The sequence below is a fragment of the Ixodes scapularis genome, unplaced genomic scaffold (assembly GCF_016920785.2).
Source record: "Ixodes scapularis isolate PalLabHiFi unplaced genomic scaffold, ASM1692078v2 PGA_scaffold44__24_contigs__length_19508400, whole genome shotgun sequence".
NCBI classification, from domain to species: domain Eukaryota; kingdom Metazoa; phylum Arthropoda; class Arachnida; order Ixodida; family Ixodidae; genus Ixodes; species Ixodes scapularis.
The window spans coordinates 1355098-1480857 of NW_024609873.1; the positions used below are offsets into that span (position 1 = coordinate 1355098).

The following is a 125760-nucleotide window of genomic DNA, read 5'->3' on the forward strand; positions in this document are numbered from 1 at the left end:
GAAGAATCACTCACTTTTCTTTCGGCGTTCCAAGTGTTCATAGTGCTGTAATCTCAGATTTCCAGCGTCAATTTTTCTGTTACAGCTGTTTTTTCTTGCTGGCAGATGAGGCGCTACTTGAGTACAATAACAACAACACTTTTTTTAACTCCGCTGCGAACAGCTTTCGTTCAATAGTCAAAATGTCGTGCGCAGAGACTCGTTTGCGTTCGCGTTCTGGCCGTCGTCTCATTGCACTTCTTTTCCTCGCCTCCCTCTTCAAAAGAGAGGAGGACCCGAACCGCCACAGTCAACGGGGGAAGATGCGCCCATTTGTTCCTCCAAACCGGTTCCCAACCGGGACGGTCACGCACGGCGCTGTAGAAGTCACCGTATGAAAGGACGCTCTTGTCTCCACGAGGAAGTTCGTGCCGAATCTGGGATTCTTGTAGTAAACATTACAACACAGTGTTTTTTGTTGTTGATTTTTTTAGCTGCGCGAAGTTTTTAAATAAAGGGCGGAAAAGTAATAGGAATGCGGTTTTCGATGCGTGTTTATATGGCTTGACGGACACCAGGTGGGAATATAACCATCATTATTATCGGACGAATCAACTAAACTTTGGTATTTAACTTTTTAATTACTATAGTTAGGATATATGTTTTTATTGCAAACTTTGAGGCGGTCGTATGCCAAGACTTTCATTTTGTGTAATTCGAATAACCAGCGTGGTGTTCCGCGATATTGCTCTCCGAATTTTGCACTTTTATCCGACTACTGTAGCGAAGGTTTACAGGAGGTGAGCAGAAACAAAAAAGTGAGATTAAGTAGAAAATTCGGGGGCAGATATTTCGGAACACGGAAAAGACAAAAATCTCAAAATATTAAAAAAAAGAAAATAATCTATAATGGCCAAAAGAATAGAATGATTGCACTTCCATAACAGCGTCTACCCTGGGCTTGCCCAAAACAGGCTTTCCGGCCCCATCGTTTGGACGTTGCTCTTTACACAGTAGAGTGGTTCTACATGGTCTCAATGTAAGCTTCAATCTTGCTCATTTGGCTAAAAAGAACATAGTTCTGCCCATTGTGTATTTATAATTTCTTTGTTCGTAGAAAGTGAAAAGAAGCTCACGTCTTTATACATTACAGATATGTCAAGTTATTTAGCTTTATAGACCACTGATGTTAATAAAAAGTATATAAGAATGAGTAATATAACATTAATCTAAATTTGACACATAAGGGCACAACTGGAGTGTATAGGCTTTTGTCTCAACAAAGTCTCAACACTACCATTAATAGAAAGTGTATAAAAAGTGGGTTATAAAAATTAATCCAATCTCAATACATATTGTAACAATCGCAGTGTATAGGGTTTCGGATCAACAAAGGCCATACAAAGTCTGAAGACTACAATTGATAAAAAGTATATAAAAAGCGGACGATAAAAATCAATTCAATTTTGATACACATTGTAACAACTGCAGTGTACAGACTTTTACCTCAACAAAGTCTATACAAAGTCTGAACAATATCATTGATAAAAAGTATATGCAAAGCGGGCGGTAATAATGAATCCAATTTCGATAAAACGTTTAACCACTGCAGTCTATAGACCCGTGTCTAAAAAAGGTGTACACAAAATGTATACAAACACGTTGTTAGAAAGTGGGTAGGGAAGAAAGTCGCAAGGATCGTTAAGAAGTCGCAAAGATTTCAATAGACTGGGCAACTCTTTTTTTTGTAAGGGGAGGAGCCTAGAATGCTGGTGAACTGAATATAAGCGGCCACCGAAGGCACTAATTGGCTCCCGGATACCAAGTCTTGAACATCTCCCTGTCTCTGGAAAACCAACCTGCACGTCCGACCCCCCTTCGGCTGTGGAGCCGTCCGCCCGCTAGCTCGCAAACTTGGTCCCCCTTACGCCTGTGGAGGAGTTCGGCTCGCCCGCCTTTGTGTGGAAGTGTGTTTGTCGAGTTTGGCTGTGGTCGGGGCCCCCGCTGAGGGTCTGTGTGGTCAGGGAGGACGGCAGGGAAAGTTTCCAGAGGTTGGAACTATTTCCCCCCCCCCCAAAAGTTTAATCTCAATTATATAATGTTCAAAGTGATGTAAAAGAGTCTTTGTCTAGATCTCTTAAATAAACAGTGTTGTTTGTTAACATCAGTAATCGTTTCATCAACGAAGAAGAAGACACCTCTTATTTTCTTCGTTACAAAAGTGGTGGAGGTGCGGGGTACGACCTAATTTTCTTCGTTACAATATCATCAGCAAAGCGTCTAAAACTCTAGGATTTCTTGAACGTTCTTTGTTCCAGGCTAATATAGCAACTAAACTTCTTGCGAATACCTCTCTCGTAACATCGCAGTTGGAGTACGCGTCCATCATTTGGCACCCTCATCAGATGTATTTAACCAGTAACATTGAGTCACTTCATGTATCTAACCAGTAACATTGAGTCACTTCATGTATCTAACCAGTAACATTGAGTCGCTTCAAAATAAAGCCGCCAAGTTCATAGCTAAGGATTACTCCCGATACTCAAGTGTGACTAACCTAAAACATTCCCTCAACCCTTCACCACTTCATTGTCGTAGATATATTTCCAGCATGTCCTTCTTTTACAAGCTATATCATGGTTCATCTGCTTTAAGAGATTCATACATCCAGCCTCCTCATCATGTCTCATCCCGCGTATCACCCCTTCAAAGTACGCCCCGTTTTTGCTCGCACCCAACCTAAACTCCCCTCTCCTCCTCGCTGTCTCCGACTGAAACATCCTACCCAGCGATACTGTGTCGATGACCTCATCCCAGATGTATACCAACGCCCTAACCAATGTATAATAATGTATGTAGTTTTTGCTTAACTAGTTTTCTGTAAGCATTTTTTTTCTGTTATTATATGTTGCGCCGACGTCATCTTTTTGTCACTAAGTGCATTACCTTTGTCTATGATCCCCCCCCCCCCCTCCTCATGTAATGCCCGACAGGGTTTTTAGGGTAAATATATAAATAAATACATTGTTGCACTATAATTATGTATTCTCGTTTTCTCGCGCGTTTACTATTTTTTTTTTTTTTGTGTAGGTATTTCGTCAGGACTCAGGAGCCAAGTTAATATATTTAATTTTTTTTTCTATTATGGAACGAAAGGAAGGTTAGAAAATATTTTCACCTCGGGGAAGAGTGAAACGGTTATAGGGTTTCGGACATACATAACGTTCGAGCACCCAGCAGACCTGTCAGGTGCGCACTAGGTTTTCTCAAACTTTGCCCGGTTAATTCTCAGCACCGTGTGCGAAGAATTTTCACCACCCGTGCTTAATTCTTTGGGATTCAAAGGTACATCGGATAAGTACAAAAGTTAGCCGATGAGTCTCTAAACACTCACGGCATAGTGTTTTAAAAAATCAAGCGATTTATTTTCTTCTTACCAGTGAAAATGCTCACGCAATCCTCCATTCATTAAAAACTAACATAAGTATGTTGCACGTCATTTTTTAGTCCGTTAGCGTCATGGTACATGCGCTGACCTTGGACTGGTTGCATAACAAATATTCAAAGTTCGCAAAGTCGCCACAGGAGGGCACCACAAACCCGCGTAACACCTAGCCACCGAAGCCTGCCCCCCTTCGCCGATTTCGGCAACGTTGGACGTTGGTGTCGTGCAAGGGGGGTGGGGGTGTCACTGGGATGCGTGTCACGACCTGCCCTTCCCCCTCCCCCCCTTTCAAGACGTACTGCGGCAACATTCTGCTGCTGGCTCAATACAGAATATTAACCCACCTTGAGCCACTCGTAGACGCCACCTCGCGGCGTCCCTCAGGTGTGGCCCAAGTACACCCGGCCCCGCTGTACCCCACTGCACGTCGGTTGCTAGGTGTTACGTCACGCGGGCCGGGGTGTGGTACGTGCTTTGGACGCCATCGGAAGCTCGTGCCACCTGCTTTGGAGACCTATGGTTGTCTTCCAGCTGAGTCGACAGTTTGGAAGGTGATTCCACTTCATAAATCAGGTAACGAGCATTCTCCCCTTAATTACCGACCAATATCACTAACCAGCATCCCATGTAAAATTTTTGAACATATACTATCTTCGAACCTCGCCAACTTTCTTGAATCTAATTCGTTTTTCACGTCGTCACAACATGGCTTTCGAAAAACCTACTGTAGAATAACCTTAGCTAGGTATACGACCTTAGCTGGGGTAATGACGAGACAGACATTCGAAGCATCCGAAACGGTTGAGATTGCTTTTTTATATGGCTCACGAGAGCGCAGCCAGCTCTCGAGACAAACCCACGCGCTCGTGCGCAGCGCTCGCAGACTTGCCCGCCGGCCGTGTGTCGGTAGATACATCACACCCCTTCCTCCTTAGACGTGGGCACCGTATCTGTCCGGTGGTCGACGCGCCCGGGAGCTCACCCGCGTCGCGGTTGACAAGGCAGATCCCACTGTTGGTAATGGGCGAACGTCGTCGTCTGTGCTGTGCTGTTTAGTTGTTTGCTCTGGACCATTCGCGCCCGAATGTGTGCCCCGGCGATCGTGTAAGCACATGTCCCAAACTGGTGGTGGCGGCTGTGTCTCCCAGCAGCTCGAATTCGGAGCGCGATGTCGAATATGGTTTAGATGTCGTCTGACTTGACCCCGCTCTGTGTCAATCATCCAGGATCGTGGTCCGGCGCGGCGTGCGATGGACCCCGGCATCCACTTTCGCTCGTTCGGGAACTGTCGAATCCACACGGGTTGTCCACGAGTAAATTTGTGGATATCGCTGTTTTCTTCAGGCAACTGCTTGAAGAGGGATGACTTGAGTCGATCCAGGGCAGAAGGCAATTCTCGGCCGTACATCATCCACGCAGGAGTCTTGCCCGTTGTTGCGTGCACTGTCGTGTGTTGCTTGAATAGGAAACGTGACAACACGCACGACAGGTCTTCCCTTCCTTTTTTAGATACAGCTTGTTTGAGCTCCTGTACCATCCGCTCAGCCTGCCCGTTGGTTGCCGGGTGGTAAGGTGCGCTCGTGACTGCGATGATGTTGTTCATGCGGTAAAACGTCGCAATTTCTTCTGAGATGAACGCAGCCCCGTTGTCTGAACAAACCTTCTTTGGCACTCCAAATGTGGCGAATAATCCCCGCAGCTCCTTGATTACAGCGCTTGATGCCATGCTGCTAACTACTCGCACCTCCAGCCACTTGGTGTATGCGTCTACAACGACCAGGAATACTTTCCCTTCCACTGGACCCGCAAAGTCCATGTGAAGTGTATCCCAGGATGTTGATGGTCGTTCCCAATTTGTCATCGGTACTTTTATCTTGGTTTTCTGGTTTGTTTGACATTGGGCACATTCCGCCACACATAATTCAATATCTTTGTCAATTCCTGGCCACCACATGTAACTTCTGGCACAGGCTTTCATGGCCACGATTCCACGATGTCCTGAGTGTACAAGAGTCAAGGACTGAGGCCGCAGAGACGCTGGTATCACCACACGTGATCCCCATATCAAACATCCTCGCTGTGTCGCTAATTCAGTGTGCTTGTTCCTGAATGGTTGAAAGATGTCTTCCTTAAGGTTCCTGAAATTTCCACTCTGAACTGCGTCGTACACACGGGAACGAATAGCGTCTTCTTTTGTCTTGTCTGCTAGTTTCTCGACAGTAATCGGTGGCCTGGTCAACGCTTCCAGCATGAGCACATCTCCGGGAGGCTGTGGCTCGTCGTCGCTTGCCGGTAAAGGTAGTCTGCTCAAAGCGTCTGCATTCTGATTTCGTTTTCCTGGTCGGTAGACTAGATCGTAGTTATAGGCCGTGAGCTTAACGCACCACCTTTTCATGCGTGGCGAAAGAATGGGCGGAAACGGACTTTGTGGACCTAGAATCCCCAGTAGTGGTTGATGATCCGTTGTGATGGTAACATGTCGACCGGAAATGTAGCGGTGGAACCTGCTTGTAGCGTAAACTATAGCTAAACCCTCCTTGTCCAACTGGGAGTAGTTTTCCTCGGCCTTTCCCAATGTTCTAGAAATGAAAGCTACGGGAGACTCGTTTCCGTCTTTGTCTAGGTGCGCCAGTACCGCACCGATGCCGTATGGTGATGCGTCACACGACAATAGAGAGTTTTAGGGAACCGGAACAAAATACGATCGATAAACGAAAACGATCGATACCTTGGATCGGGCGTGTGGACCGATCGTGTGCCCTGAAACGGCTTTGGGGGAACCGTATTTGCAGACGATAGCAGACGATCGGTACAGGTCGCGCCCCCTGGCAACGGAAACCTGCATCCGCCTCATCGAGAAAAGACAAATTTGCGTGTGTTTGTACAAATCGCAGAAACTTAAGTAAATAAAGATCGCACCCTAAATATGTAGAGAACCAAAAAAATAGTATACCTACTTATAGTTCATCTCGTTTTTTTACTGGAATGAATGCGCTTCCGTAATACAAAAACTGGCGCACCACGGCGTGTCGCCCCTAGCACGGCGAGTTCTAAAATGTTCGTCTGCTAAAGAAGCAGACGAGCTTTCCGACAACAATGGCGCTCGATCTTTTTGACCATGACTTGGAGTTGGCTCTATTCAGCGAAAGCAATTTAGAAAAGTGATTTTGTACGACTGTCTCCGCACTAAGTGTGGCGTGAGTCTCTTTTGAACTTCCCGCTTTCTATAAGTGAGGCACGCACGCGCGTGCCGTGGGGCCCGTGACTTGTGCAGGGGCACAAGGGAATAAACATTCTTTTTGGTTTGCCGTGACACGGAGTCAGTCGCATTTCTTTCGGGTGCCACCGAGCACCGATACACTAAGAGAAGGCGCTTGTTGGCGGCAAGGCATAGGACGTTTAACTTGGCGTAGCTTTTGAGTAAACAAAAAAGTTGTGATACCAGGAATGATGTGCGGATACCACGAATGATGTGCCAGCGTATTTTGGTTTTTTTTTTCTTTCAGTTTACCAGATTTATATACTTGGGGAATAAAATAATGCCTAGACCGTACATGGTAACTTGTTTTCAAATAAATCATGCGTTCTCAGCGGGCAAACGTCGGTGTTTTACATCAACAAATATGATGTTTACACCAACCACGTCCTGATATGCTGAAACGTTGCCGAAAGCAAACTCGATTTGGCACAAGAACACGCTCGCGCGCGCTTATCATCAACATTCGAAGTCGTCTGCTAGCGATCCTGTCTTTTTCCCTCGAGGCCCAATGCAGGATCGAGTATTAAGAAAGCTATGGACAAATAAAACTAGAAATATTAAATCTCGAAGAAAATACAAAAATAACCAAAATATACTCACTTTCTCAAGTTGATGCGGTCATTTTTCTTGTACAAAGCTAATTCAATTCAATTTTCAATTGAATTTTCAGTTTAATTCAATTTTCATTTTAAGATCAAGTCATACAAAATAAAGATCTGGCCCACAAAAGCAGCATTCTGTTTGTATGTGGCGCCAGGCGACCAACTACAATACATGTTGTTACAAAAAAAAAAAAGAAAACACTCCGCAGCACAAAAAAAAATGAAAGGAACACAAAATTAGCAGCACAAATAAATACAAAAAGGAACACTTTAGAGCATGAAATATAGGTGTTTATAGCCAAGTCTACTCACGCAACCATGAAATAAAAGTACGAAATATCTCCAACGGTTAGGCTACGATATCTACAGCTCAAATGCTTGACACCAATTCCTTAATTTCCTTTTTAGTACCCTAGTGGATTCTATATTCATAAGGGACTCTGGGAATTCGTTACTTTCCATACAGTGTGTATATTTTTGAAATGACGTATCTTTCAGTACGTCTTAAATCTCTATTTTTATTTACGAGGAGGTCAATCCGTTCCTTCGCTCCTCGCAACGAGAAGTTCTTTTTCAACGCTGCGTCATTCCAAAGTGCTGGAGCGAAATAGGAGTAGCGCATAGCAGCTCCTGAAGTAGAAAGATGTTGTCTACTACTTTAAATCGCTTGCGAGGAGGAGGCGGAGGGACGGAGGTAGATGCGGCGCTCATGTTGCTCTCTTACGGTACAGATAGCAGACGATCACGGTCGTACGCCCGCGTACCGATCGTTGCGCCGTGTACGGTACGACCACGAAGAAAATATAAAGGAAAACCTGTAACTTTACTGCTGTGCACTTATTAAAACTATCACCAAATATTCGAAGGGCTCGTTTTATAGGATATATGTGATTAGCATTTGTACAGAAATTTTTAATTCATGCAACATTTTTTAAATTAAAATGTATCCAGAGCCTTGATGCAGAAGGCTGTTGCACACTCTGGTGGCACTACAGATAATCCTGTCATAACAGCAGCTGTAAAAAATGGGTGATAAGTGCTCAAAATGCACATTCAATGTTTGTATAAAAAAAAAAAAACATATGTAAAAAAAAATAAAAAATAAAATAAAAATTAAGTTGTCCTGGGCCAGCGGGTATCGAACTCTCCGCTACCGGTCCTCTACGAGCTCAAGAAATCGGCGCTCCAAACCACTGAGCTACCGAGCAGACGAGTTTTAGCTGCGCTAAACAACAATTTATTTCTATCAAAAAAGTCCTATTGCGTTTTGTTCTTCATTCTTTTTCTTTTTTGTTGACTCAAACTTTATGGACTTGATGTCACACATGGCGCTCCTGCCAGGCACTGCCACGAGTTATTTTATTCATGTTTGGAACCACGGCACGCTCTCTCCGCCAGCGAAATAGCCGTTTTGCTAACGAAGCGAGACTGTCCATGTCGGCCATTGGTCGTGCCGGTCGTGCCTTACGGTTCCACCAGCGCATTACGGTAAGATCGCAGAAGACAGGCGCATGCGCAGTTCGTACCGGAGGGCCCATCGTACCGTATCGGATGTGCAAAAACGGTTCCCTAAAACTCTCTAATACCAGCGGCTTATTGTCGTCATAATGAGCTAGAACTGTACGTTCCGCGATGGCTTCTTTCAGTTGCAGAAACGCCTGCTGATGTCGTGCACCCCACTGCCATGGAGCGTCTTTCTCAAGTAGCATGTACAGCACCTTGGCTATTGATGCTCGGTTCTGAATGAAGCGGTCATAAAATGCCAGGAGTCCTAGAAAAGACTGAAGCATGGCCCGGCTGGTCGGTTCCGGCATCTCTTTGATTGCTCTCAGTTTTTCTTCTGTTGTGTGTACTCCCGTTGCATTTATCTTGTGTCCCAGAAACTTCACTTCTTCGACACCGAAATGGCACTTTGACCTTTTTAAGCGAAGCCCGGCGTTCACCAACCTGCTCAAAACTGCCTATAGACGCTCAAGGTGCTCTGTTTTTGTGGTTCCGCTGATAATAACATCATCCAGGTAGACTCCCACGCCGGGTAGTCCTGCCAGGATTGTCTCCATGTAGCGTTGGAAAATCGCTGGTGCAGCCGAAATTCCAAAAAGGCATTCGTTTAACCCTGTATAGTCCCTTGATAGTGTTAATGGTGAGCACATCTGCTGTCTCTGCTGTCACGTGGAGCTGTTGATATGCCTGAGTGAGATCCAGCGTCGAAAATATGGTGCCTCCCTGCACACTTGCCAGAAGGTCCGTTACCGTTGGCATTGGATACACCGTTGGTTTTGCAGCCGCGTTCACCGTGCTCCTATAGTCTCCACACATCCGTATAGTGCCGTCCTTCTTTCGTACGATCACCACCGGTGTTGCCCAGTCGGAGTGCTGCGTCGGCTCGATTATGCCTTGGTTTTGGAGCATCCGCAGTTCTGCCTCCACTGCGGTTCGCATTGCGAAAGGAACCGGTCGAGCCTTTAAAAAGCGCGGTGTCGCATCTTCCTTCAGCTCCAGATGTACCGCGTGGCCCTTGTGCCCGTTTATCTCTGGATCAAAAACTTCCTCGTGTGTCAGTAACACGTCATGAAGGGTCTTGCCCTGGTCAAGCTGGTATATCCCGCTGACTCTGATATTGAGTGCCGGGAACCAGTTTCTCCCAAGCAGATTGCAGCCCGAACCTGAGGCCACTATTAGCGGGAGCAGATAGTCTTTTGACTTGTGTCGGACGCGCACTTCCGCCGACCCGAGAACTTGTAGTTGTTTTCCTGCCCATGGTCGGAGCGTGATATGTTCTTTGTTCAGTGAAAAAGCATTCTTAGGCCAGGTTTTCCTGTATGTGTCTTCACTGATGATGGAACACGCAGCTCCGGTGTCCACTTCGAACTCCATGGGTCGTCCTTCGACTTTGAGTGAGACCATGAACTTCTTCACCGACGTGGTATAATTTACGCTGTTCAGCTCGTATAAGTTTTGGGTATCGTCGTCATCACTCGAAGGTGCCGACTCATCATGACTAACCGCGTGTGTTGATCGCCGCCGTTGATTTGTTTCAGTCTTCTGATAACACGCCCTTTCAATGTGTCCGGTCCTTCGGCAAAAATTGCAGCGTGCCGTGCGGAATCTGCATGTAGCTGCGACGTGTTGTTCGTGACAGCGATGGCATCGTTGTTCACTTGATACGAAGTCCTGTTTCTTTTGCTTGCCTAGGTTCCGGTTTTCACGTACTGTTGATTTTTGACCCTTGGTTACGGCGTTAATGGTGGTCTTTTGAGCTTTGACGTCTTTTTGCTGTCTTGCAGCACTCTCTGCTCTCAATGCGAAATCATACGCCTTCTGGAATGTTAGGTCCGGCTCTGCAAATAGTCTTTGCTGAAGGTGTTCGTCCGGAATCCCACATACGAACCTATCCCGTAGCATCACCTCCAGTGGTAGCATTGTTGTGGACGATGCGGTGACCGGCTCATCGCCGCTCGCACTGGTGCTGGTGCTGGCGCTGGTGCTGGCTGTTGCGGTTGTCGGAACTCCAAAGTTGCAATCGACGGCGAGCTTCCTTAGTGCCGCAACATAATCGCTGATGGACTCGCCTGTCTCCTGGTCTCTCCGCTGAAACTTGCTTCTGCTGAGGAGCTCGGACGGCTGCGGGTCGAAATGGGTGTGCAGCATGCTCATTATGTCGTCATATGCCACTTCGCCAGGCTTCTTGGGTGCCACCAATGCCCGCACCGTTTCATAGGTGTTGGCGCCGCACAAGGTGAGGAGAAGTGCCCTCTTCTTCGTAACGACAGTTACCCCATTCGCTTCAAAGTAGAAGTTCAGTCGTTCTGCCCACGATGACCACCCGGCGCCGTCGAATTCTTCCAGCTTACCCTGGGTAGCTGGCATCGTGGAGACGTCCGAAGATGCGTGTTCGTTCATTCACTACCTCGTCGCCAGTGTAAAATAACCTTAGCTAGGTATACGACCTTAGCTGGGGTAATGACGAGACAGACATTCGAAGCATCCGAAACGGTTGAGATTGCTTTTTTATATGGCTCACGAGAGCGCAGCCAGCTCTCGAGACAAACCCACGCGCTCGTGCGCAGCGCTCGCAGACTTGCCCGCCGGCCGTGTGTCGGTAGATACATCACACCTACTCATGTGAAACACAATTGGTATCAGTCCTTCATAAACTAAATGTTATTCTTGACCATTCCTCATTAGCCGATTGCATCTTTTTAGATTTTTCAAAAGCTTTTGATAAGGTAAGCCATAAGCTATTACTCTATAAATTGCACCAACTTAACCTTGACCCAAAACTTCTTATCGGGCTTGAATGTTTTCTGGTTTATTTATTTATTTATTTATTTTACAATACTGCAGGCCAGTTCTCTGGCCCAAGCAGGAGGGGCAAAAAATGCAACATATGGGTGCACATGAAAAAATGACAAAAAACAATAATACAAAAGAAGACAAGACCACCGCTGCGGAATGCATTATCGAATTAGGTACCGTTCTAATTCCTGAATGAAATTGACTGACGGAATAATGGTTTCTGGTAGCAAGTTCCAGTCCGAAATAGTGCGCGGAAAAAAACTGTGCTTAAAGGCATTTGTTTTTGCGAAGATGGGCTGTAGTGCGTGATCCCTAGTGTGTCGTGTTTTTCTTGAAGTTAGTTGATTGAGATATGGGAGTGTATTTAGGCTTACTCTGGATGTCAGGATGTTGTAAAGAAATAAAATACGAGTCATTTTCCGACGTGTATCGAGAGGTGGTATTTGGTTATCCCTCATAAGTTCCGTGGGCGAGTCCAATTTATTGTATTTACTGAATATAAACCTAACTGCCTTTCTTTGTACAAGTTCAAGCTGGTGGATATCTTTTTTATTGTGAGGATCCCAAATAACTGATGCATATTCGAGTTTTGACCTGATGAACGTATTGTATGCGAGGAGCTTAACACTACTGGGAACGTGTTTGAGCTTTCGCCTTAGAAAACACAGTTTAGCGAAAGCTTTAGAGCAAATATTTGAGATGTGTGTAGACCAAATTAAACGATTAGTAATGGTAACACCTAGATATTTATAGCTAGTGACCTCAGGAATGGCTATGTTGTGAAGCTGATACTCAAATGAGCTTATATGTTTTTTTCGTGTAATTTTTAGAAGCACAGTTTTTTCAATATTCAAATCCATATCCCAAGCTTCACACCAGTGCTCTATCTCGATAATACATTCTTGAAGCGCAAGATGGTCGTCAGCAGTGTTGATGTCTTTAAAAACAATACAGTCATCCGCAAACAATCTCATGGAAGCAGACGAAGAAACCACTTCGGTTAGATCATTTATATAAATAAGAAATAGTAACGGTCCCAACACACTTCCTTGGGGCACGCCGGAAGTGACAAATAGAACGTTTGAAACATGCCCGTTAACATCAACGAATTGGGATCGATTTCTTAAGTAGGCACTAATCCAAAGAATAATGTAAGAGGGAAGTCCTATGCGTTCGAGTTTATAAAGCAGTTTTGCATGCGGCACCTTATCGAACGCCTTACAGAAGTCTAAAAAAAGAACATCGCATTGCCCTGAATCATCGAGTATCGCGAGAAATTCATGAACAGACGTAACGAGTTGCGTGACGGTGGACATTCCCTTCCTGAATCCATGCTGCTTAGGCGATAAGATACCCTTTTCAGATAAGAAGCTTTTAATATAACCGGCCACGACGTGTTCCAATAACTAGCAGCAACTACAAGTAATTGAAGTCGGCCTATAATTAGACACCAATAACTTATCCCCTTTCTTGTGAATCGGTACAACCCGAGCTCTATTCCAGTCATCTGGCACTACTCCGGTAAGTAAGGAAACTTGAAAAATCTTGGTCAAAAATTCAGCTAATTGCAGTGCATAAAGTTTTAAAAAGGCATTGGGTAGACCGTCTGGACCAGAACTCTTTTTTACTTTCAGTTTACGCAACATTGACAAGACACCTTCGACTGAAATTACAGGAACCTCGAGAGAATTTATAGGAGGGGCTGGTGTCCCGTTGTCATTTTTTGGAATAAATACACTTTGAAAATATTGGTTAAAAATTGTCGCCATTTCCTTACCCTCGGTCACAAGGTTCCCATCCACTTTAATTTTTGTTAACACTTGTTTATTTGATCCCAGATAACGCCAAAATTTCTGTGGGTCGCTTTTAATGAACTCAGGAAGCGTAATACTAAAATAACGTGTTTTTGCTAAATTTACCATAGCCACGAGTTGTTTTTTAAGTTCCTCAAAGTACTCTGATGCAGTGTTATGTTGTCTTCTACGACGCTTTAATTTACGCTTAATCTGAATAATTTCTCGGCTAATCCAGGGGTTTTGACGTTTATTTCGTACTTTCCTCGAAGGGACAAAGTGTTCGACGGAAAACTTTATAGCTTCCTTAAAATCTTTCCACAAGCCCGAAACGCTTTGCTCGGAATTAATATTTAACTTATCATCAAGGTAATCGATTATGTCGATATCGTTAGCTCGTTCATAGTCTTTAACATTCACAACAGAACGATTCCGCGTACTTCCCACGTGTCTAGCAGTCCAACAAAAAGAAAACAAACGATGATCAGAGATACCAGGTTCAACACTAAGCCCTCCAGTGAGAAACATTTGACTAACAAAAAAAAGATCCAAAAGAGCATTTTACGAGTGTGCTCACAAACAATTTGATCAAGGTTTAAAGCCAGCATAATGTCTAAGATTCTATCACTGCAATTGGACATTCCATAGGCCAGTTGATTCCAATCAATAGTGGACAAATTAAAATCGCCTGTTACAATAACATTCTGTGCATGCTGGGCTAGAAGATGATCGTATAAGTTATCAAGGAACAAGTCGGTCGCATTTGTGGGCCTATAAACAGCACAAAGTAAAACAGTGAAACCCCACAGTGATATATTCAAAAACAAACTTTCATGGTCGTCAATCTGATCAAGTAAGGTTACATTGATATGGGACTTTGCGATAACTGCTACGCCTCCACTGCGCGAACCACGATCACGCCTAAGTAGTTGATAACCCGGTGGAATTATTTCATCGTCACGGATTCCCTCGTGGAGCCAAGTTTCTGTTAAAACAACTAAATGGGGGTCATATGAAAGAAGCAACAGTTCAAGACTATCAGTTTTATTTACAATGCTTCTGGCATTCAATGAAAGCACACGTAACTGATGCGACGAGGACTGTAACTGCTAGGCGGTAGACTGTGTGCTACTCCCCGCCTGCACTGGGATGTGTTCATTAAAAGCGTCGTCCATGCTCATCACTTCTACTCAGTTGTCTTTATTATGAGTGTCATTCCCACTCGCCGCCTGTACTGGAATACGTGTGTTAGAAGCGTCGTCCCATACGTAGTACGTATCGTTAATGCGAAGTTTATCGTTTACCAGAGAAACCTTCATACCGTGATTTTTATCGGTTTTAGCGGTCCGCCAAAGTTCTTTTCGTTTTCGGAGTGTTTCTGGAGAATAGTCGTTCTGAATAAAGATACGCGTTCCCTTCAGTTTCCCACTATTCCGCAGAACTGCCTGTTTTTCATGATAGTCTTGGAAATAAAGTATGACCGGCCGATCTTTAGCAGGCCTCCCCAGCCGATGAATTCTTGCCACGGAAGAACAACTTACACCCAGTTTATCCAGGAACACTTCTTTGATCACATTATGACGCAGCACCGCCTCCGTTTCCTCAGGAGAGTCTTTAATTCCAAAAACAACCAAATTAGCTCTCCTGCCACGGTCAACCTAATGCCTTTTTAAAAGTTAACCGCTCGCAGTTCATTGTAGCTAATAATCACCTCTCTCAGCCGAGTGGCGTTCACTCCGGTGTGCCACAAGGCTCTGTGCTCGGACCTCTTCTTTTTCTTATATACATTAATGATCTACCCTCTTGTGTCTCTTCCCATATTCATTTGTTTGCCGATGATTGTGATGTATTTAGGGAAATAACTTGTGAAAATGACATTAACACGCTCCAGTCCAATCTTAACGCTATTTCTGTTTGGTGCAAAACGTGGTGCATGCAATTGAACATTAACAAATGTAAATTTATGCGGGTGTCCAGGAAAAATCATAATCTACCTGTTTACCATCTTCATAACTCGCCCCTAGATGCTGTGACTAGTTATAAATATCTTGGTATTCACATCACATCAAATCTCACGTGGACAGTTCACATAACATATATAGTTAATAACGCTAACCGTATGTTGGGCTATCTTCGACGTAATTTTGCAAAAGTTCCCTCATCTCTAAAACATTTACTTTACAAAACACTAATTCGTCCAAAACTCGAATATGTCGTTTCAGCCTGGGACCCTTGTCATGAAAATCTAATTCACTCACTCGAAATGGTCCAGAATAACTCTGTTCGCTTTATCTTGCCCAACTATAACAGAACTGCGAGCATAACCACAATGAAATTCAGCCTTGACTTACCGTCTTTGTCATCTCGTCGTAAAAACTTTCGTCTTCGCCTCTTTCACAAGTTATTTTATCACCCCCATCTCCGCACCGAACTTATATTACCTCCCCTATACGTTTCATCTCGATTAGATCACGTCCATAAGGTCGGTGTCCCATCGTGCAGGACTAATGCTTTTTTTCAGTCATTTCTCCCACGCACATCAGAAGAGTGGAATCGCCTTCCCGTACCAACAGCTTCAATTGAAGACCTCCACCTGTTCAAGAACGCCTAAACTAATATTGTATGAATAGACGCCATTTTTTTTTGTATTTCTAGTAACTGCTTTCTTTTACTTCAACACCATTTTTGTAACCACTCCCCTCTTCAATGCCAAAGGCCCTGAGGGTACATGTAATAAATAAATAAATAAATACGGCCTGCGGTTCCGTTCTTCGGCCTGCCACGCCGTTCTTCACGCGCAAACGTCTCTCCATGTCACCGGGCCGTAAGCGCACGGTGTCTTCGCCCCTGCGTGCACAACATGTATGCGCACAGCAACAAAATGAATATGCTGTTTTCCACGCACGGCGGGCCAGTCCTTCATTCACGCGCTAAAGGCCCTGTCACATTGAGGGAACAGTTGGACAACTCTATCCGGCAACACGAGGAAATCGTGTTGCCGGCTCCCATGTCGCATCAAGGCAACGACAACAGTCGGGCAACATGTTGCTGCCGCCTGGCAATCGTGTTGGCCGATTCGTCGTCCGACAACCTTGTCACACCGCGCTGACTGCGGGAACAGCACGCGGAACACTTCGCCATCTTGATTGTTTACCTTCGTTCGTGTGCGGCGCGGCATCGCTGGAAATGTGACTCTACAAAGTGCTAGTGCGTTCGAAGAGCCGGAAATCACCACGGGACTGCATCAACCATTGACTGTTATTAGAAAACTTGACACGGGGAGTATATTCTAGCTTTTATTTTATCAAAATGTTCTTCATTCGCTGACAAGGCAGATAGCCCTAACCGAGGGAAGTAAGATCGCTGATATATATTTGGGATTTACGCCACCCTATGAAGTGTTTCTGTCCGGTTCTTTCTTTCATGAAATTCCTATTTCTACCGTGAAATTGAGTTTTCGCAGGCAGTATACCCCAAAACGTCTTTCGTAGCGTGGTGTTGAGCTGACTGACAGTGCTTAAAAACTCCGACACCATCACGATCTGCTTTCATAACAATCGGTGGAATAAATAGTTTCCAACGCTGTCTATGTGCCTACCGCCTGCTACGTGATCGATTCATTCCCCAAAACGTCCTGGGTATTGTTGAAAAAAATGAGGTGTCTGATAGCGGCTGTTTTTAAGTTTCAGGCATCAACAATCATGATCAGAATAGTCGTTTTCATGCTTCAAATTTTTAATCCAGTCGCCTTTCCTGGATTAGTAATATTATGCTTCATTAGCGGGTGAGTAGGCGTGCCATTTTATTTCACTAGCAGTAATGTGAGCCGGTCTGGCGGTTCTAATTTTAACACTGGTAGTCTGAAGGTTCACGATCGTAGCTGTGCCCATTTCGACACTCGCTTTCCGTAATTACGCAGTAAAAACATTTCTCAATTTATTTTAGCTGCACGCCATTCTTAGTTATTGTTGAATAACGTTTTCCACGATTTTATTTGAGTAAGACGTTATTGATAAGGCACTAGCTCTGTCATCGAAGGTATCTGTGTTGTCATGTTGCCGGCCCGAAATTCGCTCAGCCAGCGATCAGGGCAACACGCGTTGCCCAACACAAGTTGCTGCTGTTTTTGTTGCCGAAAGCTGTCATACCGAGGTAACATTTTCGTTGTCCTCCATGTTGTGCTGCTGTTGCCGCGATGTGATAGGTTTGTCGAACAAACACGGGGAGCGAGCAACAAGTTGCCAGACTGTTGGACAACGTGTTGGGTTGCTGTTGCCATCGCGTTGCCTCAGTGTGACATTGCCTTAAGTGACCTGATCTGCTTGCACCAGTGAGAAGACGGATCTTGGGAATGTTCCCCCTCGGAAAAGTGCCAAAAGGTTGCATTCACCACGTTTTCTTATAAATAACCGCTGCGCGAAACGCTAACGCACATTCTTCAAGAAAAAGCGAGGCAACATCAGCGATATCTAGCCTTTATATTTTTATTTTTTTGGCCTCTAATTTTTTTTTTTTTTTTCTGAAAATTACAATTATCTGGTTTGTGCAGTTGAGTTATGCTGCTAGGGGGCGTAATGTTGGGGGTCAATCGTTACGATAAGTCTATTAATTATGTAAGTTCGCCCTTGACTTTTTAATTAGTGAAAATAAACATTTAGTTCTGATTAGAAACCTGCTAAGTGTCATCAAAAAACCTCCCCCAAAAAAAGGAGAAAGATTTGGGGCGTGTAGGAAGCGCGGTGCCACGCTAAAGGTAACACTTGCGCAACAGGTGAAATTCTGGCGGTACGAAAACGCGGATGATAAGGGACGGAAAGAACGGGCGGACGCGATTTCAAAACGCTAGTTTTGCGCCCGTTGCACGACACGAGTGATAACTTCAGCGCATCACCGCACTCTCCACGTGTCCCAAGTAGCTCTCAGATTTGCCCATTTTGTGACTCGATGGTGCTCAGCAACTTTCTAAAATGAACAATAGATTTATTTTCAACAAACTCAAAATGAGTGATCAAATTTTAGATGATTATTTGACTTATCGTGATGGTCATCTTCCTTTAGTATACCCTCTGGCAGTATAACGCATCTGCACAGACCCCATTATAGAGTAGCTTTCTCGGCTTTTTTAAAACAAATCTGTAGAACCTAGAAAAACACCCTAGTCTTCAATCAGTTTTCGTAACTCTTTCGTACCTATCAATTCGTTTTTGAGTGTGTTTCTTGAGAGGGGAGATTGGGTGTTGAGGAGCAGACGAGCCGCTTGCCTGCTCGTATCAGTATCGCACCAATCCGACAAACAAAGCTTTCGCGATTATTACGAACCCCCACACAAAAACAACAGCAACCAAAAAAAGGTTCGAAATGGTTGTTGCAATTACGCTGATTCTCGAAGAAAAGCATGCGCATTTCGCGCAGCGGTTATACTATAAACATAGCATCACGCACGTAGCCCGGGGGGGGGGGGGGGGGGCATAAGGTTTGGGCCCCTTCCAGCCCCCCCCCCCCCCCACCCTGAAATTTTCTATTTTGCAAGGGCTTCCTCTCCCCCCTCCCCGTCATGCAACCTTTTGTCATAACCCCCCCCCCCCCCCCCCCCGATTCAAAATCCGGGCTCCGTGCTGCAAAGCATGGTGAATGCAGCCCATCAGCACTTTTCCGTGGGTGCCTCTTCTTCCTGGTCCTGGTCCACGTAGATCGGGTATATCGATGCGCGCAAAATGACAGAGCCATTTTTTTTGTGCTGCGTACAATGTGCGCATACAGGTGCGACGACACCGTGCGCTTACTGCCCGGTAACATGGTACACTCTTAAAAAAAAAAAGATAGCACGAGACTAGTAGCTGTAGCAGTTACTACATTTTTCTGGCTTACTACCTTTTTGCTACCTATTTACCACCCGAAGCCACGCCTCAAACCAACCTTACTAGAACCCTCAGTTGGAAAACTCACCGTTGAAACCTGGGCCACTGGCGTCCACCGAGACCGAGCAAAATACTACAACAGCACCACTCTTTATCATTTGTCTGTACTGTGGTCACCTTGAGCTTTTAGAAAGCATGTTTTTGCGTAAAAACCAACGGAAAAAACTGTTTTTGTAGTAATTAAATGCAATTAAATGCAAAGGTGCAAGCGAGCTGGACAAGATTGATGAATTGATTGATGTTTTTGTAGTAGCTTTTATTGGAGTTTAGTACAAAGTGAAGGGCGCGTGATTTTTTTTTTTTAAATCTTTAGTTTGCAAGGTTTTGCAGCACCATTAATATTGTTTTTATACAACCATGCCTGAGTGGTGATTTCAGGTAGCGCGTCCCGACCTAGGCGCATCTTAAGTTCGGTAGTAGTTCGTAGCGCTTCCCCTTGGGAGACGGGGGTGGCACCCCCTGAAACCCCTTCCACCGTATCTGTTTCGGCGCCAAAATGGCCGATTAAAGCCAAAATAGAAGTCATGTAATGTTCCTGGTGTGGCCGCTGAGGGAGAAATGGCGGCGTAGTGATCGCCATTGGCTCGCTTCTCGAGTACGGAACGGTGCCACTCTTTCATTGCAGTCTCTATGGCAGTTTCCCCACTTGGTGGATTTATCAACGTTGACTCAAACGCGCGGACAAGATGGCGGCGTCAGCTGCATTGCTGATAGCCAGCGTTCGCGACGCACTTACTGTTTCGGAACGCAGGCGAAGGAATGCACACACATTCCTGGCATCAAATATTCTTAGAGGGGGCATGTTTAAGGGTTGGAGCTATCTTTATACCGATCGCAGCCTCTGTTCCAGCACGTCGTGGAACCCAGTGCTGCTGCGAGCGCAGTCATTGCCGATGCAATCACGATGCGGCTTCTGACTTTCCTTCCCGTTTGCATTCTTTTGGAGGCGTTTTTATCTTCATTTTGGATTTAACTGGGATGATAAAACTAGTCACGCGTAACACGTGCTCAAAACGTTTTCAAAGTCACGAAAGGGTCTTTTCTTTAATACCTGTTTTTCTTAATATGTATGTTTCTCTTCCGCAAGACATGCTTGGCAACATTATACGACAAGCAGGTTGGGGCTAGTCGAAGTTTGCGAGACGCTCATTTCTGCGATCCGAACTGGCAATTTTTGCCGTAGTCGTGTGCTGTTCTCGTGTTCCCGTGTGGGCGTGCATAGTAACGTTTTTGCGCTCGATTGGGCGAGTGTGTGTGTAGACGTGGACAACTCTGAGCATAGGCTTAACGAGCTGGTGACGAGCGTTCGCTCGTCACCGGATTTGCCACTCGACTGCGATCGCTCGGCCGATTCAGTGGCATGGGTTTCGCCGTCCAATAAAAGATTTGCTGCTTTGCTCCTTCTTGACACTAATAACGTCTTCTTCACGGCCTCTGTGTGCCCGTTGGTTGGATGATTTGAAGCTTCCTTCGGTCGTGACAGTAGCCGTAAAAGCGTAAAGTACCAACCAGGAAGCGGAAATACGGCTTAGAATCGATGCGGTTGCCATGGAGACGCGCAGACTCAAAGCGGGGCCCCCAATGCGGGGAAGCGAGAAAAAGGCTGCTGGGAAATAATGGGGACGCTGTTTTATAGACTTTCGCCAATATTCTTTTTTTGTGTGTTCGGTTATTTCTGAGTAAGAGATATATTCCTCAGAACCTTTGGCAACAATATTAAGCAACAATATTGGTGCGTACGCAGCACCATATTTGTAACGTCGTTTACGGGCGAGGTGGTCGCTGACCAACCTGACTTCCTTCAAGTGAGCAGCATAAAAAAACACATTGGTAGGCGATGCGGCACCGATTCGGTTAGAGTGTCGTCGTGTGAATGTTCTGCGTGTGTGGGTCTTCTGTATTCAAATTCCTTGTCTGCGTCAAAACTATAATGAGTGTAAAAGTGTGAAAGTAACCATTGTGGGAAAACCTCTATCCCTGCGGGAATAATTTTTGCCACTTTTAAATTGGACGTTGACCAGCGCCACCTGGGTGTTGTTAGAGCTAGTGCCGGTCAGTAGCTCGCAGCGAGACGCCATCGAATCGGGTAAAAACCTGATGATCGTCTAATTTAATATGACCGAGCGAGGTGATCAGCGATGTGCATCAAGTTTTTCTTCAACCTTTAATAATCATCAGCGGGCACTTAGAACGATAAAAGGCTTTTGGGAATAATTTTAATCAGTGATGCCCAGTTAAAAGTCCGGTATGGCTGAAATGTGCCGTAAAAAAAACGACCGGAGTCGTGGGCAACTGCCAGCTGAAATGTGGCACCTTCATCACGAAAATGCGCCTGCCAATTTGTCATTTCTAGCGCAATGTTTTTGGCAAAACACTGCGTCATTTTGGTGTGCCGTCCCCCTTCCTGCCCAGACATGGCTCCCTGCGACTTCTTCTCCTAAAGCTGAAATTGCATTTGCAAGGAGGAAGATTTGAGACCTTGAAGGGATTGAAGTGAAAACGAGGAGGCATCTGATGGCGATCCCGGAAGAAAGTTAACTAAATAAGATGCTCTATTTATTTAAATAAGGCTAATCTTTTTTTAAATCATATTAGACTGATTTAAATAAGATTATTTTTATCTAAATTAGAATTAATTAACTTAAATTAGGCTAATTTAATTTAAATCACTGTAGCTAGAACACGTAATTGTTTGTCCCGAGATGTATTTTTATACATGGCAGATTGACTGACCAATGCATCAGAATATTGAAAACACTGATACGGGGGAAAGAACTACAGTGTATTTAAAGAAGAAATCAATTAACAACTTTTTATTGGTGTAAATTCCACCAGACTAGAGTAAGAACAGCTAGACTTTTCTTAGAAATAAAGAGAACATGCAAGCGAGCTGGTGAACTTTCAACATTGTAAAACCCGAGACAAAGGACAAAAAAAAGGGGGGGGGGACTTGTTTCCCTTTTCTGTTTTTTTTTTCCTTCGTCGCGGGGTTTACAATGTTGACTTTTTTAGTTGGTAAAAAAAGTGAAAGTCGTTTACCACTCCCTGTAACGCCGAATTGGAGCGCAGCTCTTGAGGAGGAGGAGGGGAGGGTACTGAGGGCCACGTGTTCTCGGGGGGGGGGGGGGGGGGGGGTCACGTGACCCCCCCCCCCGAGGGCACGTGACCTTGGTGGGGTCACGTGGGGGCAAACACGTGCCCCCTCAGAGGTCACGTGACCTCGGGAGGGGGTCACGTGACTCCCCAGGTCACGTGACCCCCCGGGTCACGTGACCAAAATTTTTCCGCTAGATTTAGCGGGGAAATTTTTTCCGCTAGATTTAGCGGGGAAAGTTTTCCGCTAGATTTAGCGGGGAAATTTTTTCCGCTAGATTTAGCGGGAAAATTTTTTCCGCTAGATTTACCGGAGAAATTTTTCCGCTAGATTTAGCGGGAAAATTTTTTCCGCTAGATTTAGCGGGGAAATTTTTTCCGCTAGATTTAGCGGGGAAAGTTTTCCGCTAGATTTAGCGGGAAAATTGTTTCCGCTAGATTTGACGGGGAAATTTTTCCGCTAGATTTAGCGGGGAAATTTTTTCCGCTAGATTTAGCGGGGAAATTTTTTCCGCTAGATTTAGCGGGGAAATTTTTCCGCTAGATTTAGCGGGGAAATTTTTTCCGCTAGATTTAGCGGGGAAATTTTTTCCGCTAGATTTAGCGGGGAAATTTACCCATAATGCACCGCGCGGTTACGCCGACGGCGACGGCGACGGCGACGCCGCTCAAGCCGGGAACGGGCCCCTAAGAGCTGCGCTCTAAAAACCTCGATATCATTTTTTCACCCATGAATTTGCTTGCGATATGACATTACTTTTCTTCTTAATGACGAACGAATTTGAAGATAGAAAGAAAGTACAAGGTTCCGATTTGCTCAGAAAAGCACGGCTGTTTGCTTGCGTTCAGCCTGCGGCAGTCTTTCTTGCTAGACGATTATTTGATTTAAATACATAACAAATGCACATAGAAAGCATAAAGTATGGGAGAAATAAGCTGTATGCAAAATAAATATTTAAAGAATTACTTGCGAGGGGAAAGTTTCATTTAAGTCATTACAGTAAACCCGACATGACTTAAATCTCGACTTTAATCGTGACTGAAATTGTGATTTAAATCATTTATATGTTTAATCCCCACCCTGTCGTGAGGTGGATATTCTGCAGGAGATCAAAGCGCCATTATCCCAGGGTCCCTAGATTTCACGCAACAATACTTCTCAAGAAAACCACGCCAAAATACTGGGCACTTCCCAAACAAACCTCGTACTTGAATGCGCAGTTTTTGAATGAAATATGATTCGTCTGCCTGCGGGGTCACCAAAAAAATTTGAACATTCTAAAATACTCAATGTAGCAAACAATAAAAAATAGACAACATGAGTTTTAAAATGACCATACATTTTGGAGCGCATATTTTTCTACCAACAGCCGACAGCTAAAGGGTAAAGGGCTAAAGGGTCAACGTTAAAGGGCCCCTTTAACGTTGCCGACGGGGAGTGCGTTAGGCGGAAAGTAGCGGTGTCGTAAAAATTGAGGACGCATTCAAGACTGATGTCAGCCAGCCTAAGCATATTATTCTAAACCCTAAGGCAACGATACATGAAAGGAGGAAAAACTTTTTTGTCTCCTGGCTCAGAATATGGTGATTCCTAAACAGCCCGGCTGTTTCCTTGCCCCTTTGCGAGCCATTATTGTGACATTGATCGTTGCAAAACGCGTGTATCTACATTGAGGGGCGTAGCCAGAAATGGGGGGGGGGGGGGGTAGTTATGGGGCGACAGCCCCCCCGTTCCTCCGAAATCCCAGCGGACCCTATAATATACACATGCATTTTGACCTCCCCCCATCCCCCTCTCCGCACTCCAAGTAATGGACATCCCAGCTAGAGTACTGCATGGGCCCGGGCCAGCCCAAAGGCCTCAGCTCGGCCCGGCCTGCCTGGCTGGGTAGCACGCATTTTCTCTAGCCAGGATCGGGCTCGGACTTGAACAAAACATTCAACGGGCCGCGCCGGCCCGGGCCGGCCTGGGCCGTGGCTATGCCGTGGCTGGGCGGCCGTGTGCCACATATTCTATATTGTTGATAACAAAAAGTGTGCTCATTGATCTTTCAGGTTCAATGAAAACAAAGAAGCCAAATGCGAAATCACTACGTCGCCGCTAAAAAAAAAAAAAAAACGTTTTGCATTTGGAATGCATTTGCGTCGATAAAAAGGAAACGCATGGATTCCACCAGCATGGTGCGAAAGTGCGATCAAGAAAACGAGGGCACTCAAGTAGCAGGGTACAACATATGAGTGTCTTTTTTTTCTGCTTTTAAAGTTAAAAAAAAAAAAAGAAAGAAAGAAACGTGAGTTTGACTTTGCACTTTGTGCGGGGGCCTTACTGTGCCACCAAATATAAGATAACTTCCATAGATAATTTTATATTTATACTGCCTTTTGAAGATACACTATCGTGATAGTGATTGTTTCTTCACAAAATTATGTAGAGAGGAAAGTTTTCGGTAAAACGAATTGAACAACGTAAAGTCCAATATCTCTTCAAGAAATGCATAAATAAAATATACCCCACATTTGTTTTCAAAATCATTTATAAGGTGCATATTTCGCCCATAATTTCCAAAATAAATCGTCTAAATTGGGATATTTATCCTGTCAAAAAAAAAAAAACAACTATGTCCAAGTTTAAAAGAAATTTAAACCAAATATGCTCGCTTTATGCTTAGGCAGTTTTTAGGTTAAAGCCCGCAGACGTTTTCAGGCTCGTGTTTATTATCTGTCGGGCTCGGGCCGGGCTTACGGTTATATTTAAACAAAAAGAAAACAAAGAACAAAAAAAAAAAAAAACAATTGTCGGGCTCGGGTCGGGCTCCGGCTTCTGTCTAAAAATGCTGCCGGGCTCGGGCCGGGCCCGGGCAGTGTCTGCATTGCCCTAGTCCCAATCACCTGCCCCCCCCCCCCCCCCCCCCCCCCGACAAAGGTCCTGGCTGCTACTGCCTACGTCAGCTCCCCTCCTGCCGCGTAAACCAACACTGGAAGCTCCCGGCTGCGAAGACCGGCGGCGGCGCGGAAGAGGCTTATTTCGTGGCTCCCTCGTACGGCCACACGGCATACCATTGGCTCAGCGCCTTGTACGCGCAGCTATTCAGCCTTGAGCAGAATGTCTCCCGGCAAGGCAGTCGGCGCCATCGCGCACGTTGCGCGGCGCTTTGCAAGGTCAATGTGCGTTCGTCTCTTCAAGGATATCGCGCATGTTCTCTCCGCTGGTCTTGTATACTCTTTTGGTCACGTTCATATGGGGAGGGTGAAGGAGGAAAAACGTACGCCTCGGTGCGTGGTTATTGTGCATTCAAGTCCAGAACTGACATGTGTGCCAACAATGCCAACTTAAGCTCAAGGCCCCAGCTCTCATCCCGTGATGCCGGCATATGCGGGCCGTCGGGCGCAGATAACGGGGCCGCGGCATAGCGCCGAAGGAAGGGAATTGCACACGTATTTGCCGTCCACGTCTCGAGTGCTTCCATAGATGAGATTGCTTGATCGCCTAACATGAAAGCTGTGAACGACAATTGGACGAAAAAGCAATTGTATTGTCAGGTTTCAAACGTCTCTTAAACACTTGCTCTAAGACACCCGCAAATCATGGCCGCTCATTCCAACCGCCAGAACCAACTGCCCCCGAGCTACCACTTCTTTCTCCTCAACCCGGTGGCTCGGCTGTGCGTGGCAACGGTCGACGAGTCTCGTCGGCCAACCCGATACCTTACAATCCTCCCCCCTTAGATTAAATGTTCAGCCGGTCTTCACAAAACTTCAGCAGCTGGTCAGCATGTGCCAGTCCTGCTGGTCGTCCAGTATTGCGGTCCTTCAAGCGATAGTCGTTCAGCCCCACTTTCCCCACCACCACGAATGGCCCCGAGCGTCTCGGTGCCAATTTTGCCGCCACGCCCTTGCTGGCATCGCTTAGAGTGTGCAGATCACGGAGAACTAGATCACCGATCCTAAAGTTACACTGTCGTCGATTTCTGTCGTAGTAGCGGCGCTGCTGCTCTTGGGCTCTTGTCTGGTTCTCTAGCGCAAACTCGTGTGCGTCTTGCAGCCTAGATGTCACCTCTGCCACGAAGCCTGGAGCTCGGCTGTCTGGTGTAGGAAGTTGACCGGGGTTTTGTTCCCATGGTTTGCGGAGCTGGCGCCCATAGCACAGAAAAGCTGGCGTGTACCCTGTGGTCACACTTTCGCAAGTTCTCATTGCGAATGAAACTTCAGGGATACGTTGGTCCCAGTCACAATGGTCATGGCAGTATGCCACGAGGCACTGCTTCACTGTTGCGTTATGCCGCTCTACCATCTGCCCTGCAGGGCGGTACGGTACCGTGTGGCGGTCTTTGATGCCGAGGTGCTTCATGACGTTCTTCCACAGACGAGAAACGAAGACTCTTCCATTGTCACTGGATATGCTTTTTGGGAAGCCATGTCGACAAAACACGCCAATCATTTTTTCCAGGATGGCCTTACTGGTCGGAGCTCGAAGGGGAAATAGTTCAATAAACTTCGTGAACTTGTCGATGACCACGAGAAGATATCTGTGGCGGCGTTTTGATATAGGTAATGGCCCAATTATATCTACGCTCAGGTGTGCCATAGGTTCCTCTGCCAAGGTACTGTCCACTAGTCCCCCCGGCTTTTGACGACGAGGCTTCAAAGTCTGACAGGACGGGCAAGATCGCACATAGCGGGAAACGTCAGACCTCATACCGATCCAAAAATACCTCTCCGCGACCCGCTTCAGAGTCTTGAAGTACCCCAAGTGTCCGCTTAAAGGGTTATCGTGTGACAACTGCAGTACCGTTTGGCGTATTTGTTTTGGAACCCAGATAAGCTTTCTTTCCCCTGAAACCTTTAGTAGCTGTCCGTCATGATCGATTTCACTATCATCAGAAAGATGTTGTATTCGACGTGCTTCTGTTTCGTCGGTCGGCAGAGTTCGGTCTTTGAGGTAGCGAATTACCTCGGAGATTTCAGGATCTTTCTGTTGTTCATCAGCGAGCTGGGATGCATTGAGGAGCAGTGATATGTCCGTCTCCTCCACTGTGGCATTTTCCTCGAACCGAAGTCGGTGCTCTGGCTCCACCGTCTCTATGGGGAACCACTCATCGGTTTCGGTGTCCAGTGCTTCCGACGGCGGTCCCGTGACTGGAGCAGGGAACCTGCTCAAGGTATCAGCTGGGATGTTTGCTGCTCCTTGACGGTGCCTGATGAGGCAATCGAAACCTTGCAAGCGTAGCACCCATCGACGTACCCTGCTTGAGGTCTGTTCGGTGGTGAACATCCACTTGAGAGAAGCGTGGTCGGTGTGTACCTCAAACTTGGTATGTTCCATATACGGCCTGAACTTGTCAATGGCCCAGACTACGGCCAAACACTCCCATTCTTGCACGGTGTAGTTCCTTTCAGCTGCGTTCAGAGATCGACTAATAAATGACACTGGCCGCAGTTGTCCCTCCGTGTCCTGCAAGAGGACTGCTGCGATGCCGGTGCCGCTCGCATCGGTCTCCACCACAAACGGTCGGTTGAGATCAGGGAGTGCAACCACCACCTCGTTTGCCAGCATGGTTTTGAGCTGGTGAAATGCCATTTCTTGCTGGTTGCTCCAACGCCAGGGTACATTCTTCTGTAGAAGAATGGTCAAAGGACGGGCCACTTCAGAGAACTTTGGCAGGAAAGACCGGTAATACCCGGCCAATCCAAGAAATGCTGGAATATCCTTGACACTTTGGGGGGTTGGGAAGTCGCGTACAGCTGCAACTTTATCTGGGTCAGGCCTGCACTCTCCCGGTGAAATTATGTGCCCTAGAAACTTCAGCGACCGCCTACAGGCTTGCGTCTTCGTCGGATTGATGGTAAGCCCAGCTTGGGCGATCCTAGACAAGACCACTTCAATATGCCACAAGTGATCTTCAAATGAACTGGAGTATATCAAGACATCATCCAAGAAGGCCATACAAAATTTGTGCTTGATTCCCACAAGTACTTTGTCCATGAGAGCTTGGAATGTGGCTGGTCCGCCAGCCACGCCAAAGGGCATCCTTTTGAATTCAAATGTACCCTTGTGGCATATGAATGCAGTCTTGGGGATATCCTCGTGGCGGACAGGAATCTGGAGGAAACCTTGGGTCAGGTCGAAGCTTGTGAACCACTGAGCTCTGCCTAACTCTGCAAGTACCCAGTCTGTCCGTGGCATCGGGTATACCGGAACTTGGGTTTTAGCATTGAGCGGCCGGTAATCAACAGCTAGTCGGTATCCTCCCGACTTCTTCGCAACCAGGACTGGGGCACAGGACCACTGGCTCGAGCTGGGTTGTATCAAGTCCTGCTGCAGCAGATCTTCGATACAGAAATCCATAATCTGCCTTTTGTGAGCATTGACGGGGCGAAGCCTGCAGCGAATCGGCGCGGAATCTCCAGTGCTGATGGTCTGCTCCATCAGTCCCGTGCAGCCAGGACGTTTGTCAAATAGTGTGCCGAACTTTCCCAGCATGGTTAAGACATCCGGATGCTTTGCATAGTCAACGTCAGGATTGTCGGCGTGCAGCAGATGTCGATCATCTGTAGGCATCTTCTTGTTATGGTAGGCCTGACGCCAGTCATTTTCTCGTAGGGACTGATCATCCGCAGGTTGTTCTCTCTGCACACAAGGGCCTTCACTTTACTCGGCGAACAATCGCTCTAAGCAATAGACTTGTTCGTTATTGGCCTGACCGGACTCTTCTCTTTGGATTTCACCCTTGGAAAACAGAATACGCTTCTGTTGTTCAGACCCGATCGTCCAAGCGCTCGAAGAAATGTGTATGGAGATGCCGGTAGCGTTAAGAAAGTCTCTGCCTAGCACTATGTCCCTGCAAAGGCCTGGCATGTAGAGGAATCGCTGCTTACGTGATCCCCCTGCCCAATGCACTCGGCATCGTACGGAGCTTGTTGTCTGAGACCAACCGGCTGCAAGACGAAGGCAGTGCTGCTCTTCTCGGAGCGACTGTTCGAGAAGAGCAGCACTGCCTTCGTCTGGTTTCAAACGTCACTTAAACACTTGCTCTAAGACACCTGCAAATCATGGCCGCTCATTCCAACCGCCAGAACCAACTGCCCCCGAGCTACCACTTCTTTCTCCTCAACCCGGTGGCTCGGCTGTGCGTGGCAACGGTCGACGAGTCTCGTCGGCCAACCCGATACCTTACAGTATTACGCAGGAAAATTAGTTGGGCGTTCAGTTATTAACATATGATGAGGAACGCGAGGCACCTACGAGGTTTCTTTTTTTTCATCCCCCGAATAAATGGGGAAAAAAGAAAAGGATGAACAATATTTGAGCACGCCAGAAATATAGATACATGTCGTAGCTTCTTTTCCACCTAATCACCGCACAGATTTAGGCAATACTTACGACATGGAATAAGCTCTTGTATGCTCTTCCCTAAGAAGAAGGTGACTTTTTGGGTTGGCTGTCCTTCCATCACATGTGCAACAAAGTCGTCGGTCAGCACAGACGTTGTTCCCTGATCTCCATCGTCCTGGACGTCTGTTCGTCCTCTCCGAAACGCCATGCAATTACCTCCATGCACGTTACACGCCTGTCGCGACTGTCGGTCCTGGTTTTGTGGTCTCGCACGCACCGACCCACAGCGGCTCTCGAGAGAACATTTCTCCATTCGACTTGACCGGCTGCTGAGAGCGACGCACACCCCATTCAGGTGCTGCGTCGTCTGCGGAACATTGCCGCACCCTTACATCGGTTATGCGCAATATCAAGATTGCATAATATTGGATAATAACCTCATGACTCACCATCGTACATCTTACCGCGGACACTGCTCCAACGTCTGGTGGCCCTATGGCCTCGCGATACGATGAACGGCCCAAAATGAGTGCCACAAGCTTTTCCCACAATAATGCGCAGAGAAGTGACCTGTTCGCCAGAGTCCTCCGTCATTAACATCGGCAGTATGCCTCCAGCTCATTATTATATATGACTCGATACATTTTCAATGACGACGTGTATATACATCGCGAGCACGTCTTTCTTGCACGTATAATTTTGGGCTTGAGACGGTCGATCTTTGCCTTGTGTTGGAATAGGGGGGTGAAAACGCAAATCAACGTCGATAAATAACCCCAAGCCTGTTGCTTTCTCGCATGTGGCAGAACTATGATTTTATCCTTATGATTTCCTGCCAAAAGTCATATAACCCACAAGGACTATAATTAAAGAGTTAACATATTTTCGTGATGTAGCAAAATGATTGTGAAGATAATATGTTTATGTATCGTTCTCTTAGACCAGGGGTGGACGCTAGGCTCGCGAGCCGCATGCCCGAGTGTTAAAGTGCGGCTCGCGGCTTCCTCCCCTACCACCCCCCCCCCCCCCGGTCCCCACAGACACACCCCCCCCCCCTCCTTCCCGGTCACACGAGAAATCCCCCGAAAAGAGAAACGGAGTACGTTTTAAATCGAAAGACAGGTTGCGGCTTGCTAGTCCTGTGCTACTCCTACCTTACGTCCAGTGGGACTGCTTTTCACTCGGATAGATTGAAAGTAGTTCGAGTTTCGTTTATTGCACTAGACAAAAGTTTGCCCTCCCCCCCCCCCCCCCCCAGTAGCTCTTGGAGGTTTCGTGGCTTTGTTTACGGCTCTTCCGGTATGAAAATGTCATTTATTGCCCTGATATTTTTTATATATATCCATATATAAGGAGTCAAATATTTCCATATACCCATATATGGGAGCAAATGAGGCCATATATTACCATAGAAATGGGCAAATACTGCCATATATGGCCATAGAAGTGCGTAAATTCGGTCATATATCGCCATATATGCGTGCAAATACGGCCATATATATCTGTATAAAAGTTCAAATACTGCCATATATAGCCCATTCACGACATATATGGGTAAATATATCCCCTGATAATGATATTAGGGCCCATTTCGGTCGTAGAAGCAAAACGTTATATGTACTCGCAAAGACACTAATTGTTTTATTTATATTGCATAAAAATACTGTAATTGGATAACTATTGTTAACATCCTAAAGTGAAGTTATTTCAGTTATTTGGACCAATTAATCAATTGTTCATTTTGAAGATTGAAAGACAAAAGTAAATTTGGTTGTATGTTTGACATGTAACAATATAACGGAGTGCATAAGATCGAAAAGCGGGTTAAATAATGGGTTTTAGGTTGCAGCTCTTAGTCGCCCGTTTCCCCGTTAAGCGGTGTCAGCTTCGCTGTCGGCATCGGTGTAACCGCCCTGCTAAATTTAGAGGGAAATTGAACTCGTGATTATGTCACGAGACGTAAATTTTCCTGCTAAATCTAGCATTGAAACTATTTTTGTTCATGTTTCGCCGCTAAATTTAGCGGGCAAACACGAACTATTGGCTTACTGAAGATGCAAGACGCTACTTCGTCGTCGCGAATACTTTTCCCTTCGAATGGCTGCGAGGTCGTTGCGCCCGGAGTACAATACGCAGCATCTTTCAGAAACCGTTCGCGAAGCATCGCAATCTTCCGTTTCCGAGCGTCGGCGATTCATCGTGTGTTGAAAGTCAAAAGATGTGTTGTCCGTGGTGTCTTTTATGTGTAACACTTTCGTAAAAAATTTGAAGTTTAAAAACGCGAAGCTAACAGTGTACACATAATTTTAAATTTATTAGTAAAATATATATAGATATCTATCTATATATTTATTTGTGGACATCATGCGCAAAAAATAGTCGCGCTTAGTTTTTCATATAAAATTATATTTTGAGCTGGACAGCTTGTTTGGACGTTCAGAAGCTGGACTTCATAGAGCTGTCCTGTTCACTTGGTATTGACAGCAGTGTAGACGCTATGCGTGTTTTAGGCCAATCGTGTCTCCGGTTAGGGTCACGCGCCTAGAATCCAGAAGCTGGTGATAAAGCAGAACACGGCACCTGCGTCAAGCCCAAGGCCACACATAGCATTCACTGCATTATCAACCTTGGGTAACAGTGTCAAATCCTCTCGTTGTGGCCATTGTTGGGATCAGGACCAGATCCTGGTTGGGATGCCCCAGAAGACAAGGCTTTTGTGTGTGCACTCCCGTTTTGGCCTTTCCTTCTCCCCTTTCTTTCTCTCCCTAAGCTGAAAGCGTGGTAGAACGTGCGCCCTTGCCGAACCAATCAGCCGTAGACTTTTTATCGCTTGACTGCGCTCTCTGTGCGCGGGAAATGGCAGAATCGTGGTCGCGTGGTGTGACGGATGACGCATTAGCCGCTGGCAATATCGGAATGCTTGCTGCCGGACCTTGTTTGGCGTGTGTTGTGCCCTCCGTGGCTGCTGCGGATTTTCTTCTGCAGTAAATTCGAAAAGACCTACCCGTGTATCGGAACAAACGATTTCTTCAATGAAGCCCAAGAATGTTTCGTGCTGTGTTTATTGTTCGGATCTACAAATAACAGCCTGTGCTACATCGTGCAGATTCTTCAGGGCACCTTCCTTCTCGTTTTTGTGTTTGAGTGGTTGCCATGCCTATGTCAACATATATCTCGGATTACACCTTTTAAGTCTGGTATCGTCAACGTAAGTGCGCTGCAACCTACCTGGCGACAATTGATCGTCTTCCTACAGGTACTCTTTGAGATTACATCTAGAATTAGGCCGTGTCTATCTTCTGGTAGACGGGAAAATAATTTCTCTGAAATTCTGCAAGCAGTCACCTGCCACTGGCGGTCTGAAATTATATCATAATTGCAGGCAGAATACTGATTTTTTTATTCTCCCTGCGCTCCGTGATAACACGTTCCACGGCCATTTTCTCGTGGATACACGTTTCATGGACACACGTTTCGTCGACATTACCGTTTCATCGACCTTCGTTACGCGAATTTCGGTAATCCTGGTTTCCCTGGGAATTAAGTTGAGCGAAATCAGGAGTGGCCTAAAGCGCAGCTTATGTAAAAATGAGTAAAAGTTGGTACATGCTCAATATCCAATTTGTATTTTTCTTACACAGATGAGAAGTCACTTTTGGTAGATATTTGTAGAAAACAACAATATACATAAGCGTTGCCTTATTTTATTGGGACATATCTGGACTTGTATGGGAGGCAGATATACCCGCATTTGGCAGACCCAGATATGGAAATATAAAAAATTGAAATTATATCTAGCCATATATACCCTATATATTCTGATGTGTTTTATATGGCCAGATATGCCCAATTTGTTATAACCATATTTTTATATAACTCCAGATATGCAATTTTCGTAAGGGTTACGCCGGCTCAGCCTGGCCACCCCGACCTCGCCCAATAAACACGCAGTGAAGGGAGTTATTTTTGCATAAGATTTAGTGCTGTTATTACGGTAATGTTTATGTAAAGGCGCCCATGTAACCGCGAAGTAGAGATTTCGCTCGTATTGGTTTCATTGTAACTTCAATAACAAAAGATACAAATTTGCGAATTTGCACCTTCTACTAAAGGTTACCAGAGAGTGCATGAAACCGCTAAGTAAATGTTACCGTCGTATTGGTTGCAATGTAACTTTTTAATGAAAGGTACACATTTCCAAAGTTGTACCCTTTACCGAGGGTTACCCGATTAAGAGAGTACGCACCGAGGTATAAAATAATATGGAGCAAGAACACCAGGGAGACTGCACACAGAGACTACACAACAGAACGGCACCAGACTATAGGAAGGCTGCTCCTCGTCTTCGGACCTATTTTAACTTAATTAAACGTTAGTGTTTTTACCAATCTCTCCAGACCATTTTTAACTTCGATCTCGAGCAATCCAAGACCCGGGCTTCCCCATGCAACCACCAGCAATTCCAGCTCAGCCATGCCGGACGATTAAGCAACATCTGAACGCAAGCCCATCATCCCGCTACCTATGTGATCTCCGCGCATCTCCCTCGTCTCCCAGAGCTCACTTCCACCACCTTGCTCGCCGACTCCCGGACAAGGACTCAAAGAGCGAACAGCATCGCCGACACGGTTAACGTTCTCCATGGCCCACAACAAGGCAGTGGTGGTTGAGAGACGTCCTCTGGGGGATCACCTGGTTTCCCGTTCGACTTTCCAAAGATTAGCATCGCCGGAAGTCACGGCGAGCGATCTGCACAAAAGACGGTTCGCCACGGGGCTGACGCCGAGTGTAGCAGCGGAAGGGGACAGGTTTTTTCTGACTTCCGCGTATCTCCCAGGGACGCTGTCACCGTAGTTCCCGTAACCACGACAAGCGGCTGCACATCGGCAAATAATTCCTTTTTTCCTTGGCAATTATGCAGCGGAATAGCATTTTTTGTGTGTGTGTGTGGGGGGGAAGGGGGAGTGAAGCAGGGTGGCAGGTTTTTTGTCACTTGTGCGGCCTAGATAAACAATATGAAAATACAAACTGCAAATTCTTTCAACATTAAAATCGTTTCACTACCCGTTTTAAATGCGGCAATACATTTTGCAGATGTATATTACGCTCCCGGACAACACAGAATGTTAAATCTGTTAGCAGAGCCAGAGCCATATGCCAGGGTTTGTGTGTTAACAAAATTTCCTCTCATATATTTTTTTTTCTTTTTTGTTGCCGCAGTTGTGATAATACTATCCTCCTCGTAACCCCCCCTCCCCCCCCCCCCTTTTCTCCCTTCCCGGTAAGAGTAGTTAGCGCTCGGCGAAGGCACCGATCCAATTACCCGATTTGCGCCGAACATATTGCGACCGTCAATGCTTCTTGATCGCGTTCTGAAAAGGGCCTACTGGTTCCGCACAAGCCCTACACGCAATGCTTGGTTGTTTAAGGAGTTTGAGAGATTTAGTGCACCTTCAGTGTAGAACTCCATAAAAATAAACTCATCATCGTGTTTGTGAGAAAATAAAACTTTGTAATGGCGTTTCTGCTCATATCAGGTCACAAAGAATCGCTTTGTCAAAGTTAGCGTCCCAGAACGATGGAAACGGCTCAAAATGGAATGCCAGGTTCGCCCCGAGGGGTGTTGAGTGCGCTATAAATACAAGAGGGATCGTAATGGGACATGAACAGATCTTGGCCAACAGCAATGCTAAAGAAATGTGAGGCAACAAATGTTATATTCGGAGGAGTGGTACAGTAAGCGAAATCTTTTTTAGCGGAAATTCCTGAGAACAATGGAGACTAAACATAATGAGTTTAACATATGAGGGAAAGCCAGATAAAACGGGTAGAGGCAACTGCCAGCCTATTGCAGTTACATCTGTTGTTTACAGAATGTCGATAAAGAACATAAAAAACATGTTACAGAAACGCGCAGAGAACGAGTGTGCCAAAGGTGTATACTTTAAATGAAATCTAGAGACAAAAGTGGTTTGGGGGCAGCCTATTTTTCGTTAACATGTAGTGTATGGAGGTCGCGGAAAAGGAAAAAAAAAAGTAACTCTGGTTTGTATTTATGGTGTAGAGGCGACCGTCATTATATAGAAAATGTAGAAATACAATGAACTGCTAAGATTGTAAGATAAAAAATAAAAATCTTAAAATGTATTTCCAAAGGCAATGCGGTACTTCAAACAGGCACACAAAAATGCAACACAGACATAGACGATATTAAGCGAGAATGGCCGGGGCCAGAAAGCCGCGGGACGCCGACCGGGGTCCTCCCTTGTAGCGGGGCGAACCGCGGGTCTGGAACCCGAGAAGACGATCGATTCTGGTTCCGCAGGCACCGAGGAGAGACGCTGGGCGGCGTGGACGCCATTGCGACATTTTATGCGGCCTTGCGAGTCACGGCATAGATTCGTTCGCTTTCTCTCCCGTCACGTCACCGTCACGGAAAAACGACGTGACGAAGACGGCGTTGACTGCGAAACAGCGAGAATTCATTGTGGGCGTGGATTGTTCATTAGCCCCTTCCTTCTTTTATTAAAACAAAAATGGGTAAAGGATACTGAAATAACGTGGTTAATTTTACTAATTGAATGAGCTCCAAGAGCACGTCCTTTGAAGAGATGGGCAGAGAGAGACCTGGGGGGGGGGGGGGGTGCTCAGGTGTCGAAATTAACTCTCCCCGATCAGGGCTGGCGACATCGTTGGCGAGACACTGGCGACGGTGGCAGCGACGGTAATTTCCAAAACGACGTTTTAAAGATGGTGATATACGGGCACTTAAAAAGGTCTTGGGAGCTGGTACGTTTCTCGAAAATATTTGCATTAGTGACGTTTCCGTCGATGTGCGTGCCCTTCTTCAGACGATACGCCCTGTATCCTCGAAACTGTACCAAAAGGCAAACGGTACAGTTCGGCCTCATAAAGGGAAATACTGCTGGCTCAAGTAGCGGCTCGTGCATCCTTCACAACTCTTTCCTGCAGTGCTCTTATAACGCGCGAAGAGGCGCTTGGATAGGAGAAATTCTCTCCGGAATCATTGTCTTCTTTACTGTGCTTCATATCTACAGTCCAAATAGAAGGAGAAAACAGACGAATGCCCACATTGCTGTTTCTTTTTCATTGCAACATGTTTTTGTTTTTTTGTCATTAAGTGCTGCAATGCAGTTCATTTATTAATGCGTAAGCATTAGTGCTCACATGACAGCCGACGGCGTCCGTCTGTGGACAAAGCAGTGGAATGGGAAGCGGAGTTACGAGGAGAGAGGAGTTACGAGTTAGAGAGGAGGAGAGTAGTGAACGACAAAGGCGAGGGGGAGGTGGAGTTACGGGGCGGAAGCCAATGCACGCGTGGATGCTGGAATGAGAGTCTGAAATTGCAGGTGTGCGAAGCGCGTATGCCTTGGTTTGTGCTACAAAAGGGAGTGTGAACCACCTACCAGCGCTGGTAAAAGTACGCTGCAAAAAATAAAAAAAAGGAAGACTTATTGGTGAAGTTTTAGGGAGTGCGTTACCATGACCCTTGGGAAACGCCACACACGTCCCCTTTGGGGAACGCTGAAACTGGCCCTGTAACGAAGCCAAAAAAGAGGCAGCAAAAAATACAGGAAGCAAAAGAAAAAACACGTTTACAATCCCATTAACGCCGAAGTAGAGCGCGGCTCTTGAGGAGGAGAAGGGGAAGGTACGCAGAGGAGGTTACGCCCCTCCTCCTCTCCTGCTCGCCTCCCATTTAGAAGACATTTTTCCGCTAAATTCAGCGGGGAATTTTCCCCGCTAAATTTAGCGGAAAAATTTCCGCGCTAAATTTAGGATAAACATTTCCCACCTAATTTTAGCGGCAAATTTCCACCGCTAACTTTAGCAGAACAAATTCGCCGTTAAATTTAGCGGAAAATTTTCCCCGCTGTTACGCCGACGCCTCTCAAGCCGGAAACGAGCGCCTATGAGCTGCGCTCTCTAAGCCAAAAGATTACTAAAACATTGATCATGTTTTAGTAATAAAATAGAAGTAAAGCGCGTACCACTCGCTCTAATAAATTGTCCGCTGACATCGAAGAGAGAAGGAGGGGGGGGGGGGGGGGGGGGGATGTGGACAGGTGGGGGGTACCAGAAATGTCTCTAATCAGATGGAGTCCTCGATGTTTGCTGTCGCGGCAAAGTCAAGAAGCGAGTCCGATATGCCTTTGCGGCGCTGCGGTGCGCCCCTCGGGTGTACCCATTCCCGAAGGCCTCCCGGGTGCAGCTTAGGTTGCAGTTTTCGAATAGCCTCTTCTTACGTCCGGCCGAGCTCCACACAGTCCCATAAGAGATGGACACTTGTGGCTTGTTGTCTAGTTGCGCACCGTCTGCAAGATCCGTCGTCGGCGTGTTGCTTTTATAGATCTGTCTTGAGCGAACATCTCTCGAACTTAGCCCGGACTGCGAGACGGCCGTTCCGGTTCGTAGTCTCCGAAGACGCACTGTAGCCCACCGACCGCACCCGTTTGGCAGTGGGTCATCGTCTTCAGGTAGCTCATTGCGCAGGACCCTTCGTCGCTCGAGGCGGGCAAGGGTAGCCTCCTCGTTTTAATATCTCTTAATATAGCCACATTTTAAATTTTTTATATAGTTTTATATTCGTTTTCTATTTTCATTTTTTAATATTTTAATATCTTAGTTTAAAAAAATTTAATACATTTATTTTATGATTATTGAACGCAGTAGTCGGCCCATAAAATAAAAAAAAAATAATCCAATGCAAACACACCCACACACGCACACCCACACGAACGCAAGCGCGCGCGCACGCACGCACACGCACACACACACATGAACACACACACTCCTGCAGGCAGCGTAACGAGGGTTGAAGAGTCCGCAGACCTGGTCCAGCGGTTTGGTGGCCGCAAGATTATACAAATGATATCGCGAAAGGAAAGATGGGCCGGCGCGTGGTTTCCCGCGCGAGGGGAGCAAAACACTCATATGGGATTCCGCTGTCATCCCCTTTCTGAATGTTTTGCCTTCTTTGTGCGGCGCGTGCCGAGCGAGCGACATTGACTGTGACGGAACTGGGGCACCCCAGTTCCGTCACAGTCTATGAAGTCTATAATCTATAAAGAGTTACACTTTTAATTTGGGGTAGGCGCGCTGTCACTCGCAAAAACAGCCAGCTTCCTGTGACGTCGACCTTGAGGTGAGCATTACGAGGTACTTTAACGCGCCTTGTAAGCAAAAACTCCCAAAACTGCAGTCCCTCCGCACAGCCAACGCGTCCAGCTGATGACCAACATCAAAAACGCGCGAAAGCGGACGCAAGCGATCGAGCTGCGACCGGCCGTCTGTCGGCCGAGCAGATCGTTCCACCGCATGCTGCTTCTCGAGCTTTTGAAGCTTTTCTCGCGCATCAGCGCTCTGTAAGCTTGACGCAACATAAGATCAGCACTAGGAGCTCCGTTTTCGGTTCGTGCTTCTTGCCCTTAGTGCGTTGGTGAGCACACACGCCCGTACTTTCAAAGGAAAGCTCTCGCTAGGAGACGGCGCTTTTACTGCTGATCTCACGTTGCAAAAGATGTGTGCAATCGGACCGCTTCACTGGTCAGACAGTATAACCTGTAAAATGTGTGCACGTTTCGTAAAATTCGCGTGGCACATGTTTCGATGCATGCCACGCCCACTTGATCGTGTGGCCGTGCTTAGCAGAACAACCTGGAGGGCGAGAAAAACAATTGTCTCGCTTACTCAGTGCGCTCGGTGGCTAGCATCGTTCCCTCCGCTCGACTTCGTACGGTGTCGATGAAAATCTGTAGAAGTTTGCGCCGGGGTTAAGTCCGTCCTGTTCGACAGTTGACGAGAGGAAAGTACTTTCAATGGCGACGTTTCGAACGCATCGAGGCTGCGCTTGTTGCTCCCGGTTTCGACGTGCTTGGAAGGAGAAAAAATTACCAGCTTGCGGCGAGCTCGCGTCCCCGGGGTAAATAATGTTGTGCGGTGACGACTACGAGTGACACATTCTGAGTCGTGACCACGCGAACGCAAAAAGAACAGCTGCATGCAGAAGTCAACAGCCGCCCAAACAGGTTTGTTATTGTGCGAGGCCGCCGGACTTATGCTGTACTCAGGCACCCTATCGCCCGCCACCGGAGGGCGCCAGGATACGTTGAAAGTTTCAGCGCAGGAGGCCTATTGCTGACGTTGCGGGCGCGGTTAGCTCTTAATTGTTCATCTGGTATGTTATGTGAAACAGCCACAACGACGGCATGAAGGCGTCTGGATATTGCCCCTGAATGTTCTTTTTGGAGTGGAACGTGCATCAAGTGTTTCGTTGCAGATTTTGAGTTCGACTTGGGACTGCCCAGAAAGGTTGGCCACGGGAAGACGCAGAGACGAGTCTCGACTTCTTCTCAGTGACTCAGTTTTAGCGATTGAGGTGCCCATTTACCGACACTCCGGTATTCAAAGCACGTCTTCTACAAACTCTTAAAATTGTTTCGTTAAAAAAAAAAAAAAAAAGCGAAAGTGTTATGGCGAATTCCACGGGCGTTTTGGAGCGCGCCGGGATCAGTTGACCAGATCCGGACTGGAGCACAAATTCTGAACGGGGTCGCGCCGCCTACGGATCCCCAGTGGAACATGACCACTGCTCAGGGATCGGCGGACGCCTTCACGTCATTCAGCTGCCCAGGAATCCCCTTTCCGGGGTCGCCGCGGTCGACACGTGTTCGACGCACGAGCGGCAGGAATGGCTCAGGCGCTTCTAGCAAAGATTGCCGGAATGCTCGTAGCGCGGCAAATACCTTCCCTTGTCCTTCCTGGAAAACGAACCGGCTGTCGAGCCAAGGGGTAAGCAAGCGGCCATTGCGAATTCTTCTGATGTCCAGACAATCTAGGAGCCCAGCCCGCGACGTGCTTCTTCTTCTGAGGCGAGATAGGCGAGATCAGGCGAGATGCCCCACTAGAAAGGAAGTCACGTTTGTGCGCCGAGGGCTGGCCCGGCTGGCTTCCGGTTGAATTCGCTGCAGTCGTGGGAGCGACTTTTCTCAGATCCAGATCGAGATCTGGAGCTGGAGCTAATCCAAAACGACCAGTGAAACACGTCGGTGTCGATCCCGATCGCCCAGTGACATAGGCTGGCTCCAGAAAAGTCGATCCCGGCGCGCTACAAAACGACAAGTGGAATTCGCCATTAGTATTTGGAGGTGTTGCGTTTGGATAAATGCTCATTGTTTGGGCGAGGGCCTATTACGTCAATGAAACTTGTCAAATGTCAACACATCATTGTTGACGAGGTAGTTGGGTAAATGCGAGTGAACACATTCTTTAGCATGCGTTCAAACAACGCGCGAAGCTCTAGCATGTAATGTCTAAACGACCGTTGCACATAAAAAAAATATCCAGTTTTGTTTGGGTTTGGTCAATACATTGAGCCGTGCTGGGGTGAGTCGCGCCAATCCCAAAGGGCCAAAGACAAGCGAAATATCAGCCGTCTTCCTGGCGAGCATTCCGTTTGCCTTCGGGGACTAAAACGTACAGGTGCACCGTGTCTGAGGGGGACTAATGGCTGCTTTTGCTTGAGCATGCCTCTCGGTTAGGCCGAGTCGAGCGCAGTCAGTCCCCAGTTTTGGCGCATGGTACCTTGCTTGAACCAGATGGTCTTTTCGGGGAGCAGCCGGGAGTTCAAAGGGCCACATGCTGCCGTTAGACATTTGAGACCATTGTTTTTCTTAGAGTGTAGAAATATGCTCCAAAACCAGCAAGTATTAACAACTTCTACCACCAAATGCATGCCAAGTACTGACCAGAAGCATCTAAACGATGCTCCCCGAGCGTCTGCAAGCTGTTTTGCCTAAATGGCTGGACGTCATAGACAAGCCATGTACATAAGAAAACAAAAACTCACTTTATCTAACACAAGGATGTCTACAAATTCAGGCGGATCAGTTGGACAATACCAAATCAGTGGTGATACAGTGTTGAGTGGTCTATCCAGGGGGCTGTAGCCCAGATCCCCAGGCTGCCGGGGGGCGACGTGCTAACCCCTTAAATTTGGAAAAAAAAAATTTCGACGTGGTTTTAGCTTAAAACAGTGCAGATCTAAATGAGAAAGAAAACTAATTTTCAAATGACGTCGTCGTCGTCCGCTCCCCCCCCCCTCCCCCCCCCCCCCCCCCTTTTCCGGGCCCCTTTTTTTTCTTTTTTTTCTTTTATTCGATGGGGTAACAGGGATACTAAAAAGTTCCCTTCTCTAGACGAAATGGTGTTTGTGAGCTCGTATGTGACAGAGCGAAAAATTGTAAGCGTCGCCTCCCACCGTCCTTCTGGGACGGAGCAACGCTGTCGACGCTGCAGTCCCGTTGAGGGCTCTTCTAATTGAAGCCAGACGGAAAGACGGCCACGGGCGGCTATGGAGGGCTACAGACAATCGTGGGTTGGTAAGAAACAAGTGGTGCCGAAAGCTGTACGAGCAACATACATGCTGCACATTATTCTTGTTTATTTTTTTTTTTTTATCTTTTAAGTAGTTTCCAATGAAAAGTTTCCTCCGAATTGACAAGTTTAGAACAAGCAAAAATACATACCGGTGAACCTCCCGAAGCCATCCTTTCTAACCACCAACACGCGTTTCAAGGAGCCGGTTTTTGAGATGTACCCCAAGGGTTTTCGAGAGACAGTGACTGCAACCAATTGCCCTGGAGCCTGGGTCTCTGCCAGTGCGAGACAACACTTTTCCTGCCATCGAGTGATATGATCGCTGCAATCTTTATACAAGCCTATGAGTATTACCTATCATTATTCATTGCTTAGAATAATACTTCCATACGGCTACCAAGTTCTAAATTACTGCAAGTAGAAGAATCAAGACCACTTCCAAAACTAATTGAAAGATTTCCCCCTTAAAATAGAAATCATTGAGAAAAGGAGTTTGAAAGTATCCCCTTGATATTCATGAGAATTATGCCTGTGAATTTGGCCAAATTACAGTGGTTGCTACATTACGATCACATTCAATTTCAATTATTTGTTTTATTATTTGAATGCAGAAGTCTGTTAGTTTGGGACACGATAGTTGAGTTATTAGGAGAAGGTGAACGAAGCGGTTTGCGCTCTAAATACTTTAACCACCAGGGTTACTTCGCTGTATCTGTTGCTTTACTGTTGAACTCAGTAATTAATCACAAAAGGGCTAGCTACAAGCTCCCATCGATCGGAGCAACTGCTAGAATAAAAGCACTGTGTTCTCGGGACAGTTTTCAAAATGCGACTAGCGCTGCGTGTTTTTAGGGGCAGCAAACTTTTTTTTTTCTCTTTGTAATGGGAATTTTCCGGCCATGCTTTCGGTTACTGTCTAGTGCGATTTGTGCCTAAATTAAGCTATCATGGCACTCGACATCAAGCGGGCCGTCAGTGTAATCCTTGTCATTCTTGTCGCAGTTTTACTGACTCGACGTCATGATTAATGTAGGCAAGCCGGCAGAGACACGTACTATATAAATAAAGTTATAGACCTGGTCAAACCATTTCATATGGAGGCGGAGCAATTATTTTAAACTTGTCAGTGGAAGTTTATACGGGGCCGTATGGATATGCTCAATGTGCACAACATTTCTTAACAGTTTCCTCAGGATCGTTCATTTCTTTGCGTTTTTTTACCTCTTAGTCAGCGATTGAATATTTCCGAAACAACCTATAATCCGCAATCGCATGCTTCATCTCCACCCAGCGAAACCCGAATTTCCGCTATACCTGAAATCTCCCAATACAAAAACCTTTTAAGATGTATCATAAAATGAACGATATTTGTATTTCGTAAGGTGGCGAAATATGCCAATTGCCGTCATTGTCTTTACCACTACCACCATCGTCATCATGATCAGTATTATCATCATCTTTACGTGTCTCGTGAACAGGCTTTGTTCAGGGCCCCAAAGTTTCTTAATTCGGCCCTGCGTCGATCTGTGTTCATATGTATGTAGAGCAGATCACGTTTTTTTTAGTAATATTGTATCACTCTATAGATGTCTGTCTCTGGTCACCTATCGGGATGGGTTTTATGGGTACCTGTCAAATAACTGGAGAGAATTAGGGGGCCTTAATTCTCTCTAGAAAAGTTATAAAAAGTGCGGGGGATATGCTTTTGCACAAGATCTGTAGTAACTGACGTCGTCGTTCGAACGGAACAGCGTCGGTCCTTGGTCAGTATGCAAGCTGTCTAGGGTGCAGAACACATCATCATCACTTGACAAAACGTCGAACAGGGTCGTTGATTCTACCGCGTGTGCTTTTGAAGCAGGGTGCCGAACCGGAACCGGAACTGAACCGCTTGTTGCTCTGGAACCGGAAAACAGACGCCGAACTGAAATGGTTGCCGCCATCTTAGAGTTGAACTCGAACCAAAGCAAAACAAAGGAACCGCTCTGAACCGGTTCGCAACGAGTCACGATTCAAGTGACAAATAATGGGTGAGAAAATGCTGGGCGCAGGAATACTTAATGCTGTGGCCTGTGCCACGGAGGGACAGAGCCGTGGTCCGCGTAATTTCGAGGGTAATATTACCACACTTCCACTTTCTCGCCCATTATCGGTTTGTGACTTGTCGCTGTCGTGAAATTTTCTGCGGGTATGGCTGCTAAACGAAAACTGCAAAGAAAAATAATGCTTGAAAGAAAAAGAGCTTGATTACGATCCGGACAACCAAAAGATACATTTTCCAACAAAATGAAAATCAATTAAAGATATATTACCTGCAGTCTCAGACTCATTTGAGTTTCCCTGAAAAAAGGTGCTCTTAGGTGGCGCTTAGATACAGTGATAATACCCTCGAGGAAAAAAGCATCATGGGGTTCGTGGATCGTAATCAGGCTGTTGAAACAAATTGGCAGCGACCTTTATTTTCAAAGTTCTCTAATGTATTAAATGCATCATATGAAATCGCTGAGGGAGTGGTGTAAAACGTCACGTATACTTTCCTTCTAAATTTAGCGGAGAAACAGAATAGTTGTAGTATAGGTCACGTGATGTCAGGTCACGTGACGTCAATATCCTCCGCTAAATTTAACGGAGAAACTGGACTGGTGTTTAGTTCGCAAGAACCGAATTTTCCGCTACATTTGGCGGGTAACTTAATGGGTGTATCGGTCACGTGACGTCAATTCGCTCTAGATTTGGTGTGGAAACTGAATTGATGTTTTGGCCACAAGACGCACATTTTCCCGCTAAACATAGCGTTGAAACGGGATCGACGACAGGTCATGTGGTGACAATTTACCCAAGGTGTATTATAGGTCACGTGACGGCAGGTGACCTCACGTTACGCCACTTTTCTGGCAAATTTAGCGGAAAAACTGAATTTGTATATAGGTCACGTGACTTCAATGTTTCCGTTATATTTAGCGGGAAACTGAATTGGTAGATACGTCCCGTGACGTCAGATTCACGCGACATCAATTTTCCCGCTAAATTTAGTCGAGGAACTAAGTTCGTGTGTAGGTATCGTGATATAAACATCCCAGATAAATTTAGCAAGAAATACACAAACGGACGGACTGGCAAAATCTTGGGATCGGAGGTAGCGTTAAGAAGCATTTCGAGTTATAAAAATATTTTTTTTTCTTTTTCTTTGGTGTCTTTTTAAAACTTACGCAAGGCAACCTCTTCGTCGCGTACCGACAGTAGGAATCGTTGAGATAATCGATTTTGCTCATTACGTCTGTTTAGTAAAGAATTCTTCTTGAGCTGTCTCGGATATCAGCAAAGGGAAGGGAGATCTCGTAATGGATTTCATTTTCTCTACTGTACGTAGTCCTTCAAACATTAAAAATTTAATCCATATTACAAATTTTGCTTCTGGCTGGGCAGTTGCCACCCGGTATAAACCTTTATTTGTTCCGTTCGGGAGCAAACCTGAACCTAACCAAAATGTCTGAAAAGTAATCCGAGCAGTAGCCGAAAAGAGTTTTGCGACACCCTGTTTTAAAACGGCCAGTAATTCATTTGTTCGGTGCTGCTTTTTCGTAAAGTTTTCCAGTGATTACTCACGGTTCCTAATAGAGCACCTTGGAGAAACCCGGGTTCATTGAGTACAAAGAACAAGCTCTTCTGCGTGCAGCGAGCCAACTTGCGCAGTACTGAATTCCCGTCCCCCTTCCGAGCGAACGGAGTAGCGAGGCGCCGACCGATGACACCGGTGACCGCTTTCGGGGAGCCGGGATCAAGCGGGGAAACGCAATACAGAGAGCCTTCGTACACGCACAGAGCCGCGCTAAGGCATGCGGCTGTAAGCGAAAGTGTTAGAAAAGAAAACGCATTCTTTATATCCATTGGTGTCAAACCAAACCGCACTTCCGCGTCGGCTAGTGCAGTTTCCTGAAAGTTGTTTCAGCCCCCGCCGCAGGGTGGCGCCACTAGATCGGCGCGGATGTGTGCGTCGATTATATTCGTCCGGGTCATGTGGAGAGCGAGCAGAACTGGCAGAACCGCCGCCGACAGGAAAAAAAAACCGCAATTGCCACTCATAAAAAAAAAAAAAAAAAAAAAAAGCAAAAGGAGGTACGGCGCCAAAATAATAAATGCAAGAAGAAAATAAAGTAAAAACGGAACAGCGCGCAGGGGGGCCGTAAGCAAGAAAGGAAAAGCTGCTGCAACAAAACGGAAAAAAGAAAAAAAAATATCCTCCCCAAGGACGGGGAGGAAGGTAGTCCCATCTCTGGGAGGTCGCTGTTACCAACGTTCGATGAGTGGCGGATTGCGGTTGCAAAGAGGCTAAACGATGACTTCCCCTCTGTGTTTGTATTTGTGTGCGCGTGTTTGTGTGCGCGTGGTAAATGTCGAGCCAATGTAATAAAGTGGCATAATAAAGGCTAGGCCCTCGTGCGGATATAAATTGGCTTTACACTTTGTGTATAACGTTTCTTTGAAGTCTCTCGCCTTATGAGTTTGGTATTGCAGACACTGTGTTTTATGGTTTATAGTCTTTTATGTAAACATTGGGGAAATTTGTACAGTTTCTCGAAGATCTTTCGAAATCTGGATAACTTGCACAGTCTGAGTTCTGTAAGAAAAGTTGAACGCAAAGATTGACCCTCCCGCTCGGGTACCGGCTTGTCCTTCCGGTTTCCCCCCTTTCCCCGCCACCGCCCAAATCTTTGTCGAACACTTCTTTTCTAAAGCCGGGGTCACACCGGTTATACACCAACTCATCTCTGTGACGTCACGGCGCGGTGGTGGCGCGTCGGTCGCACTTCCGGTCTGGGGCTGTGGGCAGAAGTCTCCATGCCAGACGTGTATTCCTGCGTTGTTTTGAAAGGAACCAGACAAAAACCTGCCTTCTCATCAAAACGCCGCGACTGGGGCCGTACCAAAAGTGTCGAGAAAGGTTTGAAGGTCAGTTTTCACGTGCTCGGTTCATCCGAGAATCTGGATATGTGCCGTGAAAAGGGAAAAGCAGACGCCGTCGGACAACGATTGCTTGGGCGGGAAGCACTTTGGATTGAATTCACGGACACTTGTGGTCATCAGATTTATTTGTTTTGTTCCAACATGAACGCCAGAAAACTGTCAAGTTGTGCGGACAACCTGTGGACTACGTTCAGTGCGTCTTCAAGCTCAAACGGCCGCCTGATCGTTCGAACTGTCGTCTGCTCTTTCAAACGTTTCTGCTTGTCGTCTGCTCTCTTAGACGACGCCGGCCGTAGATTAAATGTTGGCCCGGTACTTGCTATACGAAGTAAGTGCAGGCCTCAAAAGATTTAAGTTTGAAGGTTGGTAAGTAGGCTCGATGTAAGCAGTAAATACAAGGAGATGACCATTGTAACGAGTGACCATCACTGACTTGCTATGCCTAATTGACTTAGTCCGATTCTACTTGCGATTTTCAGTATCGACGTCGACTATCTCAGCTACGGTACTAGCTTTTGCAACCCGAGCGGCGTCGCGACTGAAAATTGCGAGCGAAATCTCATCATGCGAACCACGCGGAATGAATCGCCACATGTCACATTATTCACGCGAAGTTTCACGGTGTAACGAGCCTCGGTAATTTCGCTAACACCGCTCAAGTAGTCAGAGATCGCCAGGAAGACGTGGAATCAACAATTCGAACGCGAAAAAAGGCAGGGGGACTCACACCGACGCCGGCAACATCGCATTTCAATGGTTTGTTTATGGACGACGGCGAGCTTTTTGCCCACACCCCATCGCGCATGCGCGGCGCCGGTGGCGTCCGCTAGGGGCGCTCCGGTTTGTTTGTCAACATGAGTTGGTAGATACATCGTGGAAAAGAGAGTTTCCATACGAATTCGAACGCGAGTCACTGCAAGATCCGTACTTGGAGGGCCGCATGGCAGTGAGTTAAAGGAGAAACTTAGACACGCGGCATTCGAACCCAGGATATTGCGATGTCTCGTGTTTTGCCGACTGCCTTTTGTATGATGTATATGCAGTGTAACCCTGGCTTAAAAAAAATACTCCGGCGTTTTCTTCATAGTCCCCGATTTGCCTGAATATTTGATGAACACACGAACAAACATCACTGAAATCATAACTCAACTATTGGGCCAAAATATTTTTTCTCGCGAAGTTGTTGAATTTACAATGTGTTTTTTAAGTGAAAGCCTCTACTGGCAACAATGAAAAAGTGCCGTCATGGGTGGGTAGGGGTTCGCTCTTTGAACTGTAGATTTTGTTCCCAACTGATGCCAAGCAGTTTCATGGTGCCAAATGAATGCCTGGGGAAGCTCGCTTCATCACCCTCGCAGCAACACAAAACAAATGCTCGTCCTAGTTCATTTTTAGACTGCCCACTGGACTTGCATGCAAGCCTGCCTTTCCGTGACGTCAGGCCACTGAAAGACGCGGGTCTCTTAGAATGTTGGTTTTGGCATCATTTTCACTTACCGATTTCACAAAAACTATTCTGAATTTCGCGATACTAAATAGCGTACCGGAAAGAGGGGAGGCCGGTCATTCCGAAGATATAGTTAGTTGGGGTACCTCAAGAAAATCGCCGGAGTATACCTTTAAACGCGTCCCCAGTACGTCCTCCCTCCGTTTTCCACGCAGAAAAACAAAAACTTCAAAGTCGACCGGCAATATATAAACAAAGCATGATATTCTTCAAAGACGAAGATTTTCTTCATGTGCGCGCAGTTCTTGTCCCCGGGGCCTTAGTGACACGAACAGACGCCTGTCTCCGACGCTGATCCGGTGGTTATATTTTTACCTTCAATAATTATAAACAAAAATAATTAAAATATTTTCTTTAATTAAGCGACTTATCGTGACGAGTTCCTCTCTATATCATTTCCTCCTGGTCATATGCATCACCTGCAAAGACCACTAAAAAACTCAATGTATATACTGCTGCTCACTCCACTGTCGAAGCCAGTTGGTAGGGGATTACCAGGGATCCCACTCGCGTGTGAACAGCAATCCATACAACACTGCCCAAGATAACCACACTTGTACGTAGCGCGTTACAAGTAATGGATTACTTGTAATCGATTGCATTTTACTGTAATTTCGTAGCGCTTCAATTACTTCCTCTAAAAAGTAACGATCCTTGTAACTGATTTACTTGTTTGCTGTAATCGATTGCAAACTTACGCATTACAATTTTTCTTAACTTTTTTTTTCTTCTGGGGAGCGGGGCGGATGGGGGGAAGGGTTAGATGTGCTGGAGTCACTCAACTCTGGGCTATGGTCAATTTCTTTTTTTTTTCTTTTTAAACCAGCAAGCATGAGATTTCGAGGGTTAGTAGGCCACTTCACGATGCTTCGTTTCCTGGGGAGATTTTGTTTGTACACAGGAGACTACGTCCGGGTATGAAAAATGACTTTATCCAGTCTCTTGTGAGTAATGTATTTAAACAGCTCTTTTTATTTAATTATTGCTTCACGAGGGGGATTGGGTGCATTGGCGTCACTCCCTCAGCTCTAAGGAAAAATAATCAAGGCTTTCTATTTTTTTAACAACTGGGCGCAAGAGAACTATGATGGAAGTAAATAAATACTCCCATTGATGCATGAACAGACTTCCGTACTGATGGGAGTTCTGTACTTACCCCCTTGCACCCCCCAAAAACTCTCGCCTGCGTGGGAGTTACCTCTGAACTTTCATCGGGCGGAGTAGATAAAGCTCTCATATGGGAATGCGCTAGAGGACAAGCGATTTACTCCCATCTGGGTATATTCTTGTTTAGTGTGTACAAGTTGTTGAGGATTTCGCGAGAATCCAAGGAAACTCTGCATCTATACTTGACCTTGTTTCTGTAAGCGGTACAATTTCGTCTAAATCTAAATCTGAAGTAATCCCTGGGATTTCTGATCGCAAAGCAGTATTGTTGACCTTAGAAGATGTTTCTGTAAAAGAAAAAAATCAAGTCGAAGTGTTATCCAAATTTTTCTCGTGCAGATGATGTCTCTATTATAGAATGCTCTAATTTAATTTAGACGTTTTTGTAAACAGTACTGGTGATGTAAATAATCTTTGTAATTTGTTTAAAATTATTCTAAGTGAATGTATTGACAGTTTTGTGCCAGTAATTGTAAAAAAGCAGAATAAAAAGAACCCCTGGATTTCTAGAAAGGCCTTACAGTTAAAAAGACAATTAAAACGATTGAAAAAGAAAATGAAAACAAGCGCCGACTCGCGTGAACTGACTGAAAACTTTCTGGCTCCTTCTTTGGAACTTAAAGCTCAAGTTACAGTTCATAAATGTCATTATTGCGGCGAATCTTTGCCAAACTTCATATCTACTTCACCGAAGAAATTGTGATGATCAATATCTCCACATTCTAGTAATTGTGATGTTTTCGATATTGGTGGTAACTTCTTTACCCACGAAGAAAAAATAATTTCAAACGAATTTATTAAACTTTTAAAATCGGTGTTTACTCGAGACAATGATGTGTTACCAACTTTTGACGCTGACTATCCGCCTATGCCTGATATTGTAATCAGTAAATGTGGTATATTTAATATTCTTTTGAAATTGTATATAAAATAATTCCGTGGGCCTGATCCCCAATGCATTTTTATCCAGGTATGCGGATGCGTCTCAAAATATTTGTTTGTTCTGTTTTCACGATCGCTGTCCGAAGGTCAGGTTCCAGACGACTGGACAACAGCCGGAGTCAAACCACTTCACAAGAACGGAAACAAGCAGTGTATCCAAAATTACGGTCCAATTTTATTCATTTCAGCTGCCTGTAAACTTCTTTAACATATAATATATAATAATTTATCAAATCTTCTAGACGAACACAACATCTTGACTAAAAATCAGCATGGATTCCGAAAAGGTTTTTCAACATGGACTCAATTATTTGAGACTGTTCAGGATTTCTCCTGGGCAATAAACAATGGAAAACAAATTGATGCTATTTTTATTGACTTTTCGAAGGCGTTTGATAAGGCATTTCTCACAAAACGTTACCATACGAGGTGGAAAAAATATGTAAGGACACACAGTTAGTCAAATGAATTTCAGCATAGCTTTCAAAACGTCGACAATTCGTAGCTTATGGTGAACATTGCTCTGACCGACTTTCTGTTGACTCTGGCGTTACCCAGGGCTCTGTGCTCGAACCTCTCATTTTCTTGTTGTTTATTAATGATATAGTACAAGATGTTCCGGTAAAAATCAAGTTATACGCTGATGATTGTATAATTTACTCGGAAATAGCTAGTGCTTCCGATCAACTTTTGTTAAATAGTTTTACAAAAAATCACAGAATGGTATACGAAGTGGCAAATGACTATTAACTATGAAAAAACGGTTTTATGAGAATTACTCACAAAATAAATCCTTTAAAGTTTGTTTACAATACTAATAATATTCTTCTATCAGAAGTAACACAATATGAATACCTTGGACTATGAATCACTGATAATCTTACTTGGACAAAACAGATTGATTACGTAACATCAAATGCTCTTCCAAGTTATTCTTTCTTAGAAGGACGCTAAGACTTTCTTCCCCTTCCTTGCGTCTTGTAAAATATAAAGCTATAGTCTTGCCAACATTAGATTACGTGGCTATCATTTGGGATCCCTTCACCAAACTTAACATTAACAAGCTCGATCCTGTGCAGAAAAAGGCCGCTCGCTACATTTATAATAGCTTTGGACGTACCTCTAGAACCGAACTTTTAACCCGAGCTGACTTAGTCATTATCTCTCAGAAATCGGCATTCTCGACTAAAATGTTTGTATCAATTAATAAGTGGACATTATAGGATGGACCTGTCTTACTTAATAAACTTCTCATCAGGCTACGCTACTCGACGGAGGCATGCGCTAAAAATAACTCCTTTTCGATCGCATAATAATTGCTTCAAGTGCTCTTTTATTCCGCCAACAGTGACTAATCGGAATAGCCTTTCTGAAAGTGTTGTTGTGCAGCCGTCATTGTCTTTTTTTGAATCCCTCCTAAATTAGTTGTGTCCCTCTGTAAATTATTTGTTCTGTTTCTGCGACTTGTTTTCTATTTTTTATGCCTGCATGTCTTTTTGATCAAATGTACCCACCTGCTAAAATTCCTTTCAGGGATTACAGTAGCAATAAATAAATAAATGAATAAATCACGGGTGTTTTAGGCGACCTACCTCACTTCGTGACAACATTTTGATTCAGGTAAAATATGCGTGACTAAGGTAAACAAATGGATGTTGAATCCTATAAACACGACGTTTTGAATGTTAGTTTAGATTCTTTTTTTATTCTTGCGTTGAACTTAATAAATGCAATTTTTCCTTTTTGGTATCTGAAAATAAAAGTGGATTCTACAAAGCTGAACAGGAAGCCGCGAACCCGAACCGAACCGATAAAAATTTCCGTTCGAGACCCTGGGGCCACGTGACTTCGCACTACCGGGTTAAGCAGAAGATGCGTCGGCGATATTACACAGGTAGCTAATTCTAACAATCAAAATGTATTATGAATTATGCTGTCAGTTTAAACGGAGAGCGGCCGAGGCCCGCAGCTCCCGAGTATTAACACTTTTGACGCCAGGCAATGAACTGGCGAGGGAACGAAGCCGCATTCATTGAAATGATAATGTAGGATGAAGTTCCAGTTTGGGCCACTTGGGGGTTCTCGTTACCGGACTACGCATGCGGGATGTCAGACCGAAACTGTACGAAATAGGCAAGACGCCCTTTCCGCGAACTGATATGGACACTCGAGTCGAGAAAGGCGAGCACGGCTGTAAACGCGTGAGACATGGACGCGTGTTCCTTACTGATCATGATACTTTTTCATGTAATTTCTTAACGGCCTACTCAATTCATTTGTGACTTTGTGCATTGATATTTAATCTGAAGTAGTTTCTGATCAATTTTGCGCTGAAAAGGATCAAGTGTGTCTCTCGGTCGGATAGCAACCTTCACCAAGCATCAGCCTTGGAAACGTGTCCATTCGCGAGTAGAACATTTCGTTACGCAATTAAAGGTAGCGCTAACGACGAGGATAAGTAGGAGACACAGGCAAGCGCTTGTCCGTGTCTGTGTCTTCTACTTGTCCTCGTCTTTAGCGCTGCCTTTAGGTGTGTAATGAAGAGCGCGTCATATGATCTTAGTAGAACATTTCGGTCTCACGACTACAGGTTTTCCCGCTCATTTTAATCTAACCGACGACCAATTTAATCCTGGGGTCACTCAATTTAATCCAAGCGCCATACAATTTAATCCAAGCGCCACGCAATTTAATCCCGGGGTGAGTCAATTTAATACACAATATATATATATATCCACTTATTGTGTTCAGTGTTCGTGTTTCGCTTGCACATTCAGTAACTTGGAACAATTTTTTATACAATTAGAATTTTGGGGGGGGCAATTGATAATTTGATCAATACTGTGATTACCTTGAGTTACTAGTCCCGCTATTGACGAGCCTTAATTAGGGAGTTTTCGTAGATCGTTTTCGCCGTCCCGCAAGACCCTCCGCAACCCGCTACGATAGCGGGAACTCCACAGTCAAGGCTATCGGCGCGCAGGCGCAGTAGGGACTTCTTCGTTGCGGAACGCTTAGCGGAGGGGCCAGCGCGGTCTACGAAAACTCCCTATTGATATCTTGGTTACTCGTTTAAGAGCGCAGCTCTAAGTCAACCGTTTCCGGCTTGAGCGACGTCGGCGTGGCCGTCGGCGTAACCACGCGGTGCATGATGGGTAAATTCCCCAGCGAAATTTAGCGGATAATTTTCCCGGCTATATTTAGCGGAAAAGTTTCTCCGCTAAATCGAGCGGAAAATTTTTCCAGCTACATTTCGCGGAAAATTTGCCCCGCTAAGTCTAGCGGAAAATTTTCCCCGCTAAATCTAGCGGAAAACTTTCCCACTAAATCTAGCGGAAAATATTCCCCGCTAAATATAGCGGGAAATTTCCCCCGCTAAATCTTGCGGAAATTTTTCCCAGCTTAATTTAGCTGAAAGTTTTACCCGCTAAATCTATGGCATAAAATTTTCCCCGCTAAATATATCGAAAAATTTTCCCCGCTAAATCTAGCGGAAAGGTTCCCCCGCTAAATCTAACGGAAAATTTTCCCAGCTAGATTTAGCGAAAAATTCGCCCCATTAAGTCTAGCGTAAAATTTTCCCCGCTAAATCTAACGTATAATTTTCCCGCTAAATTTTGCGGAAAACTTCCCGCTCTATCTCGCGGAAAATGTTCCCCGCTGAATCTAGCTGAAATATTTCCCAGCTAGATGTAGTGAAAACTTTGCCCCGCTAATTCTAGCGTAAACGTTTCCCCGCTAAATCTAGCGTAAACATTTCCACGCTAAATTTAGCGGAAAACTTTTCCCGCCATGTCTAGCGGAAAATGTTCCCCGCTAAATTTAGCGGGACATTTCCCCAGCTAAATCTAGTGGGAAATTTTTTCGCTGAATTTAGGGGAAAATTTTCCCCACTAAATCTAGCGTAAAATTTTCACCGCTAGGTCTAGCGGGAAATTTTTCCCGATAAATCTAGCGTAAAATTTTCCCCGCTTAATCTAGCGAAAAGTTTTTCCCGCTTTTTTTCAGTGGGCGCGGAAGCAGTACGGACACCATGGCTTACGTGCCGAGCTTCTGCGCTTTGCAGGTGTGTAACCGCTTTTCACTTCACACTAAAAAAACGACAATCGTTACTTGTTATTGCTTCCGTGCCCACAAGTGCTTTGCGAAATTGTTTATGATTGCTGTTCGACCGTACTTTTGCTACTACGTTCTGGTGATGTTGAGATGAACTATGCATGGTCCTCTTACTCGTTCCGAGGCTCTTTTGGATGTAGTGTTTACCCGATGAGCCCTCTGAACAGATGGCTGTGTTATTCAATCTTTTAAAGAATCTTCAAGCGCGGTGATTCAGTCTGCAAGGAGTCAGACTGACTTGGCGTCTGACGTAAAAGCTATCAAGGCTGGACAGAAAAGCATTGAAACTAAGATCGGATGTTTCCAGAAAAAATTGCACGATTTAGAAGAGAAATCAAATTCGCTCGACCACTTTGCTCAAGACATCGCTAGTGTTCAAGACTCGGTAAAAACCCTAACAGCTCAGCATGACTCGTTGCAAGTGCGTCTTGCCGAACTGGAAGAGCGGTAGCGACGCAATAATCTTATTTTTCATGGCATTCCTGACTCACGTGAATCGTGGGAACAATATGAGACAAAAGTGAAAGACGCTCTAGCAGGAGTAATTGAAACCTTCCCCGAAAATGCCATCGAGCGAGCTCATCGCTTAGGGCCCTATTTGCCGAATAAGTGCCGCCCTATAATAGTTAAATTCTCTGGATACAAGATAAGAGACAGGATACTTTCCGCACGTGCAAAACTGAAAGAAAAAAACGTTGCCGTAAGCGAAGATTTCTCGCCCGCCACACGCTCCGCTCGAAAGAAACTTGTCGACTTCGATAAAAATCAACCCAGGGCACCTCACTTTCAGCTAAGATATGACAAGCTTGTCTTAAACAAAAAGCAGTACGTCTACGCTGCCGAAATTGATAACGTGGTTTAACTTATGCCCAAATCAACACAAGACAACCCGCACCCCAGTTGTTCAACATACACAATGACCTAGCGGGACGCGAGGGCAGTGGACGTTCTTTATCTCATGCATCGATTCTTTATTGCAATATTCGGAGTGTTATGAGCAAGCGCGATTCGTTAGCTTCTGCCATCGATACATGCAATGCTGATTTCCTCGTACTAGCCGAGAGCTGGCTGCATCCGCATTTTCGTGATCATGAAATTTTCCTATCTGCTCGGCATTTCTTGATTTATAGCCGCGACCGCACAACGCGACGAGGTGGTGGTGGTTTGCTGGCCGTTTCGTAAAACTTTCCATTCCAGTGTGTTTTTATTCCTTGCAACCTCGAGATTGTTTGGGCTCGTCGTTAAAATAAGTAATATGAAAATCATTTTTGGTGTTTGTTATCGACCCCCCACGGTATCTTCCAATTTTGCAGATGAACTTCATGATGTAATTAATATAGTTCCATCTCGATACCCCACGTTTCCTTTATTTCTGCTTGGTGATTTTAACATACCGAATATGTCATGGAACAGTGAACCACCCAGTATACATCCCGTCTCCTCTTTAGCCACTGAATTCTTGAACGTGTGCTCTGTATTTACCTTCACACAGCTTATTAAGCAACCTACAAGGACAACACAATCTGTCGCGAACACCCTTGATCTTGTTTTGACATCCCAGCCTGATCTTGTCTCCGAGATCAGTTACTTGCCTGGCTTAAGCGATTAATGTTTGCTTACTTTCCAGATTTGTTTGTCGCGGCCAAGGAACCTTAAACAAAATTAAAACTATTCGTAATAATGCAAAAGCAAATTTTGAAGCAATTAAGTATGAACTGTCTATTTTGCTGGATACTTTTTTAATGGTTTTGATAATCGCACTGTACACACTAATTGGGACATTTTTGTGGCTAACGTGAATGATTTAACCAATGAATACATTCCCATTTTCACCATCACATCTAATAGTGATGCTCCGTGGTAGAGCCGTAACCTCAAACGTTTATCAAACAAAAAAAAGCGCTTATATAAATCAGCTAAACTATCTGGTGATGGTGCCCGGTGGGCTGCGTACAAACATGCCTCCGACGAATATGTAGCTGCGCTAAAAAATGCTAGGGAAGAATTTGATCAAAGAACTTTGCCATCAATGTTAATAAACGACATTAGAAAATTTTGGCGTGTTATACCACCAAAAGATGAGGATACGATCACTTTAGTTGACAGCACTGGAAAAGTGATTCCTTCTAGCCAGTGTGAATTGGTGCTGAATGAAGTGTTTCCATGCAACTTTTCTGTAACGTCAGGTGTCCACTCCCCATACCCGATACTCATGGCTTTGACTTTCTGGTCATGTCTCCCATACTCACTGAACCTACTGGTGTAGAGAGCCTCATTAGACCACTTAAACCTTCTTCATCTCCTGGATGCGATTCAATTAATCCTAAGTTTTTGAAAAGTACAAGTGTCTATTCTTCTATTATACTTTCTAAGATTTTTCATCAGTCGCTCGACTACGGTTATCTTCCTGGGGAATGGAAGGTCGGGAAGGTGATTCCATTCCATAAATCAGGTAGCAAGTCTTCTCTTTTCGATTACTGACCCATCTCAGTAACCAGCATTCCATGTAAACTTTTTGACCACATTTTGTTTTCGCATCTCGTTGCATTCCTTGAATCAAACTGCTTTTTCACACCTTCACAGCATGGCTTCCGCAAAACCTACTCCTGTGAAACTCAATTGGTGTCATTTACGCATAAACTAAACCTCATTCTTCACCATGCCTCATTTGCCGATTGCATTTTTTAGACTTCTCTAAAGCACTTGATCAGGTATGCCACAAACTTTTCCTACATAAACTACACCAACTTAACCTTGATCACAAACTTCTCACATGAATTGAATGTTTTCTTCTTAACCGTTCACAGTTTGTTTCAGCTAACAACTCTATCTCGCCTCGCAGCCAGCTAGTGTTTACTCCGGTGTCCCACAGGGTACTGTTCTTGGCCCTCTCCTTTTCCTTATCTACATAAACGATCTACCTTCTTGCGTTTCTTCTAACATTCTCTTGTTTGCCGATGACTGCGTAGTTTTTTTGTGAAATAAATTGTGACGACGATATAACTAATCCTCAGTCGGACCTTAATGCCATCTCTGAATGGTGCAAAGCATGGTATATGGACCTAAACGTTCATAAATGCAAATATATGCGCGTATCTAGAAAAGCAAATAGTTTTCCCACCTACTTTCTAAATCACCGTCCCCTTGATACCGTCGCATCTTACAAAAACCTTGGTATTCAAATTACAGCCGATCTCATCTGGAACGCTCACATCTCGTGTGTTACTAACAACGCTAACATAATGCTTGAATACATCCGACGTAACCTTTCAAAAGCCCCTTCGTCCTTAAAACTTTTGTTATATAAAACACTAATCCGTTCAAAACTTGAATATGCTTCATCTGTGTGGGATCTTTACCAAGAAACCTTAATAGGTTCACTTGAAATGGTTCAAAATAATTCAGTTCGTTTTATCCTATCTAACTATGACAGAACTACCAGCATAAGCTCAATGAAATCTAGCCTGAACCTACCAACTCTAGCATCTCGCCGTAAATTATTTCGACTATGTCTATTTCACAAGCTCTTTCATCACCCCCATCTGTGCCACGATTTTTTTTGCCTCCCCCGTATATCTCATCCAGGTTGGATCATGTTTTTAAGGTTGGAATTGCACTCTGTAAAACTAACGCTTTTTTCAGTCCTTTTTCCCACGCACATCAGATGTGTGGAATCGCCTTCCCGCGGGCCGCACCTACGGCAGCCATCGAAAACCACAATCTTTTCAAGAACCCCTTAGCTATCATTGTATGATTAGGAGCCTCTTATTTGTCTTTATTACTAACTGCACATTGTTGTTCTATCTTATGAAATGTAATCCACTCCCCTCTATAATGCCTCAGGCCCTTGAGGGTAAATAAATAAATAAATAACTCTAGCGTAAAGTTTTCCCCGCTAGCGGAAAATTTGTGGGAATGACCTCCGCCGATGCAAATAAACAAACTGATCTTTATAACCGCAATAAAACTAAAAAAGAACATAAAAAATGAAAGCCATTTACAACTCCCTGTAACGCCGAATTAGAGCGCAGCTCTTAGGAGGGTGAAGGAAGGGGACTGAGGGTCACGTGTTCACGGGGGGGAGGTGACCTGGGGGTGTGGTCACGTGACCTTGGGAGTCACGTGTCCTGGGGGTCACGTGACCCCCTGCCGAGGTCACGTGACCCCCAGGTCACATGACCCCCAGAGACATTTTTTCCGCTAAATTTAACAGGTAAAGTTTTCGCTAGAAATAGCGGGGAAATTTTTCCGTTAAATTTTGCGGGTAAAATTTTCCGCTAAATATTGCGGAGAAAATTTTCCACTGGATCTAGCGGGGACTATTTTCTGCTAAATTTAGCGGGTAAATTTTCCGCTAAGGTTAGCGGGGAAATTTTTCCGCTAGATTGAGCGGGGAAATTTTTCGTTAGATATAGCAGGGAAATTTTTCCGCTAGATTTAGCGGGGAACATTTCCCCGCTAGATTTAGCGGGGAACTTTTTTGTTAAATTTAGCGGGGAAATTTTTTCTTAGATTTATCGGGGAAGTTTTTCCGCTAGATTTAGCGAGGAAAATTTTCCGCTACAATTAACAGGAAAATTTTTTCGTTAAATTTAGCGGGGAAATGTTTCCGATAGATTTATCGGGGAAGTTGTTCCACCAGATTTAGCGGGGAAATTTACCCATAATGCACCGCGCGGTTACGCCGACGGCGACGCCGCTCAAGCCGGAAACGGGCGCCTAAGAGCTGCGCTCTAAAAAGGGGACACCGCTGAGACCGCCCTGCTGCACCATCAAACCCTGCCAGTCTCGTGCTGTTCTGTTCGAGCCCGGAGCTGTGTCCCGTCGGTGCAGCTCATGCCGCATGCTTAAAACGTCATTAGCTCCTAATGTTGCGTCAGCCACCGCTATAAGTGTCGCGCTTTGGCGCTGCAAATTATCCCCGCTAAATCTAGTGGGAATTTTTTCCGCTAAATTTAGCGGGGAATTTTTCCCCTAAAATTAGCGGGGGATTTTTTCCGCTAAATTTAGCGGGGAATTTTTTCCGCAAAATGTTGCGGGGAAAACTTTCCCCTAAATTTAGCGGAAAAAAATTGCCCACTAGATTTACCGGGGAAACATTGCAGCGCTAAAGCGCGACACTCATAGCGGTTGCTCACGCAACGTCAGGAGCTAATGACGTTTTAAGCATGCGGCACGAGCAGCACCGACGGGACCCAGCTCCGGGCTCGAACAGAACAGCGCAAGACTGGCAGCGTTCGACAGTACAGCAGGGCGGTCTCAGCGCGGAGCCCCCTTTTTATGTTTTTTTTTTTTTTTCAGTTTTATTGCGGCTATAAAGATCAGTTTGTTGATTTTCATCGGCGGACGTCTTTCCTGAACCCCACAAATTTTCCGCTAAATTTAACAGCCAAACTTTTCAGCTGGCATAGCGGGAAAAACTTTACGCTAGGTTTAGCAGGGAAAATTTTCGCTACATTCAGCGGGGAAAGTTTTCCGCTAGATTTAGGGCGGAAAATTTTCGCTAGATTTAGCGGGAAAATTTTTCCGCTAGATTTAGCGAGGAAAATACCCGCTAAATTTAGCGGGGAACATTTTCCACGAGACTTAGCGGGAAAACTTTTCCGCTAAATTTAGCGTGAAAAATTTTACGCTAGGCCTAGCGGCGCAAGTTTTTCCGCTAAATATAGCTGGGAAAATATTCCGCTAGGTTTAGCGGGGACATTTTTCCGCTAAATATATCGGCCACATTTTCCGCTAGATTTTAGCGGGGAAAGGTTTCCGGTAATAAAAGCGGGAAAAATTTTCCCCTAGATCTAGCGGGGAAAATATTCTGCTAAATTTAGCGGGTAAATTTTCCACTAAATTTAGCGGGAAAATTTTTCCGCTAAATTTAGCGGGGAAACTTTTACGTTAGGCTTAGCGGGGGAGAATTTTACACTAGATTTAGCGAGCAAATTTTCCGCTAAATCTAGGTGGTAAAATATTCTGCTAGATTTAGCGGGGAGAGGTTTTCGCTAAATATAGCGGGAAAAAGTTTCCGCTAGATCTAGCGGGGAAAATTTTTCGCTAAACAGCGGGGAAATTTTACGCTAAATCTAGTTTGGAAGATTTTCCGCTAGATTTAGCGGGGGAAATTTTCCGCTAAATATAGCGGTGAAAATTTTATGCTAGATCTAGCGGGGAATATTTCACGCTAAATTTAGCAGGGAAAATTTTGCGCTAGATTTAGCGGGGAAACTTTTGCGCTAGATTTAGCGGGGGAAATTTTCCGCTAGATTTATGAGGAGATTTTTCCGCTAAATTTAGAGGGGGTATTTACCCATCATACACCGCGTGGTTAGGCAGACGGCGACGCCGACGCCGCTCCAGCCCGAAACGGGTGCCTAAGAGCTGCGCTCTAAAGAGAGTAACTAACTTATAAATTAAGCCTCGTCAATAGTGGGACTAGTAACTCAAAGTAATCACAATAGTGATCAAATTGTCAATTCCCCCCCCCCCCCAATTTCTAATTGTATAAACAATTGTTCTAAGTTACTGAATGTGCAAGCGAAACACGAACACTGAACACAATAAGTGAATATATATATATATTGTGGATTAAATTGACTGACCCCAGGATTCAATTATGTGGCGCTTGGATAAAATTGAGTGACCCTGGGATTAAATTGGTCGTTGCTTGGATTTAAATCAGCGGGAAAACCTGTAGTCCCTTTTAATTAGAAAAATACCCCAGTAGCAACATGCACCAACCAGTGCCAGCATGTGGAAGCACTGTCTTGCAGTCCGCCGATGTGGAACTAGGATTTGTTCGAGTGGTGTGTGGCCTCCACCAGCGGTCAGCGATCGTAATGAATTCGTCGTATGTTCATGTGATCCAACTTTGCCTCGGTCAATGAGCACCGGGTCCATTTATCTCAAACAAGAGTTTCAGCCTTTTGTTATTTAGAGATTCGACCTCTTAACGTTACTAGCCTAAAAAGAAAAAAAAAAAGAAAAAAATCACAAATTATAGTCAGTGCATTTTTTTTTTTTGCGTGTTATTTTAGATACGGCCATAAATTAAGCCCCAAAGACACGCGGTAGATATGTTATGACCTTCGCGAGTTAGTTTGCAGTAACGCGAAAGGAATTCAGTAAACTAACAAAAAAAAATTTGTCAATTAGTTTTTACGGCGAGTAATTTATAACGGTAATACGTTACGTTAAGTAATTTTAATTGTAATTAATTACTTTTCTTCAGTAACGGGCAGAAGTCTGTGTCCAAGAGCAACATATAAATAACTGAACCGCGAGGAAACTTGCCAGTTGAATTAGCTACCAGTATGCGTTCCCTTTCCTCCATGCCCGACCCTTTTCCAAGACTCTGGATCTCTCCAGCTGTAAGAGGAAGAGCGCCACTAATCCCTCCGAGGAAGAGTAGAGACTGTAGAGTGCTCAAAAAGCCTTGTCGAAACACTCCCTCTAAACATCGCTTAAGGGGACACCAAAGACCGCAGCAAGAAATGCGCACCTATTGCGTCCACGAGTATAAAGCTGAGAAAATGCATTTGAAGTCGACATACCTTAGGAACATAATGCAACCCATCCAGAGGTGAAAGCGAGCTTGACAAGAATGATAAAAATAGTCCTTGGAGAATGGGGAACAAGGGGGACAAAGGAGATGTGTGTCCGTCCTTTCTCCCCCTTGTTCCCCTTCTCCGGGAATTATTTTCGTCGTACCTTAGGAATACCAGAAAAGTGAAAGCGTGAGTGATAAGACCCGCAAAAAGAAGGGGAAATGAAAGAATCGCCATTTGGGGCGCACGCCCTCCGTCAGACTCTGCGAAAACTAAGAGAAGCCAACAAGATGAACTCGAGGGCAGTCGCCACTGAGCTCAAAGCGTATGCGCTATGAGCCTCCCTCTCTTCGATCCACGGGAAAGATAAATGGAGGGGAATAGGAGAGCGCCGTACTAGTCGGAACGACACCCACGCGAGTAACGCCAGGCTCTTTTCTCCTCGCAGACAGCGGCAGGCGGGGGACGAGGAGGCACGACCGCACAGGCAGGAAGGAGTCCGAGCGAGCGAGACGGGAGCCACGCCACTCGATAAAGAGCACTCGGTCCCCCACCCCGGAGGGACGTAGGCCAGGGGGGGTCAGGAGGGCGGCCCCGCTCCTGAAATTATAACCAGAGGGGAGCATTCCCCTTGCCCTAAACACAGTGCATACCGCTCCTCACGACAAAAGAGGAGGGCGCACAAAGAGCAAACAGAAACCACGACTGAAGAACCCGTTGAAGTATCGACCGACGCCGCCACCGGAGCAGAACAGCGGCTTCGCGGAACGCTACCCCCTCGCTCTGCGTTCTGCGGGTGACCGACGCTGCGCGTCGCCACTTGCCGCCTGCCGCCGACAGGTGTGTTTGAGAGGTGCGGTGTGCGTTGCTCTTGTTGACGGGCTCTTCTCGAACCGGTTGAGGGCTCGAGCGGCACGGCGGTAGGCATTTGGCACTGCCGCCGCCTCTGTCCGCTCTGTCCGCCCTGTCTCGCGGCGCAGAGTCGGCATTGAGAAATCAACTAACCGTAACGAGCGGACACTTGGGCCCTTCGCGGCCGAGACGAGTACTCCATGCAGTGATATACTACGTAACAAGTTACTCTTTTTACTTGTAGTGCCGCCTCTGCCGGCTGCTGACACCTCTGCTGGTAGAAAAGTTACATTTTTAGATTCCTGCTAATAATTTGCCTAAAAAAATTTGTAATAATAAACGTATTGTAATATTATTTGTATCACTATTGTAACCGCTTAAATTATTTGATGTTACATCACCAGTCCCGTCCTAGTAGCAGCCCCAGCCCCAGGGACAGCACCGTTTGGTTGGGATATAGAGGTAGTATAACCAACACTCTAAAAAAAAAGGGTGTTATGGGGTACACCCATAGGGGGTGTAAGTGCTTGTCACATATACTACACCCTTTGGGGGAATACAAGTGCACCCCAAATATGGGAGTACGTGTACACCCGTTGGTGTGGTGCACATGTACACCTTTTTCTACAGAACTCTCACTCGAAGGGAACACAAGTGCACCCCATTCGATGGTGTACGGCTACACCTCTTTCTACACCCGCTTCACTCAAAGGGAACACAGTTGCACCCCATTCGATGGTGTACCATTGCACCTCTTCATACACCCGCTTCACTCAAAGGGAACACAGACGCACCCCGCTCAATAGTGTACCATTACTCCCCTTTCTACACCTACTACTCTCAAAGGGAACACAGGAGCACCCCGTTCAATAGTGTACTGTTAAACCTATTTTCTACACTCGCTGAATTCGGAGAGAACACAGATGCACCCGGTTCAAAGGTGCATGGTTACACCACTTTATGCACCCGTTTCATAATTTCATAAACCTATTTAAGACATCAAGGAAAACAGTAAAAAATGTATGCGCCCCGGTGATTGCTAAAAGGCAGGTAAACGGACACACGGTATTGTTTTCAAATCTCATAGAAGTTTATTAGACAGCCTATTCCGTAAACAAGTACAAACTTGCAAGCAATCCGTGATATCTGAAGACGTACAAAGAAGCTTTTACACAACTGAAAAGATTACTAAGCAAACAAGAACCGGGGGTGAGTCTTAGGTAGTGTCCATTCTGCCAGCAGCCCGTAGAATTATTTCCACAAATATCCACTGGCAGTCGCCGTTAATTCATCGAACGACGTTTCATCGACAGCTCAGATTAGCTATTCTATTTTAGCTTCTCTCCTTTCTTTTCTTGTAATGAGCCGCCCCAGAATGTATCCGCGAAGTGAAGTGTATGGGGACAGGTGGGCTAACAGTTTTGTAATTAGCCGCCGCAGACTGTCGCCACGAAGCGGCGCGAACGGGTCGGCTGGGTCGGTGAGCACGCGCCTCACAGACAGACGCGCGACAAAATGTCCCTACAACGTGCATTTTGCGTAACGAGTGACGATGAAACGTTAGTGTCGATAAAACGTGTCTACAAAACGTGCATCTACAAAAACGTGTTTTCACAAAACGCCAGGAGAATAAGAAAGTCAGCATTCCACCTGCAGTTGTCACATGATTGTATACAGCTAATGGCAGGCGACTGCCGATAGAATTTCGGGGAAAGTATTCTCCCGGCTGCTAGAAAATAGACACTGCCTAATTCTAGAGGTAATCCGGAACGGAACGGTCAGTTGTTGCAAAGGAGTAGGTTGCAGTGCACTTACGATGAAAATACCGGACTTGAAATATGTAATCCGATATATAGGTCGACACGGGCCTTGCAGAACCACACAAACACAAAAACGAAAAGAAAGAGGTCCGTGAAGATTCAACAAGGGGTCCGTGAAGATTCAACACGATGTGGGCGAAGCAGTAATTTGCCGAACCGAACACTAAACACATCACATAACTTCCTTGGGCTTTTTTGAAGAAATCCCGTGTTGCCGATACACGCGTAGGTCTTTTCAAACACTGGAAATCTAGGTACACTCGAATACGTTGTCGCGGGCGAAATATGGTCGCAGCACAGCACACACGCAACTAGGCCGGGAAGCAGACATTCCGAGGTCGAAAAGAGCTACTACGTCATCCGTGAAACCTTTACCACGTGATCACGCTCCTGCCGTATCCGCGCTCAGACAGAGGAGTCGAGGGATAAAAACGCCTTCGGTTCATTGGTCCGGCAACTGCGCGCCTTCTTCTATGCTTTCAGCTTAGGGAGAGAAAGAAAAAGAAATGAGTATGAAAATTGCAGCTCCTTCAAGGCCAAAAGTGGCCACCCTCGCAAAGGCTTATCTTCAGGGGCAACCCAACAATGAAAGGATTTGTCGCTTATATCCTCTTGAAAGTTCGACCCAAAGTTAATAGTGCAGTGGATGCTATCCGTGGCCTTGGCCTTCAGGCTGGTGCCGTGCTCTGCCTTATCTCTAGCTTGGAGACCGTAGTCACGTGATCCTACCCGGAGACCCGATTCGCCTAAAACGAGCATAGCGTCCACTCTACTGTCAATACCGAGGGAACACGATAGCTCCATACTTCCTAAGAAACTGCCCATCCCAAAGAGTGACCTCCAAGCACAAGCTGATCGGGGCGCGTGGCTAGCGTGGCGGTGCATTGGTACACCTAGATGTTTTTAAGGGAGAGGGGAAATGCTCATTGTCGGTGTACAAGCACACTGGCTGGGCAACGGAGGGTGCGTCCTTTAGGAAAAGGGTGCATGAGCGCCTGATGCACCCGACTACACCCTTTTTTTCTTAGAGTGAACGCTAGAAGTAAAACTGGCGCTAGTGTCTATGCGACTTCCCGGAGGCAAATTGAAGCAGTCAGGAACCGGTCTTTTGAACATAGATAACTCGTGTTATTTGGGTCGTACCGAATAGTATATTTATTTATTTATTTATTTCAGATACCCTCAGGGCCAAAGGCATTAGAGAGGGGAGTGGGTACAATGTATAAGTATAAAGTTAAAAAATGCAGTGGTTATTAGTACAGTAAATTGACTCTTATTTATACAATGTTAGCTATGGCGTTCTTGAACTGCTGGGGATCTTTGATTGTTGCTGTCGGGGCGGGAAGGCCATTCCACTCCACTGATGTGCGAGGAAAGAATGACTGAAAAAAAGCATTAGTTCTACACGATGGAATCCCGACTTTATGAACATGATCTAATCTAGATGAGATGTATTGGGGGGGTAAAATATGTTCGGCGCGCAAGGAGGGATGAAGAAACAGTTTGTGAAAGAGACAAAGACGAGAGATTTTGCGGCGGGATGTTAGGGATGGCAGATCAAGGTTAGATTTCATTGTACTGATGCTTGCAGTTCTATTATAGTTAGACAATATGAAACGAACAGAATTATTTTGAACCATTTCAAGTGAGTGTATCAAGTTTTCGTGGCTTGGATCCCAAACCGAAACGGAATATTCGAGTTTAGAGCGAATGAGGACCTTGTAGAGTAGTAGTTTTAGGGATGAAGGTGCTTTAGCAAAGTTACGTCGAAGATAACCCAGCATGCGGTTAGCGTTATTAATGACGTACGAGGTGTGAACGCTCCAAGTTAGGTTAGATGAAATGTGGACACCAAGGTATTTATAAGAAGATACGGCGTCCAAAGGCACATTATTAAGAGAGTAGACGGGCGAGTTAATATTTTTTCTAGAGACACGCATAAGTTTACATTTGTTAATGTTTAGTTCCATGCACCATGTTTTGCACCATACAGAGATGGCGTTAAGGTCAGATTGAAGAGTGGTTATATCGTTATCACATAAAATTTCCCGGAAAATTACACAGTCATCTGCAAACAAATGAATATGGGAAGAAACACAAGAAGAGAGGTCATTAATGTAGATAAGAAAAAGGAGAGGGCCAAGCACAGAGCCTTGGGGCACGCCGGAGTGGACGCCACTTGGGGGAGATGTGAGGCTGTTAGCTGAAACGAACTGAGAACGGTTAATGAGGAAGTATTCGAGCCATATAAGAAGTTTGGGATAGAGATTAAGCTGACTTAATTTAAGAAGTAAAAGCTTATGACACACCTTATCAAATGCTTTCGAAAAGTCTAAAAATATGCAGTCGGCGAGTGATGATCGGTCAAGAATGGCGTTTAGTTTATGAGTGAAAGATACCAATTGAGTTTCGCACGAATAAGTTTTACGGAAGCCGTGTTGTGAAGGTGTGAAAAATGAGTTCGATTCAAGAAAGTTAGCGAGGTTAGAAAACAGAATGTGCTCAAAAATTTTACACGGGATGCTTGTGAGCGAAATGGGTCGATAATTAAGGGGAGAATTGTTGTTACCTGATTTGTGGAGTGGAACAACCTTTCCCACCTTCCACTCAGCAGGGAGATAACCATCGTCAAGGGACTGTTGGAAAACTTTTGATAAAATTATAGAAGAATAAACACTGGTACTTTTTAAAAATTTTGGGTCAATTAAATCGCAACCAGGGGCAGAAGATTGTTTGAGTGATCTAATTACGCTTTCAACACCACTGGGATCAATAATAACAGGAAACATTGCAAGGTAATCACATGAGTTTACATTAGGCAATGGGACGTCTGTAGTTACGGAAAAATTGCGTGAAAATATATCATTAAGAACGATGGCACATTGATTAGAGGGAATGACATTACCATCACTGTTGACGAGGGTGATATCGTTATTATCTTTTGGGTTAATAACACGCCAAAACTTTTTTGTGTCAGTTGTTAGCATGACTGGCAAAGTATTTTGAAGATATTCTGCTTTAGCTTCTCTTATCGCTGTTACGTATTCCTCGGAAGCAAGCTGATATGCGGCCCAGCGCGCATCGTTTGAAGAAGGTTTAGCTTTATTTCTTTATTTCTTATTAGCTTTATAACTTTATTAACATTGTAAAATGTAATTACATTAGTTACAGCATTTTTCTTTACCAGTGAACGATGTTAAACGTCGCCATATTTAAGGTCCAAACCTCCGTTTCATAGCAGGTGTGTAAAGTCAGCGACGATTCTAAGCAAAATAACAATCGAAAGGAATGTAGTGTGTTTTCAAGCTTCGCCAGCATTCCGGTAATGCTTTTATATTGCTAATGTCCAAGTCCTGTCACATATATGATAATGACCCCGTCGTGCATCTCTACGAGCAGTTAAAACATTCAAAACCTAAAGAATAAAGTATGTAGAATATAAAAAGTTTTTTTTATTATTTGTGAAAAATATAAAAAAAATTTTTTTTTTATTATCATGTGTTCTCTGACTTTTCCCTATTTTCAAATATTTCAAGCGTGCGGGTGATGGTTTGAACGCAGAACAAGCATCTCCGCGCATATTCATGAGCAGAAAGAATAAAGCATGAATTATTTATCGCAAATCCGGCTATATTACGTGCCTTCAATTTCTTTTGACCATATACATGCACAGGGAGTTGCTGATCCAGGGCTACAGCGTGAATAGTTCTTGCCGTCTTTCTTGGTTTTCTACATGTCCTTCGTTCGTTTGGCACGTATATCCCTGACGCTGGAAAGCGCCGACGCCGTGTTCGCACTAACAGTGTTCGACAGTGCAAATAAATACATATACGAAGACGTTTCAGCACAGTTTTTCATACCATGATTTCGCAATAAAAACGCCGTAACTAGCCAATTATTTCGTCTGCGCGTGACTGAGAAATGTTCCAATCTACCTGGTATGTACGAATCATTCGTGACATTTGCTGTCATAATGGGGCGCAGAGAGAAAATGCGCTCGCTTTCTCCCTTAGAAATACACTACCGGAAGTAAATTTTCGACTGGTTGCTGTCTGCTTCAATTTGCAGCAGCACACTAGCCCCATCTGAACCTCTGGCGTGCACTATAATAACTATTCATTCACCCCATCAAATCAAAGCCCGAACAAGCAGCCACGTGATTGGCAGTGGGTTATAGGTCGCCAGTGGTCAAGGCTATTCGCGACTCCAGCGAACTATAGAGGGCGCGCTGCTCAGGCAAAATGGCGGACGAAAGGAGGTCGTTTTCGTCGTTCAGCACGCGGACCACAACAAATTCCTGCACTGCAGAGTAAAATCAGTCTTGCATTTGAAAGCAAAGCGATTTTTTGACGGTAGAAACCGTCTTCTAGAGAGTCCGTAGAAATGACACGACGGAATCATAAAAATAATTACTGGAAACGATGCTTTTTTCTATGCTGCCTACGAGAACGAAGCCGCGATAGCAGACGACAGGGTCGAAACGACCTCCTCTCACGAGCTTTTCGGCGCTGCCGCTACGCGGCGTCGATTTCGCTGCAGTCGCGAACAGCGACGGCGACCGGTCGTTGCGCGTACGTGCGTGTGCTCGCCTTGTCGTTCTCTCCCTGGGCGAAAGAAGCCGGGCATCGACGCCTTCACCTGGCCAGGACGTGGGCTGGAGGAGCAGACATACATGTGCGCGTTACTCAAAAATTGTAATAGATTACAATTATAAATTAATCAGCCTTAAAGGGCCACTGATAGCCCTAACAGCGATGTGTTTTGTTGTTTTCTTTTGGTCCCAAACGCAGATTCAGAAGCGGCTGACATAATCCCTCAAAAATTTCATCGCAAAAACAAAACAAAAAAAGATTTTTTGGCTTGCCAAGGAGTTTCTTGAAGATCTTCGCTCTCCTCCCCCAATCCGGGCTCCTCCTGGCACCTGTTTTATTTTTTCCTCCCTTTTCGATGACGTAAAAAACAAATACATTTTTCAGAATTCTATGGATGCCGCAAGTGCAACAATTGTTAACGACATTCATCAAATATGTAGTATATGACGCATATCAGTTTTTGGATATTTCCTATCAGTTCTTATATAGATTCATATAACTATTTGAGTAGGGAAGTAACCGTACACAAAATAATTATTTGCGAAAGTGTATAAAACAGCGTCCCCATTAGTTCCCAGCAGCCTTGTTCCCGCTTCCCCGCATTGGCCGCCCCACTTTGCGTCTGCGCGTCTCCACGGCAACCGCATCGCCTCTAGGCTGTATTTCCGTTTCCTGGTCGGGACTTTACGCTTTTACGGCTACTGTCATGACCGAAGGCTGCTTCAAGCCATCCAACCACCGAGAACACGGAGGCTGTGAAGAAGACGTTATGAGTGTCAAGAAGGAGCAAATCCGCTAATGTTCTTGGACGGCGAAGCCCATGCCACTGAATCGGCCGAACGATCGCAGTCGAGTGGCGGATCCAGAAACGGGAGGACACTCGTCACCAGCTCGTTAGGCCTATCCTCGGAGTAGTCCACGTCCACACACAGCGGCGGATGCAGGAATTTCTACAAAGGGGGGGGGGGGGGGGGGGGGGGGGTTAGGCGTTGTTCTGCGTACCATATGTTCAGGACCGCCCCCCCCCCTCCCCCGTTTCCACACCCTAATTTTTTACACATGCATAAATCAAGAAGAGGGTCACGATATCCGGACCCCCCCTCTAAATCTGCCCCTGTCCACACACACACTGCCCCAGTCGAGACTCAAGCGCGCGAACTTTAACTGTTCACGCCAACACGGGAACACGACAACAGCACACGTCTACGGCAAAAAAGGCAGATTCGAATCGCCGAAATGACTGTCTCGCAAACCGCAAACTGGGATTATAGTCCCAACCTGCTTGTCCTGCAATGTTGCCAAGCATGTCATGCAAGAGAAAAACATATATTTAAAAAAATATAAGTATTAAAGAAAATGATCCTTTCGTGTCTTTGGAAACGTTTTAAGCACGTGCTACGTGGCTATTTTTAACCCAGTTAAATCCAAAATGAAGATAAAAACGCTTCCAAAAGAATGCAAACAAGATGGAAGGTCAGAAGCCGCATGGCCATTGCATCGACTATGACTGCGCTCGCGGTATCACTGGCTTCCACGATATGCTGAACGGAGGCTGCGATTGTTAAAGTCAGCTTGCAACGCTGGCTCCAACCTTTAAAGGGACACTGACACCCCCCCCCCCCCCCCCCAAACACACACCAATTATTTTTCCCCAGGTGATTTATTATAGTGTTAGAGAACTACCTAATCAATATTTTGCTACAGTGTCTAGTATATGTTTAATAAAGTAAAAAAAAATGAAAGGCCGTTTACAACTCCCTGTAACACCGAATTAGACTGCAGCTCTTGAGGAGGAGGAGGGAAGGCTACTTGGGGGTGGGTCAAGTGATCGCGGTGGCGGAGGGGTCATGTGACCTTGGGGGGGTCACGTGACAATGACGATGACGTCAGACGTCATCAGTGATGATGGCGATGACGATGCGGATGCTGATGACGTCACTGATGACGTCATAAGTGATGATGACGATGACGATGCGGATTCCGGTGACGTCATCAGTGACGTCACTGATCACGTCATCAGTGGCGAGGACGTCAACGGGGGACACGTGACCTGGGGGAGGGGGTCCCGTGACCTCGGGGAGGGGTCACGTGACCCCGGGGGAGTTACGTGACCTGGGTAACCATCGCGACCCTCGTGAGGGTAACCCTAGTAACCCTTGTGAGGGTAACTCTCGTGACCCTCGTGAGGGTAGCTCTCGTGACCCTAGTGAGGATAACTCTCGTGACCCTCGTGAGGGTAACTCTCATAACCCTCGTGAAAGTAACTCTCATAAGCCTCGTGTGGGTAACCCTCGTGACCCTCGTGAGGGTAACCCTTTTGAGGGTAACTAACCCTCGTAACTCTCGTGAGGGTTACGAGGGTTAGAAACCTTCGCAGCCCTCGTGAGGGTAACCCTCGTGAGAGTAACCCTCGTCCTTTTACTTGGTCTTCAAAGGTACGCGATGTGACGTCAGTGCAAGGAGCCTATAGGGGAGGAGAAAGATACCAAAAATCATGTGCCTGTGCAAGTCTCTTTAATTTTTTTTTTTTTTAATTTCAACTTTGGAGTGTCTTAGAAGCCACAGAAAATGGATATAATTTTGTTTTACCCATTTGTAGTATTGAGTGCGTGCCTTCGATGACCCATGACTTTGATTTTCTGTGGTGGTTGTGTCTAAGCCATACAAAACGACACCGGACCACGGAGAAGAGACTGAGCGCGTCTTTTGGCGCATTGACATTGCAGGTTGAGATGCGTTTGCGACGCGGTTGCGAATGCGGTTCGTCAGCGACTCCGTTCAGACACACCGAGACGCGGTTGTCGGCGATTACGCGTGATCTTTTGAAACTTGCGTTCGGCAATTCTGTCTTGCAATCCAAAGTCCAGTTTATTCCACGATCCAAGGCCAAAATTGAGCAACTTTAGCACTGTGAAGATGTTTCTTTAGGCTGTTGAGCACGCATTACGAGTTTCGGGCACCGAAATAGCCTGTCAGTATCCCTTGAAACATGCCCCCTCCTACAATATTTCATAATATACGATCCTGCGTGAATACCTCCCCTTCGTACGTCCCTAACGCTGGTCATCGGCGATGCAGCAGACGCCGCCATCTCGTCCGCCTATTTGGAGTACAGTAAATGGCTAGTAAAGAGGTAACAACGGTCAGAAAAAGGCGGTGACTGCAGCATTTACTAACTTTTTACTACCTACCGCGCGTTTGAGGTAATAAATAGTAAAAGGCCAAAAAAGGTAGTGACTGCTGCAGTTACTGGCTTTTTCAAAGCTCTTTTTTTTTTAAGAGAGTATGATCGCATCCTGAGGCTTACGGCCGGCGCGTTGACCCGTCGGACGCGTGCTCGAAGCGACGGTCAAACAGAGCTCAGCAGCATGTAGGCCTCCCAAGCATTTCGGTCACTTGACTGATCAGGGATTTCATCTCCACTCTGGAAACACGCTGCCAGTGGACTTGGGCGGAGCATTCTCTGTGAAAGGCGTCTAACGGTGGTGCACGAGCGATAAACGTCTTCGGGTAAGCAACGGACCAGGGATGGGCAGTATTTCAAATGCAAGTATTTTAAATACTGATTTCAAATACTTTGTGTATTTTGCATTTGTATTTAATTACAAATTGGGTAATGCATTTGACGTGTGTATTTAAATACTAAAACGTGGGTATTTCAGATACAATTGTAATTAAATGCAATTTTGTGGGCGAAAATACATCCCTCAAATATATTGTCACTGTCCAGAGCAGGAAGAAAATTACGTTCTGCACCGAATGCAGTGTCTCTCAATCAAGCACAAGCGTTTAGTGACTTTGTGATTACGGCGCTAGTCCAGGGCAAGAATAGTGACGAAATCGACGTTCACAGGCAGACTGGCTAAATAAGTGCCTGTGACAACTTGTGATGCTTTCCAGCCTGATTTCCATCTCTATTTTTGCCTGGAACATTCTAAATGCGCGGGTCGTCCAGATTTTCGTAACTGGTGCGAGTTGCAACAATAAAAAATTCTCTAGTTAGTGCTGCGGGTCTTGGTCGTCTTGGTTCTTTGTTGGTCTATACCAAAATGTAATCGACAAAAAAAGCTGCTTGAAGCTTTGTGCTTTTTTTCACTTATTGCGTCCAAGCTGATTACATTTCTTTTTGTGATTATATTTGTATTACATTACTAGAGCCTCGCACACTAACTCCCAAGCGTGCGATGCAAAATTAAAATGAGATACCCAGAAACCCGTTGCAGGTGCCCTGAAGTCGCTGACGCAAATGTTGAGGAATGTATTTGGAAAAAGTATTTGGAGGAGACCAAATACATTTGGTTGTATTTGTATCTTGTACTTAAATGTTTTTTTGGAAATGTGATTAGATTTGTAATTAAATACATTTTTGACGAAATATTTTGTATTTGTATTTAGATACATATTTGCATGTATTTCGCCCATCCCTGCAACGGACAATAGTAAGTTGCGGGTCAAGAAGGTAGCAGCAAATATCCCTCAAAGGCATTCATATATCCCTCCGTCACCTCAGCATCCAATAGCGTCCCATCGTTTCCGTGACGTCGCCGGCAGCGCGGAAGAGGGTTTTGCCTTTCTGTACATATATGCTTCTTCTTTCGACTTAGACTTAGGTTGTGGAAGCCACGAGAGGGAGATTGGCATTTTCCCCCTCGATAGAAACAAAAATGGCATTCGGGGGTTAGGTCCCCCCTCCGATGGATACAAAGGCTGCTTTCAGGGCTCGGTTCCCCCTCCACTGAATACGAAGGTCGCTTTCTTCAAAAGTGGGGGTCGGGGACAAGTTGGCATCACTCTGTAGCCATTATCTATTCATTGAAGCGGAACAAGGGGCATTTCCAGGGAACTATTCTTTCGACTGCGGATGGATAGGAAACGGGAGCAGCACGCTTGTGGAAGGAGCTTCTCCTACCTTCTTGACTTGTAACCGGCTAGAGTCAGTATCTTTCTGAAAAACTAGGAACATTGGAAAAGTTCTTAAGGGCTCGCGTTTATGGTACACGTATTAAGTTTGTTGGAACCAACTGTACCTAAACCTAGAATCTTGATATTGTATAGACGCTTTCAGCGAGTCAGTTACTCGAGCTGCCACCAGTCGGCGTGCCCTTCGCGCGCTTTCCGGACCGCCATAGCCGACCTTCAGTTTCTCGCTGTTGCTCCGCGTTGTGTGCTGCACAGGCCACTACCGGAGCCTCGTTTTCGTGTTTTTTTACATTCCGCGTTGAAATCTTGCATTTTCTTTACGTCTTTTCTATACTAAGGACTTTCATTTAATCATTTGATATTTATATTTCGACATAGCTCTTGTATTTTCTTAGTTATGAAATGGAATCGAACAGCGAATGGGTCGACGATACAAATTATGAGGCTTCAATGACCATGTAAGTTCATCTCATTCTTACGTTTTGGTCGCTAATAAAGGGCAGTCAGCACTATTGCGACATATGTAAATCGCAACTGACGCAGTAAGGCTATCACAGTCGTGCTTCTCGCTGCATGTGCACGCTCGTTTCCGTAAAGCCGACCCGCATGTAAGCGATTTAGCGGGCGACGAGACGAGCAGCGGAGATTTTTCACTGTCGCCCGTCGCATTGCTCGGTTTTGGGTTTCTAGAAAACGTCGCTCACCGTCTTGGTCGCTCGCTTCCGTCGCTTCCATTCGGTTTGCCTCGTCGCGCGACTGACTGAGCGACAGCGAAGCGCCGAATCGCTTGCATGCGGTTTATACTCAATTAATTCCCATGCACACAGCACTGAAGCATTGGCGCCTCGATATTAAATATAAACTGCGTGCCAGCGATTCGGCGAGCAACGAGACACGCGACGGTGACCCGCTTCGCTGTCGCTCGGGCAGTCTCGCGACGAGGCAAACCACATGGAAGCGACGGGAGCAAGCGACCAAGACGGTGAGCGACGTTTTCTAGATACCCAAAAAACCGAGCGATGCAACAGGCGACAGTGAGAAATCTTCGTCGCTGACTCTCGTCGTTGTCGCCGTCGCTCGTCTCGTCGCACGCTAAATCGCTTACATGCGGGTCGGCTTTACAGAAACGAGCGTGCGCATGCAGCGAGAAGCACGACTGCGATAGCCTCTCTGCTTCAGTTGAAATTTGCGTATGTCGCAATGGTGTTGACTGCCCTTTATTAGCGACGAAAACGTTAGAATGGGATGAACTTACATCGTCTCTAAAGCCATAATCTTGTATCGTCGATCCATTCGCTGTCCGATTCCATTTCATAAATAAGAAAATACAAGAGCTATGTTGACATATAGATACCAAATGATTAAATGAAAGCCCGAAATATCGAAAATACCTAAAGAAAACACACGATTTCAACGCGGGACGTAAAAAAACGCGAAAACAAGGCTCCGGTAGTGGCCGGTGCAGCACACGACGCGGAGGAACGGCGAGAAACTGAAGGGCGGCTATGGCGGCAGGGTCACGTGACGCCAAGATGGCGGCGCCCATGAAATGTTGCCTGAAAGGGTCTATAAGCATGACACACGTATGCAGTACGGGTGGTTTTAGGCAGCACGTGGGTGTATTTTCGATTGCATAACACAGATGTCAGAGATCTTCGACATAGTCACTTCCACCTGTGTTATTCAACGCGAACTGCAGCGTTCCCGGCCCTTGGAATGATCACTAGTCCAGGGATGGGCAAAATACATGCAAATATGTATCGAAATACAAATACAAAATACTTCATCAACAATGTATTTAATTACAAATCTAATTACATTTCCAAAACAGCATTTAAGTACAAGATACAAATACAACCAAATGTATTTGGTCTCCTCCAAATACTTTTCCAAATACATTCCTCAAAATTTGCGTCAGCGACTTCAGGGCACCTGCAACGGGTTTCTGGGTATCTCATATTAATTTTGCATCGCACACTCGGGAGTTAGTGTGCGAGGCTCTAGTAACGTAATAGAAATATAATCACAAAAAAATGTAGTCAGCTTGGACGTAATAGGTGAAAAAAGTACAGAGCTTCAAGCAGCTTTTTGTCGATACATTTTGGTATAGACCAGCAAAGAACCGAGACGACCAAGACGCGCAGCACTAGCTACAGAATTTTTTATTGTTGCAACTCGCACCAGTTACGAAACTCTGGACGACCCGCGCATTTAGAATGTTCCAGGCAAAAATATGGATGAAAATCAAGCTGGAAAGCATCACAAGTTGTCACAGGCACTTATTGAGCCAGTCTGCATGTGAACGTTGATGTCGTCACTATTCTTGCCTTGGACTAGCACCGTAATCACAAAGTCACTAAACGCTTGTGCTTGATTGAGAGACACTGCATTCGGTGCAGAACGTAGTTTTCTTCCTGCTCTGGACAGTGACAATAAATTTTAGGGATGTATTTTCGCCCACAAAATTGTATTTAATTACAATTGTATTTGAAATACCCACGTTTTTGTATTTAAATACACACGTCAAATACATTATCGAATTTGTGATAAAATACAAATGCAAAATACACAAAGTATCTGAAATACGTATTTGAAATACTTGTATTTGAAATACTGCCCATCCCTGATCACTACACACGTCGTCGAGCTATCGATGCGATGAAAACTAGCGTTGTGATTTGTAATAATCGATTTCACCTACCTGCCCGCTTTGTTTTGGCCACGCGACTATGGAGGTTGTGAAATCGAAACCATTTTGACCAACGACATCAAACATCAGCATTTTGGTTCCGTGTTGTTTGATATGCTATTTCTCCCTATCTCCGACGTATCTGAAGAAGCCTATTTGTTCAGTTAAGTATATGTCTCTAAAATATTAAATTATTTCATGTGGTTTATCGGAATGTTTTGTTAAAAATGCTGCAACGCTCAATAAGACGGTCTGGCCAGTCTGGCAACGCTCCGGAACTACCCATTCAAACCTGTCCGGTTTCGTCGGAAACACATCGAGGTTCGGCCGTCCATCCGAAACTTTTTGAAGTCTCCTCTTTCGGAAAAAGTTTCGCCCAATCACTAATGAGCAGTGTGCCCCCGGCTTTATGCTAGAGGAGCTTAGGTTGGATCCTGATGCGTTGCACACACGACGCACTCATGTGCTCACCGAGTTTATCAGAATGATCGAGGTACATGGGGCGTAGGAGGGTCAGGCACGTAGCCAGGATTTTGTTTCGGAGGGGCCCGCCCATGACAAAATGCTGTATGAGGGGGAGGTGGGAGAGGAGGTCCCAACAAAATGGGAGATTTCGGGAGGGGGTGGAGCTGCTCCCCCCACCCCCCCTGGTTACCTGCCTGAGGAGTTTTATGAAAATTACCTGGTTATACAATCACTTGAAAGCAGTACCGAAGCACAGTACTCATATGTGAAGTCACTAAGCCAGCACTCACAGTGACGCTGTGAGAGTAGCACGTACCTGTAGGTAACACCCACAAAGTACTCACAAAAAAAATTAGTCGTAAGTTGTTTAGACAGCGGGAGTTTCGTCTGCTGGAGTATTGCGACATTGTGAACAATGTATATGAGAAATGTATCAGGCGCAGTACGACTAACAGTCGTTAGGTGGCATCACGCAGTTCTGAGGCACGAACGACCGCACGCGATGCTCATCCAGATCGAAACGCCCAACTATACACCCATACCGCACGGCCGAACAACTTGCCCGAGCGACTGAGTTGAACAGGAGAAAGGCAGCGAAGACCGGGCGAATGAGGATTCAAACAAAAAAGGACCTAAAAAAGTCAACGGGCGACTTTGCTGCATCTGTACATAATCTGCCACCACGCGTTGAGTCCTTGGTCGAAAGAAATGCGTTGTTAATATATACTGTCTATTGCTTACCGTCGTTCTTGCATATAGAAATTACTAAATAATTCGCAAAAAAAGGGACTTAATTACGTTTAAAAAAAAACAGATTTTACAAATTTTACAAAGAAAAATATTGAAGGCTATAAAATCTCTTTAAAAGTTCCATTGTTGGTGTCGTTCGAATCCCCGGCTAATCGCTGTAGACTTATACGGAAAAGTGAAATGCGTTATGATTCTTTGAAGTAACTGTATTTACATTTCTTTACTTTTCAGGGGAGCTAATGACTCTCATTTACCCGAAATTTTATACTAACAAGTATAAGGCTGTTTCGCCACTCTTTTTTTTTCGGCAACGGGTACAACGGGCAGCGAACGATAACAGCCCATGAAAGTCTTGCGTCCGGGAACAGCGTGTGTCGAAACCCGTGTATAGACCCTTTCTGTGTACTCTCGTCTCCAGCCACCTAATAGGCGTATCCGGTATGGGCGACGAAAAAATAATCCAACGTTTCAACCTGCAAATAGTAAAAAACTAAAGGGGAAGCAAAACGACAAAGTGTGACATTTACGCTTATGTCCTAAATGCCTTCTATTGGCGTGGCAAAGGCAAAACAACGTTTTCGCCCATACTGGAAGTGACGTCAATTCAAGGTGGCGGCGCACTTGCAGAAAAGGTCTATACAGAAGCGGCCTCTTCTGTGACCGTCTGTTCCACCTGTTTTCAGAGTGTCGCGGGGGGAAAGGGGAGGGGGGATGGGATAAGCTGAAGACTACGATTCGAAAGAAATCCAAACACCGGCGTTAGGCCCACTTCAGACGGGGCAATTTCGCCCAGCAACTTTACGTTGGTACGACTATGCCATCATCATCATCAAATTTGATTTTTCGTGCACTATTTAGACGCACAGCTACGCGCTAGAAACGTGTTTTTATATCTTTGAATGGTGTTGAGAATACTACCTCATCTTTCTGAAAAGGTTTATTTCCAAAAACGATCCATTTCTAACCAGAACGAAGTCTTTAGCTGTCACCACAGGGGTGTGACGTGAAAATATCGCGTCCCTGATTGGCTGCAGCCGCTTGAAACGTCTTCGAATTGCTCTGAGTTGCTCGCTTGTTCGAGCCGGACCCGACCTCAGCAGTTCGCGTCGATCTAGGGAAAGCTAAGGAACAACCCGCCAGCAACCTCAAAATTGCTGGAAAAGTTGCCCCGTCTGAAGCGGGCTTTAGCGGCATCGCACGGAATTCATGGGGGCTGCTACCAGACTTGGACGTAGTTGAACTACTCTACTCAAACTACTGTAGTTTAACTAATTTTCCGAGTAACTTGGTAACTTTCAATTACAACTTTATTTGGGTAATTAGTAGTTTAATATAAGTACATTTTTCAGGTAACTTCTCCTCAAACTACTAACTACTTCCGAAATCTACCGCTAATTTTGCTCATCACAAAAGTTTGAGCGCAGAAATAAATAAGACGCCAGCAGATAAAGTGGCATTCCAGAACAAGGCGCCCCCTCCCATTCCAGAAACTGCATCAAAGGCTGCATTGGGCCAAGGTGGTGACGAGCAGCCAAAACATAACACCGGCGCGCACGAACGCAGGCAAAGATGCTTAACAAGCCTTGGTCCGGTATTGACCTAATCCGGTAATGCACGCAGGCGCCCGCCTCCAGCTGCAACTATGAAAGACGGGGACACTTCAAGGGTTGTTCTTGTTTTCATGTTGTCTGTCTTTAGCGACCTCTGCCTCAAGCAGTTTGGGGGTTCCACGGAGAGCGCCGCTGGGCGCCTGTTCCCATGGTCGCCTTGTCGCCAGCGCGTGCTCCCTTGCGAAGCCCGACTCCCCCGCTCACAAACGCAGACACGGATAATCCGTTCATGGGAGCACGTTCTCGCTTCCAGCTGCAACTGTACGAGCGACGATGCTTGTTCACGTAGTTCGACTACGCGTCCTTCCGACTTTCCACGCTAAGGAGACCTCCTCTTTGTTGAAAACGATTTTCTTCTCAGGCGTGTCAGGCGCATCAGAATATTGTAGTCGCCGGCGAGGATTGCGAGTCACCCTTGGGAGATCCTTTTGTTGGACCCGACATCAGCAGCGTGATATACTTCGTTTCATCTTCTGTCAAACCAAAGCAATATTTTTTTTCAGTAGCGTAGCACTGCACAGTCGTCCGAATGATCTGACCGTCGTGGCGCGAGACTTGAACCCTTGACGGTCAGGTGCACTCGCTCAGCGTACTCTCCGAACGTCGTGGGAATAAAGAAGGGCCAGTTATAACAATCTCAACTTGCCGAAGAAAAGAGAAAATTGTAGGAGATTTTCATATCAAAGACCCTCTAGCTGAGGCAAACCTCACATGTTTCGTCCCGGACACCTAAGATCGACACGCGCTTACCCGACCCTGCACAGCCTCTTTCTCAAATTCAACGCTGCGGTTCCATCTAGCGCGTCGATGGAACGCATTTTAGCTTGGCTGAGGACGTCTTTAGGAGGAAAAGGGGAAAACTCCCGTATCAAGGACTTCGAAAGTCAATTGCTTCTGCGGGCGAATAATCTATTTTGGTGAAAACGCAAGCCATTAAATGACTTCATTTATTTTAGGGTCGCTGGGTTTTTCACGGATCAAACTTGATGTTCATTTCGCTACCACAAAAATATAAAAAAAGTAACTTCGAAAGTAACTTTAAAGTAACTCACTACTTTTTTTACAGTAGTTAGTATTTTACTCAATTACTATTACAAATGCATAATTTCTACTATTCCAGTTACTTTTGGCGTCGATACTCAGTAACTTAACTTAACTACCTTTTTTGAGTAATTTCTACATGTCTGGCTGCTACCCGGGCGTGGAGCCTGAAACGAGTCTCAGACTAGTGGCGTTAATTTACTGCCTCCAAAACAAGAAAAAAGGAAAAAAGAAGAAAAAAATGTGGTCCCGAAATTTGTGTTTGATGACGCCATAAAAGTATCACGCTCTCGTCGTCCGCCATGCTGGCGTTTTAACAAGCAGCAGCGTTGGTTGATGTGGCGGACGCGTGTTCTGCCACAAGTAGCTGTTCAGTTTGACAGCCCTCGAAAGCTTTAGCAGCCAGGATTTGTGTCTCTCTGATGACGGCGACACTCGCCTTCCCTCGTGATAATGTTTTTTTTTTTTTTTGTCTTCTTTAGAATTTAGAGGCCCAACTGCCAGGATCCCGACATCCGACGGCATGACATTAGAGCGCCTAGATTGTAGAGAGGGTCCATCTCAGACCGCGGGGAGCGTCTGCAATTTAATGGCGGACTCCTTCCGCACCAATTGGTCACAAGTGCGCATGCGCTGCGTTTCACGACGACCACCGCGTTCGTCACCTGCTCCCAGCTCGTATTGCACACGCGGCCCACAAACCACGTGACCCCCATCGAACGGTCGGGCACTCTCTGTAATACCAGCTGTCTATACGCCTCGCAAGTGGGCTCATTCTCGTCTTCTGCGCATGAGAAAGGAAGTAGCGGTGATGTCAGAACGCCGAGCCCTGATTGGCTGATCGCGACCCCCTATCTGAGCGTCGTCTGCTCCTTTCCAACGTCGTCTGCTCGCAACGTCGTCTGCGTCTGTCTTAGCTTTCCTGCGACTTTCGGAAGTGCAGGTCCTTACGAGCGAGCTCGACTTCGCCTTTCAGAGAGGGCAGACGAAATCACTCGAGCGGTACGTTGTTTTTGTCTAACTAGCAGACGCGCATCAAGGAGGAAAGTCAAAGGAGTCACTGGCGAGCTGTACCGAGGCGCCGAGGTTTGTTTGCTAAGAACCGAGAGGTGAGGGTGGTTAGTGTCCGCAAGTTCCCTCCCAAATACTTTTTCCCTCCATTCGTGTGCGGCGAGACCCCTCATTCTTTAACGGCGTCGGCGGGTTGGCGCAGTTAACGTCGTCTGCTTTACGTCTGCTAGTCAAAGCGATGGCTGCTTTACCTTTCCTGCGTCTGTCGGAGATTCACCGCTTTTTCACCGGCGAGAGTCACCGTTGCCTCGGGAAACAAGGAGATAACAAGAGGAAGAAATTGACCTCTTAATCTAAAATTGAGGCCAGCGATCAAAGTATAATACGGGAAGGGTTCACAAGGGTCGCGCGGGCATATTCCATTCAGCACGTCGCCGAGTCGCGGAGTGGCTGCTAGGGCTAACTGCCGAAGCTCGCTTGGTCGCGTTCGGTGGAATCGTGGCCGTTGGTGCTTTTCCCGGGTGTTCGTGGATCCAGCGTTCTTGATCGTCGTGGTCTGTTTCAAGTACTTTTTTCTTGCTGCTTGAAGTCGGGACGCGTGAGAAGCGCACGTAGAAAAATAAACGTCCGTGGGTCGTCGCGACCGCGACGCTGTCGGCCATGCTGATTTGATTGTAAGAAGTGCGTAAGACAGCTTCGGAGCTGTCGTAGGATTTCGTCATAACCTGCCCAAAACTTAAGAAAATTTCGTTTCGTGCATACGAATTTCTTCTTAAGTTTTGTCCTACGCACATTTTTGGCGTAAGATCGTTTCGTGAATCTGACCTCTGCTCTGCTCGCAGACGACGTTGCGAGCAGACGACGTTGCAAAGGAGCAGACGACGCTGAGATAGGGGGTCGCGAACAGCCAATCAGGGCTCGGCGTTCTGACGTCACCGCTACCCCCTGCTTAAGAAGCACACGAACTTGCCCTCCGCATAGCATCACACATCGGTTCCCGTGACGTCATTCGTCTCCACTTCCGGTTCACTTTTGATGTAGAGCTCAGGGATAGAAGGTCACGCTAGACACACCAGTTGGAGACGCCTTTCAGGCACTTTCTTTGAAAACTGTTCATTGTCTTCCAGCATTTGAGCCGCGAACAATTCGTAAAAAGTGCGCGCCGCCAGAAAGAAATGAAAAAAAGACAAACACCGTCAATCGGCCTCCGACGAGTGGGTCACCGGCCGCCCGACAAAGCATCGCGGTCGAGCGCCCGCGCAATCCCCGACCGGAGACGGCGTAATTGCTCCCTCGAGAGCGGCGACGGAGTGGAGCTAATGAACTCCGTCGCGTCCTCGTTCCGGTTACAAATAAATAAAGTTTTACGCGTGGTGCGGGAGCAGACGACCTCGCTCCCCTCTCCCGGGGAGTAGCGCGGCGTCGCCATTAGCGTCCGAGGGAGCGGGCACAGCCAAGACCGCCGCGCTCCCATTTGCTGGAGAGCGCCGACAAAGGCTCTACGAGAAGGTCCCACGTGACCTTCCCCAGCCAATCGGAGATCCGCAATGGGCTTCCATCCACCGCCCGCTCCGGAGGTTCTCCCTGCACCGCGACGCAGACGGCGGTGCCGCGGCTTCCTCCCCGACCGTGCCGGCTCCCGCATCGAAGCCGCCGTGTCGAGCGCGCGACTCGTCTGGCTTCATCTACAACCGCCGTTTCGGGCCGCTTCCGGGTCCCCGTCAACTCGTCCGAAGGTGAGTGCAGGTGCACGGACTCATGGCGCGGATGCTGCCGTAAACGGCGTGTCGCTACGACGAGGCGTCGAGGAGTCGCGAGCGATTTCCCGAGCCCCGTCGCCGAGACGCTCTGGCCGAGCGTCGTGCCAACATGGCGGCCATGGCGGCACGGCGCTCGCTCCCGGCGGCGGCTGCTCCTTTTCGTGGCGGCTCGCTTCGGCGCTCGCCGGCCGCTCGGGCGAGCTCTCGGAGGTCGCATTGGGGTCTTGGTCCGCGCGCGGAGACTTCGCCGGGGTCGCCCCTGCGCTGGGAAGACGGTAGAGACACGATTTGCCGAGGCCCGCGTGGCAACTCGGCGGCCATTGCCGGCGTATGCACGCGGACACGGCCGAGAGTCTCTGCGCGTTCGGTGCCCTGGACTTGCGGAAGGGCCGTCGGCGACGGTGCCGCACCTCGGGGTCGGAGGTCGGGGAGCGCGGCAAAGTCGACGTGGTTGTGAGGTGGGTTAGCGTCAGTCGAAAGGAGGTGTTCGCAGCTCATGCGTGCCACCGTTGTGGCACGCGCGGGAGCTCCCCGTACAAACACTTCGCTTCGAGGAAGGTTCCAGTCCGCTTATCCGCTGCCGTCTCACGGGCCGACTCGACAACTACCCGGCAGAGATGCTGAGAAAGCAGCGTGGTCTCCTCCAAACGAAACTCGACCCGGGAGCGAACAGAAACCCGTCGCGTCCGCGGCGCGTGCTTCACGAACGGGGGGAGCGCTCGATGCTAGGCCTAACTGCGTTTCCCGCCTTCCGATGTCGCGCCGCTGGCTCGATCTGCGGCGGATGGTTTCGATCCTCCTTGCGGACGTGGCAGCTGAAACGTAGCTACGTGGGTATTTTCATTCCAGTTAAAACGAAAATGAAAATATAAACGCTCACAAACGAATGAAAACGAGAAGGAAAGTAAGTAAGCCGCATGACCATTGCATCAACCATGGCTTCTGCGCTCGCTGCAGCGCTGGCTTCCATGTCGTGCTGGTACGGAGGCTGCGATCGTTAGAGAGTCAGCTCCAACCCTTAAACATGCCCCCTCATACAATATTTGACGCTACGAATGCGTGTAGATACCTCGCCCTGCGATCCGAAACAGCAAGTACGTCGCTGACGCTGGCAGTCGGGTATGAAGCAAGCGCCGCCATCTTCTCCGCGCCTTTGCGGTAGTAAATAGCTAGTCAAAAGGTAGTAACGATCAGAAAGATGTAGTAACTGCTGCAGTTACTAGCTTTTTACTAGGTTTTTTTAGGAGTGTGGCATGGTTTCGATCGAACAGCAGTCTCCTCTTGCGCCACGAAGCACGCGCCACGAAGCACGCGCAACTGCAAACCTGTCGAAGTTGTCCTCACGTGCATGCGAACATGATTGCACGAAAGAGACACCAGCTTGCAATCCATTGTTTTACGTTTGCTTACCTTTGATGAAAATCTGGCACGTTGGGAACCAGTAAAACGGTGGCAAGCGGTTCTTTGGAATTGCTCGGCAATGCCTACAGCACTGTACACTTGTAGGATGTCTGAGCAGTAAAGACACGAGCAGCGGGTTCCATCGCAACACGTCGCATCAGAACACAACACAAAGTGCCCTTCGTTTTGCGCACCACTTAAAACGAGTATTTTTTATATTTTTCTCAGCATATCTGCTCCAAAGGCCACTTTTGCTGTTCCGAAACACTGTTTTGGTTGCTCCAAAGGCCACACTTGCTGCTCCTAAACACTGTTTTTGGCTGCTCCGAAAGGTGCTCCGCAAAGGCTTTGGCCAATCACATCACTGCATGCGAAACTGCACTGCATGCATGGTCCCGCGGTTACGGGATGATCATATATTTAAATTTGGTGCTTCGAACCTTGGTAACGCGCTGTCTATTACGTTTATGTTGTGGAAATATAATAAATTTTACAAGACTGCGCATTTGAAACGTATATCAATGGCGGATAAATGAGCACGAACCAATCACGTGACCTGAGTTAGCAGGCGACGCGGCTGGGGCAGAGAACCAGAGTGGGCGCCTTTCCTCGACGTGGCCTCCCTTCTCAATCCATTATGACGTCATGACCCGGAAGTGCTACGGGCCAGCCTAAGCTCCCAGGAGGTGTTGGACTAACCCAGAGGCGTGCCCGAGCAAGAGCTGCCATTAGTCTTCCCAAGACCGTGTGTTTTAGTGCCCCAAAGGCGCGGACAAGATGGCGGCACCTGCTGCCTCGCCTATCGCCAATATTAATGACGCACTTATTGTTCCGGAACGCAGGGGGAGGTATCGACAGACAATCGTATCAACAAATATTGTAGGAGGGGGCATGTTTAAGGGTTGCACGGCTGACTTTATAACGATCGCAGCCTTTGTTCCAGAACGTCGTGCAAGCCAGCGCTCCTGCGATTGCGGCCATCGTTGATGCGCTGACCATGCGGCCAAAGTGTTGTACACGTTCCTCAAAAAAAAGGAACGAAAGATTGTTCCTCGTTCCTTCTGATTTTTGGAACGCGTTCCCGTTACAAGTTCCATCTATGAAAAAGGAACTCGTTCCCGTTACAGTTAAAGAAATGGAACGTATCGTTACATTTACGTTACATTTGTATTTTGCTGATGACCATATTTAGTTAAATCAAGCAAAGTTTTTTTTTTTTTAATTAAATGGAAACATACTAGTTTGAATGCCGGGATGGAAGGGCATCAGGCGAAAAAAACAAGCGGAAGCAGGGTTTCATTTGTTGATATTGTAACGAAGAAAATAATGTCGTACCCCGCACTCTCCACCACTTTTGTCACGAAGAAAATAAGGACTTCTCTTTTTTCCGTCGATGAACGATACCGGTTTTAACAAACAACACTGTTTATTTAAGAGATCTAGACAAAGACTCTTTTACATCACTTTGAACATTATATAATTTGAGATTAAACTTTTGGGGGGGAAATAATTCTAACCTCTGGAAACTTTCCCCGCCGTCCTCCCTGACCACACACACCCTCAGCGGGGGCCCCGACCACAGCCAAACTCGACAAACACAGTTCCACACAAAGGCGGGCGAGCCGAACTCCTCCACAGCCGTAAGGGGGACCAAGTTTGCGAGCTAGCGGGCGGACGGCTCCACAGCCGAAGGGGGGTCGGACGTGCAGGTTGGTTTTCCAGAGGCAGGGAGATGTCCAAGGCTTGGTATCCAGGAGCCAAGTTCTTAAGAGTCCTTCGGTGGCCGCTTATATTCAGTTCACCAGCATTCTGGGCTCCTCCAGTCCACCAATCAGAACGTTTGGGAAGGACCAATCAAGAGGGGTTTTCCTAGCACCAATCAAAGGCTCGGAGCCTAAAGCAAATACGAACATTCCAAAAACAAGCGCATATACGAGACAGAGCACATTCCAAACGAAGCTCACAAAAGCAGCCATAAACAACAGAAAGCACATACGTACGTAGACAGAGAAGTTACACATACACAGCGCAAAACCACCTCCGAAGTAGATATCCCAAATGCAAACATACACAAGACAAAACGTTTCCAACACGGGGTTCTATAAACTAAGTGTAGCGTTACAGCGTTCACGTTCGTCCCCATTCGGGGCCCCCCGACTCCGGTGGAATCCATGAGCCGTCCCGTGTAGACGGAAAGAACTCTCGGAGAAGCAAAAAACATAAAGTGAAGCTAGACTAAATACTCGCGCTTTGCAAAACTTCTCGACACCTCCCCATTACGGAAAAAGAGTGACCCCACTCTTGAAACACGATATGAGGTCGTGAAATAAACTCATTACTAAGGAAAATGCCTACAGTTTCTAAAAAAAGTAGATATGTGTTAGTTGGTCACCTACACGAAGGTCCATTCTGGCTACAACTGACACCAAAGTTATAACACACCGAATTTCACGTGACCATTAAAGCAAATACAAAATAAAACAAACAAAAACAGGTCACACAGATCGGTATTTCATTTGTCGTCTCTATACCTGCCCAGTTTCGTTCGGTGTGAACCCAATGGTCTTTGGAATACACAAATACAAGGCACAATGTAGTAAGTACAAATACAAGGCACAATGTAGTAAGTACAAATACAAGGGAGAAAGTAAAACGATTTGTCCCTTTGGTTCCTCTTTTCCACGTACCAAGTTTCTGGGGGTTTCTAATGAAGTCGAAACAAAAATCAGTTACATTAATAGGATACACGTGTTAAAACATGGTTAATATAATGAGGCTACTGCACGCAGGTCCTGGTCGTTTGGCCTCATCACACATAGGTTTTTCATTTTTCACTTGAGTTCAGAAGGATTAGTTCATAGTTCTGTTGCAGGGAGTGTGTGTTCTTGCCACGACTGACTTGCACATTTTAGTCACTGTTTTCGTCAGCACTGTAGTACACCTCCGTGTCACTGTCGTAGCCCTGAGGTGCCGTTTCTGACGCACTTCTTGTGGGGTCAGTTGGAGCCGCCCGCCGATCAGCCGAGGGGTCACGAGCGAGATCTTCGTCGCTCTCGTCGTTCTGGCCGTCGGTGTCGTCTTCGTAGTTATGTCGGGCGTGAAAGGGCTTCAACCGCTCAACGTTTACGATATCGGTTTTCTTTCCCCTTCGGTCCCTGATTTCCCAGTTGTTTTCAGCGGTCTGACGAACAAGCTGATAAGGCCCGTGATATCGATGCAAAAGTTTGGTCGTTCGGTTCTTCACCCTTGTTGGGGACCAGACGTACACCAAGTCGCCTGGGTGGAAGGTCTGCTCACGTCGCCTCTTGTCGTAGCGGGTCTTGTTCTTGGCCTGCGCGGCCAGCTCCCGCGCCTCGACGAGCTCGCGGGCCAGCCTCAGGCGACGCTGAACGGTGTATACGTCAAGTTGGGCATCCTCAGCGCGTTCGAAATTCATAGTGACGTCCACCGGCAGGGTGGGCTCGCAACCATGTAGTAGAAAAAACGGAGTATATCCCGTGGTCTCATGCAGCGAGGAATTGTACGCAAAAAGCAAATACGGCAGAAATTCATCCCAGTCCGTGTGATTGGCCGATACGTACATACTAATCATGTCGGCCAAAGTCCGGTTAAATCGCTCACATAGTCCATTTGTTTGTGGATGGTATGCTGTTGTGGTGACGTGGTTTGCCCCAAAGAGCCTGAACACCTCTTTTGTCAGACTGGCCATGAAGTGTTGACCCCGGTCGGTGATCAAAGTCTCGGGAGCTCCATGGCGCAGTACGACACTTTCGACGAAGCCCCTCGCCGCGGCACCGGCTGTAGCCGTGGGTGAAGCAACAGCCTCAACCCATTTTGAGTGGTAGTCTGTCATTACTAATATAAATCGATTCCCGCTCTTGCTTTGCCTGAAAGGACCCAAGAAATCCATCCCAAGCCGCTGAAAAGGACGTCCGACCGGAGGGATGGGCTGCAGAAGCCCCGTCGGCTTCTGTGGAGGCATTTTGCGCGTCTGACAGTCGACGCACGACATCACGTACTTTGTTACGTCGGCAAACATTCGGGGCCAGTAATAACGACTGCGTATCCTCTCCCACGTTCGCCCAACTCCGAGGTGGCCTGCCGTAATGTCGTCATGACAGTGCCGTAAAACCTCAGACTTAAGGCGCCTGGGGAGAGCGAGAACCAACGCCTCTTCTTCTCTACCCTTCGCTCGACGGTACAACACCCCGCTCACCATTCGGAAGGCTCGTGCCGTTCTTCTCATTTTCCTGACTACGGGCGCGTCCGGGTGTTCTAGATGATGCACTATTCTAGCCAAATGACGATCTTCTCTCTGTTCCTTCGAGATGTCGACCCGATCCGACAGCAGTAGCGGCTGGAAGGTGTCCTCACTAGCTGGTGCCGGGTCATGGGGCAAGCGCGACAGCGAGTCTGCATTGCCATTTTTTAGGCCGGCACGGTGCCTGAGATTGATGTTAAACTCCTGGAGAAGGAGTGACCAACGGATTAGACGTTCATTTTGGTTTTTTACTTTCATCAGCCATGCAAGGCTGGCTTGGTCGGTCACCACCGTGAACGAAGCGCCGAAGATGTATGGACGAAACTGGCGACATGCGTATACCACGGCAAGACACTCCTTTTCTGTCGTACTGTAGTTAATTTCTGCCTTGTTAAGGTGTCGGCTTGCATAGGCCACGACTCTTTCCTGTGTTCCCTCTCTCTGGACCAGCACCGCGCCAATACCGTAGTCCGAGGCGTCCGTGTGGACCTCGGTGGGTTTGGTCGGATCAAATTGGCAGAGGACAGGAGCGCTCGTAAGGCGGGATTTCAAAGTCACCATGGCCTGGTCACACTCCTCATTCCACACAAAGGTGGCATGCTTCCTCGTGAGGTTGGTCAGCGGTCGCGCTATCTTGGAGAAGTCTCGAATAAATCGACGATAATAATTACAAATTCCCAGAAAACTTTGGACTTGTTTTTTACTTTTGGGTGTTGGAAAATTATGAACTGCGGACACCTTCTCCGGATCTGGACGTATGTCATAACCAGTAAGGACGTGGCCAAGATACTTTATCTCGGCACTTGCGAACGTACACTTCTCCGGGTTCAATTTTAAGTTGGCCTTAGATAGTGCCTCGAAAACTCTGGTCAGATCGCTCATGTGAGAGGAGAGAGTTTTTGAAAATATCACTATGTCATCAAGGTAAGCAAGACACACCTTCCAAAGGAGGCCACTGAGAGCTTTGTTGATCATCCTCTGAAATGTTGCTGGTGCATTACATAACCCGAAAGGTACTACGTTGAACTCGTAGAGCCCAGGGCCGCAAGTGAAAGCCGTTTTGGGCTTGTCTTCCTCCGTGATCCCCACCTGCCAGTATCCAGACGTTAAATCAAGTGTTGTAAAATACTCGGCGCCCTGGAGAACGTCTAGGATATCGTCTATCCGAGGGAGAGGGTGAACATCCCTTAGGGTCACTGCGTTTAGTCTCCGGAAATCTACACAGAAACGCCAGCCCCCACTCGGCTTGCGCACGAGCACAACGGGTGACGACCACGGACTATGCGACTCCCTGATGACACCGTCGCGGAGCATCTCCTCCACCTGATCTTGAACAACCTTTCTCTCGAAGGGAGACTGCCGATACGGGTGTTGTCGAACTGGCACAGCATCTCCTGTCTCGATCTTGTGCTCTGTCAGGTGCGTACGTTGGATTGGATTGCCCCCTCCCGCAAAGAGGTGGCGAAATTTCTGAATAACACTGAGGAGCTCCTGCCTCTCTTCGGGACAAAGCTGTGAATCCAGCTCGACCTTTAAATCTCCATCCTCAGAATCTGTTCGTGGGACCGAAACTCCGACCTGGGAATCCATTACCGAGGAGGCCCAACCAATTTTTGTGTCTTTGTGAACGATGATGCTGCTCATTGTTGGATTGGCCACCCTAACAAAGCCTATTCCCTTCTCTACATTTGTTATTGTTCGTGCGACCTGGAGTCCGCTTTTCAATTTGGGGTTGGGCTCGATCACATGCACTCCATCGTTACGAACCCTCACGGAAAGGACAACTTCACTGCGCGGTTGAATACTAACTTGATCCTGACATCTTGCCGGCGCAGGTTCGCGGTCGGTAGGAGGTGTTTCGCCCTCGAATTCCAGCTGATAGGTTTCATTCAAGATTTTCATTTTTTTCTGAGGAAAATCCAAAAGGAGCTGAGCCTTTTCGCAAAACGGAAGTCCTCCCAATAACTCATATTGGAAATCCTTAAGGACTAGAAAGGTCCCCTGAATAATGGCTCCCCCGAACTGCAATTTTATCGACACCTCGCCTAGAGGAGACACGAAATCTCCGCCAATCCCTTTGATAAAGATGGGGGGAGAACTTACAGTACGGATGCTGTCCAATTTGGAGGCGAATTCGGATGACACGATGTTGACAGCCGATCCCGTATCCACAACGAAGCGAGTCTCCACGCCCCCAACCGCAACCGGCACAGTCAACAGCTGGTTCCTCCAAAGGGTAGGGACGCAAGGGCCAGGTCCGCCTCCTAGGCCCGGCCGTTCGCGTTTCCCGCCTGACGGTGGGAGTCGCCCGTATTCGCACCACCTCGATGCTCGTCGTTTGCTCGCGTATAACATTGGCGGGCGATATGTCCCCTTCTTCTGCAGTATGAGCAGAGCGGTCGCCCGTCGTCTGTTCGTCCAACCCTTGGTGGCCATGACATGGGGCTGCGTGCGAGCTTTCCCTCAATAGAGCTCAATCGGTCCTGCAGCGTCTGCAGAGATGTCATTATGGTTGCCAGATGTGGATCGGAAGGATTCACCTGAGGGGCCGCCGTCCGTGGAGTTTGTGCAGCGGCCGGATAGGATGGAAGTACCCGGGGTCTAGAACCGACATCGACGTTCTGCAACGTGCTGGGAACGTGAGCAGCAGGCAGCAGACCGGCAGCTGGCGACATCGGGTAGTGGGACTCCAGGGCCGATAGCGCGGCAGGGCCGGCGGAGACTGCAGACGTGGTCATCCAGCCAGTCTGCGACATCATGGTAGCCTGGTTGAGCCTTTGTAGGGTCTGAAGGAACTCGGCACACGTTTGGGGGTTGGACAAAATGACCTTTTCGATCACCTCGGGACGCAGACCACGCAGGAGGTGTCGTAGTTGGTCCTCTTCCTTCATTGTGGGGTCCACCCTGGCACACAATTGCAGAACGTCATAATAATATTGTTCCGGAGACTCGAAGGGCAGCTGTCCGCGACTGTGCAGCCGAAGGTGCGCCACCTCAGCCGCGTGCCTGCTCCCGAAAGACAGACGCAGAAGCGCCTTCCACTCTTCCCAAGAGGCGGGTGCTTTCGTTAATATTTGAGTGGTGTACCACTTTCTAGCATCGCCGTCTAATGCCAGATATAGGCATTTTACCTTCGCTTCATTGTCCCAGGCGTTTAAGGACGCTACGTGATCGTAACAGGTCAACCATTCGGTCACCGACTCGTCGGGTGACCCCTTGAATATTGGAGGTCCGATGAGCGGCCGACTTGGAACTGGGGCCATCTTTCCGGTGTCACTTGTGGAGTCCGACTGGCTTCTCAAGACGCGTGCTCCTTGTTGCATGATAGGTATTCAGCTCCCAGGGCGAATATCTTGTTGAAGAGCTCGTCGAGTCGTGCGTCTCGGAAGTAGGTGACGGCCGGTCCCTGGCACCGTGGTTGGTCGATACTGGATGTTTGGATGTCAGCTAGAAGACGCCGTCGTTGAGCCCGTCGCTTGCCGCTCGAGGTACGGACCACTGCTGTTGGTTGTGCAGATGGTTTCATTGCCGTAGGTCGTACCCCGCACCTCCACCACTTTTGTAACGAAGAAAATAATGTCGTACCCCGCACTCTCCACCACTTTTGTCACGAAGAAAATAAGGACTTCTCTTTTTTCCGTCGATGAACGATACCGGTTTTAACAAACAACACTGTTTATTTAAGAGATCTAGACAAAGACTCTTTTACATCACTTTGAACATTATATAATTTGAGATTAAACTTTTGGGGGGGAAATAATTCTAACCTCTGGAAACTTTCCCCGCCGTCCTCCCTGACCACACACACCCTCAGCGGGGGCCCCGACCACAGCCAAACTCGACAAACACAGTTCCACACAAAGGCGGGCGAGCCGAACTCCTCCACAGCCGTAAGGGGGACCAAGTTTGCGAGCTAGCGGGCGGACGGCTCCACAGCCGAAGGGGGGTCGGACGTGCAGGTTGGTTTTCCAGAGGCAGGGAGATGTCCAAGGCTTGGTATCCAGGAGCCAAGTTCTTAAGAGTCCTTCGGTGGCCGCTTATATTCAGTTCACCAGCATTCTGGGCTCCTCCAGTCCACCAATCAGAACGTTTGGGAAGGACCAATCAAGAGGGGTTTTCCTAGCACCAATCAAAGGCTCGGAGCCTAAAGCAAATACGAACATTCCAAAAACAAGCGCATATACGAGACAGAGCACATTCCAAACGAAGCTCACAAAAGCAGCCATAAACAACAGAAAGCACATACGTACGTAGACAGAGAAGTTACACATACACAGCGCAAAACCACCTCCGAAGTAGATATCCCAAATGCAAACATACACAAGACAAAACGTTTCCAACACGGGGTTCTATAAACTAAGTGTAGCGTTACAGCGTTCACGTTCGTCCCCATTCGGGGCCCCCCGACTCCGGTGGAATCCATGAGCCGTCCCGTGTAGACGGAAAGAACTCTCGGAGAAGCAAAAAACATAAAGTGAAGCTAGACTAAATACTCGCGCTTTGCAAAACTTCTCGACAATATCTCAACTTTTAACCATATTCACATTTGTGCTGGGCAGTTCAGACAAGCCAAATGTACTGTAACCCCCCCCACACTGCACGAGCCTTTTACAGCAACCTCGCACGTTGCAATCTAACACAGTCTCTTGTTCGAACTCAACAACAGTTGTTTCTCAACGTTGCTCTCCGCAAGACGAGTAAGCGGTGAAGAGGGAGAGTTTTGGAAGGTCAGTCTTGAAAACTACAAGTCATTCTTCGTGAAGCTTAGATTCGTTGTTCAGTTTGAAGGCGGGGGACAAGGGGAGAAAGAACAAAGGTTAATTTTTGTGCATCTTTTAAGTGACAAAAGTTCGGTGTGTTCCATGTCTGGTAACCTGTTCTTTTGTTGTAACTGTAGGTCTCTTTGTGGAAGTTAAGTGATGGCTGTTGTCGGCCTTAGATTTCTGAATGTATGAGGATTCGTGAAAGCAAACAAAGTAGCTGAGTTTGAAACATCCCTCTTTCTGTGTCGTTTCCTTCGACTAAAAATTTTGCCTTCGTACGTCAGTCTTGGGCACTGAAAAAAGAATCAATGTCCACTAGCTCTCCTGCACCCGACTGTTACAAAGCGAGCACCACACAAAGTAAACGCTAAGATAAGTAACCAAAAAGTTAACAAGATCCTGGTCTCCGTAAAGATATTGTTTTTATACTTCTAGAATTTCCCTCTTGTAAATAAAATAAAGAAGTTCTCTTTTATCTATTTTTAACTGAACGAAAAAAAAAGGAATGCCCGTTCCTTTCTCAGTTCCAGTAAAAATGTAACGCGTACCCGTTTTAGTTCTACCGATGCAAAATGGAACGGCGGCGTTCTTTCGTTCCTCCTAAAAGGAACGCGTTGCGGGAACGCGGTTCCGTACAACACTGCTTTGACCGTTGTCCTCGCGTCCTTCCCATTTGCATTTCTTGGAACGTGCTTTGGAAGCGTTTATGTTTTCTTTTTGGTTTAACTGGGATGAAAATAGCCACGTAACACGTGCTAAAAACGTTTCCAAACACAAGAAAAAAGATTAATTCCGTTTCCTTTTTTTTTTAAATATGTTTCTTTTTCGGAAGAAACGATGCGGCTGCCACGGAGACTCGTATTCGCAAAGTTGGGCAGCCTGTGCTAGGAAGCGAGAACATGGCTGCTGGGAACCTATGGGGACGTTGTTTTATAGACTGTCACAAATAATTACGGTGTGTATCGTTACTTCTTAGCAAGAGATACGCTCCATGGAATGTTTAGCAACAATATTCGAGAACAATATTGGTGAGAAAGTAGCGCCATATTTGTAACATCGTTCACGGTCAGGATGGTCACTGACCAAACGACTTCTTTCAAATGATCAGTATGGACGTTTTCTGTTTCCTGTCGTCCTCAGTCACGTGGATTGCGCATCTGGTATGCGGGACGAATAAAATAATAAAACGTTTCAACGTGGATTATGTGAGAAAATATAGGTGCGGCAAAACAAGAATGTGTGACAATCACGCGTTTTTGTAAACACCTTCCAGCGGCGTGAAAGATCAAAACGAAGTTTAACCCCATACCAGAAGTCGCGACATTCAGGATGGCTGCGCCCTTGTGGAAAATGTGTATAAAAGGCGCATGTGTCCTGTGTGCCATCTGTGTTCTAATTCCTTGTCTACGTTAAATGTAGAATACGTTTGCAAATCTCATATAGGCGCTGTTCAAATGTCAATGTAATCAGCACGAAAAAAAACCTAGCCCAGCGATAATTTGTTTTACCAATTTTGAATTTAACGTTGACTAGCGCCACCTGGGACTGTAAGGGTGCAATTTAGTCATAAATAAGCTAAGGGCGCAACATTTAGTCCCATTGGCCTAAATTCGAGGGCGCAAAGATTAGTCCTAGGGGTTCAACTTTGAGGGACTAACGGGAGGGGTGTACAAGTTGCTCCCCTTCTCGTTAGTCCCACAGGGGAGCGCATTTGGTCCCCGGAGGGACTAAATACCGCTCCCCTTTTTCTTAGAGTATATAAAACTACCTGAGCGGAAATCCTTCGTAAAAAACTACATTTACTACCAAAGTTTGAGTCAAAGCTTTAAGGATATCCAAAAACCTGTGAAAGTATACGAAATTACAAGATTTCTCTTCGGAGTCTCCGCGCAGCATTTATGCCTTTCTACAATTGGCCTATGGAAGATCGGTCCAGAGAAATTCAAATTATACCCAGCTAGCCTCAACCGCCTAAACTGGTTATCGACGTACTGCCGACACAGCGAATACCCGACCTTTTTTTCTGCATTGCCTATAAGGGACTTTACGACACCAACCTTCGCGAGTTTTGAATGGCCACTGTGCCTGCAGATAAAACCCTACTTTAATTCCCCCCTTTTTTTCATAGGATTATCATAATCTTTTACCATATAACAACTGTAGATCTGTAAATTTCAACTTCCCCATGACCGTATAACCCAGCCGTGAACCTCCACTCCAGTACCACGTCGATAGACGCAGATCAATATGTCATCAAGAAATCTGCGGACAATCAAGCTTCCTACCTCCAAGGATTCTACAAAAGATGTCAGTTGCCTGTCGAGTACATTGAGATAAAATTCAGGCAACAAATGACCGCCTCTTGGAACACAAAAGAATTGTGAGAATGATTTCTGTCATCTGAACTAGCCAAACTTATTGCTGAATGTAATGCGTGCTCGTCATTATGGGAAGAAACTTCAATATTGGGCAAAGAAAGTGACTCAAAATAAACTTAAACCCGGGGTCGGGCTGCTTATATGCATCGTACGAAAGACAGTGTGCATACAGCAGGCACGTGGCCAGGCCCCCCCCCCCCCTCCTTTCTCCCGAAATTTCATATTGTGGAACCTCCTCTCCCCCCTCACCCTCATACAGCATTTTGTCCTGGGCGGGCCCTCCCCGAAGCAAAATCCTGGCTTTACAATTACTTCAAGAAATACATGCAAAAACGCGATTTTTCACTTAGTGTCCCTGTATGCGGTAGTAAGGTAACTTATTAGGTATGGTGCGTTTTAGAAGACAAAATATTTTACCGAATCGCTCACCCATATCGCTCATGTCACAATGGCATGCTTGGAGGCAGCATTATGAGCTGCCGATATCCGAAAATACAATTTGCGTAAACTCCCTCAGCAACTCGCCGCGGCTCCCCTGAGCTCAAATAAATATTGATATCTTTATCAACTGTTCGAAGCGTACTTTACACCGTACGTCAGCGGATACACTAGGGCTGAAAAAAAAAAAAAAAATAACCAAAAGCAATGTTGCGAGTGTAAAATAGGGATCAGTGATGTGATTGCTGCGCCAATTGCGCCAAACTACGCCAAGGGGCTAAACCTGCTACATCCTGCTACATTTTGCCAAAATATGGGTAATCTGCGCCAAGCCTGCGCCAAAGGACCAGTTTTGGTCGCCTTTCAAAACTGAAACTAAACTGAGTACCGTAACTGAGTATGCGTAAGATAGGTGGCGCAAGCGGCCACCCGACACAAAGTACTCTGCATCAATCGTGACATTGTAACCCTGGAGCCGGGGTAAAGAAGGGATATAGGACAGGCAAAAAACTTCAATCTCAGTATTGAACCAGCTCGCCTGCACCCTTGCTTTAGTTACATCAATCGCCCATCCGGTCTCGCATGGTTTTTCCCGCCGTCTCTTTCGCACTCTCGTCGTCTCGTGAATGTCGTCTCGCATTTTTTTTTTTTTTTTTTTTTAAGTTTTAGAACTATAGATGGCGGGCGTGTGCGGACGCTCCGACGCTAACGTGCTGGGTATAGGGCCGCCCACACTAGCGAGAAAACGCGCCCGGCGCGCCGATAAATCGGTTAAGCGGGAAGATAAAGGGCGTGTCTCTGCACGCGCTCGTGGCGCTGACTGTGCTTCGGCGACATTTTGTTACTTGCCGCGATCGGCGTGCCACGCGCGTTTTCTCGCTAGTGTGGGCGGCCCTTATACCTGCCATGCCGTCACACTGAAACGAAATTACGTTTTTGCGCGGCGGGAGTTACTTTTTGAGCTGAAGCACTCGCTTCTGGAAGCAACGGCCGTGGGAAAACTATATTTGGTCCTGCCTGCCAGTCCGCACGTCGCTACAGAGATGGAGCTTCCTAAACTGAAACATAAGGACAGCCGCATGTTCACCAACATTCCTGTTCTTGTTTAAAACATACGCTACTACAAAAAATTCCTCATTAGTTCGAAGACTGCTGTGTCTAAGTATTGATTACCTAGGTTTCTCTTGGTTGGCTTTCTTTCGAGAGGGACCCCGGTACATGAAAAATCTGTCGCGCAAGAAAGTTGGTCAAGTGAGCTAAAGCAAATAAGGCAATGCCTGCACGCTGAACCCGCACAGCGCGCTTGTTTGTCTCGAGTTCAGTCGTTGCACAAAGCGCTGCAAGAACTTTTTGACCCTGACTCGCAGTGTCCTGCATCGATGCGCTCAGGTTCTTTTTTTTTTCTGTATGTCTAGCTTGTACCTAGCCTGCCGGCCTTGCAAGCACCCGCCGCTGAACTATTTTTTGTCGCATGCTGGGCAGTTACATTTTACATACATTTTTGGAGACCAGTTGGCGACTGAGCGGAGTGGCATGGTTTCGGTTTCGATCGAACAGCCGTCTCCGCTCGCGCGACGAAGCATGTGCAGCTGCAAGCCAGCCGAAGTTGCCTTGACGTGCATGCGAGCATCACTGCACGACAGAGGCACCAGCCGGGACGCTTGCAATCCACTGTTTTACATTTACTTTTGACGAAAGTCTGGCACGTCGGGAATCGGTAAAACGGTGGGAAGCGGTTTTTCAAAATTTTTCGGCAACGCTCAAAGCACTGTACATTGTGGGGTGTCTCAATGTTTCTTTGGAGACATTAAAAGAGGACATTAATTACTGGCCTAAGCCGAAACGAAGCTTGCGGCAGCTTAGCAGAAAGTTTTGAAAAGCAAAAAGTACCCAACATTGCCTCCTCTTTTACTACCTTCTGTTGTGTTCTCTTTTCTGCCCTAGTCTCAGGTTTACAATCATGTTCAACTTACACCAGCTCGCATGCACCCTGACTATCTTTTTGTGAAAAGTACCCACTAGTCGTATACAGCACCATTTTCTTGTGTGCAATTTCGCATTGCACTGCAGTAGCTATGTGTTTACTCAGTCGGGGACTGCTTCCATTTATTATATCACTAGGCAACCCCTGCTGGGATATTTACTACTAAGCTGGTCATTTTCAAACAATTTTTAATATGTGAAGTTTAGTTCAAATAAATTTGAATATGTGAAGTTTGGTTCTTATCTATCTATTGTGGGTACATATATAGGTATCATTTAACTGAAGCATTGCAAAATCTGTCATGTCATTGACATTTCAGTTACATCTTGAAAGACTCCTAGTTGGTCGAACTTGACTATAATTCGTTTATTTCAGCGAACAAAGTCCCCTTCCTTTGTCCAGCACGTAAAACGAATATTTTTATTTTTCTAAGAATATCTGCTCCAAAAGCCACTTTTGCTGCTCCAAAACACTGTTTTGGTTGCTCCGAAAGGTGCTCCAAAATGGCTTAGGCCAATCACATCACTGTGGGATGCAAACACCAAATTATGAACTACACAAAAAGTCTTAAATTTTCTAAATCACTGGCTTCCACACATAAAAACAAAAGAATTAAAACGTACTACTTACCTTTGCGTGTTTTCGTAGGTTCGAATTCGTGGACTTCGCAGATGAAAGAAGCTTTCCTTCTGGGAGGCAGAGTAGGCACTAAAACTCCAAATTCGCAGTTTCCTTGGTGCCTTTCAGTTTGAACTTTGGATACAAAGAGGGCCATGGCGACAGAGATATGCTGAATGCTCACTGCTGGGACCTGTCGCGTATTTTAAAGCCGTGGATCAGCGAGGTAGAGTAGAAAATATTTAACAGCAGAAAAAAAACAGTTCATATAGATAAAACATTCCTACTTAAGTACGAGGAGAAAAAGAGGGTTTAGAGAAAAAAACAAAACAGAGCTAAGCAAGAGAAACGGAAAAAATTCGCACAAAACTCATCAGCGGGTGTGGTGACTATTGTGAGTGTAAGTATCGTTCTCCAAGACGACACTAGGTTCGCTTGTAGGCTGAGCTTGGACTCTGGCGTTTGTCTCTACTTGACCAGGAAGCTGAAAACCTTGAGTCTCCATCACGGGAAGGAAACGACATGCTTTCTTTGCCGTGTAACCAGAAAATATCAGAAAAATGTCACGTGAAAACGTCACAAGGCACTGGAGTTCTAAAATTGTTTTTAGCACTGGACGGCATCTGGCCTTTGGTCCCGTAAAGCCCCATATTTGGAACTCACAGCGACTCCGACTCCTCCCCCGCACAAAACGCAAACAAGCAAAAATAGCAGGGGAGGCTGAGTCCTCACCGTCCTCGGTGCATACGAAGTTGTAGTGGCCACTGTTTTTATTTACAGAAAAATACGCGAAAAAAAGCTACTAGTTCAACTTCGAGCTTGTTCTCATGGTGTTGCTTATATGTCTTTATTCACGTCCTTCCGCTTCTGAAATCTCAGCGCGGGCTGGGACTGGATCGCACGAGCTTCCCGATAATGATCTTAGCAAAAAGAAAGAGCCGACGCAGCAGACCCGCCCCACAGTTTCAGTTTGGGAGATCCGTGCCATATGACATTTGTATGGGCCATTACTCTTCTATTCTTCTTTCGCCCCACTCCGAGTCAAGTGCCCAATGCTGAGAAGGGGCCTCTCTCTCTGAGAAAAAGCGACCGAAACGCGGCGTTTTTGCATCGTGTAAGCGACCCTTCGGTTGTCTTACTGTGTGAAAACTCGCATTTTCTTTCTCAGTCTACTTTTGTCGTGGCCCTCTTCTTTTATCGTGCTAAGGAGATAGCAGAGTCAACTCCCCCCTCTGTTTTCCTCTTTCCACCTTCTTTTTTTTCTTTGCCGAGATTCCGTGACAAGCTTTTGGCTTCCGTCTATGTGCGCCCGTCCCAACTGGGTGACGCTACTCAAAAATAATATTTTTACAATTATGCTTGAAATATTGAGGAAGAAAAAATCGAAATAACAAAAGATTGTAACGAGTAACTTGTGGTAATCCGCCACTAAAAAAAAGTAATGAAATTACGTTATAAATTACATTTGTAGAAAAGTAAGGGATTAATTACAAAATTACTCAGAGTAATTAATTACAAGTAATCCCGGTACTTGTAACGGATTACTTCCAAGTCTGGTTCACATAGCCTTGACGGGGATATCGGGTAGCTTGGCGACGGGTGTCTTTTCTGCTGGTGGTGTGGTGTCTGGGAGGAGGTCAGTCAGTCTGGATCAGTTCCGGCAACTTTGGGGCGGCGTCTTCTTTGTCTTGCCTCTCACCTGTCTGTTTGGACGGCTACAAATGTTGTTCCCTTGGAGCTGCGTTTGAGATGTTGTGTCGCCTTGTTCGTTATTTAGTCATTCTTTGCCTTAGGGCTTAGAATATGATAAACAACAAACATTGTAGAAATGAATTGTTACAGCTGGTTCTTTTTCGCCGCGTGTCGACATCGACGAACTTCTGCCTGCCCACGTTATCTTAGACACAAACTGAAACTTTCGAACCTGTACGTTTCCCTCTTTCACAAAACCTTGCCCCTCCTTGGAACCTTTTTGGAGCTTGGTGTCTCAGAAAGGCAGAGTTCGCCACGAAAGCTAGGAGGAGCCGGCAAGTTAACAATGACCTCCAGCTCGAAGTTTCCAGATCATTGAAGGCCACATGCGGACCAGTCGACATCCGCATTACAGGCATCTGCGTCTCCATCGGCAATAGACCCCAAAGCTGGGCCCTCTTAGAAATCGCCACACCTCTTACTTTTTTAGGAAAGGGGGCTGTGTGGGAGGGACAAATGTTCCAAAACCAAAAATGAACGACCAAAAAAAAAAAAAAAAAGAACAGACTGAAATTTGACAATGGCGAGAAACAACGATGATGACAAAAAATAGACAACGACGACGGCAAGAATACAAACGTTGGCGACAACGACGGGGACATGCAACGATGATCGCGAACATCAGATGAAGACAAAAGATGGACGACGAGAAACAAGAATGACGACAAACGATGACGCCAAACGAGGACGACGAAATACAACAATGACAACGAAGAACGGATGACGACAAACGACGGTGACCACAAACAACAGTCGGCGATAAACGTTCTCGACGGTATCGCTCCAGAACCCTAACCGAGCCCGGTGCTCTTGATCAGATAGCGGAACAGGTGACGTATAAACTATGTAGCAGTTCCTGGAAAGCGGATACTGAGTGGTCGGGTTTTAAAGCCTAGGCGGTTTTCCAGATCCTCTCATACTCACCGGAAATCTGCCAATCGGCGTTGATCACGTGACCTTTCCACCAACCAATCAGCGTCGAGTTTCGCGGTCCATTTTTTTGGCTTCACTAAATCAGACGAATCCGGTGACTCCCCCCCCCCCCCCCCCCCCCCCCCCCCCCCCTTTGATGAGGTGAAAACCTTTCACTTTAAAAACGATAATGAGATGGAACGACGATGATGGCTACTGAGACTATTTTTGCAGTCGGTGAGAACACGGGTCGCAGCCGAACGGTGACTCGGCGCAAATGCCCTGTCTGCGTCAGCCTTTTCTGTGCGTGACGTCGAAAATTTAGCGCCTCCTTTTTGTACAAGGTGCATGGTGCGCAGCGCTTTCCTCCGCGACAACGCCAAGAGAAAAAGAGAGAAGCGCCTGCTCTGGCGGCCGTGCTAATCAACGTCTGCCTGCCTCGCCTTCCGCTGGCGGCACGCACGTTGCGGCGGTCGGCCTCGCCGAGGGTTTCCCCCTCTCTAACAACCTCACCTCTCTCGCTCCCTTCGTCCTCTCTTTGTCTCCCCACGGCTATCGATTTTCGAGGGCGTCCTCCGCATGGAAACGGCTTTGGCGCTTTTGCCGGCTTCGGCTCACCTCTTCCGCCGAGGTAGCGTGAGCACGTTTCCGCAAACTGGCTCTGGCGCGTGTGTGCGGCGCGCGCTAGTCACGGCTCGGAAGGCTGCCTGTCTTCGGGGCGGCTCCCTCGGGGCAAGTGTCGGCTTCTTCGGAAGCCGCCTTTGGACGACTGCTGCTCATCACAGGCGGTGGCTTGGCATCGCATCTGATGTGCTCGACACCTCGAGGCTCGAGCGGATGAGCACCATTTTGTGAAGGGCTTCCCTTTGCACGTGCCGAACACGGGCAAAGGTTATCTGAATGGTGGCATAGGCCGAGGGAAGGATATTGTCCGCTGCTTTTCCTGTCGATCCGTTGGGCGGAAGCTGGCACACCCAGTTGGCAACGACGTGTGTGACGTTGACTTTATTATTTTAAATGGGAACCCTCGAAGGCGAGGCGAGACTCAGATATTCGAATAATTTGAATAAAAATAAAGATTCGAAACTATTAGATAAACAAAACAAAAAAAAGAAGATAACTGTCGTCGAGAGCCACTCGCCGTGTCCCTCAGGGCACGGCGAGTATGTTGTTGGCCAGTCTTCAGATGCTTTGGGGATGGTTGTCGCATCGGCCGCACGGTTCTAGTGTTTGCGACTTCCGATATTGCTACTAGGCAGGCACGTAGCCAGGATTTTGTTCCGGGGGGGGGGGGGGGGGGCGTTTATGACAAAATGCTGTATGTGGGGGAGGGGGAAGAGGAGGCCCCAGCAAAATGGAAGATTTCGTGCCGGAGAGGGGGAGAGGAGGAGGGAGCCGGGCCCCATGGGCCGCCCCCCTGGCTACGTGCCTGCTAGTAGGGCCTGGGCGAACTTACTGGCTCACCGCTAGCCTCTTTCTCGGTCGCTTTCAGCTCCTCGCAGTGAGTGGCAGAGGCCTGATTCCAAAGTGGTTGGCGGCCCTGTCTCATGTTATTTTCAGCTGGCTCAGTGTTTTAGGCGTTTGTAAAATAAAATGGAACCAAACCCTTTGCTAATTTCTTGCAGACAATAGAAATGCGTTACCTCCCCTACGTTACATATCAATAAACGCAAACCGTTACCTTCACACTCAAAAAAATAAAACGGCCATTACTTAAAAAAGGAAATTTAAACACAAGACAAATATTGTTGACGAACTTGTACTTGGTTATTTTCTGTCGAAAGATAAGTTAAACTCTCTTGGCATTACAATGGGATATTGTTCAAGAAAAATATATGCATCCAAATAATTTTGCAGAAAGATCATATCTTGCTCCCTCTTTGTGTGTCCCTCGTTTTTTTTTTGTTCTTTTTTTAATAATTAATTATTATTAATGCTCTAGGGCTGTGACAGTCATTTCATTCTTTTTTTTTTTGGCAAGGGTTAAAGTTAATATTTTCTTCTCGCATGGAACGAAATGTCAGCTTAGAAATATTGTCACCTTAGGGAAGAGTGAGGCGGTTACAGAACTTCCGCCAAAAAAATACCCAGCAGCGCAGTCAAGTGCACCCAATGCCTCCTTCAATTTTACGCGATGCAGTGTGCAGTGTGCCAAGTATTTTTACCGCCCGTGTTGAACTCTCAGGGATGAAAAGGTACCTTGAATGACGGCAGGTCATTATGTCAGCGCCTTGCGGTCGATAAATAACTATAACTCGCAAACGAATTTAATTTTGAAAGCTCTAGCAACAATGTACAATGAGTAACGTAATCCGCCACGCTATTGAAAAATGTGGTATGTTGCACGTTACTGTTGGGGAAGGTCACGAGTTCGTTTCCACGCTACCACAAAAAGTAATGCGTGATCGGTGGTAATGCCGGTATTCCTAACCCGCTATTGCCGACACCTCGAACACAGACAAATACCTCAATGCCAATTAACAATCCGGCACATGCAATGAACCCCTGGCGGCAGAGTAACATTGTTCCACAGGAAGAAAAATTGTAAGCAGCACGGTAAATGCTGACGAACCCGACCGCATGGGTAGCGGTACCAGTAGAATGCAAAAATGTACGCTATTAAAAAATTGCGCTTTCGTTTAAGCCGTGATATTTTCAATCTATTTCATACCGATAATGCTCCTAGAAAATCTATGAGGACACATTGGTTTACTATTGAACTGTCCACTGCAACCCGGCGTCAGCATTTTTTTTATTAACGCTTTCATTTTCTTTTTTTGTCGTGCGTCAAATTGTTTGTTAGACGGAAGACACTTTTTTGACAATGGAATGCTCAGTAAAAATGTCTTTGGAGCACAATACACTCCGACACTCGGAGGCAAATGTAGTTCTGCGGTTTTCGGTGCACTAGGACGGCCACCTCCTAGCGTCGGGGCGCCCCCTATCGGTACCTCGTGGTCGGCGGCGGGGATCTCCCGAGCCACGCGGTCTCCCCTCTCTGGATGGCTCCGTCGGAAGGGACGGACCCTCTTTTCTGGCTTTGTTCGAATTTCTCTTTTTCACTTTTGTTCCCCGTTTGGGAAGTGGCGGGAGGCCAGTAGGGGGCACAAAGGGAGTGGTTGAACGGGCAGCGAGGGGCGGGGGGGATCAAGTGTTTAGCGAGGTGCATCGTGAGCCGACGCACGGAGCTATCTGCACCATTTAGCTTTCCCCTTCGGAGACCCCTCTTTCTGTCTTCTTGCTCTGTGCAGGTTGTTACCTAACGACGTACGTGTTTCTCTTTTCATCTCCGTTTTTGTTTTGTTTTGTTTTGTTTTCGAGCGGCATGCTCGCGTGCAGTCAGTCGATTGAGAGCTGCCTTGCGCGACCTTGGCCGGCGGCATTTCTCCGTCCCCCCATTCACCGGTAGTCGTAGTAACGAAATGTCAAACCGTAATTTTTATTTTTTTATTTTTTTAATTTTTTTTATTATTTTTTTTTGTTCGGGTAAGGGGAACGGTTTTATTCCGGTTGAGTTCCGGAGAGCAAAAATAAGGGTTCAAACCGGTTGGAACCGTTTTGGACCGCTAAATTGAGAATCTATTTTCCGCGTTCTTACAATGCGCACCTTTTTCCGCCGTGAAACGCGAATAATTATAGAGTTTTCTATCGTTGGTACAATCCACTTTTATTTTGAGGTATGAATAAGTAGAAACTGCTGTAATTCCTATCGAAAAACAAACCAATAGCCGGCTGGATAGGAGCGCCGAAGGACAGGGTTACAGTGAAGAAGGTAACGGCAACACTGAGCGCTTTGTCCTTCTCCTTCGCCGCTTCTATCCAGTCATGAACCAACTAGCCCAACTAAATATTTTGTTCACCCCATACCATTTGTTTACCTCAATCACAAATGTTTTGCCTGGAATCAAAAGGAGGTTGTCACGAAGTGTGGTTGGTCGCATAAAAATATCCATTATTGCTACAACTTTGCGTCGCAGGATTAAAAGTTAAATCGTAGTTGTGCTCTTCAACTAGGGAATCAATGGCAGCGCTTTAAGTCATGGTATGGGCACCTCGTCACCATCTATATCGCGAAATTTAGTTACGAAATAAGTTTCACAAGGCACGGCTAGGGTGCAGCCGTAAGGACCAACAGATTTGGCAGGCCGTGCAAAATTCGAATTTCAAACGTACTACATACCTGAAATTGGGCACGAGGACTTAGTTTCGCAAGCAGTTGTATGTTATTTTTTTATAGATAATTTCTGAGGTAGGGAAATATATATATATATATATATATATATATATATATATATATATATATATATATATATATATATATATATATATATATATATATATATACATATATATATATATACATATATATATGACCAGGTGGAAGCAAGCTCACAAACCAGTGGGCAGACGACGAACATCCGCTATAGGGCATAGGAAATGGCCGGCAGCCGTTTTTGCTTTAATTTTAGTAATATACAATCTCTTTTGAGAGCTCTAAAAAAATAGACGTAACATTTATTGTGAAAATATGTTCGCGTACGGAATTTCTAGTATGTATATTTGGAATTCGGACATTGCGAGGCGCGCGAAATGTATTGATCCTTACGGCCGCAGTCTCTATTTGACGGCGACGGGAACGAGCTAAACGCAATACTTTCAAAATGTTACGCAAGTTTTAGTACCAGCCCGTCAGTCTAAATTTTATGGAAACTCTGAGCGGCAATCACGGCGCTTGTTTTCCTAACCCAGATTGTTTAGACTCAGCACCGTGGTGCAGGTAAAGAATCAAGCAGGAAGGAGTGATCGAAATTCTTCACTCTAATCTATATGCACCTTCGTGTACTCAGATCGAATCTGCTCTAAAATAGCATGTATACCAAAGTCAACATTTTCTTTGACAGAGTAAACTGTCATAGCCTGGCTGTTGAGGTTTGTTCTTGACAAGATGCCGGTCAATTCAAGTCACAATTATGTACCACCGTTGCTAATTTATGACATTGGGTGAAATAGTGCTCAGTAGTATTTGATGTTCTACTCTACATGGCAGCTACTTAATTGATGCACTTCGTAACAGTCTGCGTGTGTAATCGTCATAGTTTTGCCACATGCCCTTTGTTTTTGTCCAGCCCACATACACATAGAATTTCTGTCCATCACATAAAAGAGGCAATACTTATATAGGTACATCTTTTTACTGAGAGAAGGCAAGAGAAAAAAAGGGAAAGGGCTACTGGCACTTTCCTCCTTTTTGGGTAGTTGCCTGTATAAAATGTGAGATATGGCCCTGATGTATTTTATATATGGCCATGTATGATACTATAAGGAGTCAAACATCGCAATATACCACTATATATGGGAGCAAATACGGCCAGATATCGCCATGTAAGTGAGCAAATACTGCCATATCTGGCCATATAAGTGCATAAATACGGCCATATATCGCCATATACGCGTGCAGATAAGCCTATATCGTTGTATGAAAGGTCAAATACTGCCATATACGACATATATTGGTAAATTATGTCCCCTGATAATGATATAGGGGCCCGTTTCAGTCTTGCAAGCAAAGCGTCATGTGTACTCGCCAAGACAGTTGCTTGGTCTATATTGCATGAGTCTCATGTGATTGCTTAACTATTGTTAACATCCTTAAAGTGAAGTTATTTCAGATATTTGGACCAATTAATCAATTGCGCATTTTGAAGATTGAAAGACAAGTTAAATGTGGTTGTATGTTTGAAGTATCTCGTGGCGAAAAGATCGGAAAGCGAGTTAATCAAATAGTGGATTTTAGATCGCAGCTTTTAGGCGCCCGATTCCGAGTTAAGCCCTGTTGGCGTCGCCATCGGTGTAAACGCCCCGCTAAATTTTGCGAGAAATTGCGTTATAGTTATGTCACGACGTGAATTTTCCCGCTAAGGCTAGCAGTGACACTAATTTTGTTCATGTTTCCCCGCTAAATTGAGCGGGGAAACACGAAACGTTAGCTCACTGAAGATGCAAGACGGTACTTCGACGTCGAGAATCCGTTTGCCTTCGAACGGCTGCCAAGCCGTTGTGCCCGGAGTACCCTACGCAGCATCTTTCAAAACCGTTCGCGCAGCATCGCAACCTTCCCTTTGCGAGCGTCTGCGATTCATCGTGTCTTGAAATTCGGAAGATGTGCTTTCCGTGGTGTCTTTTAAGTGTAACTCTTTCGTAAGAAAAAAATGAAATTTAAAAAGGCGAACCTAACAGTGTACACATAATTTTAAATTTATTGGTAATATATATATATATATATATTATATATTTATATATAATATATATTCTTCCTGACGAAGGCCCGACTCCGGCCGAAACGTCGAAGATTAAATCGTCCGTTGTTGCTGTTTTTCACTAAGGTTTTTTTTCTCAGTTTTATATATATATATATATATATATATATATTTATTTGTGAACATCGTGTGCAAAAAATAGTCGCGCTCATTTTTTCATTTAAAATTATAATGTGGGTTATACAACGTAAAACATAGTATCTTCAAACTCGCATCGTTTTGGGTCACTTTCGAGCTGGACAGCTTCTTTGGAAGTTCAAAATCTGGACTTCATAAAGCTTTAGTTCACTCGGTATTGACAGCAGGGTAGACGCTATGCGTGTATGAGGCCAATCGTGTCTCCGGTTAAAGTCACGTGACTACAGTCTGGAAGCTGGTGATAAGGCAGAACACGGCACCTGCCTGGAGCCCAAGGCCCACACATAGCATTCACTGCACTGTCAACCATGGGTACAAGTGACAAATCCGCTCGTTGTGGCCGTTGATTCCCCATAATATAAGCCTTTTGTTTGTGCACTCCCGTTTTGGCCTTTCCTTCTCTCGTTTTCTCTCTTTCTTCCTAAGCTGAAGATGTGGTAGAAGGTCTGTAGTCGCGTGGTTTGACGGATGACGCATTCGTTGTTGGCAATCTCGGAATGCGTTCTGCCGGACCTAGTCTGGCTCGTGTTGCGCCCTGCGTGGCTGCTGCGGATTTCTGCTTCTACAGTAAATTCGAAAAGTCCTACCCCTATATCGGCAACAAGCGATTTCTTCAAGAAGCCCAAGATTTTTTTCTGATGTGTTTAGTGCTCGGTTGTACAAATGACAGCTTGTGCTACATTGTGCTGAGTCTTCACCAACACCTTCCTTCTCGTTTTTGTGTTTGAGTGGTTGTCATGCCCGTGTCAACGTATATCTCGGATTACACCTTTCAAGTCCGGTATCCTCAATGTAAGTGTGCTGCAACCTACTTTGCAATAATTGATCGTTTTTCTACAGGTATTTTTTCAGATTACCTCTTCAATTAGGCCGTGTCTGTCTCCTGGCAGCCCGGAGAATAATTTCTCCGAAATCCTAAAATCATGTCACTATTGCAGGTAGTATACTGATTTTCTTATTCTCCCTGCGTTTCGTGATAACTGGTTCCACGGCCACCTTCTCGTGGATACACGCTTCATGGACTCACGTTTCGTTTGCATTAACGTTTCATCGACATTCGTTAAGCGAATGTCGATAATCCTGCTTTCCCTGGGAATTAAGTTCTGCGAAATCGGGAGTGGCGTAAAGCGCAGCTTATGTAAAAATGAACAAAAGTGGGTACGTGCTCTGTATCCAATGTATATTTTTTTATACAGATGAGAAGTCACTTTTGGTAGTTATTTGTAGAAAACAACAATAAATATATAAAGGTTTCCTTATTTGATCGGGACATATCTGGCCTGATATGGGAGGCAGATATACCCCTATTTGGCAGACCCAGATATGGATATATAAAAAGTGCGCATATCTGACTAGATATGCCGTATATAAACTGATGGGCTTCATATGGCCAGATATGCCCAATTTTTATATAGCCATATTTGTTTCTCTTTATATAAGTCCAGATTTGCTATTTCCGTAAGGGTGGGAATCCGCGTGTTCTGACCGCTCAGGTTTTAAAATGTGTCGATCTCACTGGTAATGCTCCCTTCATAACATGGCAGCTATAAGCCGTTAATCCGTAAGCTGATAGTGTGGTGGAAGCGACGTGCTAGTTGGACCGGTCACACCTGTGTCTTTAGCCACATAACTACGCTCTCGTTCATACTCACGCGCAGACAAGGGGTCAGGTGATTAAAGGAGGGTCGTTGATTGGTTCCGGTGAGGTTGTAGCTCCCACTGCATTGCCAGCTGAGGGACGAATGACGCACGGTACCGTCGTGATGAAGTAACGCCGTGAATCTCTCCTGCCTACGGAATTCGTGAGCCGTGGCCCAATTGTAGCGGTAATATACTTACCGATCTATTACCGCTACAAATCACTTTTGCGGAAAAGTAACGGATTATTTTACTCGTTTGTTTACAAATTACTCTCACGTTACTTTTTCCGAAGACTTACCAATAAAATTAGTAAAAATAATTTTTATGTTTTCAAAAATGTTCTGCAACACTACGTTCGATGTCTGTGCAGGTAGTGGGAGACGTCGAAGAAGTTTGAATAGGTGATATAGTTGAACTTGCTATCTGTATGCTGCTTATATCAATGCAGTTTCTCTCTTGTGTCACATTTTTTTTAATGTAACGATTTATTCAAGTAATCTTTTAGCAATATTGTAACGAAATTACCTGACAGGTTACTTGCGGAAAAAAAGTAACGTGACGATTACAAAATTACTTCAAAAAGTGAGGGTTAATTCTTAAGTCTGCTCATTCGGGACAAAAGTAATGAGTATGTTTTTTTTTAACTACTTGTCAGCAACTCATTACAGTAGCATATTACCAGCGTAGAAAAGTAATTAATTACATCACTCATTACCCCAAAAAGTATTTTAATTACCGTAATGTTATTACTGCCATCTTTCGAGGCGAAAGACCGCACCCTCGCCGGCACCGGTCCGGGCTTCAATTCGACCTCACGACGTGACCATATGCGCGGGGTGTGCGCACGATCTCCCCGCAGCTGTGGATGGAACGCGCCAGGTCCCGCACGAGTCTGGGCGTCGTTGTCCGCACGGTGTATGTTTCGCGCATTTTCTCGTCACTTTGGGCCGGTCTGCGTCCGCGGGAGTGCGAGCGAAGGTCAGACGGCGCGGGAACAATGGGCAGAGCGTCGCGGGGACCAGCTGAGCCAAGCGGGTGTGGGCACCGGCGGACCGCCGCGCATGTGTGCGTGTCGGCCAGCGTTGGCTGATGGATGACCGATGGACCCCGCACCAACTGCGTTCCCTTCCAAGACAGCGGCCACTCTGACGGGAGGGCCGCCGAGCACGGTTTGCCTGCGGACGAGCGACTGCTCCCCCCTCCGGTGTTGCTTCCGGCCGCCTACATTTCGAGCGATGTCGGCCGAGGGTACGACTTTCAAACGCCCCGAGGACTATGCTTTATTTTAAAAAATGCTTAGCATTTATAGGGCCAGCCTCGGGGGAGTTTGTGGCCTTGGCACGTAGCCTTGATGACGTCACAGTGTCGCGTGCCATGTAAACCTAGGCATTAATGTGAACGTTACTGAAAAAAAAAAGTAACGAAATAGGGTACTAGTTACTTTCAAACAGAATTTACTCGTTACCGACCTACATTACCTCAAAATAAAAGGAAGGCGTGAGCGTTGAAGATAAATGCGTAACTTCTTTTTTTTTTTCATTTATAAAAGAGAACGTTTTGCGGTATTAGGGAGTTTTCGTAGACCGTGTTTCTTCCTCCGCTAAGCCCTCCGCAACAAAGAAGGCCGCTACTGCGCCTGCGCGTCGGTGGCCTTGACTGTAGAGTTCTAAGCAGGCACGTAGCCGGGATTTTGTTTCGGGGGAGGGGGGGGGGGGGGGGGGGGCCCGCCCATGACAAAATGCGGTATGAGGGGGAGGGGGGGAGAGGAGGTCCCAGCAAAATGGAAGATTTCGGGGGGGGGGGGGGGCAAGCCTCATGGGCATCCCCCCAGGCTACGTGCCACTATTATGGCGCGTTCACACTGGAAGCGGATCCGCGTTTGCGAAGCGGATCCGCGCGTTCTCAACCGCATAGCGGCTAGGATCGAGCGGTTGGAGCGCGTTTTTGCCAACCGCTTCGGGACCGATTTCTCCCAACCGCTTTCACAAACCGCAAAGCGGTAACCAATCACAACGCGACGCTGACGTGACGTCAATGAGTTTCGAAACAAGATGGCACCTGTCGGTGGTGAGGCGTCCAAGGCGGTGTAGTCCTAGCGCTGTAGTCTTAGCTTTCGACAAATCAACGGAGAAACTTGGTGTTCACGTCCGTCACTCGAATCCCCCGCGAAAAGAATTGCCTCGTAATTTTAACGGGCTTCGCACCGGTGATTTGGTTTGGGTAAGAGTTTGTTTATTATTCCGGGTGCCACAGCCCAAGCCTTGTTAATCTCTGCCTGTAGAACGTCGGAACCCGCCCCTGATCGACCGAAATAACAGCCTTTCTACCCACAAAGCTAGTCGCGTGAACTATTGAAAGCTTTCGACACCGTGCATGACCACCACGAAGGCCGATAGAGACGTCGTGAGCTCGATTGCGTAGCCGACGCACTACCGCGGAGGGGGCAGGGTACCTGCGCTAGCTCGACCTGTAACGTTTACTACTAATAAAATAAATAAAAGGAACCTACTCAAGGAATAAAGTGTACGTACCAGACAATGCAGAGGTAATCCATACGGCGTTTATTTGAGCTTAATGTCAAACAGACAGTAGACTCGATCGACGAGCAAGTGACGAGAGGAGAGTCCGCCACCAACGAAGCCACGACCGGCTAGCACCGAACACATTCCCCCGCACCACGGTCCACCCCACCGCTCACAACTTCGAAAATGATAAGAGCGAACAACAACGAGGGGGGAGAAACTGGCCCTCTATCCCGAAAACAAGGTCAGCTATTCATGCGGGAAGGGCCCACTTCGAAGAAGAGGTCGGGGGCATCCTGTTCTGAGTCAGCAAGGCGCGCCTAGCTGGGCTTTGCTTGTGGGCGAAGTCGAGGGAATCACAGGCGAGTTTGGCGGGTCCATGCTTCCTTTTTCGCTGCCTGAACTCGTGATGCGCGCGAACATCCCGGAGAAAAATATTCCGAGTGCCAAAATAGCAAAACTTTGGCTTTGGATCTTGAGTTGAATTAAAGTGGATTTTGGATTGTAAAACAGGGTTGCCAAACGCAAGTCTCGAAAGATCACGCGTGATCGCCGAGAAACCGCCAACCGGCTCTCGGTGAGTCTGAACGGGGTCGCTCGCGAACCGCATCCGCGACCGCTTCGCGAACGCGGATCCGCTTCCAGTGTGAATGCGCCATTAGGGAGTTTTCGTAGACCGCGCTGCCCCCTCCGCTAAGCGTTCGGCAACGAAGATGTTGCTACTGCGCCTGCGCGCCGATAGCCTTGACTGTGGAGTTCCCGCTATCGTAGCGGGTTGCCGAGGGCCTTGCGGGACGGCGAAAAGCATCTACGAAAGCTCCCTATTGACCAGAGTGCCGAACTGGAACCGAACCGGAACCGAACCGGAACCGAACCGTGATTTTTAGTCGAATTGGAACTACAGTGACTTAAAGGGGGTAGTGTAACGAACGAAGCCAGAGAAGCGGCACAGCGTTGGAAGACGGCCGCGGGTGGCGCTGGCGCTTGCAGCACCGTCGTTCTGGCTATGGCTCCAGCTTGGCCGCTTGATCAGCTTGGCTCCGTCCTGCTCCGGCCGATTCGCAGCTGTCGACTACACTGTCGTCTGCTAGTTTCACATTTTTTTTATTCGCCTTCAAACACAAATCATGGCGTTGGAAGTTCACTGGAAACAAATAATTGTTTATGATGTATTCATATTAGTTTTAAAGCGTACGTTTTAGGGTGCCTCTATCTGCCGGCCGATAAAGGCATCCAACGGATGGATGGATGGATGGATAAATCCGGCTGAGCCCTTCGGATCGGGCGGTAGCTTACGCCACCTAGCCATTTTGTTTTACCATTTAAGCTTAGAATATTTAAATGCGAAATCTATATTCACTCCGCACTGCGAAGAAAGTGAGGCTATTAAAAACCCCTTGCCATCAGTGAATAAGAAAATACCTAGTTTTCTCTCGATTTCTGCCACCATTCACTTAATCTTTGCTTGGTAATCTCTAGTCTTGAAATCCACTCTCCCTTCGCTGTCTCTAAAACCCAATGTCTTTATTAAATCTATGTTGTCTTCGGTAGGCATAGGGTGAAGCCCTTTACAGTAGAGTATCAAGCGCTCAGCCGTCTCGTCCTCCTCTCCACAAGCAGTGCACACTGCATCCATTTCCTGGTACTTCGCTCTCTATGTTCTGGTTCGCAGAACACACGTCCTCGCCTATAACAAAAATGTGCTTCCCCTAGAATTGTCGTAAATGCTTTCTTTGGCAATAACTGTTTTGTTTAATCTATATCTTTCCAGAGCCGTCTTTGTCTGCATTTCGTCTAGCCACCGATCTCTTTCTGTGGCCTTAACTTTCTTCTTAACTGAGACCTGCTCTTCCGTATCTCCACTACATCCTAAAAACTTTCCTCTCAATTTCCTAGTGCGCTGTCTCCACTTTGTGTCTATACTCCTCATGTATAAATAGCTGAAAACCTTTCGTACCCAACGGAGCTGCGGATCGAAGCGCCACCTACATCGTCTTCCAAGGAGCGGCCGTTCCCGATGCATGGCTACGCGATAACTACGTACATTACCCCCTTTAAGCCACTGTATTGGAACTCAGCCGAATGGAAATTGCCGTCGCCATCTTGGAGCACAACCGGAACTGAACCAGAAAAAAGTAAACGGTAACCTGTTCAATACAGATCAGCTTTTTTTTAATGCTTAAATTTGTAAACAAAATATTTAGGATCACAAAAAAAAGGTATTTCTATAATTGAGAAAGGGGGGCATTCCTTGGCGTGTTCGTATTGGCACTCCGATTAATTATGTGACGTTATTCATGTCACGTGGCATCATACGATGGAGCCACGTGACGTCACGACGTGGAATAGCCGCACAGCGTCACGTCATCCCGTACGAAAATGTCAGATATGGCCCTGATATATTTTATATACGCCCAGATATGATAATATAAGCAGTCAAATAGGGCTGTATTTCGACAGATATGGGAACTAATACGGCCGTATTTCGACATATAGGTGGGCAAATACTGCCAGATCTGGCCGTATAAGTGCGTAAATACAGGCATATATCACCATATACGCGGGCAAATATAGCCCCAGATAATGATATATGGGCCCGTTTCAGTTGTGGAAGCAACAAGTTATATGTACTCGCTAAGACACTAGTTGATTGATCTATATTGCATGCGTCTCATGTAATTGGTTAACTATTGTTAACATCCTTAAAGTGAAGTTATTCCAGGTATTTGGACCAATTAATGAATGGCTCAATTTGAAGATTGAAAGACAAATGAAATTTGGTTGTATGTTTGATGTGTGACTATATGACGTAGTGCGATCGTAACGCGATTTAATCAAACAATGGATTTTAGTCGCAGCTCTTAGGCACCCTTCCGAATTAAGCGGTGTTGGCGTCGCCATCGGTGTAACCGCCCCGTTAAATTTAGCGAGAAATTGAATTGGTACGTCTGTCACGTGACGTCAATTTTTCGCGAAATCTGGCAGTGAAACAATTTTTTTTCACGTTTCCCGGCTAAATTGAGCAGGTAAACACGAACCGTTAGCTTACTCAAGATGCAAGACGCTACTTCGCCGTCCCGAATCCTTTTCCCTTCGAACGGAAGCCGTTGCGTCCGGAGTACAATACGCAGCTCTTTCAAAACCGTTTGCGCAGCATCGCATCCGTTCGTTTGCGAGCGTCGGCGATTCATCGTGTGTTGAAAGTCGGAAGATGTGCTGTCCGTGGTGTCTTTTGTGTGTAACTCGTCCGTAAAAAAATTTGAAACAGTGTACACATGATTTTAAATTTATTGGAAACATATATATATATACATATTTATTTATTTGTCGACATCATGCACAAAAAAATAGTCGCGTTTATTTTTTTATTTAAAATTATAATGTGGGCTATACAGCGTAAAACATAGGATCTACTCGCATCGTTTTGAGTTCAAAAGCTGGACATCATAGAGCTGTATGTTCACTCGATATTGACAGCAGGGTAGATGCTACGCGTGTTTTAGGCCAATCGTGTCTCCGGTTAGGGTCACGTGACTACAGTCTAGAATCTGGTAACAAAGCAGGACATCGCACCGGCCTGGCGCCGAAGGCCACACATAGCATTCACAGCACTGTCAACCTTCGTTACAAGTGACACATCCCCTCGTTGCGGCCCCGTAAGATAAGCCTTTTGTTCGTGAAACCCCGTTTTGGCCTCTCCCTTGATCCTTTTCTCTCTCTCCCTAAGCTGAAAGCGTTGTAAAGGTTGAGTGGTCACGTGGTTTGAGGGATGACGCATTAGCCGTTCCCGATATCGGAATGCGTTTAGCCGGACCTAGTTTGGCGTGTGAATAATGAATTCTCCATCTGTGGCTGCTGCGTATGTCTGGTTCTGCAAGCGATTTCTTCAAAGAAGCCCAAGAATGTTTTGTAATTCGTTTAGTGTTCGGATCTACGAGCGACAGCTTGTGCTACATCGTGTTGAATCTTCACGGGCACCTTCGCGTTTCTGTGCTCGAGTGGTGGTTTTGCCGTGGCCGTGTCGACATCTCCCTTGGATATAACACCTTTCAAGTCGCGTCTCGTCAACGTAAGTGCGCTGCAACCTACTTCGTGACAATTGATCGTTTTTCCTAAACGTATTCTTCCAGATTACCTCTAGATTTAGGCCGTGTCTATCTCCTGGCAGCCGGGAGAATCATGGTGCAGAATGTTTCGGCATTAGTGCGATCGCGCTACAAGCAGAAAGTTCTGATATGCCGCCGACAAAGTTTTGACGTGTCGCCAAAAAACAACAGAAACACAGACTCTTAATTACGCGTTCCAAAATTTGACGAGCGGCTTTACGGGTCGCTTGTACAAAGATTGTGACGATTTTGCGAAATACTGGTAAACAATGCTAAGTTACCGTCATAATCTAAACCCTGGGATGAGAATAAATCAAATAACGGACAACTCTCATTGACTCAGGCTTTATATTATGATGTTTCCTAACCGGCATGCCAAGATACTTTCGCTCCTTGCAAAGGTTACCGTCTCGCGGACGGCACAAACCGATCCCCTGACGGCGGCGTCTCGGCGAACTTGCACACGGGGCCGCCGCCGACCGATCGCCGTTATCGGCGTTATGTAACGATAGGCACAGGACATCTACTCCACGAATGGGCAAAAACGGATGCAAAGGCGTGCGCGAACGTAAACAACGGTAGAAAAGTGCCGTTGCTCGCCGCTATGAGATGCTTGCCGCCCTGTCGGTCATCCGTGGGCGTATCCCTCTCCTCCCGCTTGTACTTTCTCTAACTTGACGGTCTCGCGGTTCATGCCGACGAAACGATCGTCGGGATACCGGGTAATTGCTACAGCCGAGCGCAGCACAGTTTACCATTGCTTCCGCTGTGGAGGGTCGAAGAGTCAACTACCAGCATAGTAGATACCGTTTTTTTTTTTTTTTTTTTTTTTTTTTGTTGTTTTTGCAGATTTGTTTTAAAAGAAGCCGTGAACGCTGCACTTATGCGGTTTGTGCGAGAGTGATACGCCCAGGGGGACGTTATGTAGTCTGCTAATCTTTGCGATAAGTCGGGTAATTAATTAAAATTCATTAATTAACTTTTAATTAGTGAAAATAGACATATAGTTTCAATTAGAAACTTGCTCAGTGTCGTCCAAATCCCCTAAACCAGTAATTTTTAGAAAGACTGAGCGCGTGTGAAGCGCAGTAGTGCGCTGAAGTTACCACTCGTGGACCAGGTACAAGGCTGGTCTAGATAAGAGACAGAAAAATTGCTGGGCGCCTTACCCAAACCGCTAGCCTTGTACCTGCTCCACGAGTGGTACCTTTAGTGCGCTTCTCACGCGCTGAAAGACTTTCTGGAAATGACTGATTTAGGGATTTTGGACGACTCCGCACTAGCTGCTTATTGGAACCGTATGTTTATTTTCACTAATTGAAAAGTTCATTAGTGAATTTTAATTAATTAGCCGAGTAATCGCACAGCTTAGCGCCCACGTAATGTCCCCCTTGGCGTATAACTCACCCGCCGAAACCACGTAAGTGCAGCTTTCATGAATTTTTTAAGAACAAATCTGCAAGAATAGAAAAAAAAAACACCCTGATATGGGAGGCAGATATACCCCTATTTGGCAGACCCAGATATGGTTATATAAAAAATTGGGCAGATCTGGCTATATAGGGCTTATATAAACTGATATGCTTGATATGGCCAGATCTGCCCAATTTTTTATATATCCATATTTGTCTTTTTTTATATAAGTCCAGATCTGCCATTTTCGTAAGGGATGACGTCACTTCACACCACCACCCCTTTACACCCAACCTTACGAGATCCAGTAGCCTTGTTCACAACGTCACGTCACGAGACACCACAACTTCGCACAGTTCGTCAAAAGCTGGCATGGCGTATACTCGATTGGCGTGCGCCCAAACACTCGACATGGGCACTCATGGAAATCCTAGCATGGGCGAGCGTTCGAGTAGTGGCGTCGCCTTCAATCGAGGTTGGGAACGGACGAACTCTAATAACAATTTCTAGGGTTCAACCCGTACCCTAGCCATTGCCATTCTCAGCGCGTGGCTACGATGGACGTTGCCGGTATGTAATCACCACCAGATCACGTGGCCATTTACTCTATTTGCGAAAAAAAAACACGCTTCTTACTTTTTTTTTTTTTTTGCGACTGCCATTTCGCGGAGAGAACCTCTTTTTTATCGTAAACGCATTTAACATGTACGTATAGCACCGGGGCATCTCAATACGCCTCTTTTGCTTCTTGATTAATGCAAAATGTTGTCACCCAGTGTACAAGTACCTATTGAAATTACTAAATGTGATTTATTAATGAACGCCTGAAAAAAAATATGCATATGTATATTTTTTTTTAAACAGTCTCTTTGAACTTGTGACACGCGTCTCAAGAAATAAAATATACTCAAAAAAAAAAGAAAAGAAAAGGCCATATTGACAGAGAGATTTATTTGAAATTCTGCCCGCGAAGTTCATGACGGAAAGGGTCATTCCGGAATGATCATCTCGGTCGTGAAGGCGAAGCCGATCCGATCCCCCTCTCCTCCACGCGCCCGAAAAGCCGAGAGAGAAAACGAACGGAAAGGAGTTGACTGCCGACTAAATCGCGTCTCGCGTCGTCAATATTGCTCTATTTCTTTGTGTGTGTGTGTGTAAGTAAAGTATATTATTTGACACGCGTGTCCCTCCCAAACGGATGAACAAAATCTTTTTACGGGCGTTTTAATTGGACCTTCCAAAGACCTAGGAGTTTATATAAGGAGGTGGAGCGGGGGGAACGCGAAAAGAAGGATCCCGCTGTGGGCATATATGCCCACAGCGGAGGCACAGGGTGTGTGCATATATGTATATGCACTGCATATCTGTTTGATTTAAGAAAATATGACAATTACATGTCAAGTTCGGTATTTCAAACTCGAAGCCGAAAGCAAAATGCCCTAGAGGAATTCTCTAACGATCTGCATTCCCCCGTATTAGGAGGAAGTAAGCGCTGGGGGGGGGGGGGGGGGGGGGGGGGGTGCCTGCACTTGTGGATACGGACTTCGAAGTAAATTTTTTTAGGTACACTACTCTATATTTTATTTATGTTTATGGTTGGATATTGAGGTAACTGCCAACGATAAGTAGAAAACCTTACATAGGCCAAACTTCTCTTCAGCAGAGCGCCTGTGCCAAGTCCCGTTCAAAACGCTCATAGCACGAGATTCGAGTCTTAATAGCGGCCATACAAAACAATATATGGCACATTGATACTTTAGACCCATGTTGTTGTAAAAAAAACTATCTCCAAACTCCGGTCTAAAAACATGCTTTTCGTGCAAGGCTCGTCAAATTATGAGGCGCTGGAGAAATGCAGCCTTCTGCGTTAAGTCCTTATTTCGAACTCTTTTTGTTCGCCTTCCGCCCATTGAAAAGCATGCGGGAAGAGCCTTAGAACGCACCTGGTATCGCTACGCCGCAGCGTTCTTCCGCATCAAAAAGTTCGTCTGCTTTCCTCGCCGTCACCATGGCAACGAACGCCGAATGAATAGAAGCACGCACGGTACCGCCGCGTGAAGCCAGCAACAGCTGACGCCATTTTACGAACGCCGTCTGCTAGCCACATCCGAACGCGGTGTGTCAGATCAACCGCCTCCGCCGGTGCGCCGCTAGCAAAGACGACGAAGCTGAGGCACGCCGACGGCGAATGGGCGGGCAACCGCACCGCGGGACGACTGCAACGGCGGCATTTATTGGGATCAAAGGCGCGAAATAAGCAAGAACAATTTTTATTTGAATCATAACACCCGATATCCAAGTTGGGGACCACATACCTTTGCTGGGTCTCTTCTGTGAACTTTTTACAGAGACAGGGGGTGCCGCATTCAAGACACAGCTCCGTTTGCAAAATATGGGGGCCCTGAAAAGGACCGTTGAGACCGCTACCAGAACCTATAACTGACGTAACGAGCACTTGACGAGCGGTTGGCGCATAAGTCGTCTTTATGAATTGTTTTTATTTTTTTATACGTGGTGCAAAGTAATCCCGCCCCATATTTTTATGGCGTCAGGAACGAAGCAGCATAGAAAGAGTACCCTTCAAACGACAATAATAATAATAATTAAAAACTGCCGGATCTCCGCTGGAGACTCCGAGGCACAGTGGAGTAGTCGTCACGATAAAAAATCTAAAGAAACAAAATAAATAGCCTAACGGTCGTCGGCTGCGTCATAAGGCCTCGCCAAGTGCGGAGTATAACGGTCTTGGCATACGGTATGTATTGTGCATTCGTTATTTTCTTTTCTTTTCTACCACGTCAAATTCTGACGCCAAGACTCTCTACCTCCTCCGTTCCAACGCGTTGTTTGTTATTAATTTAACAAATCAGCTTCAAATAAGGGTCGTGGCACCCGGTAGAGTAAGCAAAAGAATAAAAAAGGAACATTCCGAGCAGCCAGAGCAGCACGGCTGCTCTGACCGCTCTGGACAGAGCAGCTCCTCTCATCAAAGAAGACGCCGTCCGAAACTCCAACGACTCCCTTCTTATTTTTTTATTTTTATTTTTATTCACTTTGTTACTTCATTTTGTTGTTGGGTTCGACTGCTCTCTTCTCTGTGACGATGCCGTCCGTGGACATACGTTTGGCGTTTCTTTTTTTCTTTTTTTTTTTTTTTTATGTCACGCGATGGTGTGGTCCGACAGATCAACCAATGAGTTTGTTAGAATTGTGTCACGAGGTATAAAATGGCGGATGAAATAAATATAATAAATGCAAAGAAGCGCGCAGTTCCCCTTCGGCGCTTTATTCTTCAAGAGGCGAGCATCGCAGTGCCATGGCGTTCAACTTGTGCCGTCTTCTTGGCGCCATGAAAGACCCTCTTGAAGCAATTAATTTGCTTCAGCGCGTTGGCCTGCTCCTGGCTCCTGGGTTTTCGTGCGTGTCCAAAGTGCGAAGCTGCGATGACAAGCTGCAAGTCCGCGCTAGATCTGCGGATGGCTACACGGGGGGGGGGGGGGGGGGGGGGGGGGGGGGGTTGCGGTGTGTGGATGACTCGTGAGGTGCCCAAGAGGAAGCCGGTCAAAGTTCAGTGCCGGGGCGAGGTCTCGGTACGGAGCGGTTCCTTTTTCGAAGGATCGCACGCACCTCACGTTTCTCCAACTCATGAAAATCATCCTCCGGATGCCAGAACCTACCGTGCGCCGTCATTCAGCGGGAGGCTGATATCGCAAGTAAGACAATAACTGATTGGGCGAGCCTTTGTCGGGAGGTTGTGGTAAATGCCGTCTGTAAGCATTCAGACTTGATTGGTGGCGAAGGCGTGACTGTAGAACTAGACGAGAGTATGATCGGTCGGCACAAGTACCATCGCAGGTATTTAAGGCCTGGCCAGTGGGTTTTCGGTGGTGTGGCGCGTTGCAGCGGGTGCTGCTTTTTTGTTCCCGTGGAGACCCGTGACGCTAAAACCCTGCAAGGGCTAATAGCCAAGTGGGTCCGCCCTGGAACAAGAATAATCACAGATTGTTGGGCTGGCTATCGCAAGCTTGCAGATGACGCTCGCTTCACGCACCTCACCGTTAACCACAAGCTGCACTTTGTCGACCCGAACACTGGTGCGCACACCAATACGGTGGAGGGCACCTGAGCCCACGTCAAAAACTCTCTTCCACGTGGATGGCGCGAGAGCCACCATTTCACTGGTCACCTTGCAAAGTTCATGTTTTGGAGGAGAGAGAAGGCGCGGAAACACTGATAGATTCCAGTCGTTCGTCGCCGCGGCCGCCAAAATCTAGAGCCCCGACGCAGACAGGGCGAGGATTCTGACGGCCCCGGTGACTTCGAGGGATCCGCTGCGCTGAGCCCGTCACCCGCCTGCATGCGTAAAGACGACTTATGCGCCAACCGCTCGTCAAGTGCTCGTTACGTCAGTTATAGGTTTTGGTAGCGGTCTCAACGGTCCTCTTCAGGGCCCCCATATTTTGCAAACGGAGCTGTGTTTTGAATGCGGCACCCCCTGTCTCTGTAAAAAGTTCACAGGAAAGACCCAGCAAAGGTATGTGGTCCCCAACTTGGATATCGGGTGTTATGATTCAAATAAAAATTGTTCTTGCTTATTTCGCGCCTTTGATCCCAATAAATGCCGCCGTTACAGTCGTCCCGCGGTGCTGTTGCTCGCCCATTCGCCGTCGGCGTGCCTCAGCTTCGTTGTCTTTGCTAGCGGCGCACCGGCGAAGGCGGCCTTTGATCCGAATAAATGCCGCCGCTGCAGCCGTCCCGGGGTGTTGTTGCTTGCTCGATCGCCGTCGGCGTGTCTCAGCTTCGTCGTCTTTGCTAGCGGCGCACCGGCGGAGGCGGTTGATCTGACACACCGCGTTCGGCTTTGGCTAGCAGACGGCATTCGTAAAAATGGCGTCAACTGTTGCTAGCTTCACGCGGCGGTACCGTGCGTGCTTCTATTCATTCGGCGTTCGTTGCCATGGTGACGGCGAGGAAAGCAGACGAACTTTTTGATGCGGAAGAACGCTGCGGCGCAGCGATACCAGGCGCGTTCTAAGGCCCTTGCCGCATGCTTTTCAATGGGCGGAAGGCGAACAAAAAGAGTTCGAAATAAGGACTTAACGCAGAAGGCTGCATTTCTCCAGCGCCTCATAATTTGACGAGCCTTGCACGAAAAGCAGGTTTTTTTGGCCATCCCGCGTCCTGTTTTTTTTATCCGGAACATGGGTCTAAAGTATCAAACTGCCCAATATATGACTATTTCTGTTGGTAGTTTCTGATAGACTACTATATTGACTAACTGTGAATAAAAACTAAAAAAAGTGTTTTTTTTTTTTAGAAAATTGACTTCATTTTTGCCAATTTTTCAAAATTTTCGTTTTTCAGGCACCATGTAGCGCATTATATACTTTTTGCAAAAGATTGAAATTATACTCAAAAGAAGGAGCCTAATTGGAGCTTGACGGTGATATAAAGGTCATAAAAATATGTTGATTAGGTCACACGGCACAGCTTGCTGAACTTCGTCAAATATCGTCGCAGAGAGGCGGTTCGACGAATAAAAAAAATCATTAAGAATATTATGACCTATACGCTTAATTAGCATGAAAGAGCCTATGTCTAGAGTGTTCCCAAAAATTTATATTGATGTAGCATAAAAAGTAGGGAAAAGGGATGGAGTGAAATATGGCACCTTCGATAGGCTGGAAAAACGCCAGTTTTCACTTTTGCCGCTTCAACGGTCCATAACTTGAGAACGAAAAATCCGACGAAATTGCCATTTGCGTCTTATTTTATTATAGAAATTGCCCCAAAACATATAATTTTTTTCGTCAAAATTAAAAATTCGACCCTATATCCTTGCCTTTGTTGACATGAAATCACCCATACATATATATTAATTTCGTATCAAATAGTTTTGAAACGTTGGCATCTGTTTTGGACCGCTAGTGCGACATTTGGGTAGAGGATGAACGTTCGGCGGTGCGTATTTTATTTTTTCGATGAAAAAAAAGAACACTATATAAGCTGTTTTAAGACACGCTGCATAACAGAGAAGAGAAAGCGTGGCCCCGGAAACTACTTTGTTTGCACAAACACTCGTGTCAGAGGGCGTGTCTTTATGATGCCACGCTGTCGCGCCTTTCTTCACAACACCGCATCAAGCAGAACTTGTTTGTTGCTCTCAAACACACTGCAGTGATTTAACACCAAGTGCCATTTTAGTGGCCTTGCTGCTGCTGGTCACGTACCCTCTGCAGCTCACATTCCCCACGGCCAAATTTGTTGTCTGCCCGGAAAAAATACTGGCAATTAACAACAGCATGTTTCGATGACTTCAAGTGCAAGATATTTATTAGAGAAAGTTCAGTTTCCTGGTGGAATGCCGTATTCCCCGCACATCAGCCAAGCAGACGGCATTTTAACCTTCCAAGTTAAGGAGTTTTCCAGTATGGGAAAAAAAAGCTGTAAAAAGCTTCAAGATCAGTTTTAATGTGTTTTCTGCCTGCTCAGTTCGTCCGAAAACTTGGATAAGCGCCGTGAAAAGGAAACCAGACACCATCAGACCACCATTGCTTGTGCGGGAAGCACTTAAAGGGATGCTGAACCGAAATCTGGATTCCCCAAAACACGGGGCAAAAGCGTGCAACGGGATGCTACAAACACCAAAACATCACTCATACAGTGATATCTCGAACGGATGACCGTTTTTTTCAAAAAAGAGAGGCGCATTTGGCAGGAATGTTTACGTCGTGTTTCTCCGAGAAGGAGAGGGAACGGCCTCGCGTCTTCTCCGCCTCGCGGCCATCAGGGAGCGAAGCGAAGAGATGAGGAAACTATGTATTTTGACGGTCACGCGCTTTGTCGGCCTGGTTCAATCTCGACTTCTTTTGCCAAAAATACGGCCGTCCATTTGAGATATCGCCTTACTAGTAGTGTTGTAGGGATCGTAGCGTCCCGCCTACATCCTCAGCATTGTTTCCTTGAAATCCAAATTACTGTTCACCATCCCTCTAAAGTTGAATTCACGGATATTTGGGGTCGTCAGATTTATTTGTTTTATTCCAACATGAACGTGAGAAAACCGCTTGGTTGTCAGGACGTTCAGTGCGCATTTTCACCTTCGAACGGGCGTCGATCGTTCAAACTGCCGTCTGCTCATTGAAACGACAGCGGCCAGTAGACCAAACGTTTCGACAAGAAGTGAGTGCAGTCCTCAAAAGACTTCTAAGTTTGTAGTTTCATCGGGGTAAGTAGTCTGAGTGAAAACAT

The 125760-nt window shown here is 46.3% G+C and overlaps 1 protein-coding gene across 1 annotated transcript; it reads right to left on the minus strand.

The window, feature by feature from the left end:
- Positions 1-4355: 4355 nt before the first annotated feature.
- On the minus strand, positions 4356-88173 carry LOC121046962 (uncharacterized protein K02A2.6-like). The gene is made up of 2 exons (XM_040501745.2): positions 88166-88173; positions 4356-5100 (listed from the first exon to the last, which is right to left on the minus strand). The coding sequence occupies exons 1-2, from the start codon at positions 88171-88173 to the stop codon at positions 4356-4358; spliced, it is 753 nt and encodes a 250-aa protein (XP_040357679.2).
- Between the last annotated feature and the right edge of the window lie 37587 nt (positions 88174-125760).